Here is a 141,388-nt window from a genome sequence, read left to right as displayed (position 1 = left end):
TTGAGTTAACTTTTGTATATGGTGTGAGGTAAGGGTTGAAGTTACTTGTTTTCATGTGGATATCAAATTGTTCCAGCAGCATTTGTTGGAAACATTATTGTTTCTCCACTAAACAACCTTGGTGCTTTTGTAAAAAAAAGGTTGACTGATTAAACCTAGCCAGTTTGGTTCAGTGGATAGAGCATCAACCTGTGGACTGAATGATCCTGGGTTCGATTCCGGTCAAAGCACATGCCCAGGTTTCAGGCTCAATCCCCAGTAGGGGGCGTGCAGGAGGCAGCCAATCAATGTTTCTCTCTCATCATTGATGTTTCTGTCTCTCTCTCCCTCTCCCTTCCTGTCTGAAATCAATAAAATTAATTTAAAAGAAAAAAAAGATGTAAAGAGGTGAGGGGTGAATCACACAGATCTCTGGAGTAAGAGGGTTTCAGCCAGAGAGAATAGCAAGTGCAAAAGGCCCTGAGGAAGGAGCATTTTGTGCAAAGGGATGACATGATCTGACTGAAATGTTAGCACAATCACCTGAGTGTGCTGCTATGTGGAGAATAAACAAAGGAAAACAAGAACTTAAATAGGAAGACAAACTGGGAGGCTCTTGTAATAATCCTGATGAATCTCAGAGGGAGGATGGGGTTGGGAGGTTCGGAGGGAGAGAGATTAACCTAGGAACCTATATGCATATATGCATAGCCCGTGGACACAGAAAATAGTGTGGTAAAGGCCTGGGGTGGGATGGAAGGAGTCAATGGGAAAAAAAGGGGGAACATCTATAATACTTTCAACGATAAAGATTTTTTAAAAAAGTGTGGTATTGGCCAAGGTTAACCAATACATCAGTGGAACAAGTAGAGTCTAGAAACAGATCCACACAAAATGCACTCAATTGATTTTGAGAAAGACAGCAGGCACTTCAATGGGTAGGGGAAGTTATAGCAATAATTTGTGCTAGAATAACAAGTTTCTCATGTAGAAAAAAATGAGCCTCGGCCCCATCTCATACACAAAAAGTAGTTCAGTATATATCACAAACCTCAACACGCAAGCCGAAACTCTAAAGCTTCTGGAAGAGAACATGGGAGACTATCTTCATAAGCTTAGAGTAGGCAAAGATTGTTTTAAAAATACAGGGCACAGAAAGCAATAACCATAAAAAAATGGACATGCCCTCACCGGGTGGCTGGGTTGGTTGGAGTGTTGTCCAATACACCAAAAGGTTGCCGGTTCAATTCCTAGGTTATGTCAGGGCACATGCAGGAGGCAACCCATTGATGTTTCTCTCTCCCTTCCTCTCTCAAAAAAAAAAAAAAAATTACATCCTTGGGTGAGGATTAAAAGAAAAAAAATGTATAACTTTCCCTTTCCTTCTAGGAGGGTCCGAGAATCTCCTTCCACAGCAGCCATACCCCCCTGCACCTCAAGGTGCCAACACTCCCCACATGCTCCACACAGAGCCCCCAGCCCTCCACTCCATGGCCACCAAGTCTCCATGTCTCCCCAGAGCACAAGCCTCCAGGGATCATTCCAGGACCCCTGCCACAATTCACTCAACAATTCCCTTTAAAGCAACTTAAATCTTATCCCGCCTTCTTTACCTTTGTCCTGAACAATCACTGCTGTGAAATCGCTAGTTTGACAGGTATGTCATTATTCTTCATTACATATTAAAATAAATCCCTAACCATTAAAAATATTCTAAAATATGTGAACCACCTAAAATTATTTCACATACTGTTCGTTTTACATGTTCTTGGGAATATGTGTATGAATGTGTGTGAGCATGTGTGTGTCTAATGGGATGTGTGTGTAGTTATACATGTGTATGCATATGGGTGGATGTGAGCATGGGCATGTGAATGAATATGCACGTGAGTGTATATGTAAATGTTGCTGCCTGGTAGGTGAGTATAGATGTGTGTGTGTGTGTGTGTGTGTGTGTGTGTGTGTGTGTGTGTGTGAATGAGTGTAAGTGCATATGTCCTGAGTATGTCTGAGTGCACAGTGTGCATGAGTGTCTGGTGGGATGGGGTGGAGGAAGATGAGAGGATGAAGGGTCCTAGTGGGGGGTGACCACGTTCCCCTGCCCCCCAGCAATGAGCCCTACTCACCAGGAACAGACAGGGCAGAGAAAAGGCATGTGGGCCAGCAGCCCCTCCAGTATGTCCCTGTTTGTTTATCCACAGGCCCTTCAGGGGGAGGGGAGTGTCTCCTTGACCACAGGAGCACCTGGTTACAGCCGGCATCCTGGTAACCATCGCCAGGGACTGGGAGTGCTTCTGGGAACAGCAGCAGCCAGCAGGCGGGGGCAGATCCTCTCTGCTATATTTACAGGTCTGCATTTAGCACAGGACCTTGAGACGAGGGACTGAGCTCCCAAGTCTTCAATGTGTTCATCCCCCTGGCAACCTTATGCAAGGGACATTTTCAGGAGCTCAGAGAGGTTAGGTCATTGCTCAAGGTCACACAGCTAGGTGTTCAGAACCAGAGGAGGACCCAGTCTTCTGGCTCTGAGGTCCAGGGTGTTTCCACCACAGCACAGGGAGCACCGTACTCCCAACGCCGTTTCCTGGCCATGAGAGCCCTGCAGGAACGCCGAGTGCCACCTGAGTTCTCTGTGGCTGTTATCCTGTATAGGTCAGCCCCCGTGGTCTTAGCTAAGTGGTTCTTCTGCCCATTCCCATGCCAAACCCGTTGGCCAGGAAGCAGCTGGTATCTTGGGTACAGGAAGTTCATGAGGGGGGTGATACTCCACATACCCACTGGCACTTGAGGGCACTGACCAAACAAATAACTTCAGCTTGAGGAGCTGGGCAGGGTTCTGGAGGTGGATGAGGGTCTCTGGAGAAGAGCAGGGTTAGTCAGGGTTTTCTAGAGAAACTGTATCCGTATCTATATCTATCTACCTATATCTATATAATATATTTTTAATTTTTTAATGTTTTTAAAATATATTTTTATTGATGTCAGAGAGGAAGTGACAGGGAGACAGAGATAGAAACATCAATGATGAGAGAGAATCATTGATTGGCTGCCTCCTGCATGTCCCACACTGGGGATTAAGCCTACAACCTGGGCATGTGCCGGGACAGGAAATCAAGCCATGACCTCCTGGTCAATGCTCAACTACTGAGCCACAGCTGCCAGCTGGGCTGAGAGAGAGATTTTTAAGGAATTGGCTCATTTGATTGTGGGGACAGGCAAGTTCAAAATTCATAGTGCAGGCTGGTGGACTGGAAATTCAGGTGAGATTTCATGTCGCAGTCTTGATTCCGAAATCCACCGGGCAGCACGTTGGAAACTCAGGCAAGGTTTCTAACTTGCAGTCTTGAGGCAGAATTCCTTCTTCTGAAACCTCAGCCTTTGTTCTTAAGGCCTCCAACTGGTTGGACGAGGCCCACCCACTTTATGAAGGGTCATCTTTTTTGCTTCAAATCTAGTGATTGTAAGTGTTAGTCGCATCTAAGAATACCTAGACTAGTGTCTGGCCAAACAATTGGGTGCCATAGCCTAGCCCAGTGGTCAGCAAACTCATTAGTCAACAGAGCCAAATATCAACAGTACAATGATTGAAATTTCTTTTGAGAGCCAAATTTTTTAAACTTAAATTATATAGGTAGGTACATTGTCATTAACTTAATTAGGGTACTCCTAAGGCTTAGGAAGAGCCACACTCAAGGGGCCAAAGAGCCGCATGTGGCTCTCGAGCCGCAGTTTGCCGACCACTGGCTAGCCAAGTTGACGTAAAATTAACCACCACACTTTCCCTGACCTCTAGGGAAGATCAGCATAGCACCCCTTTCCTCTTCCCCTCCTCCTTGCATGCAGTTCTAGGAATGTGTTTATTACCCCCATCATAGAACTGTGACACTTCCTAATATTGTCTGCTTAGCTTTGCTGTTCTCCAGTGCCTAAGGTGTGAATGTGTGTTATTTATTCTTCTCAGGACTCTGGGTGCTTATTCAATCTGAAGATTTAGGTTTTTCTTCCATTTTGATTCATTCCCAGATTTAACTCTTCAAATACTGCTCCTCCCCCATTCTCTCTCCATTCTCCTGGATCTGCCAGCTAAGGGTGCTAGATCTTGCCATCATTTCCTCTTCTCTTAGCCCTGGTTCCTTCCATATGTTTCTTCTCTCCTTTTTCTCACCGTGCTACTAGCAAAGTGATTTTTTTCTAGAGGTATCACCCAATTTGCTAAATGTCTCTTTAGCTGTGTCTTATTCTGCTGTTCAACTTATCAATTTTAATAAAGTATTTAAACTGTATTTTTCACTTATAAAACTTCTATTTGGCTTGTTTTCCATCTATTTTTCATATTATCCCACTCTTTATTATTATTTTCTTTCTTTTAAAAATTCTTCATAATCACTTAAAATGTTTCTCTTCTGTTTTCAGATTTTTCTATTATTTCCACTTCTTAGGTGGTAAATTCTTCTGTGTCTTTTGGTCTTGTTTTGTATTTATTGATTATCTCTTATGGTAGTGTGTTTCCCTGTGCAGTTTGTATTTTTTGATTGGGAACGCATCTTCATTGGGGTTTGTTTTTGCCATGAGTTGTAAAAATATTCTTACAGAGTACTCTGGGTTTGCTTCTGTCAGGGCCCTTAAGGGCTGGACTAACTTTTATATTAACTTTTTGGCACAAGAGTCCTGAGGTCAGGGGCTCGCCGAGGGAGGGGGGATGTGGTAGAGCCATGTACCTCTCTCCTTCCTGTGGGGCAGGCCTAGACCTTCCATCTTTCACAGCAACTTCCCTCCCAAGCCCAGGACAGTGAGAGCATTTTGTGTCTCCTTCTACAGCCCTGGTGGTAGAGTTTTTGTAGCCTTTTTCCCTGATTAGAGTTCTCTTTAAGGCTCCAAGCCTTAAAAGGATAAATTCAAAGGGACAAATTCCAGCTCTCCTGCCTCAAACAGCCTGGGGCTGCCTCCTATTTTTTCAAGGGCCCTAGAACTCTTAGGATCCAGGCTTTAGAGCCTTTATCTAGTCAAAACCCTGTGAATCATCCATCTGATCAGCTTACTCTGGCTTTGAGTTCTTATACTATCTCTGGAATGTGAGAATGTTTCTTTCTTTCTTTTGAACTCAGCTGTATATTTTCAGGTGTTTTTCTTGTATGTTATGCAGGATTTATATATGGTAGCAAGAGAGGGTTGTCTGAAATAGCTTAATCTGCCCTGTTGCCAAAAGCGTCCTGATACATCTGTCTGTGTATTATCTCAGTAATAGTAGTCTCCCCCTCTAGATTGCAAACTCCATGAGACAGGGACTGTGTTGGCTTTTGCTTCCAAAAAAGAACTGAGCATATGTTGGGAGCCATATATATTTTTAAAATAAAATGTTATTGATTTTCAAGAGGAAGCGAGAGAGATAGAAACATCAATGATCCCAGAAGGAAAGTAAGGGAGGGCGGGGGTAAGGGGAAGAGATCAACCGAAGGACTTGTATGCATGTATATAAGCCAAACCAATGGACATGGACAACAGGGGAATGGGAGCATGAGTGTGCGGGGCGGGAGGTGGGGAGGTTAGGGGTTAATGGGGGGGGATGAGGACACATTTGTAATACCTTAACTAATAAAAAAAAAAGAAAGAAACATCAATGATGAGGGAGAATCATCGGTGGGCTGCCTCCTGCATACCCCCTACCAAGCCCACAACCCTGGCACTTGGCTTGACTGGCAATCGAACCCTGACCTCCTGGTTCATAAGTCCATGTTCAACCACTGAGCCACACAGGCTGGGCAGGAGCTTCAATATTAATTCATTCAATATTGTTGAATGAATTAATGAAAATACTCTCTCTGGGGACATTAGTACCTAATTCATAGGGCTATTGGGAGAACTTACCAAGAGAAAGTATGTTAAATGCTTGGTATAAGATAGGAATTCAGAGATGATATCTATAATAATAAAAGCATAATATGCTAATTAGACTGGACAACCAAACAACCTTCTGGATGTCATTCCAGACGTCCTTCTGGTCGAAGCCGTGGCTGCGGGGGCTGAGGCAGAGGCAGTTAGGGGTGATGAGGCAGGCAGGTGAGCAGTTAGGGGTGATGAGGCAGGCAGGCAGAGGCAGTTAGGGGAATCAGGCAGGCAGAGGTGGTTGGGGGCCATCAGGCAGGTAGGCAGGCAAGCGGTTAGGAGCCAGCGGTCCCGGATTGCGAGAGGGTACGGGCCGGGCTGAGGGACACCCTCCCCTCCCCACCACCCCACCGTGCACGAATTTCTAGTCTATTATAATAATCATGTCTATTAAGGCAAAGGCTCAACCATGAAGGTTTCTCTGTAATTCAGCTCCCACCCCTCACCTCAGACATTAGTCTTGGCCTAGGATGGCAGACAGGTTCTGTGAGTGTGACCTCCTGACATTTACTCAGAGCTCAAAGGTCAGCCACCACATCTTGGTTTTAACCCAAACCCCAAGGCCTGAATATGAATTGGCTAAATGTTGTCCCCCTCTGGTTGATCCTATCCTGTCTAGGGGTCCCTGATCATGTCATGGCCAGTGATCCCTTTTATTGCCAGGATTTTTCTCTAGAAATCTCACATTTGAGAGGTTCTGTTGAGGAAAAATGCATTGAATAAGTATTCATTGATTTATTTGTGCATTTTAATTAATCCAAGGCATTCACCTGCCAAGTGAGATAATTTTAGCCCAAAGCAAGGTAACAACATTTTAATCAGGCGGTGCAGCTTTTCCTGGGTGAGTGCACCGGAGCCCCTGCCCCATTCCTACCCAGGGATTTGAAGACTGAAATGAAAAGTCCTACCTGGTGGGACCCACCAGCAGCAGCAGTGCCTTGCAAGCTGGACTCAAGGAGGACACAGAGAGGCTTCGAAGATGGCAGCCAGGCCCTGAGCCCACAGCTCAGTTGGTTAGAGTGTCATCCCGATGCACCAAGGTTTGGATTCAACTTCCAGTCAGGACACATACAAGAAGCAACCAATGAATACATAAGTAAGTGGAACAACAAATTGATGTCTGTCTCTCTCTGTCTCTCTGTCTCTCTGTCTCTCTGTCTCTCTGTCTCTCTCTCTCTCTCTCTCTGTCTCTCTCTCTCTGTCTCTCTCTCTTTCTCAAATCAGTACATTAAAAAAAATCAATAAATAAAAATTTTAAAAACAAAAACACAAAACGATGGCAGCCAGGGGCAACCTCCTAAACATTACAAGCCCAAGAAAGTGGCTGGCAATGGTGAGAGGTAAGAAGGAAACTAAAAAGGCTTACAATAGGATTTATGTAGCCTCAGGGAACAGAATTTAAAATGTGATGTGTGTGTGTGTGAATATCTCCTTGGCATGTTGGAAGGTTTACTCAACCAATGAGGACAAGTTTGAGCAATGAACTATACTAGTAAATCATAATACATATTATTTTTTTAATATATTTTATTGATTTTTTACAGAGAGGAAGGGAGAGGGATAGAGAGTTTGAAACATCGATGAGAGAGAAACATCGATCAGCTGCCTCCTGCACGCCCCCTACTGGGGATGTGCCCGCAACCAAGGTACATGCCCTTGACCGAAATCGAACCTGGGCCCCCTCAGTCCACAGGCTGACGCTCTATCCACTGAGCCAAACCGGTTAGGGCAATCATAATACATATTAAATGCCTATTATGAATCAGGTACCCTATTTAATTTAATGTTATCCTTCAAAACTTAATTGTGGCCCTACTCAGTTTGGTTCAATGGTTAGAGTGTCGGCCCACAGACTGAAGGGTTGAGGGTTCGATTCTGGTCAAGGGCACCTACCTCAATTGCAGGCTCCAACTGAGGCCCCAGTCCGGTGCATGTGAGAGGCAACCAATGATGTGTCTTCCTCACATCAATGTTTCCCTTTGTGTCTATCCCCCCACCCCCCTCCACTCTCTCTAAAAATCAATGGAAAGAATATCCTCAGGTGAGGATTAACACTTTCAACAAAACAAACGAACAGACAAGAAAACTCTAGTTGTGAGATTGGTACCATCCCCCACTTTATAAATGAGAAAACTGGGTCAGAGGGATCTTAAGTAACTTGTTCAAGGTCACTTCATGTAGCTAGTAGGTCAAGAGTTGGTCAAACTTGTCTGACTCCCAAGCCCAGGCTCTAGCCACCAGAGGACGGCCCCTCCTGAGCAGAAAGAATGAGCTTTGAGCACTGCCCAGGATTAGCCGCTTGTTGGAATCTTCTGGGAGCTTTAAAAAATATTGATGCTCACTAATCAAAACAACAATGAGGCACTGTCTTCCACCAGTCAGAATGGCTACAATCAGTAAATCAACAAAGGACAAGTGCTCGTGAGGATGTGGAGAAAAAGGAGCCCTCGTGCACTGCTGGTGGGAATGCAGACTGGTGCAGCCACTGTGGAGAACAATTAAAATGGAACTCCCATTTGACCCTGTGATCCCACTTTTAGGAATATATCCCAAGAAATCAGAAACACCAATGAGAAAGAATATATGCGCCCCTATGTTCAAAGCAGCACAATTCACCACAGCTAAAATTTGGAAACAGCCCAAGTGGCCATCAGCAGATGAGTGGATTAAAAAACTGTGGTACATCTACACAATGGAATACTACACTGCTGTAAAAAAGAAAGAACTCTTACTACTTGCAACAGCATGGATGGACCTGGAGAGCATTATGCTAAGCAAAATAAGCCAGTCAGAGAAAGATAAATATCACATGATCTCACTCATTTGTGGAATATAATGAACAACATAAAATGATGAACAAAAATAGATCTAGAGACATAGAAGCATCGAACAGACCGTCAAACCTCAGAGGCAAGGCAGGGGAGGGTTGTGGTGCGGGTAAGAGGTCAACCAAAGGACTTGTATTCATGCATATGAGCATGACCAGTGATCACAGACAATAGGGGGGTGGGGGCATGTGTTGGGGGGTGGGAGTGGGCAGAGAGAGGTCAATGGGGGGGAAAGGGGAATTATGTAACACTTTCAACAATAAAGAATTTTAAAAAGTATTGATGCTTGGGTCCTACTGCCAGAGATTTTAAGTTAATAGGGCATTTTAATTTTTTAAAAATAATTTTTAATAGATTTTAGAGAGAAAGAGAGGAAGGAGAGAGCGAGAGAGATCAACTTGTTGTTCCACTTATTTATGCATTCATTGGTTGCTTCTTGAACATGTCCTGACCTTGGAATTGAACCCACAACCTTGGCTAATCGGGACAAGGCTCTAATCAATTGAACTAACCTGCCAGGGCTAAGCGGCATTTTCAAAGGTTCCCCAGGTGATTCTAGCATGCAGCCAGCCAAGCTCCACTGGCTTCCTAGGTACCAAGCCCCAAATCTATGAAGGTCATTGGCTGTAAAGGTCACCTGGCCTGACTGTCCCAGGATGAAGAAAAGGGCTGGAGAAGCCCCGGGCGGGAGCTCAGACTCAAAGTCCAAGGTCTGTACCTGGGGCACATGGAAACGGAGGACTGGGGGCAGGCGGGTGGGCTGGTGGGATCCTAACCTGGGCAGCAAGCGTCCAAGGTCTCCCAGCCCTCCAGGGCCAAACGCCTGGGTGACCACCTGGGTCCTTTTTACACCAACACACAGGTTTGCAGGAAAGATTGAACCAACGGAGCAGGCTTGGCACAGTGTAGACGCCCCTCACGGCAGCCATTTCCTCCCCTCACCCTGCACTTCATCCCCAGAACCCTGAGCTCACTTCCTGAGTCTGGCTTTCCAAGGCGAATGGAAACTCTGAGAAATCACATCCCTTTGTATTTCCAAGCAGCCAGCAAGGGCCTGGCACCGGGCTCCTTCAGAAACACCCGCCAGGCCGCATTGTTCACGGCACTGAGTGACTCACCCCTCCCAGAGACGCTCGCAGCCAGACCAGCCAAGTCAGGAGCTCCAGGGCCGGGGCCCAGGCATCAGCATATCTCACAGTCTCAGTGCCGCTCCAGGGTCTTTTGAGTGTAGGCCCATAAAGCTGGAGGTCAAGGTTCGATTCTCAGTCAGGGCACATGCCTGGGTTGCGGGCTCCATCCCCAGTATGGGCCACACAGGAGGCAGCCAATCAGTGATTCTCTCTCATCATTGATGTTTCTATTTCTCACTCCCTCTCCTTTCCTCTCTGAAATCAATAAAAATACATATATTAAGAATTCTCTGCCGTAGCCGGTTTGGCTCAGTGGATAGAGCGTCGGCCTGCAGACTGAAAGGTCCCAGGTTCGATTCCGGTGAAGGGCATGTACCTTGGTTGCGGGCACATCCCCAGTAGGAGATGTGCAGGAGGCAGCTGATCGATGTTTCCCTCTCATTGATGCTTCTAACTATCTCTCTCCCTCCTCTCTGTAAAAAATCAATAAAATATATTTTTTAAAAAAAAAGAAAGAAAAAAAGAATTCTCTTTGAGGTGTCTGTCAGGCACCCTAGGGGAGACGCTGAGTGTGCAGCTGGAGGTGTGAGGCTGATGGACCTGGGGTGAGGGTCACGGAGGGGAGGTAAGACTGGTGACACCCATTTCAACAGCTTGTAGATGGAACTGGCAGCTGTGGGAGAGATGGGATCCCTGGGGACACTTAGAAGGGAAGGGACAGGGAGTGAACGCTGAGCCATGGGCCTCCACTTGGAGAGGTCCAGAAGAGGGGGCTGAACCAGCCCAGGAGACTGAAAAAGAGGAAAGGATGATCTGGGCAAGGGGGAGGGGGGGGCGGGGGGGGGAGGGGGGAGCTGAAAAAGGTAACCAGACAGACAGGAAAGAGGGAGGCCCTCACTGTGCCCAAAGCTGCAGTCAGAGGTGAGACAGGGACTGACCCTGAAATGCTTAGATTGGCAAGTTGGAGGTCATGGTGGCCTTGACTAGAGAGCTTCAGCAGGTGGCGAGGACTTAGGCCTGATGAGAGTGAGGACAGGAGTGAAGGGACCCCAGGAGACGGAGGTACAAGAACCGACAAATCAATCTGAGGGATGTGGTTTACCAGGGAACAGAGAAATGGAGCCACAGGCGGGCCCGCGGGACCTGCAGGGAGAAGGAGGAGAATCCTGTGGCCACTGTGACCTTGCTCAGGGTTTCAGAGCGCAGAGCAGAGAGGCAGGCACTGTGTGTCAGTAGGAAAGCCGCAGTCTTCCTGAGGTTGGAAGGAAAGAGAAAAGCAAGGATAAATCCGTGGATGAGTCCGTAGGAGGCTCCTGCAGGTATCCTTTCTCTCTGGCCTGAAGTTTCACCGCCACTGTCTTTGGAGACCTGGCTCTTAGTAACCCAACAGAAAGATGCTACCTGAAGTGCCCCTCCGCTCATTACCTGGAGTGTAGCTGAGGAGAAGCTGGTGGAGGCAGGTCCCCAAAAAAGGATGAGCGCTAGTTAGAGTCCCTTTTGCTTCAGGAGGAATCTGCCCCTGTGGGTCTGGTTGGACAAAGTGGCCTGACTAGGGTAGCGAGCACAGGGCAGCACCTCCACAAATACTCCACAGCCTCATGAACAGGACTTGGCTTATCCCTGGGTGATGCAGTAACTTAGGAACCCACCAGCTGGGGGCTGGTGCCACAGTGGCTAATGGACCCCTGGCAGGGAGGGCCCTCCTGGCTGTCTTATTGCTCCCAGAGGGCTCCCTATACTTGCACCTGTGAAATAAGGAGGGTGACCTTCACATCCAGGAAAAGGATGTGTCAGTTTGGACATGTCCAGCTCAGTGTAACAATGATGCTTGCTACTCAAAGTGCGGTCCCTGAACCAGCGGCGGCAAGATCAACTGGGATCTTGCTAACAATACAGAATCTCACAATCTTAGCTTAACAAAATTCCTAGGTGATTCTAATTTGTTAACCACTAACTTTGAAAACCACTAACGTAAACCATAAAGTTATTATTTTGGGAGTTAGATTCCAGAGCAGCTCCAGTATAGGTACCGCAGCCCCCTGATCCCCGGATGTAATTGAGGACTAACCATTACCAGAGGTTTCTTTTTATTCTTTATTTATTTTTTTTCTTCTATCTTTCTTTCTTTCTTTTTCTTTATTGATTAAGGTATTACATATGTGTCCTTATCCCTCTATTGCCACCCTCCCCCACTCCCATTCGTGCCTTCACCCCCCTGGTGTCTGCGTCCATTGGTTATGCTTATATGATAGAGGTTTCTTTTTAAATCCTTAAGCTTTTGCCTCATGATTCTAAGACGGCTGTCACATAGACAGGGCCAAGGTGATAAGAGTTTTTTGGTGGCCCTGGCCGGCTTGGCTCAGTGGATAGACCGTCGGCCTGTGGACTGAAGGGTCCCAGGTTCGATTCCGGCCAAGGGCACATGCCTGGGTTGCGGGCTCGTTCCCCAGTGGGAGGTGTGCAGGAGGCAGCCAATCAATGATTCTCTCTCATCATTGATGTTTCTATCTCTCTCTCTCCTTCTCCCTTCCTCTCTGAAGTCAATAAAGAAATATATATTAAAAAAAAAAAAGTTTTTTTTTAGGGGGTTGGGGGGAGAGAGAGAAAGGGAAAAAAGGCTCCCACATCCCAATAACAAATGTCTCCTTGGTTCTCAACAGGCCACCCTTAGCTGCTAGGGAGTCTGGGAAAGTGAAAGTTGGCTTTTTCATTGTCCATAATAGGAAGCAGAAAATGGAGAAGGGGATTAGAAAGGGCTACTGGGTAGCCAGCCATAAAAGGCACACATGAAATACAAATGCACATGTGGAAAACCTAAATAAATATTTAATGAGAGAGAACAAGAAAGATCAAGGTCTTCCTTTATTTATTTTTTATATTATTAAACTAGAGGCCTGATGCACAAAATTTGTGCATTCAGGGGGTGTCCCTCAGCCCAGACTGCACCCTCTCTCAGTCCAAGAGCCCTTGGGGGGTGTCTGACTGATGGCTTAGGCCCGCTCCCCGCCACAGGGAGCGGGCTAAGTCACCAGTCGTACATCCTTAGTGCTGCCACAGAGGCGGGAGAGGCTCCCGCCACCACCACTGTGCTTGCCAGCCATGAGCCTGGCTTCTGGTTGAGCGACACTCCCCCTGTGGAAGCACACTGATCACCAGGGGGCAGCTCCTGCATTGAGCATTTGCCCCCTTGGTGGTCAGTGTGCATCATAGCGACTAGTCATTCTGCTGTTTGGTCGATTTGCATATTAGCCTTTTATTATGTAGGATTTATTTAGGGTGCCCTGGCCAGTGTAGCTCAGTTTGTTGAGTGTTGTCCCGTGTATTGAGAGGTCACCAGTTCGATTCCTGGTCAGAGTTGCAGACTCCATCCCCAGTAGGGGGAGTGCAGGTGGCAGCCAATCAATGATTACCTCTCATCATTGATGTTTCTAGCTCTCCCTCTTCCTTCCTCTCTCTCTAAATCAATAAAAATATATTTTAAAAAGAAAAGAAAAGAAATAGTAAATGATAAGCTGCTTATAAAAATTGGGAACCACCTAAATGTCTGACAGGGCATTGGTTGGATGATACAGCCATACTATGGAATACCACACAGTCTTAAAAAATTACGGCATTAAGTAGTGTTTAATGGCATGGGAAAATGTTCACAATATATTATTAAGTGAAAAAAAGTTTATAAGACAGTACATAATATAATCACAGTTTACCTTTTAAAGTATGCTAAGAAAAAAAAGACTACAAGGAAACACTATAACAATATTGTCTTTCTAGATGGTAGGTTTTAATTTTTGTTTTAACCCCTCTATAGAAACATGTTTTATTTTTCTATAAGGAAAAAAGTTAGAGTTACTCAGCCCAGGCAACCTAGCAAATGTTCGGGGGCTTGGGTAGGGATCTAGGTCTCTTTCACCCATCTTTCCTCTACCCCTAGGCTTTATAAGAAGTCCCTCCGACCCCCAGTGTTCTGGAGACTTCTGGACACCCCGCCCACTTGGCCAAGTTTATGTTTTGGTGGAAACTCTTAATGTTTCCATTGTCTGACTTGAGAGTGTTCAATTATTCATCCTAATTAACGAGGGCCTAGGTGTTCTTCTGACAGAGACTCTCACTCACGGATTTTCTCTACCTCTTCTTTGTTTTTAGAAGCCAAGAATGAAAAGGCTTTAGGTTAGAATGCCTCCATGCAGTATCTACATCTGAAAGGCAGCCATTCAGCCGGAAGAAATGACTGGCAGGACAGCCCCAGGCCGGCCAGACCTCCCACAGGCTTTTCTTGTTTGGTGAAGCCAGTATGAATGGTTTCTTTACAGGAGCAGCTGCCTGGGTTCCAAGGTGAGTCAAATAACATCCCTTCCCTAATAGATCAGGTGGTGGTTTTGTGAGTGCACATTTATCCCCTCAACTAAGATCTGCATTCCTACTGTGTGCCAGGTGGTTTCTGGGGAGAGGGAGCAAGTCTAGATGCCTGACTATGGGCAGCCTCTCAGAGGTGGTGACATTTGAGCTGAGACTTAAATGGACACTCAATTATGAGGAAATCTGGGGGGACAGAGTTCTAGACAGAGGAAACAGCAACGGGAAAGAGATGTGTGTGGTAATGAGCTTGACCGTCTCTCAGAAGGGAAGGAAACCTAGGAGGTCTTTTCCTGGGGTAAATGCCTACAGTGGGGTGACAGGACCAAAAGCTATAGACGTTTTTATGGCTCTTGATATATATTGCTGGATTGTTTTCCAAAATGAATATATATACGATCATGTGTTCAGTTGTTAACAGCCATTTTCCCTGGGGAGTGCAATTCAGAGTTCGACAGGATGGGAAAAGGGACTTTAAAGTTTCCATCTTCTGCATGATTTGAATTTTGTACCAAGACTATATATCTTTTGTTGTTGTTGTTAATCTTCCCCTGAGAATATTTTTCCCATTGATTCTTAGAAAGAATGAAAGGGAGGGGGAGAGACAGAGAGAGAGAGAAACATCTATGTGAGACACATCCAACTGGGGCCAGGGATGGAACCTGCAACTTGCCTTTGACAGGAATCGAACCTGAGACCCTTCAGTCTGTGGGCCCATGCTCTTACCACTGAGCCAAAGCAGCTAAGGTGAGTATATATCAGTTTTATAAATTTAAAAAATATATGTTTTTATTGATTTCAGAGAGAGGAAGGAAGAGGTAGAGATAGAAACATCAATGATGAGAGAGAATCATCAATCAGCTGCCTCCTGCACTCCCCCTACTGGGATAGAGCTGATAACTTGGGCATGTGCCCTGACCAGGAATCAAACCCTGACCTCCTGGTTCATGGGTCAATGCTCAACCACTGAGCCATACTGGCAAGGCCCATTTTTATAATTTAAAGTGACTTTATGCTTTAGAACATTGGTAATAAGCCGGGTGGTAGATATAGCATTTTATTATTCTAAATATTATATATGCATTATATAAACTCCATTATATATGAAATATTTCATACTAAAAACTTGATTTTTGTAAAAGATATTAATTTATACACCACCAGGTAGCTCTAAGTTTAACCACATACACACAACGGATTGATGATTATTACTCTGTAACATTTTTGCTTCTTTATTCCAGTTCAGGCCCTGGTTTGCTCTCATGTTAGCAAAGTCACTCTATCCTCTCTAGGTTTCCGTTTTTGGTCAAAAGGGAAAAAAGACGTGACCAACTTCTCAGTCCACTAACAGACTTGTCCAGGAACAATAGTAAACGGGAAGGCGCTGCACATTTTAAACTGCAGTAGAACAGAGGAAAGAGAATGAGGAGGGAATTTTCACCTGGAATGAATTCCCACATCTTATCAAGGTCAGCACTTCTCAGTGCGGCCTTCCTGGGCCCTCCCCTTTGCCCTAATTCTCTGTTCTCTGAATTCTGTCTTAGATGTTCTTAAACTTAAGGCTATACAATGATACATTTGTTTTTAAATTTATTTTTATTTTTGAGAGACAGCGAGAAAACACTTCTTTGTTATTCCACTTACTTATGCATTCCTTGGTTCTTTCTTGTATGTGCCCTGCCTGGGGATTGAACCCAAAACCTTGGCATATTGAGATGATGCTCCAACCAACTGAGCTACCTGGCCAGGGCCTCACACTGTGACACTTTGAGCTGTTTTGTACACATTGATGATGACTTCCCCCAGAGCAGGGCCCAGTGAAGGCAGGATGTCCCGATGATGGGGTTGTATTAGTGAGCAGGTAGAGGAGAGGAGATAATTTGGGGGAAAGCAAAGAATCATCATCTTGCCAGAGACTAAAATGACAGGGAGTTGGACGTATCGGGAAGAACTTCAAATCAGGCTTCAGAAGCACTAGGCTTGAGTCTGGGTATTTCAGTGACTAGCTCTGAGCATGTCAAGTTTCTTCACCTTTGCGTTTTCAGTTTCTTGAGCTGTGGGGTTCGAGAAATGGGGCTATGAAATTTGCCCTGCTTGCTTCTTCATGGTGTTTCAGGGATTTGGTGAAGCAATGTACATTTTGAAATTTTGACATGGGTGCGGCTTTGCGGAAATACACTCTAATTACATAAAACCCATGAGGTTCTTGGAGCTGTTTGTTACCGCAAGGCAACCTAGCCTATCCTGGCTAATGTTCAGCCTGAGTCTCTGTTTCCCCTCCCCTGGGAGAATACCTATTTCTCATAGTTGCAGTGAAGATTTCATGAGCGAATGTGTGTCAAGCTCTTAGCTCAATGTTGGTTCACAGAATGAGCTCACTAAGCATTTGATTCTTACCCTTCCCTAGCAAGATGGTCATTCTTGGCAAAGGTAGACAGGTCACCTGACCAGACCTTCCCATGGGCCCTAGGGGCACAGCAATGAGGTCAGTGGTTCCTCCTGACACACAGTCCTCATTCAGCAGCAGGTGTTACGGGTTCTGTCTCTCCACACTTCCCAGTTCTTTCCATCCAAATCCTGGGGCCGTAATTTGGAGCTGTTGAGAGATGTGGCACCGACAGCCCTGGCATCCACCTTCCACTTGCAACAAGCTGTGGCAACCTCATCTCCCCGCACCACTGCCCCCACGAGGGGGGCAGGTATTGAAGGGGTGATGAAGGGGAGCCTTCCTGCCTCCTTTGCCATGAACTGTCCCCTCAGCGCCAAGCAGCACAAAATACTTCGGGGAATATCAGCATTCGGCAGAGCCTCTGAGCCTCTCTAGTCCATGCCTTGACTCTAATAACAACATTTAGAAGATAAATAAGTAAACTAAACACAAAACTGAGCTGTGGGTGCCATGTATGTCTGTATGTCTGTAAAATGTAATGAAATGGTGGTGGTGTTAGAAGCAAAGCATGAACATGAGAGCTCAACAGGGAGAAGCAAACCCCCTTGGAAAAAGCACCTTGGCCTTGTGGGTTTGTCCCAGGCAGGGCTCTGCGCTGCACGGGAGTGGGAGGGGAGGGCGGGGCTTTGCAATCAGGCTGCTACTTTCAGCTGCATCAGGACAGCAGTTTCTTGAATCCTATCCTGAGGGACAGGAGAAGTTAAAGAGCCCTTAGAAATTTAAACCAGGGCTATAGCAGTGTTTCCCAGAACCAGTGACTCAGGATTGCTCACCTGGACACCTTCCCCATCCACAGCCACGCCCTCACCGCCCCCAGACACACACACACACACACACACACACACACACACACACACACGTCCAGTTACGGAGCAGAGCATAGGAACTTAGAAATATTTTTAGACTAACCTTTGAAGACTCAAAAGAAATTTAAGTCTATTTTCAAGTCTAGGCCTGGCTGTGGTGGGCCCTGGTCCTACTGCAGTCCCTCTCCCGACCCACACAAGCCCTGGCCAGGCTGGTAACAAACTACCCCAGACAGTTCAGGAAAATGGATCCACTCCCAGCATTCCATTTTATGAGAAACACATGACTCCTTTCTCGGACTTGGCGGGCGCCTCCAGAAATCCATCCTTGTCCCTTCTTTGTTCCAAAGCAAACACTTGTCTTGGCTTCTGTTCTCGTGCCCAGACAGGCTCAGCAGGAGCAGAGCTCCTGAGCCCAGAACCTGGGTCTGGAATGGAACTTAGCCAACACAGGTGAGCTGTGGACACAGTGGTGAGGCTGCTTCCATAACAAGCAACCAGACTTACGCATCCACATAACTTTGTCTCCTTCCAAACAGGCCGCTAGGCAGGCCATAGATTTACCTCAAGGGTGACGATGATAACAAGGCATCAACACTGGTGGAGCATTGGCCAAATGGCAGACTCTGCTAAGAGCTTTATGAGAATTTCCCATTGGACCCTCATAGCCCTCTTAATAGACGAGGAAATCGAGGTTCAGAGAGGTCACGTGTGTCACTCCTGGTGGCAAAGCTGGGAGTGGAAGCCTGGCCCAGAGCTCTCCACTCCAGGGTTAGAATGACTCCAGAACTCGAAATGAATGTTGTCCTATCAGATCCTGACCAATGGTGTGAGGAGTCACCTTCATTCAGGTTCAACCAGGGAAATCAGGAACTTTCACTTCCTAATGTCATTCAACTCTCACCACAGTGAGGCGTGTGGGTAATCCTCGCAACTGGCTTAGGGAAGAAGCCAGGGTGCTCAGAGAGGTTAAGGAACTTGCTGTAAGAGCCAACGCAGTCCAGCCTATGTGGCTCAGTGGTTGAGCATTGACCTATGAACCAGGAAGTCACAGTTTGATTCCTGGTCAGTGTACATGCCTGGGTTGCAGGCTCAGCCCCCCTAGTGGGGGGTATGCAGGAGGCAGCTGATCAATGATTCTCTTCCATCATTGATGTTTCTGTCTTTCCCTCTCCCTTCCTCTCCCTAAAATCAATAAAAAGTATATTTAAAAAATAAATAAAAGAGGCAACGCAGTAACTCTTGGATTTGATTTTTGGAAGCAGCCAAAAGCTATTTTGAGCGAAGTCTTCTAAACTAGGTACTTCATCCCGTTTGGCAGTATTAGACGCGTTCAATATAAATTTACGCATGACTGATCATCTTGTGTGGTTCATAGGCTGGTCATGAAGGCCATTCCAGAAGAGGCATTGCAGGAACAGTTAGAATTTTCCTCCTAGTCTTGAACCCAAACCCGCCTCCTTGTAATTTGCTCCTGTGGCTCCTCTTTGCATTGCAGAGCCACATGGAATTGTCCTCATCACTACCCCTCTCCCTGCCCCCTCACCCCCTCCTCCCCCCGCCCACTCCATCCTAATAAGCTTCATTATCTAGTGGCCAAGTCGGCAGACTGGAAGCAAATTAGAAAAGATGGACATGCACTGTAGACGTTTCTAAGTTCCCAGTTCCCCGGTTTTACACCTAGAGAGTCTCATTCTATAGGCCTGGCTTTGGGCCCGGGCATGGTTGTGTTTTGAAGTTGAGCAAGCGACTCTAGCCAGGATTGAGAACCACTGTGCTCAGAAGAGAGTGTAAGCGCGGAGAGGCTGGGTAACCAGCCCAAGGTGTCACAGGAACCATACCCTAGAGCTGGGCTTCGAGCCCCCACCCACCTGCCCTTCCCTTCCTCTGGGCACACCCACCCTCCTGACCCAAATGGGGGCCCCTGAGCGTGGGGTGCCAGCAGGGATGAGGGGTGGGGAATAGGGTTTGGTGGTCTCTGCAGTCTGCCCAGTTCTGAAGGTGTTGCTCTCGCCCACAACAATGTTGGATTCCTTGTGACAAAGGCATCTGCGTGGGACGTGCTGTCTGGAATGCTGCAGACATGCTCTGGGACCCCTGAGAGCCGACTCTGCTTAGCCCCCACACAAGGACATGGCCCCGGAGTCAGGTCCAAACCAGGAGAGGACATGTTCATGAACATGCTCTTGGCCGGCACTTAGATGGTTAAAAAGCACATTCTTCTGGAACTATGGCGTAAGCCCTACTTTCATCCAGCCTTACAGGGATGGTGTGGGTGAGCGTCACACCCATAACCTTTAGTTGGGTGTGGCCAGGCCTTGCCTGGGTCCCTCTCTCTGTGGCCCCATATTTCAGCCTTTCTAGTTGTCTTTTTTCTTAATCCTAAAGTTCCCCAAGGTGCTCAGGTCCTGGCTCTCCGTTAGCTTTTTGCTACTAACAGAAACATTCTTCTACTTGCTACTTCCCTTACCTTTTCCTCTGTGGCTGTCCCCACCCCTTTCCCTCAACTCAAGGACATGCTTTATCTTGGAAGCAACAGAGGAAATTTCAGGCCAAGAACAAGGCGCAGGTATAGTGAGAACTCAGCTGACCACCATCTATACACCTGAACATAAATGAATTGCTTCTACACATTCAAATTCATTTGGTGCATCTTCAAAATACCCTTGTGGGATGGTTAATTTTATGGGTCAAGTTGACTGGGCCACAAGCGCCCAGCTATTTTGTCAAACATTGTGGAGTTTCTGTGAGGGTGTTTTTTAATGAGGTTAACCTTTCAATCAGTAGACTGAGTGAAGCAGATTACTCTCCTTAATGTGGGTGGGCCTCATCCAATCAGTCGAAGGCCTGAATAGAACAAAAATAAAGCGAATCCTTCTTTGAGTAAGAGGTGATTCTTTCTGCCTGATGGCCTTCAAACTGGGATGTTGGCTTTTTACTGCATTTGGACTTGAACTGAACTGAAACATTGGCTCTTCCGAGGTCTGGAGCCTGGTGGCCTTTGGACTGGAACTACACCATCAGCTCTCTTTTAAAAAAAAAAAAAAAATCAAAAAATCTTTTTATTGATTTCAGAGAGGAAGGGAGAGAGAGAGAGAGAGAGAGAGAGAGAGAGAGAGAGAGAGAGAGAGAGAAACATTAATGATGAGAATCATTGATCAGCTGCCTCCTGCATGCCCCTTACTGGGGATTGAGCCCAAAACCCAGGCACATGCCCTTTACCGGAATCAAACCCAGGACCCTTCAGTCCGCAGGCCGATGCTCCATCCATTGAGCCAAACCAGCGAGGGCCACCATCAGCTCTCTTGATTCTCGGGTCTTCAGACTCAGATTAGAACCACACCATTGGCTCTCCAGAGTCTTCAGTTTACTGACTTTGCAGATCTTGGGACTTGCCCACCACCTCAATCACATCAGACAACTCCTCATAATAAACCACTTCCTATATATTCATCCTATTGGGTCTGTTTCTTTGTTTGCTTTTAAAATTAACTCTTTATTATTGAAAGTATTACATATGTCCCCCCTGCCCCCCATTGATGGTTCTGTTTCTTTGGAGGACCCTGACTGACACACCTTGCCTCAGAGATCTTGTTAATATCTCCATTTTGCAGATGGATAACATGTTTCAGAGTCAAAGCCACCATACCCACTCAGGTGTCCACTGCCCTGCCCTCTCCAGCAGAGCTGTTTGGATCTTGCTCATTCTAGCTCTGCTCTCCTCCTCCCCTCCTTTCTGCCCAGGTCTTTGTTGTCCAGGTGGAAGCCCCATCTTCACCCCCCTCCTCATTGGGACCACCATATGCCTGGATCTAGGATCTGTGAGTCCGCCCTGGGGAAGCGATATTCATGGGGGAGCTAAACACATTCACTGGCCTTTCCTGGCTCTGCAGTCACTTCCCTTTTCAACTGTTGCAAATATTTCAGAACCCACATATTCCAGTTGGTTGTTAAGCCACACCATTGTTTTGGAGAGAAAGGCTATATTTCCTGGAGACTGTCTTTCTCATCTCCATTTCTTTCCCCACCTCTTTGTACATTCCTTTCTCATTCCAGATAATCTCCCCCAGCCTGTGGGTTTGTTTCTAAAACAGTTCGGGTGTTTGGCCTACATATTTTGACCTGCTACGATTCCAAAATGTTTTGGAGATATCTAGGGAGTAGGCTAGCTTCTTCTTGGCTTGGTTAGGCTGGGTACTTTTGGTATGACAACAAATGTATTCTGAATTTTAGTGGGAAAAGAGAGAGAGAACAAAGGAGGGGGAAGAAAACAAGAAAGAAACCAATAACCCAACAACCAAGTTTATAAGTGTGTTACGGTAATAGTTCCGCAAGAACAGCCTGTTCTTGCAGATAACTGTACCTCCAGCCAACCAGGAGCAGGGGCACCAATAAGCACAGCAAGCCATGTACCAACTACATGATTATAGTTATCCAGTTGTGTCTTTTGGATTTTCATCCTTAGTATTTGAAAACACTTCAATACAGTTACCCTTAATATTTCTTCTTCGTGCCCTGGTCCAGTAACTCAGTTGGTTAGAGCGTCATCACAATACACCAAGGTTGTGGGTTCTGTCCCTGGTCAGAGTACATATAAGAATCAACCAGTGAATGCATAAATAAGTGGGTCAACAAATCGAAGTTTCTCTCCCCCTCCCTCCAATAAAAAAATAAATAAATCCTTCTTCCTTCTGGGCATTTAGAACAGCGGTTCTCAACCTGTGGGTCGTGACCCCTTTGGCAGTCGAATGACCCTTTCACAGGGGTCGCCTAAGACCATCCTGCATATCAAATATTTACATTACGATTCATAACAGTAGCAACATTACAGTTATGAGGTAGCAACGAAAATAATTTTATGGTTGGGTCACAACATGAGGAACTGTATTTAAAGGGCCAGAAGGTTGATAACCACTGATATAAAGGAATGGGTCAGTGAAGGAACTTGCTCAGTATTAAGGTGGGGGACAAGAAGATCTTTGAAGCCTGAGCATTGTCCTCCCTGAGGCTTCTCCTCAAGGCTAGGGCCTGGAATTAGAGGGAATGTGCCAACGTGGAGTTAGAGGGAATGGTGGAAAGAGGGACCTGAAGAAAAGGCCTATGGGGTGATCCCGGAGGTCCAGGAGGTAATGGCCCAGAGCCCTCTAGCCCGCTGGTTAAAGAACCATTTAGCCATGAATAATTACCCTGGCTGTTATTTGTGTCTGTAATAACAGCCATAACAATGGATGCTGCAAAGGTCAACCCAAGGGCTGCTGTTGCCTAATGCTTTTAGTAAGGGTTGGAGGCGGAAATGAGTTGATGAAATTTGCTGTTGATCCAAACACGGCTCAGCTGGCCGAGGCGGTGGAGGCCTGCGAGAAACTCCAGATGGACTCCATCTTCTCTGGGTCCCAGGCAAGGGTGGCAGCTAAAATTTAACTTGAACACATTCAAGGCAAGACACTTGGAGTGAAAGCTCATCTCTGCTTCTTCTATGATGCAGGGCCAGGGTGGAGCTCGAGAGGCTGCGGCAGGGCACAGAGACTGGGCACTCACTCAGCTCAGGGCAGAGGCCCAGCTTAGTCCCCAGAGCAAGCAGCACGCCAGTGGAGAGGGGCTCTGGGCTCCAGCCCCCTGGGCAGCTGCTGGACCCCCAGGGGGTCTGGGCTGCCCCTTTCTGTCTGGAGTCGCATCAAATCCCACCTGGCATTCATTGGTGAAATCTCAGTACCTCCACCTCTTCATCCTACATTACAAAAGGAGGCCCTGCCCTGGCTGGGTAGCTCACTTGGTTAGAGTGTTGTCCTGCTATGCCAAGATTTCGGGCTTGATCCCGAGTCAGGGCACATACAAGAATCAACCAATGAGTGCATAAATAAGTGCAACAAAAAATTGATGTTTCTCTCCCTCCCTCTCTAAATCATCATCATCATCATCATCATCATCATCATCATCAATCAAAACAACTTAAAAAGAAAAGGAGGCCCTGAGAGGTGGGGAGAACTCCCACAGGCACCCAGTTAGATGGAGGCTGAACCAAGACCAGAAGCTGGAGCCCTTGGCTTCCAGTCAGAGTATTTCCACTCCATTTTGTCTGCAGGCCCCACCCAGCCAGTGGCAAGTAAACACCAGCTGGAGCTGGTGGGGGATGGAGAACCTGTGGGCCCACCCAGTTCACATTTATGTCAGTCACACCTTCCAACAAATGCATATCAAGCACTTATCATAACTCATGCACAGTTATGTGGGAGGGATAAGGGCATGGAGTTTGGAGTCATGCCTCAGTCATTCAGTCCCTCTGAGCCTTGATTTCATGAAAATGAGCAACATTAATCCCGGTGCCTACCACATATAGTGAGGACTCCATGAAAGGTGGCTATACAAGATGGGGCTGGGACCCCAAGAAGTCCTTGGTCTCTCAGGGGAGCCAGATTCGTCAATAAGCGTATCTAGTGTGTATAGATGGGGTGGTTTAGGAGGACAGGGGTGAATAACATGGGTGCTCTGCTGCTTACCAGCCTCTCAGAGGAGCCTGAATCTTCCTATTGTAAAATGCGATACTATAATGAGCTCGTGCATTCAGGGTTATGGATTTATGGATTGGACAAAATAAATATGAAGTGCCTCATGCTCAGGGGGCATCAACAAAGTGGTATCATTTGGGGGGGGGGTGAAGTCAGAGAAATCTTCACAGAAGAGATGACATTTGAATTGAGTTTTGAGCGATGAACAGAACTTTACGGGAGAACAGCATGGACAAAGGCGTGCAGCAGGCAGCCGATCAATGACTCTCTCTCATCATTGATGTTTCTATCGCTCTCCCCGTCTCCTTTCCTCTCTGAAATCAATAAAAATATATTTTTTAAAAAAGGATGTTACCAAAACTCAGATCCTCGTTACCTCTTAAATCTGTGCTCCTCTGCATGGCTTTTGGGGCAGATTCCATGTGGTAGCTCCTGAAAGCCACAGGCTCATATCAAAGCATCCTTACTGCTGGGATCTCCAGGGGAAAGGACTGTGAGCCTCTCTCCCAGGAGTGCCTGCAAGAGTCTCATTGTGTGGCATTCATTCTGATTGGGTCCCATGCCTATTCCTAAACCAATTATTGTGCTCTAATTGGCCAGGCCCATCATTAGCCCAGCCCTGGTGGTTAGGGGTGGAGTCAACTCTACCTGTGCTACAGATTGGCTGAGGCAGGGGAGGTACCCCCCTTGAGGAAAATCCTAGAGGTACTGTTGCCAGGAGGGAAAGAGTTGCTGGGCAGTGAAACAGCAGAAAACTATTAAGCCCACGTCAGTATTGTATTGTTCTGTGTGTGTCTCATGTGCACTATTCCACACTAGCCACCTGACCTCCTGGCTGTTCCTTTAATACTTTTGCTTCTTCATCTATTTAGGTCTTAAATGTTACCTTTTCAAGGAAGGCTACCCTGAACACCTCATTTATAAAAAAAAAAAAAAAAAAAAAAAAAAAAAGGAACTGTCCTCCACTTCTATTATCCTCTATAATAAAAGCATGGTATGCAAATTGTCCCCTCAACTGGGAGTTCTTCCGGGAGTCTGACCAGGGGGCTGGGCCAGCCGGGGGCAGGGAAGGAGTACCCAGCCAGCAGCCGGCAGCTGCTAGGGACCCTACCAGTGCGCGAATTTTGTTCACTGGGCCTCTAGTGATTTATAATAAGAAATATATTTGGTCTCCATTTCTGGCTTGGAGCTCCTAAAACCCTTGAAATGTCCTAAATGATAAGAGCAGTAAAGGTGCCTTGATAGTCATAACAAAAACATTCAGTCACACCTGAGTTTATGTTAATAAGGTGACTTGGAAATAGGGTCACCTAAGGATGGGGCAGGGGAGCCAACCCTGTGTTGCAAGGTCAGGACTTTCAACCCCACCTCCTGCGCCCCGCCCCCCCCCCCCCCCCCCCCCGCCCCTGACCTCCAGAGAAGGAAGAGGGGTTGGAGGTTGGATCAATTGCCAATGGCCAATGACTTAGTCATTTCTATGTAATGAAACCTGAGTAAAAACCCAAAAGGACAAGGTTCGGAGAGCCTCCAGGTTGGTGAACAGGCGGCGATTCCAGGACAGTGGTGCCTTTCCACCTTGCCACATGCATTTCTTCCATCTGTTCCTGAGTGACATCCTTTTATAACAAACCCGTAATCTAGTCAGTAAAATGGTTCTCTGGGTGCTGTGAGCTGCTCTAGCAAATTAATCAAACCCAGGGAAGGTGTGATGGGAGCCTCCTATCTACAGGGGGTCAGTCAAGCACAGGTGACAACCTAGACTTGCATTTTAGCTGGCGTCTCACGTCTTAGACTGAGTCCTTCACCTGTGGAATCTGATGCTATTTCCAGGTAGATAGTGTCAGAAATGAATTGAATTGTTGAACACCCAGCTGGTCGTCAGAGAATTGCATGATAGTGTTGGAAAACCCATATATTGGGTCCCCATACTCTCTATTCCCTTTTCCTGTTTTACTTTTTTCCTAAAGAGAGTCATATTGTTTTCATCATTTATTTATTGGAATATAAGCTCCACAGGACAAGGATTTTTGTCCATTCTGTTTACTGCTACACCCTCGATGCCCAGACAGTGTCTGACACGTAGTAGGTACTCAGTCAATAATGATTGGATGAATGAATGAATGTTCACAGCCATTCTGTGGAGTAGGTGGATGAAGGTGATTCTCTTTCGGTTATAGATGAAGACATGGAAACTTGAGAGAAGGATCCTGCTGGCAAAATGATTAAAAAAAAGCTGTAGGCCCTAGCTGGTTTGGCTCAGTGGATAGAGCGTCGGCTTGTGGACTGAAGGGTCTCAGGTTTGATTCCGGCCAAAAGCACATGCCTGGGTTGCGGGCTCGGTCCAACATGCAGGAGGCAGCCAATCAATGATTCCCTTTCATCATTGATGTTTCTATCTCTCTCTCCCTCTCCCTTCCTCTCTGAAATCAATAAAAATATATTTAAAAATAAAAATAAACAGAGCTGTGGCCAGTGGGGTTCAGTTGGTTGAGCACCGTTCCATGCACCAAAAGTCCCCGGTTTGATTCCTGGTTAGCAGGGCACATGCTGGGTTTTCGGGCTCAATCCCCAGGAGGGGCCATGCAGGAGGTAGCTGCTCGGTGTTTCTCTCTCACATCAGTGTTTCTCTCTATCCTTTCCTCTCTCTCTAAAATCAATAAGAATAGATATATATTTAAAAATAAAATGATTAAAAAGAAAAGAAAACTTTTTGGCCCTGGCCAGTGTGGCTCAGTTGGTTGGGCATCTTCTTGTGTACCAGGAGGTTGCTGGTTCAATTCCTGGTCAGGGCACACGCCCGGTTTTGAGTTTGATCCCCTGTGGGAGTCTACAGGAATCAGAACATCGATGTTGTTCTCTTACCTCAATGTTTCTCTTTCTCCCTCTCCCTTATTCTCTCTCTGAAAAAAAATCAATAAACTACTTAAAAATGTTTTTATTTTACATTTTAATTATTGAGTACTAATGAGAAAACATCAGAGGGGACTTAATGCATTACAGTGTGTTCCCTCCAAGTGAGGTTAAACGGTGCCCTGATGAAGTGGTTCAAATAGAGAATGTGGTAGGAGAATTGAGTCATCCTCTGGCACTTGGTAATATGGGCACCCTGAGAGCAAAAGAACCACCTGCTCTGGTCAGAACTTCAATCTTGCTGGGAGTAGCCGTTTAGGTTCAGCAAAAAAAAACCCAAAACAAAACAAAAAAACAACAGTTGCATTTAAATTAATATGACTAATTTGAATCTTACTGATTTTATAGTTTCTTTTAGAGTTTGTAAGCTTGTTTGGATTGTAAACCTAAAACCCTAAGAAGTTTGTACCTAGTTTTTTATGTCTTTGCACATGTAAGGAACATTGAAACAAAAATTAGGTAACTTTGTGAGAATTTGTGTCCTTTCTGAAGGAACCTGCTTAGCATTGAAGATTGAGAAGGTTGTTTCAGGAGACTCAGACCCTCTTGTCAGGGACGTGCCTGAGAAAGATGTGAGAACAGGTCTCAGCGTTTGAAGACCATCTGGTGAACCCAGCCTCGTGGCCCAGGGGTTGAGTGTTGACTTATGAACCAGGAGGTCACGATTTGAATCCTGGTCAGGGTCGATTCCCAGTCAAGGCACATGCCTGGGTTGCCAGCTTGGTCCACAGCAGGGGGCGTGCAGGAGGCAGCAGATCAATGATTCTCTATCATCATTGATGTTTCTCTCTCTCTCCCTCTCCCTTCCTCTCTGAAATCAATAAAAAGATATTTTTTAAAGATAGTCTGGTGAGTCCAGCCCTCTCATTTTGCAGATGAAGAAACTGAACCCCAGTGAGCTCAGGTCTCACTCAGGGCTTTTTCTCTGCCACCCAGATGGGATACCTGCTCCCAAAAGCTACCCCATTATATCCATGGAAGTGACCTGGGCAGGCCTCTAGGATTGAGCTTCTGTGAAAAGCCAGTGGGAGCCAGTTGCTATTGGGAGGGGTGGGTGATGGGTGGGGCTGGAATTAATCAGACTCCCCTGCAGTTTACTTACTCCCCCAGCCTGGAATCTGCCTGCCAATTCCCAAAGGGGGTTGGGGGGGAGGGGAGTGTCCTACTCTACAGGAAATTCCCAGCTGTGATTTGGGTGTTTTTGCTCTGGTGTTTGCTGGGAAGTACAGTTAAGTGGAGGAGAGGTCTCCGCCCTCCTGGAGGGCTTATGTTGGGCAGCTATCAGGTATGACGATCTCTTGCTCACAGAGCTGACCTCTGGGTACTATTCTGAGGTGAGAGTTCTAAGGCCCCTGCCCTAACATTTGGGGCAGAGATTTATGCAAAAAGATGCAAAAGAAGGCACCAGACAGGCCCCGATGCTCCATCACCTGAGACCTAAGACCTTAGATTTAGGCAGAACATGGGAACCAAAGAGACTTTTCTGCCTCCTTCAGGTCAGTCTTTTTTCCTAGAGATCCTGCAAGAGGGAAACTGCCCGCTTCTTTCCTCCCCTGATGAGACTGTAGTTGGAGAGGCAGGAACTGGCCCAGACGCAAACAGCCTTTTGCTGGTGGAGGACTGAGGCCTGGTGAGGGCTGAGAGCTGCTGGCTGGACATAGGATTAGTGAGATGGCCAAGCTGATTTCTCCAGCACTGGCTTTTTGGGAAGTCAGAGGACTTAGGGAATGTTTAAGTATACTATGGTAAAGAACCAGCCTCCCAGGGACCCCCATGAGTTGATGGGGGAAACTGAGGTATGGAGATGGAATTTGATTAATGCCATTTTTTATTCAGCAAACATCCAACTAAAACACCTATTATGTTCTAGGCCCTGTGTTAGGCTCCGTGGGGGAGGCAGGAGGTGAGACCACATAGGGACAATAGGAGATAAAATGTGGACAAAGGACTACAATAAGACAGTGTCCTTATAAATGGTGTTCTATAGATGTGTGGGGGAAATCAAGTTCATGAATTAGATTGCTATTGGGACTGAAAACAAAATTGAGGTCTCTGGCCTTCTGAGCTAGAAACCCCCTAAACCAGTGATGGCGAACCTTTTGAGCTCGGAGTGTCAGCATTTTGAAAAACCCTAACTTAACTCTGGTGCCGTGTCACATATAGAAATTTTTTGATCTTTGCAACCATAGTAAAACAAAGACTTATATTTTTGATATTTATTTTATATATTTAAATGCCGTTTAACAGAAAAATCTACCAAAAAAATGAGTTTGCGTGTCACCTCTGACACGCATGTCATAGGTTTGCCATCACTGCCCTAAACCATAGTGATTTTCCCTCCCTGCTGGCCTTGTACATGCTTTTAGCTCTTAGGAAGAGCCCATAGGGAGTTTAGTACCTTTAGGCTGTAAGGTTAGAGGTTCAGGACTCAAAGAAGGAAATCCCCAGATCTCCAGGCTGGGAGGTCCATGTGCTTTTAGTTTCTAGAATCTAGATCCTACTTGTTTGTGTTTCCCACAGGGCCTTGCAGGATCAGTTATACACTATAGGGTAAGAAAAAGGAATTTATTAGCATTAAAATGGCCTGCTACCTGCCAGGTGCTGGCCTGGCACTCTACTTTTTTTATTTTTTTTGACTTTTAGAGATAGGAAGAGAGAGAGAGAGAGAGAGAGAGAGAGAGAGAGAGAGAGAGACAGAAAGAGACAGAGAGAGAGAGAGGAAGAGACATTGATCAGCTGCCTCCCACATGCACCCTGACCAGGGATCAAACCCACAACCTGGGTATGTATGTGCCCTTTGGTGTATGGGATGACACTCCAAACAACTGAGCCACATGGCACTCAGGCCAGGGCACACTCTACTTTTTATTTTATTTTTATTTTATTTTATTTTATTTTAATTGGTCTCAGAGAGGAAGGAAGAAGGAGCAAGAGCTAGAAACATCAATGATGAGAGAGAATCATTGTTCGGCTGCCTCCTGCACACCCCCCACTGGGGATCGAGCCCGAAACCCGGGCATGTGCCCTTGACCAGAATCAAAGCCGCATGCTTACACTCTATCCACTGAGCCAAACCAGCTAGGGCAGGCTCTACACTCTTTATGTCATTTCACATGTCAGTCCAATTCATTTTTATCACTCAGACTGTGCCTGTTGCTAACTATCTGTGGGATGAATGAATTCTAGGGGACGAAGCCAACGGCTGGTCCAGCTAGACCAGGAGGTTTGGGAGGACCAGTTCTTCTTTGGGTCTACCTGCATTCTGCTTGGCACGGAGTGGGTGGTGGATAAATACTCCCAGAATTCATAGATATAATGATCCCTCCTTCTTTCCCAGGGAAGTTAACCCACCCACCCCAGAGCTAGGTTCTTTCAACAGCAAAGCACCTGTGGGTTTCTGGGTGACTCATTTCCGGCTGGACTGGGGCAAAAGCAGCTGCCCTTCTGAGTGCTGGTAACTGATTGGGCTAGTCTCAGAGCTGCTGCTGATGAGTCAGGAATTTCTGTGTGTGTTTTTTGAAAAGCTTCAGAGGAAAGCCTGGCTGGTAGGGGAGAGTTGAGCAAACTGCTTGAGTCTCACATACCCACTGGCCAGTAGAATGGCAAGAAATCTACGTGAAATCCGGGTTCCTGTGTCATTACACCCAGAGAAATCCAAAGGATGGAAAAAGGCAGCAAAGACTGAGCCTCTGGGAAGAAAGGAGTCAGGATTGTTTCCAGAGAAGTCCTCTCATTTTCCTTCATGATCTTACCTCATTCCACTTTGGTTGCCCTGTGACCCCAGGGTTTTTCCAAAGAGCTGTTTTTTAAGCTTTTTATTGAAAATTCATATGAAATAGACCTGTTTCAGCTTCCCACCAAAGCAAACAGTCTCCCCAAACAATTATATGGAACATCTATCAAGCATCTGCCATCTATTCTAAGAGGGACAGGACCACACCTGTCTAGTTTGCTTTTACAGCATGGTGGTAGGCATTGGGCAGTTGCTTGATAAATATTTGTTGAGTGAATTAAATTTGGAGACCAGGAATTAAACCGTGACCTCCTGGTTCATAGATGGACTCTCAAACACTGAGCCACACCAGCAGGGCTACTCACCTATCTTAATGGCTAATTTTCTTCTTTAACTGACAGTATGAGGTGGTGGGAGGATGTAGAGCAACTGATATTCTTACACCCAGCTGCTTGGAGAGTAAATTGTTACAACTAATTTGAAAAACTGTTTGGCAATATATACTAAAATGAAGCATACCTACCATATGACCCAACAATTCCATTCCTAGGTAGATACCTACCAGAAAAGAATGCATATGTTCACCAGAAAAACACATAAAATGTTCACAGCAGTTTTATTCATAGTAGCGCCCAACTGGAAGCAATACAAATGCCTATCAATAGGAGAGAGGATAAATTACTTGGGATATACTTATCAATGAAATACTACATAGGAGGAAAAAAACCAACCAACCAACAAAACAAACAAACAAACAAACAAACAAACAAAAATTATCTACTAATACAAGCCACAACATAAACATATCTTATAGACTTTAAATTGAGTCAAAATCCAGAAACCAAAGTGTACATACTGTATAATTCCATTTATATAAGGTTCAAAAATAAGTGAAAATAATCATTGGTGATAAGAAGTCAGAAGCGTGGTTTCCTACGTGGACTGGGAGTATAGATTGGGAAGGGGCACGAGGAAACCTGAGATGCTGGAAATGTTTCATGTGAGTGCAGACGTGTAAAATTTCACTGAGCTTTGTGCTTAAGATTAGAGCACTTGTGTGTTACACCCCAATTAAAAAAAAAAAAGAATGGATGCTATAAACATGCATACACCTTAGCATCCCTAAAAAAGCAACACATTCAGTAACTGTTTCCTCTATAGACGGTGGTGTTCAAAGGGACTAGCATCACCAGTGTGATGGCCACCAGTGAGTTCTGGATCAAAAGATTGGTCCATCCTCCGGGGCCTCCTTCCTATTGAGAAGACAGGTCATCAGTTATTGCTTCAACCCACTCTCTTATCCTCTTCTTATACACCTGTGGACATCCTCACCATCCTTCCTTCCCTCCCCTCTCTCAGAACATGAGGGGCTTTCCTCTTCCTATTGGCCCATCCTTTAGCCTGCATCCTTGAACCCACATGGTCCTGTCTCCGCAAGAGCTTGGTGCCATCCCTCCATTTCTGCTGCTTACATTTTCAAGCTGTTTATCTCAACTGAATTCTTCCTCTCAGCCTACAAACAGCTCAAGTTTCTCCTGTTCTAAAAAATTCCTCCTTTGACCCCTAGTTCCCCCTCTAGCTACTGCCCAATATTTCCTCTTCCCTTCTATGTCCACAGTCTCCATTTATTCAGCTCCTAGCGTCTGAAACTCACAGCTTTGGCCATATTCCTAAAATTCCATAGACAAAGGTCACCAAAGAATTTCCAACGGTCACATCCAAAGAACACGTTTTAAGCTTTACTTTCCAGACTTCTCTCATTCCTCTCACTTTGAAAGTTCACTCCTTTGACTTTCACGGCACCATAGGTCAGGGTCTTCATGTTCACTCATCATTTCCTCTCTGTCTCACTCAGGGGTTCTGGTTCTTTAACGTCCCCCCCCCCCACCCCCCTTAAAATATGTTTTTTTATGTATTTTAGAGAGAGAGGAAGGGAGAGAGAGAGAGAGGGAGAAACATTGTTGTGAGGTTGCTTCCTGTAGGCACCCCACCCAGGGATTGAACCTGCAACCTGGGTATGTGCCCTGATCAGGAATCGAACTGGTGACCTTTTGGGGCATGTGACAACTCTCAATCAGCTGAGCCACACCGGCCAGGGCTACACTCCTCTTTTAAGTGCTGCTTTTCTGGGTTCTGTCCTTGGTCCTTCTCTGCTCCACTTAGGCATTCTCCATGGATATCTCATGGTGTCAGTACTACCCATATGCAGATGACTCTCAAATTTCTGTTTCCCCTGAGGTTGGGGTTATGCAGTCAACTTCCGTCTGGACAGCTGAAGCTGGACATTCTCAGAGCATTTTAAGTTCAATGTATTCAAACTCAATTCACGATTCCACTCCCAAACCTGAAATTCTTTTTTTTTTTTAAAGGTACTTTGAGCTTTTAATTATTTTTTGTTAATCCTCACTCAAGGATCTTTTCCCATTGATCTTTTAGAGAGGATGGAAGAGAGAGGGAAAGACAGAGAGAAACATCCATGTAGGAGAAACACATCGGTTGGTTGCATCCTTCATGCGCCCTGACCAGGGCCCAGGCCAGGGAGGAGCCTGCAACCAGAGTATGTTCCCTTGACTGGAATTGAACCCAGGCCTTTTGTCCACAGGCCAATGCTCTATCCATTGAGCCAAACTGGCTAGGGCGAACCTGAAATTCTTTATCTCAACTGGTTGTATTTCCACCAGATCCTCCAAACTAGGAACCCATGTGAAAACTAGATCTCAGCACTGTTGATAATTTGAGCTGGGACATTCTTTCTTGTGAGGAGATTATACTATCTACTGTAGGATGTTTAGCAGCATCCCTGGTTTCAATCCACTGGATGCCAACATTAACCTACCAATTGAGACAACAAAAAATGTCTCCAGACATTGCCAAATATCCCCTGGGGGGGGTGGTGGTGTCAAACTAACCTAGGGTTGAGGACCACTGGGTTAAAAGCATGGGTTTAGGAGCCACACATATCTGGGTAACTTTGGACTAGTTAGCTACCTCTTGGAGATTTGGTTGGTTTTCTCTTAAGATGGAGATAAGTCTCACCTCATAAGGTGAGCTTAAATAAGGTAATAGGGTAAAAGTGCATGGCCTGTCCCATATGGGACATTTGTTGAGAGCAACAAAGACTCCTCTCTCGTCCTCACATCCAAACTCCTATGCCTCTCAGTTTTATCTCCTAAGCCTACCCACTCTTCTTCATTTGCTATACACTCAACCTTCATGTTCCCTGGAATTCGTACGTTGAAATCCTAACCCCCAATGTGATGGTATTAGAGCAAAGCCCTCATGAATGGGATGAGTATCTTGATAAAAAGGACTCCAGAGAGTTCCCTGCCCCTTCTGCCACATGGGGACACAGTGAGAAGACGACCAGCTATGAACGAGGAAGCAGGCACTGAATCTGATCTTGGATTTCCCAGCCTCCAAAACTGTGAGAAATAAATGTTTGCTGTATAAGCCACCCAAGCTATGGTATTCTGTTATTGCAGCCCAGAAGGACCAAGCATTTTCTGTCTGGATTTTTGCAAGAGCTTTACTCCCCTCAGATCCACACTTCACACAGGTCTTCAAGGTCTGGCTGTTGCCCACATCTCCAGTCCCATCTCTCACCCCTCCCAGCCTTGAATTTCTAGTCTAACCACACCGAAATGATAAGCATTCCTTTTACACCGTGCAGTTTCCTGCCCCCGTGTATTAGCTCACACTGTTCCTTCTGCCTGGAATAACTTCCCACACTCCTCTTCATCTGGCTGACTCTTAGAGGCTCACGTGAATTTCACCTCCGCCCAAAAGTTATAGCTGGAGCTGCCTTTCCCATGCTGGGCTCATTATTCATTCCTCTGTGCTCTAGGTCCCCTGGTCAGATCTATTCCCTTGCATCTATCTCATTGCAGTATATACATTTTTAAAAAATATATTTTTTATTGATTGCAGAGAGGAAAGGGAGAGGGAAAGAGAGAGAGAAACAGAATGATGAGACAGAATCATTGATTGATGATCAAGCCCGCAACCTGGGCATATGCCCTGACTAGAAATCGAACTGTGACCTCCTGGTTCATAGGTTGACGCTCAACCACGGCGCCCGGCTGGCCCATTGCAGCGTATTTTTGTGTCTGTGTCTGTCTCTGCAGGGCTGCATAGGGCAGGGATTGTGTCTTTCACATCTACAAAACACCCTGACACACAGATGGTGCTCAGCAGATATTTACTGAGCGAATGAATGGATATAGCACCGTCATTACCCTCTATGTTAGGTTTAGAGCCGTCGTTTAGAAGTGGTTATAAAATAGTCCATAAATCTGCTGTTCCTGTGGCTCAGAAGCCGTGCTTCCTCAGCCAGGGACGGGTAGCAAGCACAGTGCTGACTGGTAGCACTTGCTGAAGTGTTCGAGGTCGGCTAATGATGCAGGGAGCAACACCACCAGGGATATCTGCTTACAATAGCATCAGCTGGCTCTCCTGAGAGTCAGAGGCACTTTCTGCACCTTTCCCATCTGTGGCCTTTCCAGTATCCTAATTGATGGCCCTTCCTGTCCGTGAACTTTGTCCTCTAGTACCTTCATTCACCCCTGGACCATCACCCTTGCGTTTTTGCAGTTGACTCCGCCATCCCTCAGGGCCACAACTATAAATTAAGCACTATTATGCGCATAAGCCATTGGAGGTCTACTTGCTGCTGTTCTTCAGTCGCGGGGTCCCTCCCGAGCCCACCAGGGTGTGAGGCTCCCTCCTCCAGGTGTCTATCACTGTTGGGGCAGGTGTTTAGACCCTCCTCTTGCTAAATCCGGGGAAGGAAGCCCAGGGAGGCACTAAGAGGTGTTTAGTCAGTCTTGCCTTCCTTCCTTCTCTAATAACAATAAGCCTTTGCTTGTGGACTTAAGGGTACAGGGTTAGCCTGTCGAGTCCGGAGAACCTGCTAAGTCCCTATTCAAGCTCAACTCTGGGCCTCAGTCTCCCCACCTGTCGGTGTGTGTTGGGTGGAGGGGGAGGCGTGGAGTAGGTAGATTACTCAGGGCCCTCCTTCCCAATTTTCAGGATGATGCCCGGGTGTGTAGGAGGGTAGCTCCGGCTCCGCCAGCCCTCGGGGACCGGCAGGGGTTCCCGGGAAGCTGGGCGACATAGTTGCCACCTGGGGAGCCCCGCGGCTTAGCCAAGGGCGGGCGGGAAAGGACCCGCGGCGAGGCGGGAAAGCTTGTGGCCTCTGAGCGCAGACGTCTGGCAAGAAACCTGGCTCCCGGAGGGCAGGGGTCGGCCTTGTGGAGCTGGGCGGGGCTGGGGTGGGGGCGGCGGAGTCAGGAAATTCCCAGGAAATTCCTTTCCATTCCCGCATTCCCCGCCCCTTTCCTTGGGTGCCGACCTCTCCGAGCCTTGGGAAAGAGAAAATGAAATGTTATTCGGGTTTCCTCGCGGCTCTTCTCCAGCTCTGGCCACTTGGGCTTGGAGCGCGCGTGGGAGCGCAGTTACACCGGCGCGTCCGAGTTGGGGCCAACCCCCGGAGGCTCCTGGGGCTCGCGGGGAGAGTGTCCAACCCCCGGAGGCTCCTGGGGCTCGCGGGGACAGTGTCCAACCCCCGGAGGCTCCTGGGGCTCGCGAGCGCTGCCGCTCGGTCCCAGAGCTGGAGGAGCCGTCCCCGGCTTAGGTCCCGTTCAGCTTAAGCTGGTATCACATGAGCCGCAGGGGAGTGGGAACCCAGGGTGTGGGCGGGGGCTTGCGCGCCGGGAAGGGGCCGCCCAGTCCACCTATGCTCCGTGGCCCCGCTGACGGATGCCAGGAATTCCCAATGAGAGGCGATGGGGGGAAGTTTGGGCAACTCGGCCTGGCCAATAGAGAACCTAGGGAGGGCTCTGCCCCTTCCCTCCGCCCCCGCCCCCGCCTGCCTCCCTTCGGCAGCGCGAGTGTGTGGGCCCGGCTCAGTGTGCGTGGAGATTAGGTCCGAGCGCTCGCCCTGAGGCTGGCAGTCCGCGAGCTCCAGCCGCTGCCGCCAACAGCAGCTTTTGCGAGCAGCGCCGCGGCGGAACCGGGCGCAGGGGGGCTAGCCCGGCCCCGCTAGCACAGCACAGCCCGGCTGACTCCCACCCCACTCCGGGACAGTAGCAGCTGCAGCAGTCGCCGCCGCCGGGAGAGAAGGTGGAGGAAGAAACCCAGCCCCTAGCACGCGCGCACCATCATGGACCATTATGATTCCCAGCAAACCAACGACTACATGCAGCCCGAAGAGGACTGGGATAGAGACATGCTCCTGGACCCGGCCTGGGAGAAGCAGCAGAGAAAGGTCAGCAGCCGCCCCAGCCCGCTGCTGCCCCCGGCCCCGGCCCGCTCCGCTCCGCCCGCCGCGCTAGCGGATTGGGGCTGGGAACCGGTTCCTGGCGCGCACGAGCGGGGGCGGGGGATGCGCGCCCGCTGCCTGGTGGGGTGTTGGGTTACAGGCGTGGGGCGGGAGGGGGAGCGCCCCTGCCCCAGAGCCCGCGAACGCCCAGCCAGACCATGGGGCAGCGGGGCCGCCATCGGGCGGGTCGCTTTGGGGCTGGTGATCCAGGTCACCCGGCTGCCGCCGCACCATCCCCGCGTGGGCAGGGCGCTGGGGCGGTGCTCGGGAGGCTGGGGCTGAGCCCCCGGCTCGGTAGCTGCGGCTCCGGATCGATTTCCCTTCCCTTCCCCGCCCCCTGGCCGCCTCTCCATATGGCGTGCGGTGGCAGCGCACTTCCTGGGCCGCCCCGGGCTGGGTACCTGGAGGGGGCAAGCTGCGCCTCTGCGCCTCCCTGCCCCTGCCCGCAGACCGAGGGGGAAGAGGGCGCCCGAGGGATTGGAAGCTGCCCCCGGGTCGGCCTCGAGGTGGACCTGCTGAAGGGGTTGGGGCTGAGAAAAGCCGGGGGTGTACGCGGGCTCCCCAGCGGGCCCTGTGGGGGCGGGGTCAGGACGGCAAACCGTTTTATTGCTTAACTCAGTGGGTTGTGAGTTGCGAGCGGAGGTGGGCTTGAGTCTGCGTCCTGCGCCTCCGAACGCTGCTCATTCCTGGGAGAAGGCGGATTTAGGCAGCTTGAGTTGAGGGGCTTCAGGGCAGGGGGTTGTCCCGGGGATGTTTAGGGTCACGGGGATCCCTGCTTAGCCACCGAGCCGTGTCCCAGTCCCCGTGTACCCGGTGCGCACTCCACCCCCGGGGCTAGGCTCGCAGCTGGCGATGGGACTCCGGCACTGTGGCCAGTGGCAGGAAGAGGTCAGAAACCACTCTTTGGGTGGGGGGAGGGCGCCCCAACACTGCCTTTGCTTCCTGCCTGCGCGGTGAGGTCTTGCCCCAGGCGGCCACGTACCCTCAACACCCCTCTCTCCCTCCTCCCCCCGCTGCCCGCTCCCATCCGGTCCCTCCTCGTTTCATCCCTCTTCGCCCCACCCCCACCCCCCACCCCCTGCTGATCTGGGAATGGGGGGGGGGCAGGATGGCGCGTCCCTCTGGATAGTGCGGTTGGGGCTGGGCTTGAGGGAGAACGCTCATGTCCAAAAATGGTAACATTCATTCCCTTTTTTAAACTTAAAAGGGGGGGAGTTTAGGGAGCCGACTGAAGTTTTTTTTTCAGCCAAAGGCATCCTGTATTAGCTCACTCAGGAATCCTAAGCCCTTTTACTCACTTCATCAGACAAGCAGAGGTAATTTAAAACACACACACAAAGGGCTTCCTCAAAGTCAGTCGACCTGACACCCAGGCAGGCTTTCGCTGGGCCCAGCCAGCCCTATGCGACATCCCACCGTCCCCCAGCTTTGAGCTGACTAATTGGAAATACAGCCGTTACTTAAGACCACCCCTTCTCTTCCTCTCTACCTGCCCTGGGAGAGCTGGGGAGAGCCGTGACAGCACCCCACTCACCCCCTTATATCCGGGGACAATTGGGTGGTTGGTGGAACAGAGAAGGGAGTGGGTAACAGAAATTCCCGTGGGGGCAAGGCCGAGGGGCTCTTTAAATTAAATTTCAGGGTGAAGTCTTCTTTCTTGAGAATAGATTTTAACTTGGACAGGAGCCATGAGATTAGGATGGTGGATGTCTTGGGATCATCCATGGGGAGTAGAAGAGAAGGAAACTCTTATTTACTGAGTACCTACTTACTGTAAGCCTAGGAGGGGTGGGAGTGACAGGACTGCCCAAGAATGAGAAATTAGGTCCTTTTAAGGACTGTGGGAGGACTAAGTTCCTGGGAAGCACAACCTCTTGTTTCCTCAGCAATGACCAGGGGACCTGCACAATGGTGTTCAGTATTGTCAAATGAATGAATGAACATATTAAATATAGTTGGGAAGAAAAATTATATAGTGCCTTTCTCTCTCTCTCTCTCTCTCTCTCTCTCTCTCTCTCATCATAAAACTCTGGCCTGGGTGGTGTGGAAACAGAGTGGTCTGGGAAATTTGGTAATCTACTGGGCAAACTCAACAGTTCCAAAAGCTGGCATTGGTTGATGTGTGCCAGGCATTGTTCTAATCTAGTCACGTATATTGTTCCAGTTGTTACTCTCAGCAGCTCTGTGAGCCGAGCACACGTGAGGATGAGGGAACGAGGGGCCGAGGGGGAAGTTAACCAGCCCAGAGTCCCAGGCTGGTGTGGGGTGGGGCTGGGATGCATCCATGTTCGAGGCAGGCAGCTTCGCCTTCCCTGTCCCTCGTTGGTTAAGGGAGGCAGGAAAGCTGGGCCTGGCATCCAGATCCTGCCGGGATCTCTGGGCCAAGGGGAGCCAATGCCTGCTTTGGTGGGATTGATGGGAGGGAGCAGCTGGACAGCACAAGCTTTGGGCTGGACTCAGGAAATCTGGTCCAAAGTTTTTTTCTGCCATAAATTTGCTTTGCCTCCATTCCCTCCTCTGTAGATTTCACCTAGTTCTCAGTGGATATAAAGTGGTTTTACCTGTGGAGAGTCAGACTTAGTGTAATTGGTTGCTTTTGACACCCTCCCTGCTGACCCTCGGAAGCAAGCGTTGGGTGGGACCGGGGCTGACAAGTGGACAGAGTCTGCCCATTCCAGATGGAGGCAGGAGAGTGGGGGTGGGCGGGGAGGACACAGTGCAGTGGGACACAGGGGCCACCGGCGGGGAGGCCAAAGACCCTGTTTTTAGCCCTGGTGCAACCACGACTATTTGTGAGACTTTGGGCAAGTCTCTCAGCTTTTATTAGCTCATTCAATGAATACTTTTGGAGCACCAACTCCGTGCAGATAGAGCGCTGAACAAGACAGACAGGTGCCTGGCACCTCCATTCTGTTTTCTCTGTAAAGGGGCTGCATTCCTGCCCTGCTAACACCCTGGGGCTCCTACAGGGATTGGATTAAATGACGCGGAAGGAAGTACTTCCCCTGAATGGTGAGGCCTGTTGCTCATGCAGGTAGAAGTCTGCACAGGTAGGAGGCATGACTCAAGACCTGTGGCAGGTGGGCCGTGGCTTGTCCCTTCTTCAAAGAATGCTTCAGTGCAGAGCTCATCAGGCTGGACTCCCTGGCTTCAGACCCAAAATGCAGTGGGTCAGAGATGTTCGCTGGCTTTCACAGTCTTCCTGACTTCAAGGCTGAGCCACCAAAGCTACTTTCCTAGGGACAGCAGGTCTGAACACCTATCCTTTTGGGTTGGCCATAGCCCCAATGGATCTTGCCCATGCTCTTACATGTATGTGTGTGTGGGTGTCAGGCAGGCTGGATAGATTATAGACCAGTGGTTCTCAACCTTGGCTGCACATTAGAATCACCTGGGAATCTTTTTAAAATTCTGATTTCTGGGCCTCATCCTCCAGAAATTCTGTTTCTTTGTTATGGGGTGGGGCCACAACATTAGTAACAAAGAAACAGAATTTCCGAAGGATGAGGCCCAGAAATCAGGATTTTAAAAAGATCCCCAGGTGATTCTAATGTGCAGCCAAGGTTGAGAACCACTGTCATAAGTCTTGGAGTAGCATCCTGACTCTACACTTTCAAGCTTTTGACTTTGGGCAAGTCACTTAACCTCTGTCAGCCTTTTATTTATATAAAAGGAGCTAAGCTCGTCTGGTGTGGGTCAGTGGTTGAGCATCCACCTGTGCACTTAAGAGGTCGCTGGTTCGATTCCCCGGCAGGGTACATGCCCGGTTGTGGGCTCAATCCCTAGTAGGGGGTGTTGCAGGAGGCAGCCGGTCAATGTTTCTCTCTCAATGTTTCATTCTCTCTCTCCCTCTCACCACCCCTCCTCTAAAATTAATAAAAACATTTTTTTTAAAAAGGAGCTAAGACCTGTCCTCGTGCCCTCCCAGCCCCACCCTGCCGCTGCCCCAGGTTGATGGGAGGAGATATGTAAAGTAGCAGCTCTTGTGGTTCTTGCTTCCTTCTTCAGTCCTGGAGGCCCTGGTTGAATGTGTATTTCCACAGGTGCCAGCCCTGTTTTCTTTTTCTTTTCTTTTTTAAACATGTAGGAGTTTAATCAATATTTGTTGAGCTAATGGATGTTGAAACAGGCAGGTGTAAGAACATAGTTGTAGCCGAAACCGGTTTGGCTCAGTGGATAGAGCGTCGGCCTGCGGACTGAAAGGTCCCAGGTTCGATTCCGGTCAAGGGCATGTACCTGGGTTGCGGGCATATCCCCAGTAGGAGATATGCAGGAGGCAGCTGATCGATGTTTCTCTCTCATCGATGTTTCTGACTATCTCTCTCCCTTCCTCTCTGTAAAAAATCAATAAAATATATTAAAAAAAAAAAAAAAGAACATAGTTGTAAATAGGCCCAGATCCTGATTCTGCACCCACGTGGAGCCAGGTTGTTAAACCCAGCCGCGGGAAGAGAGGTCGCCCTCTTTACACTTCCTTCTGGACTGCATGACCCGCACAGGAGCTAACCGTTCAGTGGGGAGGGCGGCAAAGGTGGGGAGGAGCAGACATCTGCCTGCCTTGAAGGTTAGGACTCCTGCAGCCAGTGCGGTGTCTGGCAGACATAAAACCTGAGAGAAGAGAGCATTGGCTCTGGCGTCCGTCCTCATGCCCCTCACACTTCTGACTCCTGCTGGCTTCCCCCCTGACCAGTGTCCATGGGACAGGGACCCAGCCTGCCCTGTTCTCTGCCGAATCCCTAGTGCCGAGCACAGAGACAGGCCTGTTAGAGGTGGTCAGGAAAGATCGCTGAGTAATTGGAAAATGGTGTCATGCTTGCCTCTGAACTCTGGCCTGGGGGTGGAGGTGGGGATGAAATGCTTTACATTCCAGATACACCACCCCATCCTGGGGCTGTATCTGGCTCCATGCTCTACCGGTAGTCATGCTCTGGGCACATTGGCTTCAAATCTAGGTAATCTCGAGCTGTGTGATCTACCCGATGACCCCAACGGGGAAATGGAGATCATCACTCCTGCCTGATGTAGTTGAGTTAAGCCAAGTAACGTACACAGGGAGTGCAGCATAGCACCTGGCAGATAGCCAGTGCTCAATAAATGTGAACAGTTTTGAGGAATTGGAATTTTTATGGCCTTTACCCAATATGCTTTGAGGTAGGTGTAGTATATAAACCCATCATAGAGGGAGCCCAGGCCGCCTAGGAATGAGTGGGAGTTGTGTCATCCTTGACCTCTGACCCTTTAGTCAGCTCTGGCCCATTCAGTGTCACTTGACCTCTGATTGCTCAGTTCCTTCACTGTAGAATGCTGTAAAATTCCTGTTCAGCCTTTCCCTCCTTCCTAGATATATAGGACGAAGAGGTGCACGTTAAAGTGCTTGTTTGCTTGTTATAGGACAGGCAAAATGACCTCAAAATAGGAATTACCTCTAAATGAAACAACCGGGGGGTGCCTGCAAGCCCTGCTGTTACATAGCTGGGGCAGTCTTTGCCCTCCCCTCCCTGCCCACCTCCCAGCAGCTTACCCAGCCCCTGCTTTGCTTCAGGACCTGTTGCAGCTGTTCTCTTGCCAGAGCTTGTCCACCTGAGTGCGTTGAGAACAGGTGCCCACTGGTTGTCGGAGTGATTGACAAAGCCTGAAGGAGAGAGTAGGGGGGCTGGAGCATCAGGCCTGTGGGGACCACCTGTGCTGCTAAGACAGACCGGTGTGAGAAGGCCTGAGCGCTCTGTGAACCAGACTTTCCAGTTTTGAGGAATGATGGGACCTTGAGGGGCCGTCGGCTCACTGGGGATGGACTTTAGGAGGAAGGGACTAGCAGGCTCCTGCAGGACCCGTGGTCACCAGCCTTTTCAGATGGAAGAGGAAGAAACTCATTTCCATTCTTGAGGAGGAGCTGGCGGCTGTTCCCAGTGGGGTGGGCGTGAGAGGAGGCCCTGACCCATGAGCCCTTCCTGGCGGGGTAGTTCTGAGTGTGAGGAGGTCGGACCAATGAATGTCCTGTAGTTTGGGGTTTGTGGTTGGGATTTGGGCCCCCCCTCTTTCCATCTTCTTGAGGAAGAGCTGGGGCTGGGCACCTGGCCAGTGGCCACAAACCATAAATTTGGTTTGAGGACTTGTCACACAAGACCTGGTGCCTCCTGTGTGTCTGGAGCCAGGGTGGGGCAGCACGAGCCTGAGCCATGACCCTAGTCCCGACCTGTCACTGTGTGTCTCCAGGAAAGAGCTGGAAGTGACTCCGTTTCTCCCCCTAGTTCCTTAATAGTGTAGGAATGTTGGTAGCTTCTTATGGATCAGTCAATGCGCGATGATTGAACCCCTCTTAAGTATCAGATGCTGTGCCCAGAGGTCATGGAAATCATGGTTTAGGTGGAGAGGGGACTTGAACGACACAGAAAATGACAGCAGGCTGCGTCAATGATGGCCAGAGCGTGGCCAAGGCAAATGCCATGCTCACTGCAGGGCAGGAGCCAGACCTGCGGCCTGTGGTGGTGGCGAAGGTGAAGGGCTGGTGGCGTTTGAGCTTTATCGCCTAGGAAGGGCAGGATTGAAGTTCCTTCTGGGAAGCCTCTGCTTTCCCTGGGAGCCAGGCCGTGGTGTGTGTGTAAGGAGGGTAGGACGGGAAGGGAGAGGGGAGAAGGCTAAAAGGGCAGAGCAAGGGCAACTGCCTATCTTGCTTGCAGGGCCCGTGGGCTGGGGAACACCCCTCCTATTGTTCTCACTCCTTGTCCTTCTTTCTTATTCTGTTTGTTTCTCCCAGAGCTGACCTCTCACCTTTCTGAGAGGCCAGGCTGTTTGCACAGCTCACAGGTGGGGCCCAGGAGCCTCACACCTCTGTGCAGGTGTTGTTGGGACCATTCCAGCCAGTTAACCCCACGTGTGACCACCCAGTGCTTTCCTGGGATCTGGTATTTGGCCGAGAGGCTGTGGTCTGAGGGCACCTTCCCCACTGCCCTGCTGTTATTCCCTCGGAGTGTGGTCATCTCTGGGACGGGCTCATGAGCTGGGCTTATTCATCAAGGACACTAGAGCAGTCCTGGGGCCCACCAGATCCCCAGAGGGGTCATGCCTGAGAGGCCTCGGGCAGAGGAGACCCCCTTAACCTGGTTCCTTAGTCCTGGCCAGACTGGGTCACCCCAGTCGGACTCATGATTCTGCCCAGGGTTCTGTTTCCATCAGCTCAGGTGCCGGCATCCTGCTAAGTATGAATTGTCCACACTTGGCCCTAATGGAGGCAAGGAGCCTTGGGAGTGGCAGGGGGAGGAGACCCAGCAAACCAGGGCTCAGAGCCACCCTGGAAGCCCACGTTCTCTTAACACATGGCCCAGATTTCTCCCTGGTCCTTAGGCTGAGCATCAAGTCCCAGAATCCTTTCTTCTCAGCAGGTGGGAGGTGAACGTATGGAAAAGGCTGGTCCGGTGCTCTCTGCCCTCTCATGTCCTCTGCTCCTGTCCTGTCCTGGCTGGGGATTATCTGGCAGGATCTGTGTGTGGGACACCAGGAGTGCAATGTAGTAATGCGTATGCCCCAAAGCTATGACCCCACCCTGCCCCCTGTGTGCCCCATTCAGCCATCAAATGGCAGCATTGGTTACAGAGGGGATGGGTGGGAGTGACAAGGCCCTAGTCCAACTCCAGCCCCTCCTAGACAAATCAGCAAAAATTGTGGCAGTCCCCTGGGCAGGGTCATCTTCCCAGAGCTAGGAGCAGGACTGGATTTTTTTTTTAAGTTAAAAAAAAATTCTTATAATAACGATAGCTTCTCACGCTTTCTGAGCACATGCTAAGGATCAGGCACTGTCCTCAGGACTCTACATGCATTACCACATGTAATCACATGCATTACACATAAGGTGCCTTTTATGGTATAATTACATCTCAAAAAGCCCTCAGAAAGTGCTAAGTAGCATAAAGAAGAAAGTGCCGATTGCCTATCTTCCCACCTCCCAGCGGCAAGAGCCCGCACAGGAGTTTCAGATGCCCTCTGCCACCCTGTCCCTCTTCCTCTCATTCCTGTGTCCCCCTTTCTCTCCCCTCACTGTCTACTCCAAGGCCAGGGATCTGGGTTTGTGGTGAGTGAAGCGGGGGAGATAGAAGAGGAAAATAATCAAGAAGGGCAGCTTTCTTAAAAAGTGTGATGTGGCCCTTTTCTTGGAAATTGCTTAAGGATAGTTCATCAGAAGGCTGGGGTTGGGGAGGAGAGGTGGCCTTCCTCATTTCCCCATGGACCTGCGTCTATAAACCCTGTTGGCCTGGGATTGCTTCTCACCTGTGCCATCCCCAGGGTTAACAAGGTGGGGGTCCAAGAGGGGCAGCTTTCCCCAGAGTCTGAGGCAAGGGGAGGGCCAGGGTCCTCCCCCAGGAGGCAGCTGCACCACTCTTGGGTTGCTTAGCAATAGTGGGAAAAGGTGACTTAGCCCACTACAGAGGTAGGGGGAAGAATAAAAGGCAGCCAGGGATGGAGGTGGGAAGTAGATGCAGAGGATGTGGTTACCCTGGAAACCGCTTGCTTTGGTCCTTGGCTACAGTGGGCTACTGGGCTGGGATCCACTCTTCATTGGGAGGTTGCAGGGTCCTCCCGGGCCTGTCACCCACAGTGTCGGCGAATGGAGGACAGAGGAACCCTCTTGCACACGACCTGTGTGTGAGCTGTGTTCTGTTGGCAGCCACATTTAACATTCCCAACAGCTTTGTAAGGTATGTGGGATGATCACACTTGATAGATGAAGATTCTGCGCTTAGAGATATGAAAGGGACAGGCTCACAGCCGCACAGCAGGAAAGGGCTGGTGATGAAGGTGCTGGTACCCTGGGTTCCTAAAGGAAACCCCATTTAGATTTGAAGCATTTCACAGGCCCAAGATCCAGGAGGTAACGTCAACACTGTTCACCTCCTGGGAAGGGAAGAGAAGATGGGAGAAGGAGGGCTGAAAGGAGAACTACTTGTTTTATATCAACCAACCAACCAACCAACCAACCAGTATTTATTAAAAACGTCTCAGTTCTCCAAATAAGTAATAAGACTAATAGTTCACACTGATTGAAGGTTGCCTGGTTTGGAGTACTTCAATCTGGTCAGCAACCCTTTGAGGAAGGTTATTTTTCTTGTTACAGACGGGAAATGGAGGCTCAGAGAGGTTAAGTAACTTGCCTAAGGTTCTCCAGCCAGTAAGCCAGGTGCAGAATGAGCCCAGGTAGATTGATCTTGGAATTCATCTATTAACCAGAAGTACAGACACAGCCTTTGCTTTAACCGAGAGACAAGAATGTATAAATGAAGTAAAAAGGAACAACTCAAGATGGTGTATAATCAAGTGCTCATGAGATTCAGCATTTTTAACATTTATGCTTTCACATATGGGTTTCTTTCCATTAATCACCATGAGCCAACTTGTGAGGTCCTATCCCCATTTCACAGACAGGGCTAGTGAGGCTCAGAAGGGTAAGTGACTTGACCAGGTCTCACAGCCTGAATGGGGTAGAGTTGGTTTGGAACCCAGGTCCCTGAGTGGAGGGTCTGTGAGGCTAGCGGGGTGGGCATGGGTCTTTCTGAAGTTCCTTTTTCTGGTTGAAAAGGTAGTAGAGGATTGTAGTTGTATTTCTTTCCACTTCCAGTAGAAGGAGTAACTGTCAGGAATAGACTCAGGTCCCCTGAACCTAGAGGACCCCACGGGTCCCCCTTGGCCCAAGTCGAGCTGATCTCTGCTTTTACGACTGACTTCCCTGCTTTAAGATTCAATCATGTCCCCCTCCCTCTCTGCTGGTTCAATTCCTTCAGCCATTACCTGGTCCTTTTGGTCACTAGGACAAGCAAACAGGATTTATGGAACCCGGTAGCTGAGGCTCAGTGTTATTTTGTTTGGATAAGCCTGTGCACGTGAAACCCAAAGTTAGGGGTTCTTGTTTAAGCCTTGAGACTGTTAAGTTGGTGAGGGGAGGCTTGGGGGCTTAGGTTGGGGTAAGCAGTTTTGGCTTTACGCTTTGTGGGCCAGGCCAGGGAGAAGACAGTACCCTTCCTGACCCCCAGTTTTGAACCTTTGCCCCCAGGGTCTAAGTCCAAGGCCCCAAATAGTTCAGCGGAGGGTGCAGCAGAGTAGCGATCCCTGGGGGAAGGGAGCCTTTCCCATGAGCTGCCTCCTCTCTGCCTTATCTTTCCTGTTTTTTGGGGTGGCTGGTGCTATGGGGCTGTGCAGGGGGTGGTCACAGGCCTGTGAGTTGAGACCAGGCCAGGGCTTGCAGGGGAGCATTTTTATGGGCCTGAAGATTTATTTTTTAAAAGCCATCTGTAAAGCCGATGATAACTGATGGGCGTAGAACGGAGTGGTGCACAGCTCTATTTTCAAATCATCTGTAGGTGAAATGGCACCGAGGGAGGGAACGGCGAGGTGGGTGGCCTCCTGCAGGCGGGTCTCCTAATGGAACTTGGCTTTCCATCTGGGAAGAGAGGCGGCAAGCCTTGCATGGGTGGGAGGGGGCTTGCTGCACTCAGACTCCCTCTTTTCTCCTGTTCTAAGTCCTCACGCCATGAAGCAGGTTCCCTACCATCCCCAGTGTGAGGGCCTGGGGTGGGGATGGGGGAGGGCAGCTGCTATTGCCAAGGTCCTGCTGTCTTGACCTCTGTGTCTGTCTGGGTCTGTGAGTGAGTGTGTCTGTGTGTGTGTGAGTGTGTGTGTGAGTGTGTGTGAGTGTGTGTGTGTTGCTCGGAGAAGCCCCTCTGTTGTTTTTGGCCGCTGCTGTGACTTTGGCAGAGGAGTGGCTCCCCTTCAGACACCGCGGACATCCTCCAGATAATGCCTAATGGCACTTTCCAGTCGAGTTCCCGATATTTCGGAAAGGCCTTTCTTTCCAGGAACCCAAAGTGCTTTTGCAGACTTTGCCCTGGGAGCCGGAGGAGGCAGCTCACGAATGCTGCTTTCCTGGAGCGGGGGAAGCGGGGCCAGACCCCCGGTTTCCTGCCCTTCATCTCACGGCTGAGACTGTGATCTTCACGCACGAAGCCCTGAGGCCTCTCTTTAGAAATTGGGATAATTTCCCAAACTTTAGCCCCAATGAAAGACGCCTATTTTTTTTTTTTTTAAAGTTAAGCAATAGTAAATTTGGAGGTTTGTTGTATATAATCAGCTTTTTAAAAATTAAGGAATGCCACACTGGCATCTCAGTTCAGTGGGCTGGAACCCCTTTAGTGGGGCTGCTTGGCACGGGCAGTGAGGCCACAGTGGGGCCCCAGGGCCCCTGTCCCCCTCCCCGCCATTTCCTTTCCACGGGAGCTGCTGGTTCAGGGGAAGGCCCAGCTTAGGGTCACCTTGTGGCTCAGGGACTGTATCTGGGAATGAGGAGCTGAGCATCATCTCCCCTCCCCCAGCAAGGACTAACCTGGTTACTGTGCTGTGGGCCAGGCACATTGCTAGTGTTTTACAGAAACCGATTCATTTAATCCTCACAACACCCTTTTGAGGTGATGTCGCTGGAGGGTAGGAACATTTAGAAAGGCCTGCAAAGACTCAGGTGGTCACAGCTGCCATTTCTAGGTTTTCTGCTCTTGAGGCCAGTTCACAACGACCGTGGATGTTATAGACAGAGTCGAGGCCGGGGCGTGCTCTTCTCCAGTCCCATTCCCTTCCCTCACCGGACGGAACCACTGTCTGTCTGGCTTGGTGTTCTCTTGGTACGCACAGTTTATGCAGTTCCTGCTTGTGTAGTTGTCTTTTTGCACCTGTTTAAAACTTTACAGAAATTGTGTCTCACCGTGCACCCTGCCCCATCGGCTCACACTTCTCTGCATCCTGGAGCTGTCAACAGACGCAGCATCCCATTTGTGGAAGAGACGGCTGAGGCCTGGGGGGATGGAGGACTTGGGGGTTTGCCCAGGTCACACAGCTGCGTACAGATGGCAGGTGGGACTGCAAGCCGGGCTTCCTGCCTGTGCGGGAGGTGCTCTCTGCCACGGGGCCGCCCTGTGCCCTGTGCCCTGCCTGAGTTCAAAGACTCCCTGGTGTTTGATGAGGGAGGGCAGGAGGAATCAGTTTCAGTTTCTTTCTTTCCTCCCACGTGTGTTTTTGGCTCCTGGCTCCCGTGCCCTGGGGGCACCTGCACCCTTGCCTCGTGCCCTCCTTCCCCGGGGGGCTCTGGGAGTCAGGATAGTTGGGACTCACCCCCTTGCCATCTTTTCCCTTGCTAGGGTAGCAGTTGTGCTTTTACTGCTCCTTGAGGCAGCTATGCAGTGACAGAAAGCTGCAGTGAACGTATTTGGGAATGCTTCTACGTGAGTCTCTGCTTCCCGTCCCACAGTGGCATCTTGCAGCATTGGGGAGCTAGTCGTGCTCTGCGTGCAGTTTTGGAAGAGGCCAGAGGAGGGGAGCCACGCTGAGCTGAGCCCCTCTTGGCTGGGAATGAGCAGCCAGTAGGTTCAGTTATGTCTCCCTGTCCCGGGTTTCCTGGCCCTGGCCTCGCTTCCTTTTCCCCTGGCCCTGGGCCACGCAGGCCTTTGCCTCGCTCACTTAGCGCCCGGCTGGATGGGCTGGAGAGAGCTGGAAAGGACGGACGTGCTGGCAGCCTCTTGGCAGCCTCCTCACACTTGCTTTGGCCACTGTTGTGAAACGCTTGGCTCTGAGGACATTTGGAGGGTTCTCAGGGGATGTCGCTGATCTGCGGCTGACCTGGGCTCCTTGGGTGATTGAAGGTGGATTTGTGGGGTCTCCTGGGGCACTCTAGTAAGGGATCTGTTATTGGGGCTCCTGGAGGCTGTGCCCCTGAAATTCGGACATGCTCATCCCACCTTATCCCACAGCCCTGGAGCTTAGCAGGATGGGGGGATGGAGGGGCTGTGGAGTAGGACAGTGGCTCTCAACCTTGAACGTGCATCAGCATCCCCTGGAGCGCTTGTTGAAACACAGATTCCTGCCCCAGCAAGTTTGGCTCAGTGGCTAGAGTGTCGGCCTGCGGACCGAAGGGTCCAGGATTCAGTTTTGGTCAAGGGCACAGACCTCGGTTGCAGGCTCTTTTCTTGGCCCTGGTTGGGGCTCATGTGAGAGGCAGCCAAGCGATCTGTCTCTCTCACGTGGATCTTTCTTTCTCTCTGTCTCTCCCCCTCCCTTCCATTCTCTCTAAAAATCAGTGGAAAAATATTCCGGGCGGGGGCGGGAGTGGATGAATAAAAACAACACCCCCTCCCCCCCAGATTGTGGGGACCCATCCTCAGAGCCTGTCGTTCGGTAGGTCTGGGGTGGGAGCTGAGAATGTGCATTTTTAACAGAGGGCACTTCAGAGTTACTCGCAGAGGAAGGAGAATGGGGCTGGGGCTGTTTTTACACTTTGCTAGAAAGGCCTTGAGCCTGATGGTGACTTTGCTGATATTTTCTGCCTCCCACCTCTCCTCCCTTCCCCAAGTATGTAAAAGCTGTGTTTTCTCTCTGTTTGAGAGGCCCAGGCTTGGAGAGGGGATGTGCTCCTGCACCCCGAGGAAGGGTAACTCCTCAAGAGCTTCCTGCTGGCACATAGTCGGTGCTGTAAATAGTGGATATGATGAACAGTGAGGGGCGTGCCTTTGGAGGGGGCGAGAATGCCACAGTCTAGCATTAGATACCTGGCAGATGCGGAGGTGCCGGTGGGCTGCTCAGTGATGGGGCTGAGCCCGGTACCCAAAGCAGAGCCTAGGCTGGCCCCCCAGCTTCCAAGGTCTGCCCCGGGCGGCTGCCCGAGGCCAGGGAAGCTGGTTTGGTGCTGGGGACGGGGTCTTCCCCGGGTGTCAGATAGCTGCGGTGGGAGCTAGCACAGACCCAGGCTCCATATTAGGCAGGCAAGCTGCGGTTTCTCCTCTTTGGGCCCGCGGCCCACTTCAGATTCCTCTCCCGAAGCACTGGCCGCGCTGACACGTCCCTCCGCTCCCTGCCTATTGCATTTGGCCGGAGCCCCTATTTGAGAAAATCTTAGGGAGTTTCTGGTCCTTGTATGTGGATTCAGGGGCCGCAGAGGAAGTAAAACCTGGACCTGGGTTTTCCTTCTCCTTCGGCCCAGTGCCGTGGGTTCTCTGGAGTGCGGGATGCCGGCTGCCTTCTGTCTTTAGCCACAGCATCCAGGGGCGCGTGGAACCAGCCAGCACCTCTGGACCCTCCAGCTCCCAGCATGCGGGACCGGGGCCCAGCTGCTTTCTGCTTCTTTCCTGTTGGGACCCTGCGCGGTGGCATTGAGGAGTGAACAGGTGTGGAAACACTGTCCTTTTTGCACTATTAGGCCAGAGACCTGTCTGGGGGGACCCTGTCCTGTCCCCTCAGCATAGGGAGTACGATTGTGTGCTATGTGCCAGGGCCCCAGGAGACCTGTCTTTCTTAAAATATGTTTTTATTGATTTTAGAGACAGAGGAAGGGGAGAGGAGAGGGAGAAATATGGATTGGCTGCCTCCTGCACGCCCCCTACTGGTGATGGAGCTCTGACCAAAATTGAGCTGGTGACCTCTTGGTGCATGGCACGATGCTCAACCCACTGAGCCACACCAGCTGGGCCTGGGGTTTCATCTTAGAGCTGCCCCGTGGCTACTGCATGACGTTGACAGGTCACACTGGATCCTTACCTATAAAATGAGGGGCTGGCCCTCGCCGATTTGACTGAGTGGTTGGAGTGTTGGCCCGTGGACTGAAGGGTCCCCTGTTCCCATTCCGGTCAAGGACATGTGCCTCAGTTGCAGGCTCGATCCCCTGCCCCTGACAGGGTGTGTGTGGGAGGCAACAAATTGATGTTTCTCGCTCTCTGTATCTTCTCCTCCCTTCCACTCTCTAAAATAATCAATGGAAAGAATATCCTCGGGTGAGGATTAACCAAAAAAAATAAAAATAAAAATGAGGGGGCCAGGTGATAGGTTGGCAGTGGTGCTCTGAGTAAACTTCTCACTGGGGTCATTGCAGGGAGATGACCTCCAGGGTCTGGCTCCATGCCAGCAGTCTGCATGTTTGTCCTCTTGTCAAGGGAGTCACTCAGCTGTCAAGCATTTCTTGAGGTGACCTTGAGGTTGACCCCAGGGCTTCCCAGCCTGGTCCTGAAGCTAAACTACTCTGCTAACACAGTCTCTTATCTGTAGGAGTCTTCTGTGTCCTCAGCTTTCAGGAATTTGCTCTTACCCTCTAGGGAGGGCGTGGGTGGACCAGGTAAATGAGCTTCTCTTATGGATCCAAAGTGCTCTGTCTGGGGCCCTGCACTCTCTTACTCTGGAAATGCCTGCTGGGGTGTGGCCAAGTGGGAAGCCAGGTGCCTGAGGAGGGAACGGGAGGGAAGGCCTTGTTTGGGGTTGGTAAAAGTTCCTTAGCTCTGTTTGCTAGCTCCGGGGGTGAGGGGTGGGGTGCATGGGGGTGGCTCAGGAGGAGCGGAGAGGACATCTCTGCCCATTGCAAGGTGGACTGGTCATAATTGGTCCTTTGTGTAGGCTTGGCTGCCCCACAGGCCTGGTGTGAGGGAGGTGGCCTGCCCGTGGCTCAATGGGTAGGAGAAACCCCAGCTGGAGCCAGGGAGCAAGGATTTCAGTCTGGAAATCGCCCAAGGGACTGATGCCAATAAGCAGCCTTGTTTTTTACTTTGTTTACTCTCAAAACCCAGCTCTATCCCTTCTGTCCCTGGTCGTAGTTTGAGGAAATAAAATCATCGAATGGCCAAGCCAGAAGGGACCTACACTGTCACCTGATCCTTGCCCCTCAGATGAAGAGACTGAAATCCATAGTGGTGATCTGACTTGTCCAAGGGACACATTGCCATGAATTCATTCCTTATGGGGATGGTTTTGATAAAGGACTCTTTATTTTGGGCACATGTAACCCGTCTTCTGAAGTCATCCGTGTGGGTGGGCTCCAGAACACCTGTTAACAGACAGCAGGTTGGGCTTCTGTGCTCTGAAGGCAGATGGAGCTGCTAGGTTCTGACTAGTGTGTGGGTGGTCAAGTTCAGGTGAACTTCACACATGCTGGCAGCTGTACTCTGCCGGGTTGGAGGTGATGATGGACAGGTGGGCCCTTTGCATGGTCACCTTCACACGGGCTCCTGGTTTTGCTATTGAGGAGGGGAGAAAGAAATGAGCCAGAGAGCCTGGCCGGTTCAGTGGTTGAGCTCAGTGTTGACCTATGAACCAGGAGGTCATGGTCCGATTCCCTGTCCGGGCACATGTCTGATTGTGGGCTTGATCCCCAGTGTGGGGCAGGCAGGAGGCAGCTGACCAATAATTTTCTTTCCTCACTGGTGTTTCTTTTTATTTTTTTACATTTCCTTTATATTTTTGTGTGTGTTTTTTTCTTAATGATTTCAGAGAAGAAGGGAAAAGAAGAGAGAAATAGAAACATCAATGATGAGAGAGAATCATTGGTTGGCTGCCTCCCACCCACTCCACACTGGGGATCGGACTTGCAACCAGGCGTGTGCCCTGACCAGGAATCGAACCGTGATCTCCTGGTTCATAGGTTGACGCTCAACCACTGAGCCACGCAGGCTGGGCCTCATTGGTGTTTGTATCTCTCTTTCCCTCTCCCTTCCTCTCTGAAATCAATAAAAAAAGAAAAATAAAAAAGAAAGAAATGAACCAGTGGGACAAGATGATAAGTGGTGGTGGTGCTGGTGGCCTTGGGCCTGACTTCACAGCTAACACCCCCACACTCCCACCCTGTGCTGAGTCCATTATCAAAGAACGTTCATACCCCCTATGAAGTAGACGGTAGGTCACATTTTCATTTCCACTTTACAGAAGAAGTTGAGGATTATGGAGATTAAATAACTTGCCCCAACCCACACAGGTCTTGAGTGGGGTTGTGGCCTGGGGCCCCAGGGCTGTCTGGCCAGAACCCACACTCACTGCCCTGGCTGCCTTCTCTCACCAGGGCAGCCAGGACTCTCCTGCTGGGTAGGGAGTCAGCCCTGCCTGGAGAAGGAAGCCCCTTACCAGAGGTGGAGCCCGTCTCCATCCTCCCAAAGACATCTCTCCTGATAGCCCTGCCCATTCCTGAGGAACCAGGAAGTGGCCGCCTCTGCATTCCCTGACACTGCCGGTCCCAGCACTGTGTTGCCCAGTGGAGTAGGAGTGGCTCAGCCACATGGGTGGGGTCTTTTTATTCTGCCGTACTTCTCCTTGCCTTCCTCCTTCTTGTCTGCTCTCCTTCCCTCTAGCTCCGCAGAGGTCTTGGGATGAGGCTCTGCTGGGCGGTACCTTTGGGCGGTGGGGGTGGCTTTCCTTGCCTTCCTGGGGGCAGGGGTGCTGGCCTGGCCTTGGCTGGGGCCCTTCTTGGCTGAGTCAAGATTGGGCTGCTCCTGTGTCCATAGACGTGCTCCAGGCCTCCACCCTCTGACACGGCCACGGCAGTGTTTCCTCCCTCATTGCAGGTCCTGCACTGGTTGTTCTGCACACACACTCTTTTTCAAACCCACAACAAAGTGGGATGTGTTAGCCCCATTTACAGGTGAGGGAGTCAGACCCTGAGAGGTCAAAGAATGCGCTGAGGTTAGTGAGTGGGAGACTGAGATTCACTCACACCCGGGTCTCTGGGGCTGAAGTGCCTGCACCCGCTGACACCCAGAGTAAGCAGAAAGTGGCAGCTGGCCCCCCAAATCCAAAAAACAAAACCCTCAAACAACAACAATGAAACCCTAATCAGCCTGGCTGCAGCCTCCTGGCGGTGGGCTGGGGCGGCTCCCTGGTGGAGGAGAGAAGAGGCCAGATGGAAAGCATTTACCGGCTTGTGGGCACCTCTTACTCAGGACGCTGGGGCTGGGCATTGCTCAGGAGCCCAGGCGGGAGAGCACTAATGCAAGGGCGGCTGGAAGCCAGTCGGAGCTGCCCCTGATCTGTCCTGCCCTGTGATTGCCTCCTTTCAGAGTTTCAGTCCCATTGTCACTTGGACCTGCAACACCACCACCACCACCACCACCACCACACTCCTCTAAGAGCTGTGCACACCAACTCTTCTAATGCTGTGTGCCTGGTGCTGTTCTTAGCTTTTTACATCGAAGCACTGGGACAAGGACTTTCTCTGCACTGACCATACCATCCTCACTATAGCCCCTGAGGTGGGCACTGGTATCCCCATTTTACAGAGAGAAAAGCTGGAGCTCAGAGAGGTTTAGTAATTGGCCCAAGCTGGAAAGTGGCAGAGCTAGGACTTGAATCCAAGGATTCCTTGTTAATAAGACCATGATCCTTGAGGTCAGGGGCCTCCATGTGGCCTTTAGTTCTGTCCCCACAGCTGGCCTAGCACCTGAGTGCCGGTGGGTTCCAGGGAAAGTTGTAATGATGGAATGAAGGGCGCTTGGAGCCTGCCCTTTGAAGGAAAGTTGTGTAAGTTGTGGGGACCTGCAAGGCCTCCTGTGGGTGTGTGAGATCCGTGGCAGCCCTGAGGCCCAACCTTTGCTTCCTGCAGCCACTGACTGAAGGGGGTGCCTCTGCGTGTGGGGAGACTTTAAGGGTAAGGGAGTAGGCAGGGCTGGGAGACACAGTGCCCGAAGCCCCTCATCAGCTCATCGTTTCTTTGGGGAGGTACGCATGGCATAGTGCCGTTAGGTGTTTGATTGCCAGGGAGGGATAAGAACAAACAATTTAGAATTTAATAGTTATCAGTTCATTGTGGGGCTTATTTCTTATTTCTCTCTTTACTCACGATGCCTGGTATTTGGTAGGCACTTAAGGAGTGTTAGTGGTGTGAGTGAATGAATTAAAAAAACACACTTATTATGGAAAAATTCAAACACAGGAGTAGAGAATAGTGGAATGAATCTCTACATGCCCATTACCCAGCTTCAACAATTAGCAGAGGAACCTGCCTGTCATATTTAGCCATCTGGGTTATTTCACAGTGAGATTAGAAAGCTCGTACGAAAAGAGGAGATAAAATGATACTGTAGTACTAATAAAAACTCACCCTCGTGGTCCTGCTGTGCCAGGCATGTAGTGGGTGCTCACCTGAGGATTTGAACTGACTGCACTCAGTACCTGGCCAGGTGGCATTGCGCTCCTGCCCCAGGTGGGAGGGGAGTTTCTGAAGGATGCGGTCAGCAGACACATGAGACGCTGGGCTGAAGATACTGCAGCCAGCAATAGGTCATTCATTCAAATCACTTTTTAAAAATGACATTTCAAATATAAGAGAAAGTACAGAGAGAGCGGAGGGGGTATGGGGGACTGGGTGAAAAAGGTGAAGATTAAGAAGTACAATTGGTAGTTACAAAATGGTCATGGGGATGTAAAGTACAGCATAGGGAATATGGTCAATAATATTGTGATAACTATGTGTGGTGCCAGGTGGGTACTGGAAATATAGGGGGGAGCACTTTGTGAAGTCTGTGATTGTCTGACTATTGTGCTGTACACCCGAAACTAATTCAAAATAATATTGAATGTAGCCCGGCTGGTGTGGCTCAGTGGTTGAGGGTTGACCTATGAACCAGGAGATAGTGGTTTGATTCCTAGTCAGGCCACATGTTCGGGTTGCAGGCTTGAGCCCCAGTAGGAGGTGTGCAGGAGGCAGCAGATCAATGACTCTCTCTCATCATTGATGTTTCTATCTCTTTCTCCCTCTCCCCTTCTCTCTGAAATCAATAAAAATATATTAAAAAATAATATTAAATGTAATCTGTATTTTTTAAAAAAGTACGGAGAATAGTAAAATAAATACCCGTGTGCTCACCACCCAGATTTAACAGATATTAAGCACTCGCTCTTTCTAGATCAGGGACAGATGCATGATCCCTGCCTGTCAAGAGGCCAGAAGATAAGCAGTCCATGAATTGGCATTTCCCTCTCATGTTCAAAGATGTCACGTCCCTCAGTGAAGGGAGCCCAGGGCAGGCCCAGTCTACCTGGAGGAGACAGGTGAGCTTTCCTGGAGGAGGTGATAATGTGAACTAAAATTTAAATCTGGAATACGTAAGAGTGAGTCAGGAAAAAAGGGGGTTGGAGGTGAAGGATGAGGGAGGTGGGCCAGACAAAGAGCATGACCAGAGGCATGAGACATTGAGTGTCAGGTTCTGGGAAGGGCAGAGTAGGAGATGGATGTGAAGGATGGACAGGGAGCAGCTGGAGAGAAAGAGGCCTAGGGGTGGGTGAGAGTGAGAACAGGGTGAGTCAGAGGGGGGACAAGCTTGGGCCATTTTCTGGGCAGTAGTGGGCTTGTCTTAAGACCTGCTCAGCACTCGGCTGTCTGAACAGGTCACCTCAGTTGAGAGGATAGAGACCATATAATCCCTGTGGAGGGTAGGGAAGGAGAGAACGTCAGGAATGTTGAAGGACCCTGGCTGTTTGGAGAAGGCCAGGCTGTCCTCTGGAAGAAGGGCTGTGAACTTGCCGTGTTGGTAGGCCCACAGGGGACAGTGGGACTTAGTGGGAGTTAGGGGGAGATGGAGTCTAGCTCAGAATGTTTCCCAGTCAAACATTTCAGAGAAGGAACGGACTGTTAGGTCATGAGTTTCCTGGTCTTTATTTTATTTCATGTGTGTGTGTGTTATATATAATTTATTTCAGAGAGGAAGGGAGAGGGAGAGAGAGATAGAAACATCAATGATGAGAGAGAATCATTGATTGGCTGCCTCCTGCATGCCCCACACTGGGGATTGAGCCCGAAACCTGGGCATGTGCCCCTTTCAGGAATGGAATCATGACCTCCTGGTGCATAGGTTGATGCTCAACCACTGAGCCACACTGTCCAGGCTCTTTTTTTTATTTTTTGCTGTATTGGACCTTTTATAAATATCTCTATATATAAAAAGGCAGTGACTGTGACAACCGAAATGACCGTTGGACTGGTCACCATGAGGTGCTAGCATAGATGCATAGACACAAGTAAAGTCTAGGAGTGAATAAGAATGAACAAGACAAATGCTTGCCTTCATGGAGCTCACACTGTAAGAAAGTTAGGTCAGGGATGAGAATTCAAAATTGCCACCAGCACAGACCTGAGGTGCCGCTTCTCAGAGCAGCCAGAGATACACCCGGTAGTGGATTGGGGGCAGTGGATTGGGGGCGTGACTGAAGGGCTGGCACTGGTGTGAAGGCGGGGCCATTCTGGATTTCCCAGAGGAGCCAATGGCTGCCTAGGAGGTGGAGCTTTTGACGCTGACTGGCATAGAAACCGACCAATCAGAACTTAATCTGGGTGAACTGTGAAGGCAGAACCTAAGGTGGGGGCTGAGGAGGGGTTTTAAGGGCAACAGCTGTTTGGTGTAAGGTGTAAGAAAGCGGTTTGATTTTTTAATAACCAGCGTAGCAGTGTAGAGCATATGGCTGGCTATCAGTCCAGATATAGGGGTTATGTATTTTTGTCTGCCGAGAGCATCTCCTCCTGCTAAAAAAGGCCCCCCCCCCCCCATTTAAGCAATCCTATCTGATATAATCTATACTAATAAAAGGGTAATATGCTAATTAGACCGGGTTAACCGGCCATCTTCCAGACAAAGCCATGGTGGTGGGGGCCGAGGCAGAGACAGGGGCGATCAGGCCAGCAGGGGAGAGCATTTGACTTGACACGGGAAGGTTGAGGGGGTCACTCCTATGCCAATCAAGTCCTAGGCATCTGGAGGTCAGGGGTCATGGTTCCTGGCTCCTGCCTCCCCCGCCCTTCTCTACCCTCCCCCCCGCCCCTCCTCCAGTCATGTGTTCTAGGGCCCAGTTCTGTTCTTATGAGGGAGTTCTCAGAACATGCCCACTGACTGAAAGGGTTGGCAGGAATCTCTATAGCTGTGATTTCAGGGCCCCAGGAATCTTCTCCAAAACCTTAAGAAATGCAGACCATCACCTACCGGGGTCCAGCCCCTAAGGATCCAGGTGGGGGCGTGTAGCCTGTCCCCTCCCTCCCAGTGCTGCAACCTTGGGGGATGACATTGGAAAGGTCAGGGGACTGCGTTTCCATCTTCTGCGTGCCTACCTGCTCCACCCACATGGGGCTCTGCTTCCTTTTGAGAAAACAACTTCAGGGGGGAAATGACCATTTTAACCCCTTTACCTAAATGCAAGTACTTATAGTTGCAGAAACGTATTTTTATTTTTATCCTCATGCTTGCTTTACTTCAGTAGTGGTAATCAGCCCAGCCAGTGTTGCTCAGCATCAACTCATGCATGACCTGAGAGGTCACCGGTTCGATTCCCAGTCAGGGCACATGCCAAGGTTGTGGGCTAGATCCCCAGTGTCGGGTGTGCAGGAGGCATCCGGTTGATGTTTCTCTTTCATCGATGTTTCTCTCTCTCTCTCTCTCCCTCTCCCTTTTTCTCTAAAAATCAATAGAAACACATTAAAAAAATAGTGGTAATCAAAGTGTATATACTACAATGGAATTCTGCTTTTTTATTTCCACATACGGCATTTAATCGAAGGCATTTTTTTCTGCTATAGCCGCACCGCCTTTATGTTCCTTCCCTGGAGAAAGTGAGAGCCAAATACAGAGATTGTCTCATGAATGTATATTTATTTGTACTTTCCTGCCTCTTTCCAAAAAGCATTTGAGGAGAACACATTCAAAGGCTCATGTGTAGCTGAGTTTTAAATTAAAGTTGGGAGATTTGGAGCTTCGTCAGGGTGGTGGTGAGGTAATTGAGCAAACAAGGTTAAAAGAGGTGAATTTTTGCAGGTCAGCACTGACCCTGGTTCCGAGCTCCCTGGTAGCCAAAACCAAAGGGGGAACTGGGATGTCATAGGTTTATTTCCTAGTAGAGGGAACTAAATCAGTTCATGGAAAGAACCCCTTTTTGTAAGTCCTGAACGCCGAGGGCTTTTCCATTTTAGGAGAGCAGCGCGGTGGATGATGCTGTCAGTATTCGTTCCCTGGAACCCACGGAGACCTTTTTTTGTCTAACGGTTCTTCAATCAACCCCCAGGCGAGCCAGAGACACAGTGTTAAATCACACTGTGGAGGGATTTCTGTGGGGAGCGGGACAGTGCCATCTTGTCCTACTGCTTCTGGGGGCTGAGCATGAGCGAGGTCCCGGCCTTGGGTGCTCAGCAGCATTGCCTGGAGACTCACGGGCACCTGCCGGGCAGGAGCTGGGGAGCTGGCCGTGTGGACTCCTGGGCCGGTGCTCAGAGCTTCTCTGAGGCCTTGACTGAGGAGACACCTGTTTGCGTTAGCTGCTGGGCACTGGAGGGCAGAGCCAAAGCTGCTGCTGCTGTTTTGTTAGGAAAAGGAGAGTTTGGCCCACCCGCCTTCTCAGGAGGAAGCCGTGGAGGCCCATGCTGCCTTCTAGAAGCTCGTTAGGGCTGCTCTGTGTCTCAGCGCAGCGATCCTGGCCTCAGGCCTCTGCCACAGAGCAGGATGAGGCCCTCGGGAAGGAAACAGTGTGCCAGCCGGGGTTTGGCCTGCAGATGGCGCCTTCACCGCTGCCTCACTCCTCAGCCAGGGGACGTACACTCTCCCCTGAATCCTCCCATCGTTGGGCATTTTCATGGTTTCCAGTTTGGCGCTACCATAGATAACTCCTCCATAAATACTCTCTTGGCGTTGACATTTTCCTGCATTTTAGGCTAATATCTGGGAGCTGAGTGAATTGGTCAAAGGCGAATGATCATTGTATGAGTCCTTTCACTTCTCAGTCAGTTCTCTTTATAAAACGAACTAGCTTAATGTACCACCAGCAATACACAACCTCTTTTTCCCTTACTAATTATAAAGAAAAGTAATATTTATTGTGGGAAAGATAGCCACGGACATAGACGAGAAGAAAGATGACCTGCAGCCGTAATACCCGGGAGCGTGGAGGTGCTGGGTTGGTGTGTTGTTGTGGTGAACCTATTGCTTCTCTTCAGGCCGGGGTTTGAGCTCACGGACCCCTGTTAGTGCCTGTCCCTAGGTGCCCCCTACCTGGCAGAGGGACACCTGATTTTCCTCTGACCCAAAATATCTTCCCAGCCCCTCACCTGCCTGACTGTGGGCTTAGAGTTCTGAAGGACTCGCTCACATTCTAATCTAGTGCTAGACACGTCGGGATTTAAGTATTTGGCAAGAAAGTGTGAAACAGTGTCACCCACTAGCAACTTAGCCGATTCCTCAGTAGCTACCACAGGCCAGGCCAGACCTAAGGGGCAGGGGCTCCGGCCGTCGGTGGGAGAAGTGGTCAGATGTGGGATGTGTCTGAGCAGATTTTGCCCCGACGTGGTGCCTGACCACATTCTCCAAGTTCCCGCCTGTCTGTGAGGTCGGTCGGAAGAGCCAGGGTGTTTGGTAAAATGGAAGAGAAGTGGGAGAAGTTGTAAACGAGAACCTAAACCTGCCGTCTCTGCACCCCACTCTCACTTCCCCACGTCACTTCTCTCGACCAAACATCCCATGGTCCAGGTGACCTCTCCTCTACCCCCACCTTCAGGAGGAAGCCCCAGGGTGGGAGAGACCGTTTCCTGTGTTGGCTCGGCCCTTGCGGAACGTTTTAAAAAGATATGTCTTTATTAATTTCAGAAAGAGGAATGGAGAGGAGAGAGAAACATCAATGATGAGAATCATTGGTCAGCTGCCTCCTGCACGCCCCCTCCTGGGGATGGAGCTGCCAACCAGACATGTGCCCTGACTGGGAATGGGACCTGTGACCTCCTGGTTGGTAGGTCAATGCTCAGCCACTAAGCCACACTGGCCGGGCCTTGCTGAACTCTTGATGGGGCTGCTGGTTCTGGGCTGAGGGTTGCTGGCACCCCCAACCCCCAGTGTTACTTCTGTCCCTGCCCCTGGGCAGCTCCACTATCACCTGAGCAGTTAAGTGCCTGATTGAATTTCACAGATGCTCGGTGGGAAGAAGTTGGGCTGTTCCTGGAATGACATGACCTCAAATAGGGACTGAGGCGTCAGTCCCCAGGAGCTCTCAGAGCCAACTAAAGATTTCTTAGGTGCTTCAAATGCCAAAACGGGTGAATGCATCGGGAGTGCTTGGTGCTGGGCACACAATGTGCTGTGCACACCTGGAAGTTTGTGTCATTTTTAACCTGTAGGAGGTGATGCACAAAAGGTTCTTTCCTCCTGCAACTCTGGCCCTTCCATGGAGTTGGTGGGATTTGGGCAGGACCATAGCTGGTGTTTCTTGGAGGAGGAAGAGATGATACTTACACGATGGCATCTTAGCATTACCCACGCCCCTGCCCACGTGTGGAACTCTGAGGTTCTTTTGGAGGGGGTGGGAGGGGGTTTGCTGTCCCTAGTGACGAGTGTCTTAGGGCCAGCCCATCGGACACTGTCGGTTGGGAAGTTTCCCAATGTCCAGGGGCTGTGGATGGTCAGGACTTAGAAGCCATTGAATTCACCAGAGAGAACCTTGATGTTGGGACATTTCCTTGGGAGCATGAAGGCGGAAGCCACCGGAATGTCTCGCTGCTGTTCTGGTTGTTTGTTCAATTGCTGCCTCTTGGCTCCAGCCTGTGGCCATGTGGACAGGCTGGGATTGATTTGTTCTGTCTGGTTTGTGAGACAGTCGACCCTCTTTGCCTCTACCCACCCGGAAAACCACAGTGAACTATAAAGGCTGGTCCAGTTAAGAGTCGTAATTGGGAGGGAGAGAGGGACTCCCAGGAGACAGTGACTTGTGCTTTGCTCTCTGAAGGAGAGGTTCCTTTGCTATAGGAGTGGATGCAGGTGGCAGTTAAGGGCCTCACCTGCTCCAGGTGATTGCAACTGTCCTGTAGGTATTGTGGTTCCCATGGGCATGTCCACCCTCTACCATCCAAGTGGAGAATTTCACTCCAAGGCCAAATTCCCTGAAAGTTGGTCTATAGTCCACCTAGGGTTCATGTACAAACTGTGGCCTCCTGGGCCTTGCCCAGACCTGCCGAACCAAATGCTCTGAGTTCAGAACCCAGGAGTCTGCATTTCTAGCAAGCTACTACTTACTGTTTTTGTTTATTTGTTAATCCTCACTCAAGGTTATTTTTTAACATTCATTTTTTTTAAAGAGAGAGAGGGGAAGAGAGAGAGAGAGAGAGAGAGAGAGAGAGAGAGAGAGAGAGAGAGAGAGATGTGAGAGAGACATATGATCCCGACTGGGGCTGGGGATTGAACCTGAAACCCAGGCAGGTATGTGTCCTTGACTGGGAATTGACCCCTCGACCCTTCAGTCCATGGGGCAGTGCTCTTACCGCTGAGCACACCAGCCAGGGCTGATGGCTGCTTTACGGCAGCACTGCAGTGATAGTGGTGGAGGTCACACTGACTCATGCTGGGCTGTCCATGTCAGACAGGCGGCCCACCCTGCCCACCAGTCCCTCAGCCTGCTCAGTGGGCCCTCCCTGCCACCGAGCACAAACATCTGTGTCCTTCAATGACCTCTCAGCGCTGTTGTTTGGTTTCCTGTGGAGAGAGGGCTTTTCAGCGTTCTGTATCCTGCCTCACCCTGCTCCCTCCCTGTCCCACCTTAGTGACCTCTGATCTGCTCGTCTCAGTTGAGCCAACTTCTAACTGTGGGCTGTTGTCTGGCTTCTAGCGTTCATTCAGACTGCGTGGCTACAAGGGTTTGGGTTGGCTCTAGACTGCAAACGCCTCCTCATTGTCCATAGGGGATCGGTTCAGCCTGGGGGTCTGCCAGCAGCCGTGTGTTTTGCTGGTACAGACTCAAACTGCCCCCCTGGAGACAGGGCCCAGGCAGTGAGCAGGCCGGTAGGATTCTGTTTAACCGGCGTTTTCCTAATGATCCACCCATAGGGGACGTCTTGGGGGCTCTATGTCAAGAAGCCCTCTGGCTGCTTCTCTGCCTAGTGGTCATTTCTCAGGGGGGATGTAGCACCGTAGGGACCACAGTAAAGAGGGGATCAGGGACCTCAGAAATGGGGGGGATTGAGTTTGGTAGGGAAGGCATCACTGACATCAGAGTGGACCAAGCTCGCAGGATTGGTATAGAGGTGGTGGGACTTGGGGCTGAGATTTAAGAGACAGGGTCCCCTGTGCTTAACCTGGAGGCCCAGAGAAGATGAAACCTTCCAGTCAATGCAGCTTTACTGAGAGGCCATTTTAAAAGGAGCAAAGAATTCCTAGCAGGGTAGGTTTCCAGTGGGGCATGTGGATGCCCTGGGTTCAGACGCATTGAGGTATGGTACAGTCTGTGGGTGAGCGTCACGGCTCGTTTGTGTAGCGAAAGCTTTGAAAATGTCCATACCCTCTGGCCTGGTAATTCCACCCCAGACTGTGTCCTAAGGAAATTATCCAACTGAAACCAAGAAATGCTTAAGAATATTCTTCATTTTGCCCAGCCGGTGTGGCTCAGCGGTTGAGCATCAACCTATGAACCAGGGCACATGCCTGGGTTGTGGGTTGAATCCCCATAGGGGGGAGATAGGAGGCAGCTGATCAGTGATTCTCTCTCCTCATCGATGTTTCAATCTCTCTCCTTCTCCCTTCCTCTCTCTGAAATCAATAAAAACATATGTAAATATTCTCTTTTTTATTGGAGTAGACTGAAGAAAGTAGAAAATACTACTTTTTAAAGAAAAGTAGTATTTAAATGTTATAGCAGGTCAGGGAATTTCTCTCTGAAGCACCATCCCTCTCCAAACATTTGTCTGCTGTCTCCCGTCCCTTTGCTTGAGTAATGGCAGCTCTGTGAACTTGAACCATCTGTTCTGAGCACCTCAGTGTGTGCTGTGTCCTGTGAGGCACGGAGGGCTGAGACGTGGTCCCTGAGCTGAAGGACGGGGCGATGACAAGATGTGCCTCTGCTGGGCCAGCTGATTCATGCTGGGTGCGGAGGCGTGACCCTGGCCCGGGTGGGGGGCATGGGGAGGTGATGGGGGGGCGGTGGGTGGATGGTCTGGGCCTTCAGCAGGGTTGGAGGAGCCCATAGGTCCAGGGGAGCTTTCAGGACAGGAGAGCAGCCAGCCTGGCAGCTGGGAAGCCTGCAGAGTCCATTTCCCTTAAGATGGGCTCGTCCGGATCACCGCAGCTTTGAGTGAGGTCAGGTCCATGAGATGCCTGCTACTTACCCCATTTTCTGAGAATGGGAGCTCAAGTCCAGGAAATGAACTCTTCCAGGAGAATCTGCAGGGTCCCTCAGGGAGAGAGAGGGCTGGTGCACAGTCCCCTGTGAGTCGCTGCCCTCTGTCTGCAAGCCCTCCCTGTGCCTCCTGGGGGCAGATCCCAGGAGGGGGACCATCCCCAGAAGGCCGCCCTTTGGTCTCTTATGGCTGGAGGTGGAGGGTCGGCGCCCCTTCTCCAGTGACCTCTCCCTGTGAGTCTGTTCCTGGCCGGCATGGGCGCCAGGCGCTCCTGGGGGGCCGCTCCATCCACACATGGCACTTGGCTGCTTTGACATTTTGTTTAAGCGGGGATGTGATTGAGAGCGTGTGAGGGCGAGGACCAGAGGCGCTGGCTCTTTAAGGCTTGGCCTTCTAGTGAGTTCTGGCAGAGAAGACATCGAAGGTTTAATTTTAGGGCCAGAAGGGGGTGGGGGAAAGTCCCTGCAGCATCTGGTTCATGTTAGGCCCTTCCCTTCAGAAAAAGGCTATGTTTATGGTTCATATTCAGCAGACGTGGGGCAGGAGGGGCGCAGCTTTCCCCTCCTAGGCAGCGATGCACGGGAATGCCCCAAGCTTCCCTCTGTTCCTCCAGACCCACCCCAAAGGGACACCCTTGTATCCCTGAAGTTAAAGCAGACGTTTACCTTCAGACGGCCTGCAGCCGCTGGGCCTGCTGGGCCGAGCTCCATTCTGGTCCCGCAGGACCCCGTGTCGGCCGGTAAGCTCGGCTCGCCTGGCATCCTCATCCTCGGGGTCCTGGATGGCAGGCCTCCCAGCCCTGATCCCCTGTGTCCCCTGGATGCCCGGGTGTCAGAGCCGGAAGGCCCTGCGGAGACCAGCCCCAGTCCTCTCTACGTATCAGGAACCTGAGGCCCAGCGGTGGACTTGGAGTTCAGACCACACTTCCTTGACTCAGTTGGGTTTGGTGCCTCTTTGGGGGCCCCCTATGGCTTCCCTTTCTGCCTGAGGTTTGTTTTCCTCTTCCAGACGCTGCTCCCTCACAGGCTGGCCCTGGGGAGGGGAGAAGGTGGCAGGTCTTGTTCCTGAGGCCATGAGTGAGAGCTTGGTCTGGGCTGACTCAGCGCTGCTTCCCAGCACTAGCACGGCCCCTGGCAGAGAGTGAGGGCTTGGAGAAGGTTGAGTGGATGAATGACTGGGTGGCTCGGCCTGAGGGTGGGTGCTGGTGTTCCAGTGAGAAGCTTGGCGGTTCCCTCTGAGTCTCCATCCCGAAGTTCTTGATCCAGGGCCATGTCCCGTCTTCTCCAGCCCTTCCTCAGCTCTGGCATGTCACCAGCTCTTGCAGACGCCTAGGGTTGCAGAGCTGGAAGGAGCCTTGGGTAGGAAATGTCCTATCCCCTTCCCGTTACAGATGAGGAAACCGAGGCAAGGCCACACAGCTAGTCAGACCAGAGCCCCAATCTGCATCCCTCCTGGTCTGTTCCTGATGGGCATAGAGGGTAGAAAGAGCTCAGGCCCAGCTTGTCCTCTGTGCTTCCCTTATCTGTGCCTTCATCAGCGGGCGAGCTGTTTCCCTTTCCATTCCGGCTTCCTCGGCCCTGCAGTGGAGGGCAGGGTGGTGGGTGCGCCACCAGAGCTGTCTGGGGGGGAGGCTGCGCCCATAGGGATTGGGCCAAGTCATTCCCTTGTGCCTTCCTAGAAAGGGAACTAGGGCAGGCTGGTCATTTCCTCCAGGGAAACCAAAGCCAGAGTCACCCTGGAGTCAGAGGCTGGGGAGGGGACCCCCAGCCACCCATTGCCTCTGCCCTGAGGGGCACTTCTTTCCTGCCATTTTTACTAAGGGGAGGGCCAGGGGCCCCATGTAGCCAGCAGGCCCCCGCCCCACGCCTGCCTTTATTGCTGTGTGTGTGTGTGTGTGTGTGTGTGTGTTGGCGGGGGGGGGGGGGGGCGTGGGCGGGGTGCACGGGGGTTGTTGCTTGTCCTTTGGGGCAGGCTGGGGGCAAGGAGAGGAGTTAGATGACAGCATTGCCCACTCTAATCTATACGGGGCAGGGGGCGTTCTTAAACACCCTCGTGAGTCATGATTTGAAACATTTTCGGTTTATACATCTTCAGTCTTTTGGTTTTATTATGAAAGTATGACATGCCCATAGTACGAAAAAATTTCCACTGGTAACACAGTTGTTTTTCTGTGCCACACATAACATTTTATGTGTTTGATCTGTCTATATTTTTTAAAAAGTACATTTTTGTTGATTTCAGAGATGAAGGGAGAGGGAGATAGAAAGATCAGTGATGAGAGAGAATCACTGATTGGCTGCCTCCTGCCATGCCCCCACTAGGGTAGGAGCCCACAACCCAGGTATGTGCCCTGACCAGGAATTGAACTGTGACCTCCTGGTTCATGCTCAACCACTGAGCCACGCCGGCCAGGCTATCTATATATTTTTATGGTAAACTATATATAGCATAAAAATTACCATTTTCACCATTTTTAAGTGTATAGTTCAGTGGCATTAAGTACCCTTACCTTGTTGTGCAACCGTCACCATCATCTCCAGAACTCTCTTCATCTTGCAAACTGAAACTCTGTACCCATTAAACAGCTCCCCATTCCCTTCTCCTCCAGCCCCCGACTACCATCTTTCTACTTTCTTCTCTGTGCATTTGATTGCTGTAGGTACCTCATTAAAGTGGGATCAGCACACTATCTGTCCTTTGGTGACTGGCTTATTTCCCTTAGCATCATGTTCAGGATTCATCCATGTTGTAGTGTGTGAGAATTTCCTTCCTTTTGCAGGCTGAGTAATGTTTATTGTATGTGTAGAACACGTTTTGTTTATCCATTCATCCGCTGATGGACATTTGGATTGTTTCCACTTTTTGGCTGTTGCGTGCATACTGCTGCTGTGAACACGGGCGTGCAGTCCTGGCTTTCAGTTCTTTTCTGTATGTACCCAGAAGCGGAACTGCTGCATTTGATCTACTTACTAAGTGTGCTGCTCAGGCACTCCGAGTCCCTGAGGCAGGGGGGATAGGTCAGCAGAGGGCCCTGCACACCAGCCCTCCTGCCTCCTGCCCCAGGGCTGGGTTCCTGGCTGGCTGGGCCTGTCACAGTAGCTGCCTGTGGAGGTGGGTGGGCTGGCCAGCTGGGCTGCCGCAGGCGTGCTGTGTCCAGTGCTGGCTGCTCACAGCTCTGGGAAGTCTGGAGCGCTGAGCTAATGAGGAGCTCTGGCATCTTTTGGTGGAGAAGGGTCTTTGGGGGCCAGGGCCCCACCCTTCTTTTGCTGCAGACCCTGGGAAGGAGGCTGCGGCCTCCTGGACACGCTGGGGAGGAGCGGGGAGCCCACAGCCGGCCCCACTCTCCCCACTGGCCGTGTTCCTCCCAGGTCGTTCTGCCCCAGGCCGATTCTCTCCCAGAGGCTCTCCTGCTGTTTGTTTGACACTTCCAGACTCTGCTCCCTCACAGGCTGGATTAGTGTGCAGTGAGTTACAGACACTAATGCACAACTAGCTTCCTTCGGAGAAAAGTTGTGTTTCTTACTAACAGAGCAGGATCTCCTCTCTGATTCCTGCTGCCACCAAGTCTGCTGTACCTGAAGTTGACCACAGTCTCAAGTCCAGCCCCCCATATGGGCACACCCCAGAGCCCCGTGTGGAACAAACCGGTTTCTGCCTGCTCCCTGGCGTGGGCCTCTACCATGACTCCTGCAGGGACGTGCGAATTGCTCCCTCTGGGTGCTCAGTCTGCCTCCCCGGCGAGGCGTGCGTGGTTCCTTGAGAGTGGGGTGTGTCTTGTTCTGGCCATGGCTGGTCTGTACCCTGTATTTGTTGTGAAGAGTAAGTGTGATCATAAGAGCAGTGTGCTCAGTAAATGTGTCACTGCCTGTCAGCCCAAGTGGGACAGGAGTCACCAGCTGCCAGGCCTGAGCGAGGACCCCGTGCGGGAGGGCGGGGTTTGGGACTGGCGCGGTGTTTTCTCTCTGCTTCTCAGTTGTCTGGTCCCAGGCCAGCTCCCCCTGGAGGGGCTGGGGGACAGGAGGAAAGGGCTGGCTGATGCTGTCTGGCTGGGTGGCGGCAGCTTCCTCTGCAGGAGGAAATTGCTTCCTTTCCAGGCAATGGGAGTTGCCGGACTCTGCTGTGGGGCCAGCTGCTGCTGGCTAAGCCGGGATATTATGTGTTGGGGAGAAGGAAGGGTCGGGGGTTCCTGGGTCTTGATTCTAGATGCAACGTGTTGTCAGATCTCGGCACCTTTCCCTGCCAGGCCCTCTTGGAGCCGCTCCTCACTCCAGCACCAGACATTTTGGCTCAGAACTCTCCCCTGCCCTGGGCTGCTATGTGACTGTGTCTTAGGTGGGTCCTGGCTGGCTTTCTGGATCGCAGGCTCCAGGATCCCCGTGTCTCTCATATTTGGGGCCAGAAATCAGTGTCCTCCATCTCCATGCAGTTGGAGTGTGCCATCCATGCATGGGCCATGTGCAGGCTCGGGGGGGTGGGGTAGGGGGTGGTGGTGAGGGAGGGTAGTCCTGCTTGGAGCTGCCTTCTCCTTTTTGCCTCTCCCTGCGGAGAGCCCATCTTGCAGAGGCTGCGAGGTGTTGGAAGAGCCTGGCTTTGGCATCAGAGTCCTGTGTGTGGGGGGGGGTGGGGGGCTGCCATCTTGCTATCTGTGTCTTTGAACAGGCCCCTATTCTGAGCCTCAGTTTCCTCATCTATAAAGAGAAGCCAGTCCGTCTTGCAGGGTCGTTGCCAGGACTAAAGGAGAGGATGGGTTTAAATCACTCAGGCTGGCACTCTGCCCCTGGTGGGCTCCCTGAGCGGGGGCAGGTGTTGTCCTGTTGTGTGTGCACGGAACCCAGGCACGCCCTTCTTTCCCTAGAAGGCGAGGCGATAAAGACTTCCTGCTCCTGGAGACCAGTTTCCCGAACTTGCCTGATGATAGGATCCATCTGGAGTGCTCATTACTTATTAAAATGCCCATTCCCAGGCCCCTCTCCAACACTGAGCCAGAAGGGCTGTTGTTGGGGTGGGGTCTGTATTTGCAGCGTGTTTTTACATAGGCCAATGTGGGACATGTTTCTGCCCTCAGGTTGTGCTCCCAGTGGCTGAATCATTTGATCTTCACAGGAGCCCATTGAGGCAGGTGTGGGGCAGGTGGGAACCTGCAGAGGTGAGACTAGGATGCTTTAAGGAACGGACCTGAGGCCCTTAGCTCCGTGGTGGTAGAACCAGAATTGGAACTCAGGTCTCCCAGGGCTGTGTATCTACAAACATTCTAACCAGCGAATGGGAAAGGTGGGGGACGCTGAGAGCCTCAGGCAGGAGGTGAGTGCGAGGCTGCAGTGGTGGCAGAGGGGAGGCAGTGGACTTGCTCCGTGAGGGTGTTGCAAGGCAAGGCTGTCCGCCCTATTGCCCAGGAGGCTTATCTTCACCCTGGGAGCTTCAGGAGCTTCCACTGCCAGTGTCAGCCCTGGAAGGTGATCTGACTGGGTCCCCGGGAGGGTCAGCAGAGAGGAGGGAGAAAGGAGGTCCAGGCTGACCAAGCCTGGGTTAGAAGCACAGGCTCTGCAGCCCGACTTCTGGCTCCTCCATCTACTGTTTGATGTGACCTGGAGCGACGTTGTGGGCTGCTCCGTGTCTCAGTTTTCTCATCTGTAGAATGGGATTAATAACAATAATAGGTCCCTGGTAGAGTGGTTGGGAGAATTAATTGGACTCTGAATGAAGTGCTTCTGCTCCACCTTCAGATTGAACTGTCAGGCTGAGGACGGTGGGCCCTCTTTGGTAACTGTGTTGAGCTGCTGTGGGTGTCTGGGCGGGTAGGGTGGAGATCTGTATTCCAATGGATGGCACCTTTACCCGTTCGTTAATCTGTGGGCTCAGGTCTGAAATCTGGGTGTGGCCTCTGATCCCTCCCTCACTCCCTGAGTATCTCTGTATCCACCGGCTTACTTCTCTGTCCCCACCACCACCGCCGCCTTGCTCTCAGCCACCTTGTTCTCCTGCCTGGACCTTTGCGTGGTCTCCCAACTGGTCTCTGCTGCCATTCATGTCCACCTCTGACCTGCTCTTCACACTGCAGTTAGCTGTCTCCTTCAGGGTGCAGGTGTCACATGTGTAAACCAACATTTGATTCCTGTACCTCCCAGCCCTCAGCTGAAACCAAACAAAATTTCTTTGGAGTCTTTCATTATTCTCAGGAGAAACCATCCTAACATCTTGCAGGAGCCCTGTGCCCCTGAGGCCCGCTGACCTCCTCTCTCTGCACCCTCTCTCCTGCACCAGCCCCAGTGGCGGTTTTCCAGTAGTTGGAGCCTTATTCCCTTCGCCTTGGGGTCTGTGATGTTTTGTTTCCTGACCATCCAGACCCCACACATGTGCATAGGGTGATAGCACATCTCGATTTGCACCTGTTATCCTGATGAAATTATTTATTTATTTATTTTTAAAATATTTTTTATTCATTTTTTACGGAGAGGAAGGGAGAGGGATAGAGAGTTAGAAACATCGATGAGAGAGAAACATCGATTCAGCTGCCTCCTGCACACTCCATACTGGGATTGTGCCTGCAACCAAGGTACATGCCCCTGACCAGAATAGAACCTGGGACCCTTCAGTCCGCAGACCGACCCTCCATCCACTGAGCCAAACCGGTTAGGGCCTGATGTAATTATTAATAGCATCTCCTGTTATTTTCAAGTGTCCTGGTTTGGATGACAAATTAGATGGTCACCCTTCACATTTACAAACTTTTCATCTAGTTAAAATTTCTCAGCTTAAAAAATTCCCTGACTTCCTCAGGGTAGTGGCCAGAAACACACACACACACACACAACACCACCTCCACCACCACTATCACCACCTGGACCTCATTACCTGCTTTTAGTCTCATGCCTTCTGGAACTTACCCTGTCTGCATTTAGCTCAGTTTGCAAATAGACACTCAGGTATATGAGTCTTTAATGTTTGTCGTCCTTGTAAAACTGAAGGCTCCCTGATTTAGGGACTGTTTGTTCACTTGCCCGACCTGTGACCCGGGTTCCTGACACAGTCAGTGCGCGGTAAGTATTGGATGGATAAGTGAACGAATGAAGGAATGTGGCTCCAGGTCTCTGGCAGGCCGGGCACATCTGCAGTGCTGCTGCGAGGGAAGCTGCTGACATCAGGCCTGTCCAGGCCCAAACAAGCCAGTTGCCCACATTCTGGCATAGCACCCCCCAACCTGGCTGCCCCTTTAATTATTCATGGACTTTCTCAATGGGCTTTGTGTTTAGAAGCCAAAAGAGACAAGAATTCAAACTCTCCATCCACTAAGGAGGCTGAGAACAGAAGATAAACCTGCCTGGCCATTCTGCCTCCCCAGGGAGCCGCAAGGTCCAGCACCTTCTCTTGTGGCTGGATGTGAGCGCTGGGCGTGGTCTCAGCCCAGTGTCCTGGGCTGCCCTTTAGCTATCTGCCCAGGCCCAGGGACTGCCTGGGGACACTGCACCGGTCCCCCTGTGGCTCTGTGGGATGGTGGGCAGAGCGGAATGGTTGGGGCAGGTGCTGCTGGCTGATTGCTCATTATTCCCTGGGCTGCCCAAAGGTTGAAAGTTTACCTGGAAGAACCTCAGCCCCCAGGATAGTGGGAAGGGTTCAGGCTCTGGTGTTGTATAGACCTGAGTTCAATTCTCAGTTTTGCCTCTTAGAACTGTGTGACTGGGAAGGTTGCTTAACGCCTCTGACCTTCCGTTTCTTCCTGACATAGATTGTTGAGTGGATTTGCTGAGATGGCCCATGCCTCACGGAGTGTAATAGCCAACACCCGTGAGCAATTCCAGTGTGTGTGTGTGTATATATATATTTAAGATTTTTAAAAAATGAAGCTTTTTTTTTTTTGAGAGAGAAACACTGATTGGCTGTTCCCTGCACCTCTCTTACCCGGATCAAGCCCACAACCTGGGCATGTGCCTTGACTGGGAATCAAACAGGCAACCTTTTGGTGCACCGGACGACGCCCAACCAACTGAGCCACACCTTATTCTCACTCTCCTTCCCTCCCCTCAGGCTCCCAGAAGTCCATTTTGCCTGCATTCTGCTGTACTTTGCTCTGGAACAAGGTTTGGGGGAGGCCGAGGTGCCCTCCCCGACAGCACAGTTTCTGAGGTTAAGTACAGTGCGGGGGGACAGGCTGGAGTAGATCTCTGAGCTTCGAGGAGGGCGAGAGCACACTCACCCCCAGACAGGAGCCGTGTCCTGCCCTGTCCCTGCGGAGTCGGAGGGTCCTGGCCACATCTGCCTGTAATGCATTTCTTCCCACCATTTCAGAAATGTAGACGTTTCTAGACACTGTTCCTCAGTCTCCTGCTCCCTGCTGCGGATCCCCCTGCCGCCTTGTCCCTCGAGCTGGCTGGCCATGCTGAGGTGTTGGCCGGCTGCCTGGCCAGCAGGCCTCTGTGCTGGGCTGCTGGCGCCCAGACTGCTGACGGGTCTAGTGGACATTCTGGGAGGGTAGGGGTGGCAGTAGTGGCAGTCGGCTTGGCCCTGTGTGGGGTTTTCCATGGCCCGCAGGTTCTCTGTGGCTCCTGAATAAAGGTGTTTGGGGTTTTCTGTGCTGCTCTATAATGTGCTGATCTATGCTTGTGTTTTGGGCGAAGAAGCTTTATTTTCCTGGACCTCAGGTGAAAAAAAAATTGACTTAATTAGGCCACTTAGTTCATGGCTCTCTGTCTTCACAGGTATTTTATTTCCTCACCCTACCCCCTGACCCCTGCCATAAGTCAAGTAGCGTGCTATTTAATTCTTACCCCAAACCCAGGAGAGGAGCGTATGATTCCCATTTTACAGATGAGACCATTGAGGCTTCAGGCTGTGAAGTTGAGGGCCATATACCTCAACTACACCGAGGAGACCAGTTAGTGCTCAAGCCAGACCACAGATCCGCATGTTTATGAATGCCAGCTGGGTCAAATCTTTGTCATCCGGGGGAGTTCTCTGTAGAATTTAGTGGCCCTTAGATCTCAGCATCTGTGCCAGAAAAACCAAATGACCTCACATTTGGGTGGCTTTTGCTTCTTCGGGGAAGGAATGTGTGGGCCATTCCTGTGAGCTGCAGCCCTCAAGACCTGCAGAGGTTGGAGTCAGACTCCAGACGTGGGGGAGGTGTCATAGGCAGGACCGGACTTGGGGACAGCGGCAGGGAGGGAGCAGGCTGTCCTCATCTGGCCTTCAGAGCAGGGTGCCCCCTACTGCAGGGTGGTGTGAAGTGTGCCAGGCGGGAGCCAACTGGACTCTGAGGGTTAAACAGATGCCTTGGGGCTTGACCTGCTATTCAGAGTAACCACTTGTTGGGGAGCCAGCATCAGGCTGGGAGCACCTAACGCTCAGGTTCGGGCCTGGTTCAAGGGCTGCATGTGGCCAAAGACAAGACCAGGCTGGTCCCCCTGGGAGTCCTCATCTTTGCTTGCTTTCGGCCCACTGGTCAGTAACTGAGTGGCTCAGTTACCTTGGTACCTGGGGCGGGCCAGGCTCGGGACCTGCCTTTGAGACTGGCTTCTTGCCAGTAGGGGAAAAACAACCCTGGATCACAGGCCTAGTGGGGACCTGGAACATTTCAGTTTTAAAAAATAACTATTGAGATATAATTCACATAGCACACAACTCGCCCATGTGGAGTATACAAGCGAATGGTTTTCAGCATATTCACAGCTGTGTGCACCTGTCACTGCCGTCAGTTTTTTATCGTTTTCATCACCTTGAACAGAGCCCTCTACCCCTTAGCTGTCACCCCCTTAATTAGCCCAGCCCTAAGCTACCACTACCCGGCTCTCTGTTTTTGTAGATACGCTTGATTTTTTAACGTCGAGTGAACACTGAATCTGTGTCTGGCACTGGCCTGAGCCCTTCGAGCTAGCTCACACAGCTCTCCTCACAGCAGCTGCACGGGATAAATTAGATGCTCATTTTGGTCTTAGCCTTGCTGATGTGGAAACCGAGGCTCAGTGAGTCTGTGATGGCTGGACCATGGCTGGAGGCTCTCTGGTCCCTGGGAGAGGCCAGGCTGTGGATGTGGCAGACGGTGGGGGCAGCTGACTCTCACTGGCCAGGAGCTAAGTGGACAGCCCTCATTTCTTCACTGGCTCACAGGCCCCTTGACTTTTAAAAACAGCTCTGAGTTCTGTCAAGAACCCGCCAGTTTTGCCTGCATTGGCAGGAAGACGCTGAGCTGTCCAGGCAGCAGCCGGCCGTCTGAGGGCCTTGGTGGGAAAGGGGTGCCTGGGCCTCATGGCGGGGAGCCCTCTCCAACTGGGTTTGTTCATTAGGTCAAATCCCCCCCCCCCCCCAGGCTGAGCCAGGGGCCCCTGCTCCTTGGCCTTGGCCACCCTCCAGGTGTTCGGTGCTGTGTCTCCCGAAATGGGTGGCAGGTGGACTGAAACCAGGAAATGCACAGGCCCCTGCTTGCCTCCAGCACCCTGGCTGGGAGACGGATCTCAGGGTTTTCTCATCTTATGTACGTAGGGAAAAAAAAATAATGACCTCTTTCTTTCCGACCTGTAGAGCTCTGTAAATGATTAACTTTGATTCAATAGAGAGGGAATGGGAAGTGAAGTCAGGATGGTGGCGGGCATGTACTGGGCTCCCGCTCTGTCCTGGGTGTCTCGTGGGCATCTTGCTGCCTGGTTTGCATCCATGACACCCTCATCTTGTTAACCACCCTGCAGAGTAGTGGTATTGGGTATCCCAGCTTGTCAGGTAAAGCAACTGAGGCCTAGCCAGGTTAATTAAGGCCACTCAGCTAGTGAGTGACAGGCTGACTGGATTAAAGTTCTGTTTTTTCAGTTCTCACCTGAGGATGTTTGGTTTTTGAAAATTGATTTTCAGAGAGAGAGAGAGAGAAACATCAATTGATTGCCTCCTGTATGTGCCCTGACTGGGAATCGAACCTGCAACCTTTTGGTGCAGGGGTTGATGCTCCAACCAACTGAACCACCTGCCAGGGCTGGATTAATGTTTTTTAAGCGTCTGCTGTGGACAAAGCACCAGACTGTCTACCTGCATAAGATCTAATTTGGTCCTTTTTCATGCTGTGCCATCGTAGGTGGTGTTCTCCCCATTTCACAGGTGGGCATCCTGAGGCTGAGATTCAGAATTCTGTCCGAAGAGACAGCTAATGAGAGGTGGGAGGCTGGGACTGAAACTCTAGCTCGAGTGTCTGGTTCCATGGTCCAGCTCCTTGGGGCGCGCCTGGCCACCTGCATTCTGAGTTTCTGGGACCCCAGCCTTCACATGACTTGGGGGGGGGGGTGGCGGTGGCAAGCTGTGAGATGCTTTTTTGAGCAGAGGAAACTGCCTGGCGGTTCTCTACTTCTTCAGCAACCACTCCCAGGTGGGTGGAAAGTAAATAGATCTGGGTGGAGATGTCTTGAGGACTCTGCTTTTCATCTGCGAGTGAACCAGCTGACAGCTCGCTTTGAAAGGCTGGCAGCCGGCCCCCGATAAGTTAACCAGATACTCCTGTTTACGTTACCAGAACACCGGGCATCTGAGATCACTGCTGGCAGGTCTTCGCTCAGACACACCACCCAGTCCCACACCCTGGCCACTCGGTGGGGGTCACAGGGACTGCAGGGTGGCCCGAGGGAGAAAGAGCACTCCATGGCTGCTCCTCAGGAACACCCCCCGCCCCCCTGCCAGCAGATGCTTCAGGGAGCTCAGCCCTTTGCACACGTGCTGGCCCTGCCTTCTCAAGGGCCCCTGGCCTGGTGCTCGCAGTCCCGGCCAACAGCGGCAGAGGAGGGGCAGGCTCTGATGGCAGCCAGGTGGGGCGCCCCCCCCCCCGCCCCCCGCCAGCCCTGCCCCCAGGGGTCTGGCAGGAGCTGAGTTTTGACTCCATGAGCCTAGACCAGGGTCCTGATGCTTTTCTCCAGGGAAAGGAAGGCCATGCTATGGGAAGCCATCTTTATGGGAAGCCTTGTACCACCTTCAAGAGGCTTAGAAGCTTGTTTTTGTTTTTTTCTGGGGCCACTTGGCCAGGGGGTGCTGCCCTCCTCTTCTCCCACAGTTCATAGCTTGCTGGCTAACTATTGGGGTGGGTGTGTGTGCACAGTTGCTGGCTTATCCCCTTGTCCTGGTCTCTCATTCTGACTTTCTAGTATTTTACTCTGATAAGGCACTTGAACGTTTTTCAGAACCTTCCTCTACGTAATACCTTACCTGATTCTCTTCCTGATTCTTTTAAATAGATGGGGTAATTTTTCCCTTTTTATCTTTCTCTTCTTTTTTATTTTGTTGTTGTGGTTTTTGTTGTTCTTTTTTTGGGAAACATACTTTTCCCCCCTTGAGCACTGACCTCTTGCCCCCAAAATAAGTTCTCAGAGAAATGGGAAGTCCCCTGTATCCCATCCCAGAGTCTGACTAGTCTGACTTAACAGAAAAATGTGCACATTTCCGGACAGACTTTTTGTACATTTGCATAGCATTTCTGTTTTTTTAAATAAGTAATGACTGCGCATGCTATAAAATTCAAAAGAAACAAAAGGGTGTTCTGTGAAAAGCCAGTCCCTTCCTCCCTCTGAGCTCCCCTCCCTGGAGGCAGCCACGGTCTCAGGTCCTCGAGTGTCCGTCCAGGGTTACTGTGGCATAAAGCTTTTAGGGACCATCCAGTGAACTAATAACAGGTGACTGGTTGTGACGGGCAGGAGCTGGCAGTCCTGGGGCTGAGACACCGATCCTGCTTTGAGTTCATGGAGATGAGACTGTCCCTGTGGAGTTTATTGGCCTCTTTTGACCAGGAGACGATCCCACCAACCGGGGAAGTTGCTGGATTCCAGCCTGCAAGGGGCTCGTTTGGGGTTACATAGCTGGAAGGGGCGGAGGTGACCTACCCAAGGTCACACGCATGCCTGGCCGAGCCAGGGCAGGGCCCAGATTTCCTGACCCCTGTCCTCTGCACAATAACTCCCCTGGAGCGAACCATGGCTGGTGTCCAGTGTGAGGTCCCTGGGGAACAGGAGGATGTGCCAGGAGGGGTGTGGTCAGCACGTGAGCCTGGGGCCTGGTGGCCCACCCCTGCCCCATTCTCATTTGGCTGCAGGTGGGTTATCTTGTTTACTCTGCTGTAAATTCAATACAATAGAGAAAGCACCTTTGTCCGTGGAGGCTTCTCTGGCAGGGTCAGCCCCAAGCGAACAGCCGGGGTTGTGCAAGGAGGTGAGGCAACACCAAATAGGAGAGCGCTCTCTGGGGACAAGGGTTGGAGGAGTCCTAACTAACCCCATTCGCAGACGCCTGGGCCGGGAGGCAGCAAAAGCCATCTGATTGCATGGCAGGGGCACAGGCACTGTTTGCATCTGGATGCGCTTTGCTTAGTCATAGTCTCATGTTTATGGGATCGCTCACATAGTTTGAAACCCGCAGTGCACATAATTTTGTGTCCTGCTCTTTTGTTAATTATATATACGCCTCTTTCCCTAATAATATATAGTTTCAGAAGCTATCATTTTGGCCATGTAAATGTTCCATTAGGTGGATGAGCTGTATTTACTTAACTAATACTTTATTAATATAATAGGGGGCTATTTCTGATTTTTGCTTCTCAAGCAATGCTGGCAAGAACGCTTTCATGCTCATGGCCTTTTCTGTAGTTCGCGTATTTACCCAGGATGGTGTCCCAGCTTTTGGCTGAGGGTGTGTGCCCATTGCAGTTCCCTGGAGGCGTTGCTTTCCACAGGAGTTTGTACCTCATCAGCCTGTCCGCTGTGAGGTGTTGCGGGCTTTGTCATGGTTCCCACCCCACAACGGGAATTAGGAACTTATTGTTGCAAATGCAATAAGGGGAAATTGGTGCCTTTGTTTTAATTCGCAAAGCACGGCATTGCGCATGCACCAGTGTGTGCAGCGGTCCTTGATCAAGCCCCAATGCGGGGAGCCCACCCCTCCCAGGAAGCCCCGCAGCCTTGCCACCACGTTCCCAGACGGCTGATGTCAGCCGTGGTCTGTTAGGAGTGGTCGCCGTGCCGGGCACAGCTGTCCGCCAGGGCTTGTTTTCACACACCGTACGTTCCCGTGTGCGCAACGCATTTTGTTAGGAGACTTAGAAAGATTTCACGTTTCCAGCTGTAGAACCAGAGACCCTGTGAGTCTTAACACAGACTTAGCCTGCCAACATCTGTCTGGAGGCTTGTGAGATGTCCTGTTTTTTATTTTATTTACTTGTTTATTTATAATTTTAAATTGATTTTTTGAAAGAGAGGAAGGGAGAGAGAGAGAGAGAAAAAAACACCCATCGAGAATAGACCATCGATGGGCTGCCTCCTGCACACCCCCTACCAGGGATCGAGCCCACCACCCAGGCGTGTGCCCTGACTGGTAATGGAACCAGCAGCCTTTTGGTGCGCGGCACGACGCCCAGCCGAGCCACGCCAGCCAGGTCGAGGGGTCTTACTTTTAAATGGTGCCAGCATTTAGAAACGGGGGTTCACGGGGAAGTCCAGAATCCTGGCTCCTCGTCATTGGCATCTGGCAGCCGAGGCCCGTGTGCCCACGTGGAGTCAAGGAGAGGCTGCCGCGTCCCCTCACCACCCTGCCCTGGGACCGAGGCCGCGCTCTCCTTGCCGTTGATCAGCTTGCACACTTAGAAGCATTGTATCCTGAGGGGAAAACAAAGGCTAGTCCGAGAGGGCCACTGTTTGCACAGCCATGCATGAGCATACGTGGAGGTGAGGACTGACCAGTCCTACTTTCTGTCTTACTTTTGCCCCCTTTGCTCATTTATTAAGCCTCTTTGTGCCTTCGCTTCCTCATTTATAAAGGGGGGAGAATAATAGCACCTGCCCCAGAGTGTGAAGATTAAGTGAGTCAAAGCGGGTAGGGCCGCCAAAGCCGGTTTGGCTCAGCGGATAGAGCGTCGGCCTGCGGACTGAAAGGTCCCAGGTTCGATTCCGGTCAAGGGCATGTACCTGGGTTGCAGGCACTTCCCCAGTGGGGGATGTGCAGGAGGCAGCTGATCGATGTTTCTCTCTCATCGATGTTTCTAACTCTCTATCTCTCTCCCTTCCTCTCTGCAAAAAATCAATAAAATATATTAAAAAAAAAAAAAAAAAAAAAAGCGGGTAGGGCCCTCAGAAGAGGGTCTCACACATAGTAAGTGCTCAATAGAGGTTAGCTGCTATTGTTCCATTATTACTCTTATTTATGGCATATGTGTTTGTCTCCTAGAGTCGAGGTTCTCAATGAGGGGCTGATTTTTGATTGGCACAACTTGAGATGGGGGGGGATGTTACAGCATCTAGTGAGTAGGGCCCAGGGATTCTGTTAAACATCTATGATGCATGGAACAGCGCCCCCACCCCCAACAAGTAGCCAACCCAAACTATTAATAGTGCTGTTCGTGTGTTTAATTGTGTGTTCTTGGTCTGAATGAACTTTTCAAACAAATCTCAAAACCAACTTTTCAAGGGCTGCCTTGGGCTCTTGAATTATCAGAATTATACGGGACTTTACTTATTAGCTAGCTCAGCCCCCAGGGGCTTGAATCCTTCCCAGCACCCTCACCAAGTACATGCCTTTGGCCGGTAACACACTATACATCTAGTTTTGTTCTGTTCTTTATTTTTTAAACTCTAGATTTCCTTGCGCCTTCCTGTCCTTCATCCTAGTAAGTGTAGCTATCATTTATTGAGCCTTCTGTGTGGGCGATTGTGCATAGCACTTACCATGTCTTGTTGCATTGATCTTCACCACTCTCTGAGGGAGTGTCTAGTACTATACCCATTTTACAGATGTGGAGATTGAGGGTTGGAGAAGTGAAGTCACTTGCCCAAGGTCACTCAGGGGCAGAGCTGGGTCTGGCTCTAGGTCAGCTTTGTTCTAGAATCTACATTCCTCAGCATTGGTGTGAGTTGCCTGCCTGCCTTGTTCTGCCTGGGTATGTGCCCAACACATTTATTTGCTGTCCATGGGAGGGTCTTTCAAATATTTGAGTTGGCAGGATTTGCATTGTCATCTTCAGAGTGATCACTTGGGTTCTTGCTCTGTGGAGTGATCCTGAGGAAGTCCTGTGAACTACAGTGCTGGGCGGTTATACTCTTTGTCCACTAAAATCTCCTTGATGCCAGATTAGAGATGGGTAGAGGTTGCAAGATGAGCAGAGGTCTGTGTTCTCCGCCAGCCTCCCCCCCAGCTCCCCGCCCCCCACCCAGGTCCCGCAGAGGCTGTGCAGTGGGACCGGTGGCTGGTGAAGTGAGGAGGGAACTAGCCCTCGGTGCAGCCCTGTGAGCACTCCCAGCGGTGCCTGGGCCCTTTCCTGAGAGCCCTCAGCATCCCAGAGCCCATTTCTACAATAGTGAGTCCGCTGCAGGCCCCATCTCCTTAGTCAGGCTGCGAGCCAGGGACCCAGCAATGGGGCTCTTAGAGCAAAGGGAAGGTCAGATTGGACAGGCCCTGGTTGGGAGTGAGGCATAAAATGCCCCCTGGCCCTTGGTTTGAATGAGGCTGCACCATAGCTGCTGCGGTAGTGTTGCCCACCACGTTGGGGTATCTGGACTAGAGGCCATGGGACCCTCTGTCTCCGTCTCGAGGAGCCACAGGCACCACAGGCACCACTGGTGACTGTTGGCTTTTCCTCCTGGCTGGACCCCTGGGGCAGCACTCAGGGACAGGTGCCCTTCCCTGTCCTAAGGTGGGAGCTCCGGTTTTGAGAACAAGGCCTGCCCTGCCCCCGAGGAGAAGCTGTGCGCTGCACATGGAAGTCTGCAGTGCGGGCACTGCCCTCTCCCCTCTGGTGCCCCATCAGCCTCCGCTTGTGCCCCACAAGACCACTGTCAAAGTCCGAGGCTTCCAGCACCCCCACCACGGTTTTAGCCCTCTCCCATGACACATCAGCATCAGTTCGAAAATAAGACTTTTCTCAGACACACCAGGCAACACCTTGAAAACACTGTGCAGCGATTGCAGGGACGGAACCCAGACAGAGTGTGGTGGCTGGAGGCTGGGAGGAGGTGTGGGCTGGGCGGACAGGGCAAGTCCTCCCAGACGCATCCACAGAAAGGCTTGTCCTTCTCACCATTTACTGAGCAGGTTCTAGGTGTCAGGCGCTTCGTACATGTTTCTAGTTAATCCTCCTGCTTCTACAAAGTGCAGTTACTAACCCCCATTTACTGTAGGGAACTGAGGCCTAGGGAGGTTACTCTGAAGGTCGTGCAGCTGGTAAATAGTGGGTCTGGGCATTGAACCCAGATCTGGTGCACCCACAAGAGCATGTTCCTTTTTAAATTAATTTTTATTGATTGATTTGAGAGAGAAACATTGATTTGTTGTTCCGTTTATTATGCATTCATCGATTGATTCCTGTGTGTGCCCTGACCTGTGATTAAACGCGTAACCTTGGTGCCTCGGCACGATGCTCTAACCACCTGACTACCCAGCCGGGGCTGGGAAGTGCCTGTTCTTCATCACTGAATTGCCCCCACCATCTTCTCCTTAGGCCTGAGCTTCAACCACAGGAGCTGCTTCCTAGGGGAACTTTCTTACTTGGATGGTGCTCAGCGGCCCCATCAGGGCCCACCCCTGAGGGAGCCAGGGGCGGGGCCTTGGAGTTTTAGCCGAGAGCAGTCTCGAGCCCTGAGAACCAGGCTTTGCATGGGAGACCTGAGCAAACACAGGTGCGGTCTGTCTCCAGGCGCAGAGTCCGGCTTCTCCAGGAAATGAGGCAGGCTGCTTTCAACAGTACTTTTCCTCTTGCAAAGCAGTGTCTTACAAAAGCGGCCTCTTCCCCTTTCCTCACACCCCAGCCCCCGCTGCATGACTGAGTGATGATCAGTGAGGTCCCCCAGCCCCCACCTGTGGGGACGCAGGCGATTCCCAGCAGGACCGCGGCCTGAGACCAGCCCTTTGAGTTGCCAGGCAGAGGCGGGGCGTGGAAGGGAGATGAGAGCAAGGTGCTCTGGCGCTACGGATGGTGGTGGTAAATAAAGGCGCCCCACCCCGTGAATGGACAGTGTGATGACACCTGGCAGAAGTGCATAGATGGACAGATGGCAAGCAGGAGAGAATATAGAACTACAAAATAAATTATTTTAAAGATTTAAAAACTCATATTTTTTACAACAAAGTTACAACAGAATGAAAATAAAAGCCACTGTACCCTGCCTTCTCTGCCAGTTTTGTGAGGCCAGCGCCAGAGAAAGGCACCCAGTAGATACTCTTCCTTGTCTTGCCGCATTCCCTTTCCTCTGAGCTGTGTTCTCAGGGTCCCTGAGAGCCTGTCTGGCCCATCACGCCCTGCTGATACCACTCAGCGTCACTCACAGGTGCGGCTGGATCTTCCAGGACCTTCCTTTTTGCATGGGTTCCCTACTTGCTCCTTCGTTCAGTTGCTTGATTTTTACATCCACTAGAATGTTTGCTGCACAAGGCAGGGTTTTATGCTGTTTCTTCACTGCTGTGTCCCTGACTTTGTGCCGCGGGACTCTCGGGAGAGCATTGAGTCCATGCCAGCCTGGAGGTATGGAACTGATAAGTGGCCAGGCAAGGACTGTGCAGCAGGACATGGGCAATGATGGAGTGGGTGCAGGATGCTCTGGGCTCTGTGCCCCCAACCCAGACATGGTGGGTGGCTGTCAAGAAGGCTTCCTGGAGGTGCTGGTATGTTAGCCTGATCTTGAAAGATGAGTTAGCCAGACATCACATAGAGGATATTCCAGGCCGAGCAATCGGTATATGTCCCCTGTCCACCCCCAGACTGTGTACCAGTCTTTCCAAAGACTGCCCCCTCCTCCCTACCTGTGTGGCCTGGCATCTCTCCTCCTCCTTGCTCACAGACTCTTCAGCTCTTGCTTATAAAGCTAGCAGCCATTTCTTTTCCCCCAGCAACCACTGGTGTGGCATTCCTCCCTGCTCCTGCCCATTCATTGCCACTTCACTTTGGAGTTCCCCTGGGACAAGAGGAAGTGGTGGTGGGGGTCATGGGTCTGGTGACCTTTCCTAGGAGGGAAGGGTATTTCTAGTATGGCTGCTGCTGTTTCAAAGAAGAATGCACTGCTCACCACTGAGACTTTGAGGACAGGTGGGAGGAGAGCTGCCTGGGGTGCTGTGGGGACTGAACATTGGCCCTTGAGCCTCATGTAGCTGTGAGTGTCATTTGGTGCAGAGAAGCCTGGAGCTGCCGAGAAATGGGTTGGGTGTGGGGCAGGAGGTGCTTATCTCTGTTTCCCACGGAATGTGACAGCCGGGGAGAGACACGTGCCCAAGTTGTGGAAGGGACATTACAAAATGAAAACGCACACTTTTCTCTCTTGTTATCTTTTTCCTTGAGTCACCAGGGGGTGCTGTTGGCACAAGACAGCTTGGTTGTGGCCTGGCCGATCATCTGCTTAAATACAGTGGGGCCTTGACTTACGAGTTTAATTCGTTCCGTGACGGAGCTCGTAACTCAAATTACTCGTATGTCAAATCACAAGTGAATGAGTGAGACATGTGATGCTGGGCTGATGTTGTGGCGTTCACTGTGACGTTCGCTGCGCCAACTAGCGGTGGGGTATCTGAAGCTGGCTTGTAACCCGAATTTTAGCTCGCAACTCAAAGCAAAAAATCGGCCAAGAGACGGCTCGTATCTCGAAAAACTCATTAGTTGGGACACTCGTATGTCAAGGCCCCACTGTATAGAAAAAGTTTCAATAAAGATTTTATATATATATGAAGCATCAATGTTGCTGCTTTCTAGAACATTCAACACCGATGGTCTTTCATTTAGGCTCCTTATATTCCCTTTCTGGAATTCTTCATATTTTTGAAGCTTAAGGTGCTTCCATTCCCCATCCCGAAGACACAGGCATACACATTGGGGCATTTACCTGTCTCTCTCCTTGTCCTGACACTGTGATTCTGAACCAGGTGCCTAACAAAACTGATTAATCCTTTTACTTAGGTAGCTGCTGAGTATACTAGGATTTAGTAAACTAATTTACCCTATGGCATTTCCCCGCCCCGCCCTCACCCCCTCATGGTATTAATAAGGCTTTGTATGTTACCTCTGGGGTACTTCGCCTTAAAACTATGAAGATGGCACTGACTGGTTTTGATCGGTGGGTAGAGTGTTGGCCTACAGACTGAAGGGTCACAGGTTCGGTTCCCAGTCAAGGGCCTGTACCTTGGTTGCAGGTTTGATCCCTGGCCCCTGTTGGGGTGCATGCGGGAGGCAGCCAATTGATGTGTCTCTCTCACACTGATGTTTCTCTCTCTCTCCCCACCCCCGCCTCCTCCCACCCTTCCACTCTTTCTGAAAATCAATGGAAAAAATATCCTCGGGTGAGGAGGAAAAAATTAAAAACAACAATAAAAAACGATGGAGATTGAAACTAAGCCTTATAATTAAGAAGTAAATTAGTGTTACTAATAAATGTGGGGGGAGATGATGATTTGGACGAAGGCCCAGAGGGGAGGCATTAAAGGAGGGTGCGGCTTCGTCCATCCCACTGGTTCCCACCCATGCCTTACAGAGAACAACCAAAGAGATGGTGTGAGGCAGGGGGGCCCTGGGGCCCCGTGAGGCCCCTGTGAGGGCCCCCGCGACCATGTGACTTATGCTCGTCTTCTTTCCTTCGCCTAGACATTCACGGCATGGTGCAACTCCCACCTCCGCAAGGCCGGGACGCAGATCGAGAACATAGAGGAGGACTTCCGGGATGGCCTGAAGCTCATGCTGCTGCTGGAGGTCATCTCAGGTGAGGCGGCCACTGGCCTTGGGGGTTCAGCTGGGCAGGGCCATCCTGGCCCAGGATCAGGTGCTGCCCGCTGGGCCTGCCACTTGGGGAATGCTTCCCTGGCACCCGGCTGCTGCTCTGCCTTGGTCATGGCTAGGTCGGGGCTTTTGAAAGAAGTTGGGGTGACATGTGAGCCAGACCAGGAGACCGCTGCCAATCGTCTGTGTGTCCTTGGACAAGTCACTGCCTTTTTGCCTCAGCATCCTTATTTGCAAAAAGGGGGGGTTTGAGAGATGGCCTCTGAGGTCCCTTCTCCGAAACGCTAGGATTCTGTGGTCAAGAATGCAACCACGGCTACACCTAAACCGTGGCTCCACTACAACCTCTCAGCCTAAAGCCACACGATCCCAGTCCCTCTCTGGACCCCAGCTCGGAATGCGGATGTCCAGGTGTCTGGAGGGACAGCTCCCTTGAACGCACTCCTCCGCTTTCTGGTGAATACCTTCCTCTCCCTCCTGTTAAGGTTGGTGGTCCTCAGTATTCCAGCCGTGGTTCACCCTGGGCAACCTCAGCTGCGCCCTTCACTTGACCTTCCACATGGTGCCAGTGAGTCCCAGACCTAGTCTCAGTCTAGCCTCCTCCCTCCAGGCCCTTCTTAAATGCTGAACTGCCCTGGGCATCTCCACCCAGACGTCCCCCGGGGTCCACTCAGTGTGTCCAAAACTGTGCTTACCACTCCTGGCCCAGCAGACCTGTTTCCTCCTGCAGTCTCTGTCTTGTTCCCCTAAACCTAATCTAGGAATCAGACAGCTCTGCCTCTGCCCTTCTTTCCAACTCGGCATTCACATTCCATACATTTTATCTCCTCCTGTTGTCAGCCACCGGCCACTGCGGTGTCATTGTGGACCCCACCTAGTTGATGCCACAGAGGCCCTCGGAAACCTCCTCTGCTCCTCCCGACCCGACCCGGACCCCGGCAGCCCATCGTCACACAGGCAGCCAGAGGGTCCGTGCAGCAGCCATATATGGTCAGGCTGTTCCCTGCTGGAAACCCTTCGGCGCCTCCCCAGGGCTTTGCGCCTGCAGCCCACATTCCTCAGCACAGCTTGCAGGATCCTTCGTGAGCTGGCACCTGCTTTGGTCTCAGCTAGCTTTTCCCAAAAAGGCCTCGGTCCTCAGGCCCCCGGCCACACTGGAGACATTCAGTCCTCCCGCATTCCTGCTAACTGCCTTTTTTTTTTTTTTTAACCCCAATACTTTTTTTCCGTTTCCCTTGCCGATGAAACTTTGGCGGCGCGGGGTGGAGAGGGAGGTAGTAAAATATATATATAACATAAAAATTTACCATTTTTACCATTAAAAAAATATTAATGATTTTAGAGAGAGAGAGAAGGGGAGAGAGAAACATTGATTTATTGTTCCACTCATTCATGCATTCATTGGTTGATTCTTAGATGTGCCCTGACCAGGGATTGAACCCGCAACCTTGTGTATCAGGGCGATGCTCTAACCAACTGAACGCCCTGGTCAGGGCCTGACCATTTTTAAGGGTACAGTTTAGTGGCATTTGGTACATTCACGTTGTTGTGCACCCATCACCACCATCCGTCTCCAGAACTGAAGGTCCATATTCCTTAAATGCTAACTCCCCGTCCCTCTGCCCCCCAGCCCCTCACAGCCACCATTCTACTTTCTGTCTCTGATGTGACTACTCTGGGAGCCTCACATTAGTGGGATCTACAGAGTTTGTCCTTTTGTGACTGGCTTATTTCCTTTAGCATCATGTCTTCCAGTTTATCCACGGTATAGCATGGGTCAGAATTTCCTTCCCCCCTTTTTTTAGGCTGTGTAATATTCCATTACTCAGAAGTGGAATTGTTGGATAATATGGTAATTCCATGCTTAACGTTATTTAAAAATTTATTATTTTAATCCTTACCTGAAGATGAAGATTAAATAATAAAATTTTAAATGGATTTTTTATTTCACTTTGTTATAGAGTAAGGGAGGGAGAGAAGGAGAGACAGTGATGTGAGAGAAACATGATCAGTTGCCTCCTGTATATCCTCCTTTTAGTGCGGACGACATGCCAGCCAACCCAGCCACCAGGCCGGGGTGGTGTTTAAGTTTTTAGGAACTGCCGTACTTTTAGGGTATTCTTCTTTCCTGACCTCCCCTCCCAACATTTATTAGTTTGAATATTTTCTTAGTTTAAGAAAACCAACCAACCAACCACCCTAGCATTTTTTTTTTTTTTCATTCTCTAAAACTCAGCTCAGGGGTTTTCTCCAGGAATTCTTCCCTGCCCACCCCCCACTTCCAGTGTGAGTGGCTGCCCTCCTCCAGCAGCACCCCATTAATTTCTCCATTGTGTCATTTGCCGTGTGGTTTAGTCATCGAGGCTCACTTGTTCTCCCCCTAATCCACCCTGAGCTCCTTGTGGCCTCATCCCTGTCTCCCAAGTGCTTAGAACTGTGCTTGGCATGGAGGTGACACTCGGCAGATGTCAGAGTGACCGGATGCCCCGCAGCGGGCTTTTCTGTGTAACCATCAGGGTGCCCCGCTGAATGGCGGCCTGCGCCCAAGGAGGACTTGTGCATGGCTGTCAAGCAGGCTCATCTCTTTCCAGAGGCTCGGAGAGACCGAGTCACCCAGCGTCTCTGGAGATGGGTGGGATGACAAGAGAAGGAAGGGGGTGCTGCCTGCAGAGGTCCTCGAAGTGTGGTCCCTGGACCACCCACACCAGGATCCGAGGCCCCACCCAGACCTCCTGAATCAGAAACTAGGAGGCGGGGGAGCGGCTGGACACCTGTGGTTAGCTGGCGCTCCAGGTGGTTTTGTGCTGACTGAAGTTTGAAAACCGCTGGCCTTGCTCAGGCTCAGCAGGGCTGAGGGCTGGGGCTGGGGCGTAGCTGGAGCAGCTGGCGGTGGTGGGAGGGAATGGGGGGAGTGGTAGTGGTGGCAGCCGTGGCACGTGGCACTGTCTCCATCCAGCCCATGGGAGGGAGCCCCTGTGGTTTCTCATCTGCTCAGGAGGATGGTGGGTGCCCTGCTGGAGAGGCAGGGCAGCGGCCGCAGCCTTGGGAGGGCCACACGTGGGAAGTCTTGACTTAATAACAATCCAGCTGTGCCTCCCTGGGAGCTGCCAGGCCAAATGACATCTGCGGCAGGAAAGCTGGGAGCCCCCTGCAGACCTGCTATGCTGACAGGGTGGGCCTGGCCCAGCGTGACGGCTGCCCAGCCCCTGAGCCTGCTCAGCCAGGCTACGACATGCCTTGGGGCGCGGTGCCGGGCTGGTGACCATGGCAGATGCAAGGGCCCTGAGTTGCAGGCTCTCGGATGGTGGTTCTCAGCCTTTGGGGGGTTGTGACCATTTTAGACACTGGAAGCTGTGTCCCTGCCCCAGGTTTGGGCACGTGTGTTGCACATAAAAATTTTTCAAGTAGTTTCAGGAGGTTTCTGGAGGCCACGGTTCTGGGATGATGCTCTGAATGGGGTGTTTGGAGAACCAGCTCCCCCCGCCCCCAGTGTCCACGCAGCTCCTGGCCCTGAAACCTGAGCAGCAGAAGCTCCCACGTGGAAGGTGGAGGTGTGGGTGTGGGGCGTGGCGGCTGAGTGAGGGTGGGGGTTGAACCACGGGTGCCCACGAGAGGCAGTACCAGGACAAGAGCCCTGTTTTTCCAATGAGAGCGGGGTGCTGTGGGCGGCTCCACGTGAACCCCCCCCCCCCCCCCCGGGAACCTTTTCACAATACTCTGGGGTGACCCGCACCCCTCTCCCAGGCCCAAGCTAGACTGCATGGAGTTCGGGGCCTTCACATGTGCTGTTCCTTCTGCCTTGATCACTGTTCCCTGCTGTCGAGGCCTAGCTGTCCTCCCTCTCAGAGGCCCTCTCCTGCACTCCGAGACTCCTCTTCCTCCTGCCCGCCCTCCTCTTCTGCAGCCTCTTTTCAGGCAGTTATTTTAAGCTTTTCTGTGTTTGGGTGTTCGTATGTATTTATTTGTGTGTTTCTCTACTGAACATCTGTCTCTCTTCCTGGGCCATAAGGGCATGAGGGCAGGAAATGGTTCACCCCCGTATTCCTGGTGCCCAGCCAAGTCCCTGACACACGCTAGGGCAGTGGTTCTCAACCTTCTGGCCCTTTAAATACAGTTCCTCATGTTGTGGTGACCCCCAACCATAAAATTATTTTCGTGGCTACTTCATAACTGTATTGTTGCTACTGTTATGAATCATCATGTAAATATCTGATATGCAGGATGGTCTTAGGCGACCCCTGTGAAAGGGTCGTTCGACCGCCAAAGGGGTCGTGACCCACAGATTGAGAACCTCTGCGTTAGGGGCTTCATGCAGGATTGTTGAGTGGATGCAAGCAGTTAGGTCCGCCACGTGGGAGAAAGCAGAGCCGCGGTGGGCGCGCCCTCTCATTCCCTGCCCGGTGAGAAGTGAGTGTCGGGCAGAGATGTGCCCTGTATGCGGGTGCTGAGTGAGAGCAGCCCCGGCCGGTGGATTATTATCTCACCTTCCCTTTCCTGCTCTCGGTCTGCATTCAGGTGAGCGCCTGGCCAAGCCGGAACGAGGCAAGATGCGGGTGCACAAGATCTCCAACGTCAACAAGGCCCTGGACTTCATAGCCAGCAAGGGGGTCAAGCTGGTGTCCATTGGAGCGGAAGGTGAGTACGGCCAGCCCTCGGGCTGCCCCTCAGAGCCTGAGCTTATGCTCTCCTGCTCCCCTGGGCCTTTCCCACCCTGACTCCTGCGCCCACACATCCTGGGGGCATTTAGAAGTGGGGCTCCCAACACCTTCATCTGGTTGATCTCATGGATTCTTCCTGTAACAACAGTACCTTCCATCTGAGCTCAGCCTCCTCCACCTGTCCATCCGCTCCGCCCCTGGCAAACGAAAGTCCACTCCCTGGTCCACACCTCGACACCCCTCAGCCAGTCCTAGCGCTGGGGAACCCTGTGTGTGCAGTGCCGCCTCCCTCGTCTGCAGGCCTGGCTGCACTTCGCTGCCCAAGGTGGAGAATTCTGCGGGCTGGGGAGAGGGTGCAGATACCGGTGGGTGGAGGGTGGAGGCTGCTCTGAGGCTCCACGGCCCGGAAGGCTGATGCCCACAAGCCTTTAGGAACATTCTTAATAGCATTTTCCCGCAGAGTAGCTTCTTGGCTCTTTTTCCTTCACTTAAAAGAATTTTTAAGGCTCAGTTGAAACCATGATTATCACCTTCTTAATGGTTAAAGGGAGGTAGCACTGCTCCTGTGTGCAGCGTGGTGGCTCTGAAGGATTGGGGGAGGGTCGGGCGATTAGATGAGAATAACCAAGCCCCGTCAGGGCTGTGTCGGGTGGATTCAGCAAGTACGTATTGGGCACCTGCTGTGTGTGCCAGAGATCGAAAGATGAATAAGATGCAGACGCCATTCATTCATTCATTCACTCACTCACGCGTTCGTTCACGGTATGGCCATGGCTGTGATTACTGAGTACTTCGCCTGTGGCAGGTACTGTGCACCAGTGCTCTCATTTAATCCTCACACCAGCCCCATGCGGTGGCTCTAATTACTGCTTCGATCTCACGAAAAGAAAACCGGTGCCTCAATAGATTAAGTAACTTGCTCAAGGTCCCACTGTGAGTGGCAAAGCCAGCACTCAAACCCGGGTCTGCGGGACCCGGAGAGGGGCCTTTCCTTGAGGAGGGGGCCTTGCTTCAGTCAGTCCACAGGAGCAGGTCTCTTCCCGGGTTGATGACCTTCAAGTCCCCCTCCTCCTTTTTCTAGAAATCAAAGGATTTCTGTGTTGCTACATCAAACTGAGAGCCTTTGGCACAAGGGTCTGCAAATCACAGTCCAGGAGGCCGAAACTGGCCGACGCGGGTTTTTGTAAATATTGGAACTCGGCCACACTGTTTGTTTACATACTGTCCTCGCCGCTTTCCTGCTATGAGGGAGCGTTGAGTAGCTGTGACAGAGACCGTTTGGCCTACAGAGCGAAAATATTTCCTACCCGGCCCTTCACAGAAAAGTTTGCTGCCTCCTGCCTGTCAGAGACTTGGGCTAGCTTGAGGCAGTCACCGGTGTCCCAGCACCCCTCAGCTGGGAGGCGGAGACCAGCCTTCCACACCCTTGTGGCCCCTGCTCCTAGCAGTGTGATGCACATAGTAGGCGATCAGTAAATGTTTGAAGGACTTGCACATAGCAGGGTAATTTGTGAGTGGGAAAATGTTCCCTGCCTTTTAATAAGAAAAAAGAAAAGTTTGTGCTATTAGGGAGGGAATAAAGTCTTGGCAAAAGAAGTTTTCACCAGGCAGAGATGAGAAGCCAAAGAAATTGCTACTCAGGTGATCAGGTGCAGGGTCAGATGCGCTCTGGGGCGGGGAAGCAGAGGATGCGTGAGGTGGGCCAGGGGAGGGCAGTAGGGGTGGGTGGGGACTGTGGAGCATACGCGCATACTTATATCAGACGGAGAAAAACGGGGCAGCTGCCATATAGATGCAGCCAATTGCTGCCTGGTGGGAATCCAGGTCCAGCACTGCTAGACCTTCCCTTTTTTTTCTTTTTTCAAAAGAAGCCGGAAACCCAAATTTTTAGAAAGGAAAATTTAACTATTGATGAAAAAAACATGTTTAAGACCTTGTGCACCAAGGGAAGGAGGGAGAGAGGAGCATGTGCCGAGTTCCAGATCTGTGCCTGGCCGGCGGTTCACATGGTTGTCCTGCCGCGAGCAGACCTGTAGAGTGAGCGCCACCCGCCACATCTCACTGTCAGGGGTTCGGGGCTCAGGAAGGTTGCTGGAGTGGAAGCGTGTAGTGCCATTGATCGCGGGCTCCGGGCCAGGCTGCCTCCTTGTGGCAGAGCCGGGACTGCACCCGGGCGTTCCGGTTCCAGAGCTGAGGTCTAAACCTCTTTCCATCACCCCCAGGCACGGCGCCCTCCCCGCAGGGGCGCAGGACAGGACGTGGCGGGTCAGGGTGGCTGCGCTCGCCTCAGTAGAGGGGTGGGGACCAAAGACCTAAACCCGAACTGCCACCTCTGATCTTTGGGAGTCACGTAGCCTTGCTGGCCGTGGTTTCCAGCTCCTTCCCCACAGGCCTGGCCTCTCCAGAGATGTCTGAAGGCTCCCTTAAGGTGGGATAGCCTTGTCGTCTCGCTGCCCCGGGCAGCCTGCGCCCCAGGCTGAGGCTCCCCGCTTTGAAAGCCTCTCTCTCCTTTCATGCTGAGCCCCAGGATCGTGCGTGCGGGATGGCCGCTCTGCTGAGCCAGGAAACGAGATGAGCTCCAAATGGGTTTTGTGTATTTTAACGAAATGGATTTCACTGCGTAGACGATACAATAAAAGGCAGTGGAGCGGGTTCCCTGCAGGGAGCTCTCCTGGGCTTGGGGTGGGCGAGACGTTGCCGTCTGGCCTGACTGAGGAGCACCCTGTGCTGTGGGGACTGGGGGGTAGGGGGTCAGGGGAGACCTTGGACCTTTGAAGGGTTGTCACTTGGTGCTGGACTAGATAGACTCTGATCAGCCCTGAAGTGCAGGACCAGCCGGGAACGGGACCTCGGGGCAGGCTGGTTGTGGATTCCATGCGGAGCCTCCGGGGATGGGCAGGGCTCTGGGGCCTCCCTGTCCCCAAGATGGTCAGATGGAGGCTGGAGGCAGCCTCGGGGAGGGGTTCGTGTAGACACCTCAGGTTGCTTGTATGACCCTCGATTCTGAAATTTCTAGGGTCATGGGGCTGGGGCTTCACCTGGGTGAGTGGGTGGGTTTTAACCAGGTGAGGGGACCTAGGCAGGATTTTTTTTAACCTTTTGGGCAGGGAAAGCATGACGGTTGTAGGTGCCAAGAGCTTGGGCTGGCGGTGATGCTTCAGCGTCCGTCCTGAGGGTGGAGGGGGTGGTGCAGTAGGTGCAGCGTTGGTCTGGAGGTGGTGACTCCGGGGGCTGGTTTCCCTCCTGTGGGATTCCTCAGTGTCGTTCATTCTGCTGCCTGAACACTGTACAGATGGCGGTACCCTGGCGGGCCGATGAGGGGAAGGGAGAGCAGGTGTCGTGTAAGTCCTAGATGTGAGCAGCTGCATAGCTACTGTAGACAGGAAAGGCAGAAATGAGCCTCCACTTCTCCCCACACTCAACGGCAGCGTTGTTAACAGGGCCCAGTTGTGGCCTTGGGACCTCCTTTTAGACCCAGCGTCCCCTGCAGCCTCCTGATGTAAAGCTTCCTGCGGGATCGGGCGTCCCTGCTCCGAACACAGAGGTGCCTGGGAGAGGACCTGCCTTTCTGGGGAGGGTCGCACGCTGAGGTGGGTGGGAGTCAGGTGGGCGCTGGGGCTGGATGGGGCCCAGGTGTTCAGGGATCACACCCCTCTCTTCGCCTGTACTTGGCTCCTCTGTTTTCTGGAGGACATTGCTTCTTTGGTGTGAGAATCAGTAAATAAAACCTCTGGACCCCCTGGGGGTTTTCGGGGAAGGAGGAGAGGAGGAACTAGGAAGCTGCCTAGTCTTCATTAGTGCTGGGAGGGCGCTGAGCCCGGGGCCAGCGGGAGGCCCGGGTATGGGGCCTGCACAGGGGGGCAGGCTGGGGGCGCAGGGGGGACACAGGGTGCGGGGGGAGCAGCACCGCAGCCTTCACTCCCGGAAAGGCCCACAGGCAGCATTATTACCAGTGGACCTTTTTCTAGACGTTAAACAAATTTCCCCTTGTATTCAAAATGCTGTTCATAAAATTTTGTGGCTGCTTTTTTATGCTTTCCATATTACGGTGTAAAGATTTTCCCTAAGTCATTAAAAACCCGAGAATGTAATTTTAATGGCTGTGCCAATTATCTGTTTGTTGGGCACAGCTGTGCTCTGTTCCGGGGGGCGGGGAACAGGCCTGCGTTTCCTGTGCCCATCCACTCACTGGTTAGAGTCCTCCAGTGTTCGTCCACTCATTCATTCATTCATTCATTCATTCAGCAGATACTGACTGAGAGTGTTCTCTGTGCCAGGCACTGTGCTGGGCTCTAAGCAGTGGCACAAAACAGAAAAAATCACGACCCTCCTGGAGCTTATGTTCTAGAAGGGGAGAGAGAAAACACGCACATACTTACATCAGACGGAGAAAGATGAAGTGAGGAGGCAAGTGGGTGGTCGAGGAAAATTTCAGTGAGAAGGTGAAGGGCAAGTGGAGATGTGGAGAGGGTGAGGAGAGGAGAGGGCAGGGAGAGCTGTGGCTGGAGGGGGTGGTGGGGGGAGGGGCCCAGGGGCCCTGCCTGCCATCGGCCTCGACTCTGAGTGAGGTGGAAGCCACGGAGGTTTTGAGCAGAGAGGGATGGGTCTGGGCATTTGCTCAGGGAGGCCTTGTACTTTGTACATTCACACGGCTTCTGATTTGGGGCCATGAGAGAGAACCTCACAGGAAGCACCTTCGTACGACGGCCGTATTCTGCGTTTCCATCTGTGGCGAGGGATGGATTCCTGGAGGGAGAATTCACTCTCGGAAAGTTGAACAGCTCCGAGGTGCTTGCTCCTCTTGCCAGATTATTTCCCAGAAAGTGTTTTTTGTTTTGTTTTAGGCTAATGCCCACTTCCAGCCACGGTGTGGTCGCCTTGTTGCCATCAAGGCGTATGTTTGCTTTTTATTTATTTTTTTTAACTTTGCTAATTTAGCAGCTGGGAAAACGGTGTCTGATTTCTTTAATTACAAGTGAGATTGAACATCCTATGAAGGGGTTATTCTATTTCATGCCTCATAAAGTGTCTATTCATGTCCTTTGCCTATTTATCTGTTGTGAATTGAGGCTTTTTTTTTCTTATCAATTTATATAAACTCTTTAAATGTTACGGATATGAAACCCATTAGAAGTCACAAATGAAAGGGCACTTAAAAAATCTCAAACCTTTACGAACCGAGTCTCAACGGACTCCCTCGCCCCCAGCATGGTCTGCAGAGAGCTGGCTGGGGTTGTGTTTGCTCAGGAACATGGTCGCATGGTGCTACAGCTCCCTGTGTCTCTAACCCAGGCCCCCCAACTCAGGTCTGGGCCCTGCTGGTGTCTGGGGTCCTGGCAGGGGCATTTAAGGCCCCCGTGGGCAGGAAGAGTTACATCCTGTCCCACGTCCACAGGGGACATGGCCCCTCCTTTGCTCAGCACCCTGGTGCAGGCTCCGCAGAGCCCCGCCCCGGAAGCAGCAGCGATACCCTGTGCCTCCCGTGGCCAGACAGCAGCATGCACATTCCCCTCCCTTCTCTGAATTTCCTTAATGGAATCCATTCTTTTGTTTAGTGGGTTTGTGGGAAACAAACTCAAGTGGACTTTGGCTCAGGGAACGCTGGAAGTTGCCCCTTCTCATGATTCTGTTGCATCTGCCCTAAGAACTCGAGTTGCAGTTAGGAAAAGAAGAGTCAGATACTCTTTGGGTGCCTCACCCTTCACTGGAGTGCCTCACCACGGGGCCAGGTTTCCGTCTCCTGGTCTGGAAGCGGGTGAGGGTAAGGAGTTTGCATTGGATTGTGAGCTGCTCAAGCCCCAAGACTACAAGTGGCTCCCTGTCTTGGGCGCTTCCAGGCAGGGCTCATTTATGTTTGTGTTGCCTGGTGCAGAAAATATTCATCGGACTTAGAGCATTATTTGAAAAGTTGAAAAAGTGCTGCGTAGACTGAATTTAGTGGGGCATCTCGTTATGGTCTTGCAGCGGTTTGGTTTTTTCTCTTAATTAAAAAATACCCAGTGAATGGCCCAATGAGGTGATGTGTGAGTTAGCGGAGCCTTCAGGGTGGCAGTTTGCAAACCTTCGTTAGGTGGGTGCTCTCTGGGGCCTGCACTGGCGTGAGGCCGTGCCCAGAGGCCCTTAGCTCAGAGCTGCCAGGACATCTGTGGTGGCTTAGAAACCCTCCCGCTCTCTGTCAGGCTGGTGGACACCCCTCAGGGCTTAAGTCACCCCTGTCTCTGTTTCCTTTCCTGATGTACCCAGTAGAATTGACCACTCCCACCTTGTACCCCCAGGACACCCCTAGTCTACCACCCTGTGCCTTTGGGACTCCCCCAGATCAGGTCACCTGTGAAGTGCAATTGCACTAACTTTAGAAAATACACGGACTTCCCTTTAGCAGTGGGACCTGTGGTCTTTGATTCCCCACACGGTGCACAGAGAGACGTGGGCGCTCAGGGGAGGCTAGCTCTGCCCTGTACGACCCTTCCTGCTGCTGTTTTTGTAGAAATCGTGGATGGGAACGCGAAAATGACCCTGGGCATGATCTGGACCATCATCCTCCGCTTCGCCATCCAGGACATCTCCGTGGAAGGTAGGTCTGCTCGGTTCCATGACTTCCCCAAGCCCCGCTCCGGGCCTGGGCTCAGCCTCAAGGGCTCTCTGGCCTGGGCAGTAGGGCCTGATGGGCCACATCCTGAGCTTCTGACCCATTTCTAGCATCTGTCCTCCCTCCTAGTCCGTAGAGAACTGTTTGAGGTGCTGGTTCCCACTGGCGTGTTGGCGCCAGGGAAACGCCCCACTTTGGGAAAGCCCAAGCTTGCTGTGGGGAAGTGCATTGGAAACCCCGCTTGGCTCTTGGATTGTTAAATCTTGAAAAGGTAGGGGACTAGCAGCCAGGAGGGCCTGCTGGGTGGGGAGCGGACCCCAGCTCTTCCACTTTGCTCCCACAACACCCTCTGGTGGCCGCTTTGTAGACCTGCAAGGGGCCAACACAGGTCAGTGATCTCTAAACTTGTGATTCTACATTCCAGCACCCTTGAGCTGTGTGTTTATTTTGTCATAATTTATGTTTGTGTATTTCCAAGCATGTTACAAAACACACAAAAACAAATGAAAAAAATAAGATGGAGATAATATTTTAAGTTAATTTTAATGGAAACTTTAAAGAAATCTTTAAAAGGTTTTTATTCAAAGTAACTTTTTAATGAGAACAGCGTGGACTAAATTGCTTTGTTACGGAAATCTTGGCTTGACACTTAGTGATACAGCGATGTGAGGATCTAAGTTTGGTATTTAGGGTGGAAGTGGTTAAAAGATGCCCAGAGTAGTCACTTAGAGCATGGTTCTTGTTAGTGATGGTAAATATCAATCCATTTTTCAAGTAGCCTTGGTGGGTTTGATTTTTTGGGCAGACTTGTCAGCTCCTATTAAACAGTTATTATTTTAATCTTGTAGCTGACGAACTTGAACTAAGAGTAGAAACATTAGCTTTGCTGATTTTTAAAAATTGTGCTTGAATTATTATGTTATCTTTGTAGGAATCGTTTAACGTCATTTTAAAGTTTATTTTGTGAGTTGAAAGTCAATGAGGTCATCCAGGAAGCCACCTCACTCAGTGCTATAACCTGCAATTCACAGAAGTGAACACATGGGGGCGGTGTGGTTGGCAGCCCTCCTGTTCTGGGAGCTCCTGGGTCCCCTCCAATACCTACCTACCTGCCTTATCTGATAGACATGTGTTGGCTTCACATACACCGACAGAGTTGATCCATGCATTCAATATAAGGAGACCTTAGTTTTTAGATGAACACTCAATCTGAATAGGGGTCCCAGTGCTTTCTTTCCATATGGCACACACGCTCCTGTCTAGAGATTCCTGAATTTTAGATTTTGTAGACCAATAGGTTGCCCACTTATTTTGTATTGTTACCATTTCTTGGATAGAAGGGAGTGACAGGGCGGTAGTCCGAAAGGCCGCTGTCTCAGCATTTCAGTCTTGCTGCAGCTAGCTCTGCACAGCTTCCTAGCTGGCTTCTGTGTCCGATGACTTCTCGGCCTTTGTCAGCAGCAGGGCTGGGATCTAGGGGTCTTTGTGGGAACCCTCTATGTGAAGGAGCAGGGACCGGGCCGTCAAGGTGGGGCCTCCTACGAGTCGGCAGCCCTCCCACCGCCGAGCCAGCCCCTGATCGCTCTGCCCGCCTTCCCCCTCCACAGAGACTTCGGCGAAGGAAGGGCTGCTCTTGTGGTGTCAGAGAAAGACAGCCCCTTACAAAAACGTCAACATCCAGAACTTCCACATCAGGTGAGTGCCGGGAGCTGAGGGGCTCCCTGCAGGACCGAGGCCTGTCCCCCGGGACCCGCGGGCCCCCTGGGCTGGGTCGGTCTCAGCCCTAATCTAGAGCAGAGGCCCTTGGGGAAGAAGTCACTTTTCATGGCAGGGGAGTACTGCCGACGCTTAGGTGCCCCTCTCCCTGCCGGCGCTGCCGTGGATGCAGCTACTGCCTCATACGCCCTTGGTGGTGCTCGGGCTGCTGGGGGTTCTGGAGCAGAGCAGACAGGATGGCCTTGGTATAGGGTAGCTGGGATGTGGCAGGTGCATCTCAACTTGCCAAGCCCCCTAGAGCAGGGGTCCTCAAACTATGGCCCGCGGGCCACATGCAAGTACAAATATTGTATTTGTTCCCGTTTTGTTTTTTTACTTCAAAATAAGAGATGTGCAGTGTGCATAGAAATTTGTTCATAGTTGTTTTTTTTTTAAACTATAGTCTGGCCCTCCAACGGTCTGAGGGACAGTGAACTGGCCCCTGTTTAAAAAGTTTGAGGACCCCTGCCCTAGAGTCTTGACCCCGGCGCCTGGGGTGTTGGCAGACAGGAATGTTCCTGCCCATCCTGTCTCCTCCGACTCCCGCTCTGAAGGGCAGTGTATCCACCTGCGGGAAAAGGAGACCCTGCTCGGTGCTTTCCCCGCAGTTAGTGTTCCGCCCACTCACCAGCTCGCCTCCTCCTCTCCCCCGGCAGCTGGAAGGACGGCCTTGGCTTCTGTGCCTTGATCCACCGACACCGGCCCGAGCTGATCGACTACGGGAAGCTGCGGAAGGTACGTGTGCTCCCCCGGCCGCTGGTCCCCAGTGGGCAGGGGTGGGCAGGACTGGGCCCCTGTTCTGAGAGCCCGGGGCCCAGCATGAGGGCGTACGTCTCCTTCGATTAGCCAAGAAGACAGCCTGTTTAGAAGTAAGAGAAACACACCTTCGCTGCTAGGGCTCCCTTGGTGCCATATGTGCACAGCATGGGTGTGCGTGCCCATACTCACAGCCCACAAGGAAAAGACGAGAGCCACCGCAGCCATTTTGTGAGGTGATGGGGCAGTCAGTGGTGTTCCCCCTCCCATTTCCCTGGTTTTATAAGGTGGATCTGTTACTTTCATAATTTAAAATACTGCACATTCTTCGAGTCACTTATCCGAGCCGTGTCTGAGGCTTGCTGTGCAGGTTCCCACAATGGGTTTGGTCTCCCTCAAACCTGAGGTGCGGCTGCCGGGTTTTCTTGAGTCTGTGTGTGTGTGTGTGTGGGGGGGGGGGGGGCGGTGAGGAGACCAGGAGCTGGGAGCTGTGCCTGTAGCCCCGTGGTGGTTCTTAGTGTCTGTGCTGGTAAACGGATGCTGGCCTAGACCTTGGAGACTGTACTTGCCCCATCTCCCTCTCCGTCCATCCCATGCCTCAGCCGTGTGGCACAGGCATCCTGGGAAAGGCCACCCTGGAGCCCTCCCTGTGCCCCCAGTGGATGACCTGGCTCTCGGATTGGAATGTTGCCAGTCTGCACTTGAGTCTCTTGGCAAGGCAGCTCCTAGGAATGACCACTCTTGTATTTTCTTTTTCTTTTTTTTCAGAGAGGAAGAGAGAGAGAGAGAGAGAGAGAGAGAGAGGTAGAAACATCATTGATGAGAGAGAATCATTGATTTGCTGCCTCTTGCAATGCCCCCTACTGGGGACTGAGCCCACAGTCCACAGTCCGGGCATGTGTCCTGACCTGGAATCAAACCGTGACCTCTTGGTTCATAGGTTGACACTCAACCACCGAGCCACACTGCTGGGCTGTTCTTGTATTTTCCACTTAACCCTGACACGTGGAGAGCGCAGTGTTCAGCAAAGACCCCCACCTTACCTGCGCCCCATGAGGGCCCCTGCTGCTGCCCGGTTAGCCGGGTGAGCCTCGATGCTGCCGGTTTGGGAACTGCTCTGGCCGTGCCTGGTGGCATCGGGCCCTGTGTTTCAAGGTGTGGGAGAGGGAGCTGCCAGAAGGGTTTGGAGGGAGGAGAGGAGCAGATTCCCAACGCCTCTGGGCAGCCTCAGTTGGGCCTGAAGCTCACCTGGAAGGGCCAACCCCTGAAGGAGAGTAGCCGCTCCTGGCCCAGCGTGTGGCTGTGTCCAGGTGTGCGCACCCCGGGCAGCCCTTCCCAAGCTGGTCTCTTGGGGGATAGGAGGGTCCCAGCCATCATGGCTCTGTGGTTGAGCGTTGACCTATGAACCAGGAAGGAGGTCACGGTTCGATTCCTGGTCAGGACACATGCCCGGGACACGAGCCAGATCCCCAGTGTGGGGCGTGCAGGAGGCAGCTGATCCATGATTCTCTCTCATCTTTGAGGTTTCTATCTCTCTCTCCTCCTCCCTCCCGCTCTGAAATCAATAAAAATATATTTAAAAAAAAAAAAGAAAAAAAGTGTCAGTTGTAAAAACTCCCTGAGCCAGCTGAAAGCTGTCCAGGCCAAGTCAACCAGGCAGGGCCAGGAATCCTGAAGACAGCGATTTTGTCTTTTAAAGGCATTGTCAGATGCCTCCTCACTGTTGCGCTGCTGCATTTTTGTGACAGGTGTACATGTTTCTGTGTCCCTTTGTGGGCGTGCTGGGGTGGCAGCAGCCGGTTCATCCACAGCTGTTCCCGCCCCGAATAAAAAGGGACCACGCTAACCCTCCCCCATGCCATGGGCTCCAGGCACTCCGCCACGTGGGAGCTGGGAGTCCCGTGGCCTTTCTCTGATACACGGCCAGCTCTGGCCCCACTCTGTCCTTCTCTGTGTCTTTTCATTTCTCTGTTTCTTTAATTCAGTAGCATCAATAAAATCCAGCCCACATCCTAGCACAGAGCTGGTTGTTGTTAATCCCCACTGAGGATATTTTTCCCATTGATTTTTAGAGAGAGTAGAAGAGAGGGAGAGGATGGAAAGAGAGAGAGAGAGAGAGAGAAATATCAATGTATCAATGTGACAGAGACACATTGATTGGTTACCTCCTGCACACCTCCAAGTGGGGCTGGTCATCGAACTGCAACCCAGTCACGTGCCCTTGACCAGGAATCCAACCTGTGACCCTTTAGTTCACAGGAGGAAACTCTAACCACTGAGTCACACTGGCCAGGGCCAAAGATGGTGTTTTAACCCCCCAGCCAGTGAGCCCAGGCGGTGAGGCCAGCCTTCACACCCAGAGCTGGCTCCTGAGCACCTACTGTGGACGGGGCGGTAGGAGTCCCCTCTGCCCTGTGCGGGTGGCCAGTATCTTGTCAGACCTCTCACTGTCTAACCTTCCCTTCTCCCTCTAGGACGATCCCCTCACAAATCTGAACACGGCCTTCGACGTGGCAGAGAAGTACCTGGACATCCCCAAGATGTTGGATGCTGAAGGTACAGGCGCTTTCTTTCTGGGCCTCCACCGCTTCTCTGTCCCACCCAGTGGCCAAGAGGGGTGGGCCCCGGCAGGCTGAGGTGGGAAGGGAGAAGGCCTGGTATGTGGGGTCACCTGTGTGTTGGGGACCCCACAGTTCCCTGAGGTTTGGAGGAAGAGGTGACAGCTGGAGCTGAAGGCTGTTTCTTCATCGAAGGATGGCTCTCATCTCTGTCTTGGAGTCAGGGAGCGGGTGCCGGGGTGGAGCGTGGTGTTCTTTCGCTGTAAGGAAGGGAAAACATCTTTTTCCTCTACTCTCCTAACTTCTCCAGCTTGGGCCGTGTCAATTAGACTGACACTGAGATGAACAAGAGAAAAGCAAACAAGTTTATTAACACGTGTGCTACACACACACACACACACACACACACACATACACACACCCCGGTGGGTGTCTGTATGCACACCTAACTTTGTAAGGGAAGGTGAGGGAAGACCGGACGGACACTTAAGGAAAACCAAGTGACTTTTTGGGACGATGAACGGCCCTTTCAGAGACCAGATGGGCGATGTGCTAGTTTGTGGCAGTATCTGTCTGTGGGGCCGTTTTCATTACATACGAAAGCAGAGAGGTAAGTACAGTGACCTTCCATATACCTGTCATCTAGACAGAACAATTCCTGAGATTTTGTTTTATTTTTTCTTTTCCTTTGTTGTTCTCTTCGTTGAAATGTTTTAAAGCAAACGCCAGATGTCACAGTGTTTCATTGCTACATACTTCGGACTGTGTACCTTTAACATGTGGCTGTTTCCTTGGGCAACCGCAAGGCCGTGTTCGCACCTCGCGCGTGCCGGGGGCTCCTTGATTCACTGTGCAGCTCACAATTACATTTCCCCATCGTCTCTTTTTAAATATATTTTATTTTTTACAGAGAGGAAGGGAGAGGGATAGAGAGTTAGGAACATCAATGAGAGAGAGAGACATCGATCAGCTGCCTCCTGCACACCCCCTATTGGGGATGTGCCCGCAACCAAGGTACATGCCCTTGACCGGAATCGAACCTGGGACCCTTCAGTCCACAGGCCGACGCTCTATCCACTGAGCCAAACCGGTCAGGGCCCCATCGTCTCTTTTTAGAGTTGATTTGTTTAAATGAGGATCCAACCAAGGTCTGCACATGGCAATTAGTTATTCTATTTTTTATGCCTTTTCTAATCTGTAGCACTGTCACTCTCCCTCCTACTCCTTTTATTTGTGCCCCTGGACTTGCTGCAGAGCTGGCGCAGCTGGCCCCTGCCAGGTTTCTCACTCAGGGTTTGCTGCCTGCTTCCTCGGGGCACCGTTTCATTCCTCGGCCTTTCGTATTCCTGTAAGTCAGCGGTTCTCGACCTGTGGGCCGCGACCCCTTTGGGGGTGGAACGACCCTTTCACAGGGGTCGCCTAAGACCATCGGAAAACACATATATAATTACATATTGTTTTTGGGATTAATCACTATGCTTCAATTATGTTCAATTTGTAACAATGAAATTGGGGGTCACCACAACATGAGGAACTGTATTAAAGGGTCGTGGCATTAGGAAGGTTGAGAACCACTGCCATAAGTGGAAGCCGATGCCAGAAGCTGGTAGATTCAGGCTCAGCATCTCGGCAAGATGCTTGGTGGTTCGGCGAGCCTCCCGCCAGGAGGTGTCCCTCGTATTCACCAGCTCTAACACCAGGTTTTTCTTGACAGACATTGTGGGGACCGCCCGACCGGATGAGAAAGCCATCATGACTTATGTGTCCAGCTTCTACCATGCCTTCTCTGGCGCCCAGAAGGTACTGGAGGCCCCCGCTCCTTCCTTGCTCAGCACACCTCATGCCAGACCCCAAGCCACGCCCTCCTGCCCGCCCCCACCTCCCTGGCGACAGGGTCAGGATGGTCCGTCTCGTTGGTAGAGTGAGCCCCTGGTGCTGACGTCGTGTGTTCTTGCTCTACCCTCCCACCCTGCACCTGTGCTCTCATCTTTCTGCTTCTCTGAGAAAACTGGGCACGAGCTCACCTTCTGGGACCCGGACAGCTGTCTTCAGCAGGGAGGGCTGCGTGGGTGCAATCAGCCAGGGTGGCCCTGGAAGGCACAGGGGGCAGCATGCCCTCTGGCCCCACCTCGGTTGGAGCAGGGCGCCCCTTGAGAGGGAGACGCGGGGAGGTGCCTCCTGTCCTCACTGACCTGTTGGCAAAGGTGTCAGGAAGCCCCCACCTTTCTCCCGCGTGGACACGGTTTGGCAGATCTGTGCACGGCCCCTGGGGCTTTGGTGCTTCCTCCGTATCCTGCCGGGGACCCCCATGCAGGGGCACTCTGCTCTGTGTTTCTGGACACAAGCACAACTCCTTGGAGGGAAGAAGGGAGGGGGCAGCTGCGAGCCCCTTCGAGTGTCCCGGCCCAGTATGGCCCTGGGAGGCCTGAGGCTAAGGTCCCGCGGTGCCTGCTCCGCACTGCACCAGGCCGCACACGGAGGGTGTCATTCACGTGCAGACGTGGAAGACATGAATGCTCCCCTGGCCACGCTTAGCCAGCAGCAGGAGCCCTCTCCCAGGCTCCTCGCAGGCAGGACCCAGAAGCACAACATCCAGGTCGCCGTGGACATGGGACCACAGGCTTGGCCTGCACGGCTTTGGGCCATGGACCTGTCATGTGCTCCGGCAAATTCCCCGTCCTCGGCATGGCGTCCGAGTGATCCCTCTACTGCCCCACCCCCCCGCCCCCCGCCCAGTCTGCCCCGATGCTCTCTCTCCCTCCCTTGTCTCAGCTTTGCTCTCCCCACCCCATGCCCCTTCTCCTCTTTCCATCTCATTTCCCCTCTCTCTGCCATTGCCTCACTCCTGTCTGTCTGTCTGTCTGGTGTTCTCTGTCCCCCCTGCGATGGGGTGTGTTCTGTGCTGCTGCTGCCCACTGTCTCCTCAACCTCTTCTCCTTCTCTGTGCAGATGTGTGGGCACGCTAAGGCGGGATGGGAAGGCCATGTGACCTAATGTTTCATGTCACTGCCACGCCTTCTCGGGCGTGCAGAAGGTGAGCTCTCCCTCAGCCTCACCCACGCTCCCTGCCGCCCTCTGCCTGTCTCCTCATCCTCCGGGTACCCCGGGCGCAGCTTCACGGGGCAGGGCGCTCTCCGAACTGTGCCCAGGACACTTGAAGATTCCGGAGGCTCTGATGGCCGCTGGCGTCCCTGTCCCTACACACTGGGCACAGTGGGCGTCACAGCCCGGAAGGAAGCCTGTGGTTTCAGCTCCCGCCCTGGACAATAGCCCTTATCCCAGCAGCACAGCTCTTGGCTCTACTTCCTGTCTGTTCCCATAAGTCCCCAGGCCCCCTTCGCTTCTCTCTCCCTCCTCCCCACTGAGGCCAGACCATCCTCTCAAATAGTCCAGCGGCCAGGGCAGCCAGAAGCCTTCCTGCCTTCTCCTTGGTGTCCAGGCCGGAGGCACAGAGCCCTGCCTGACCCTTCCCACCAGGCCCGCCACGGGCAGTGGGGCAGCTGCACACTGCACAAGAGGGCCTGTGTGCACCGTAGACAATGCAGATCACAAGGTGTGTCACTAGAATCCCTCAGACGGCAGTAAAAATGCCTTCTCACATAGTCCATATGACAGTGTTCCAGCAAAGGTGCCTCAAGGAAGAGGTGCCTTTAAAAAATTACACAGAGGCACCATCCATTCCTGGCCTGGACGGGCACCCAAGGCTCCCCCCCTTCCTTCCAGGCCTCACTGGTGCTGACTGAGACGGAGGCGCCCTCCAGGTGCCCGGCCCTCCCAGGATGCCCAGCCCTTGCAGCCTCTCCTCTGGCCTGCCTCTTGCTTCCTCTTTCTCTTTGTCCCACCTCTGCTGCTGCTCTCTCTCGTCAATTTCTTCCAGCCCCTCGGACCCCCCACCTTTTAGCCGGGATGTGAGCAGCATCGATCTGCTTGCCTCAGGGGACTCCCCGCCCTGGTAACCACAGACAGTCTGGCTGCCTGTGTCCAGGGCTCGGCTGAGCTCTCCTTCCTCCTTCTCTCCTCCTCCAGGGGTTCCGTCCGGGCTTCACGCCGGGTGACACTGGCCTTCCCTGTCTCTGAAGCCTTCCCTGTGTCCTGGCTGGTGATAATGCTTGGGAGGAGTGTGTGTGTGTGTGTGTGTGTGTGTGTGGCAGCCTGCTTTACTCCCTCCCAGATCTCATACACCTACCCCCACCCCTCTTCCCTCTCACTCCTCCCTGTTGCAACCATTTCACGCTCCTTTTGTCCACGTCTGAGGACAAGGCCCCCAGCTGGGTGGAGGGGGAGGGGGAGTGGGGGTGGCGGTGTTCCTCTCACGTCCTGGGTCAGGGCCTCACCCAGAGTCGCCCCTCACCACTTCCCAGGCTCAGGCAGCTGCTTAGAGCGAAGCCGGCCACGGGCGGGGGGATCCTCCTCTCTGCGGAGGAAGGAGGCGTCCTTCAGACTCACACACCCTGTCCTGACGGACTCCCTGTCTGGAGCCAACGTGGGGAAGTCTGCCGAAACCATGCCTGCTGCCCTCCCTCCCCTCCCCTGTCTTTCTCTTGTCAAGCCTTGGACAGTGGAACTAGAAAGGCAGCAGTCTAATGCATGCCTGCACGTGTGTGTGCACGTGTGTGTGCACGTGTGTGCAGAGGTTGCAGTACGTGTACCCACGCAGGTGAGTGGCATGCAAGTGTGCGTGGTGGATTTTCCTAGTCAGATGAGGACCGACTTTAGTTTGAACCATTGGCTTTGGTTCTAATTCTTCCTCGGCTCTCCTCTCCTCTTCCCTGTAGGGGTTTGGAATGGGCAGGCAACACGCAGATTCTGTTGATGCAGTTTGTGAAGCTTTTAAAGTTCATGGTCATGGTCTAGTGGGAACTGTCTCTGAGAAACTCCCCTTTCAGGCTCGAGCTGTGGGTGTTTCTGGATGCTTTTAGGAGATACTGTTTGCATCCTCCATTTGCCTGTCACTTGCTTTATTTACTGTTGTGAATCTTCTAGGGCAGCGGTTCTCAACCTGTGGGTCGCGACCCCTTTGGCGGTCGAACGACCCTTTCACAGGGGTCACCTGAGACCATCCTGCATCTCAGATATTTACATTACGATTCATAACAGTAGCCACATCGCAGTTATGAAGTAGCAACAAAAATAATTTTATGGTTGGGGGTCACCACAACATGAGGAACTGTATTTAAAGGGCCAGAAGGTTGAGAACCATGGTTCTAGGGGAAGAAACCCCCAGCTGCCCTGAAGGAATTCATGGTCCATCTGGGAAAACCCTTAATAAAAGGAGTCAGGATGGCTGCTGTGTAGCCAGCGCTCCGCTCGGCTGCAGACCTGTGGGGGCTGCAGGACCGAGATTGTTGGGCAGGAAACACTTGAGCTTGAGTCTTAGGGTCGAATAGGAGCCCTCAAGCGAGAGGCTCAGGGAGGTGGGAAGGGCAGCCTGTGCTGTTGGGGAAGGTGGTCACCGCTCGCGCCAAAGCTTCCAGGTGTGACAGGGCTGCCTGCAAGAGGGGAGCACGTTAGTGTTGGTCTGGGCCCCGTCCCTCTGCTGGAGCAGGGACCGCAGCGGGGACAGGGCTGAGCTGCTGTGCGCCCGCTCACCTCGGTCTGGGGGACGCCCTGGCAGGATACCAGGGCGGGTGCTGACTTGGGAGGAAGGAAGTAGGCAATTCTAGTTAGATTTGGGAAATGTCTGACTGAAAATGTCACAGATGAGGTCTTTGTGGCATTCGTGTGAATCTGTGGGCCGTGGGCCCTGCGTGTGTCATTTGGCCACATGGTTTGACGTCACCATCATTGAGGACGGTTCCTCTGCCGGCAGAGTAGCTGTTCTCAGAGCAGCGCTTGGCTGGGCCCAGCTGAGGCTGTCATTTGGGATCTCTAAGGACCCCGGGAATCATGTCCCATGCTTTCTAAAAAAATAACTCTAACGTAAAACCAAACATATGACTGTGTTAGATAAGATAGTGCAGCTAGATGGGTCAGGAAAATAGAAATTAGGAAAGGTACACACAGATTTCCACAGCCTTTTCCCTCGGCCCTGCAAGTCATCTGTCTGGCTGTTCCTCTCAGACACTTTCTCAGCCCATCGGACCTGTGTGGGTCCCTTCTGTCACCTTCGGGAAGAGCTGAGCATTCTGCTTCTTGGTCCCATTCCCTCTCAGCCTGAAGCCGACTCTGGGGCTGCTTCGATTTCCAAGTTCTCGGGGGATGAGCCGTTCTTCCCTGGAACAAATCTCTCTGAGCTTCTGACCTAGAGCAGGCTCTTTAAGACGTGGTGGGTGCCTCCTTCCTAAATACCCGCCTGGGGTTCCTGTAGCCACGGCAGAGAAAAGCTAGAGCACCAGGAAGTTGGGGAGGCCCGGTCCCACCCTCAGGGGTCTCTCTCGCCTTTCACTCCAGGGTTATGCCCTGGAGGCCTTACCAAGTCTGTCCATCCCGGCTGGTCTCTCTGACCTCCTGGGCTGGGAGGGTGGATGAGGGAACCCTTCTCCACACAGGGACCCGTGTGCGAGCAGGTGTAACCCATCACCTCGCCGGCTCCTGCAGGGCTGCCTGCCTGCTTGTTGGGGGAGGAATTGGGCAGGGAGAGCCAGGGAGGGTCAGAGTTTGGAGATTGTGCCTGTCATTTTTTCTAAAGTCAAATCTGGATTCCAGCCTGCTTCCTGGTAGCAGTGTGTGGGCGGGGGGAGGGGAGGGGGAGGCTGTCCCTCACGGAGGAGACCATAGTTTGCAGGTGGGCTATTGCCTTTTCTAAAGAAAGGCCCTTTTTGTTCCATGAGGTTCATGCTTTGTTCCCAGAGGCAGGCTTCCTGGTTAGAGTGATGGGTTTTCTTAGTCTGCCTCCCCTGGCGAGGCCAGCCTGGGGGTAGGGGTGGGGGGAGGGGGGCAGGCTGAGAGGAGGGCTTGGGCCTTGTAAAAAGTCCCCAGGAGGCCCACATGGGAACTCCCCCAGACTTCGTCCAAAAGGAGCCCCCTTTGACTCCGGAATCGCCAGCAGGCTCTGAGGGATGGGCAAGGCTCCCGAGCCTCCTAGGGCCTGTCTCCCAAAACCCTACAGACGCAGGCATCACTCAGTCTGCCAGCGTGATAAACGGACACATGAAGTTTATAACTGGAGCCCAGGGTTTCAAGATGAATGAGGAGGATACGAGGTTAAGGAGGAGCGTTATCCCTGAAATATCACAGCGGTGGCTGCTGTTCGCCTATGATGAGTGGCCCCTAACCCCCGATGCTTCCTTTCCTGCTTGGTCAGCTCACTGGGCAGGGGTCTGTGTAGCTCCCCGAGTTCTCACCCATCAGCACAGAGCAGAGGACTGTCCTCCCTCGGGTCGCCTGCCCAGGCCCTCCAGGGAGGTGGCCCCAGTGACTTCAGGCAGATTGCTGTCCCCAGCCAGCCTGTGGGCATGCCAGCCTGGTTCCCGGGACCCTGCTGTCTCACAGGGGTCCCCGGGGCCCTGTCTTCTGGGACAGGCTCCAGGAAGGAATTTCCCTCTTTGTCAGCTCTTGGGATTCCCCAGGGGTACTTGTTGTTCCTCCAAAGGAAAGACACCAAACGGGAGTTTTGTGTGCGAAGTGCACAGAATTGGGTGGGGAGGCAGGGAATGAGGGTCTAGAACAGCGGTTCTCAACCTGTGGGTCGCGACCCCTTTGGGGGTCGAACGACCCTTTCACAGGGGTCGCCTAAGACCATTGGAAAACACATATATAATTACATATTGTTTTGTGATTAATCACTATGCTTTAATTATGTTCAATTTGTAACAATGAAAATACATCCTGCATATCAGATATTTACATTACGATTCATAACAGTAGCAAAATTACAGTTATGAAGTAGCAACAAAAATAATTTTATGGTTGGGGGTCACCACAACATGAGGAACTGTATTAAAGGCCGCGGCATTCGGAAGGTTGAGAACCACTGCTCTAGAATGTAACTCCTTCCCTTAGTTTCTTTTCCTTTTCCTCCCTCAGTTTCTTGAGACCAGAGGGCCCTTAACTCCCCCTCTGACCATTCCCTCCTGGGGGAGGCTCCCCCCCCCCACTGCCTCCAACACCCCACCTCCCACCCCCACCCCGTTCTGACAGCTCGCCCCAGAGAGTGCAGTCTCGACTTTGAGCTTGAAAGGACATTTGTGCTGCTCTCACTCTGCCCCCTCACATACACATCCCAGCACGGTCCCCTATAGGGCATGTGGTTTAGTGGGCGTATGTCGTATTTCAAAAGTTCTGCAAGGAAAAAAACGTTTACATTTTCTTAGTCATTCCTTCCCAATTCTAATTCCTCCCTCATTCTCAGGAAGTTCTTCCTTATGCCTCGCCTCAGTCTGTCTTGCTGCATTGAAACCCATTTTGTCTTGTTCATCCATCGGTTGTGAGGCCCCATCTTTCTACAGCCCTTAAGCCTTTGTCATCCATCAGCAGGGTCACACTTCTCCGGGGCCACGCGATGCTTATCTGTCTTCTCACAGGCTGTCTTCCTTTCTATCCCGGGGCCCCCAAAAGGCTTTGCGTTCCCCGCCCTCGCACAAGAACACAGCTGAATTAAAGAGATCTCCTGAGCGGAGTGTATTAGGAGCGCCTGGCCCTGCCGGTGCCCCCACGGCCGGAGGAGGCAGCGTCTCCCCGGGGTCCCTGGGCCTTTGGGTGCGGTTGCCATTCAGGCCCTTTCGTTCCTCCGGCTGCGGAGCCCACGCGGGTGTCTGCGTGCCCAGCTCTCCGTGCCCTGTGTGCTTAGCTTCCAGAGGTGCCAGGCCTCCTCCTGGGCGTCCTGCTCAGGCTGAGCTGATCCGAAGTCTTGCCCTTTGTGCCGTCGTGGGTCCTTCTGTTCTCTCTAAAGCGCTTTGAACTTCGGGCCAGGAGCCTTGGGAGGCTCTGCAGGGACCCTGGGAGGCCCAGGGCTTCTCAGTCCGCACTTCCTCCAGGACTCCCTGGTTTGAATTCCTGCATCTCCAAGATTCTGGCAAATCGAGCCTGGGATCCCGAGCCTTGGGATCCAGGGCCCGCACTTGGAATTCCAGGATGGGCATGAAATCACCTCGCCACCTGGCCTGAGCCTTTGATTGTATTAGTCAGCGGGTTAGTTTCTTTCCAACGTGTTTGTTGGGTCTCAAACTCAGGCCCTTCTCCGGGGGCCTAGGTCAGCCACCAGGACCTCTAGCCAGCATCCCTGACCCATGGGACTGAGCCTGGGCTGGCAGAGCGGGTGGTGAGGAGGGGTGAGGTGGTGAACTCGAAGTCTCGGGAGCTGGCAGGGTGGGAGGGGCGTTGTCGGCGCCCGTGCGCCCCGGGTGCTCCTGCTGCTAGTGGCTGACCGTGCCCCTTTGTCCTGTTGCCAGGCGGAGACAGCAGCCAATCGTATCTGCAAGGTGCTGGCCGTCAACCAGGAGAATGAACAGCTCATGGAAGACTACGAGAAGCTGGCCAGTGATGTGGGTACCCATGGGTTCCCTGGCCCCAGCAAGGCCCTGCCACCCCACCCCAAGGGAGGAGGGAGCCCCAGAACCTGTACCTTCAAATCCATCCCTGGAGCACAATCCCGGGCTGGGTGTAGTCCGCGACCCCAGCACAGCTGCCCCAGGGAAGTGTGGGCTCCTCTCCGCCCTCCCACAAGCAGAGAGGGGCCCAGGGGCCAATCTCTGGGCTTCAGAGCGAGAGAGTCCCCGGCTTTTCTGTGGCCAACAGTGAGCCTGGGCGATCCCTTCACCTCTGTGGGCCTTGGTTTTCTCACTTGCCACGTGAGACTTGAGCACAGGGGTCTCGGAGGCTTTCCAGCTGGTGTCTGTTCTGTGAGTGTCACTTAAACTGGAAGAGGAGCAGATTCGGTGCCGGGGGTAGGGGCTGCGGATAGGTGGGTGTACTCAGGCTGGCTTCGTGGCTGGGCCCACCCAGGGCACAGGAAGGGGCAGGGCCGGGTTTGCTCTTCTGCCATTGACCACATTTGAGTTTTAAGGTTTCACCTGCTTCCTTAAAAGCATCCAGCTTTCTGAATAGCTCAGCCCCACCCCTTGGTGCATTGGCTCTCCAGCATCGCAGGACCCCAAGTTCCGGGGCCCGAGTGCCTGGGGGTGGTCACCGCTCACCATTCCAGCTGGTGACCTTGGCAAGTCACATAGCCTCCAGGGCTTTGGTCACCTCCTCTATAACCGGGGTGGGTGGAGACTCGTAGCCATCAACCCCGCAGGATTGTTCAGGTGATTTAGTTCGGGAGATGTGCCTGGCACCTTGCAGCTGATCAGTATATGTCCTGTTCCCACTTCCACTGCTCCTCCCTCACGTCAAGGGAAACAACCCAGGCCATGTCCTGCCGGGGCCCCAGGAGCCAGTTGTTCTCCTTTGTGTCAGGGACCACATTCTAGAATCCTAGAAGGTCACGATCAAGGACCTCAGGGGACAACGGTTAACCCTGCCCATGGTATAGACGAGGAAACAGGCCCGGCCAAGCAGTAGACCAGAACCAGAAGTCAGTCTCCTGCTCTTAGGCGAGCCATCTTCCCCCAGGCCTGGTTCTTCCCTGGGCAGAGCAGGGAGGCTGTGGTGCCGGCTGGGAGTTAACGTACTTCAGGGGCCAGGGTTCATGAAGCCCAGGTTCTCAGAGGGAACAGCCTGGAACCTGCCCTCGGCCTGGGCGTGGCCTAGGGGGTAGTTGGGAAAAGTGTGCTGTTGGGAGAGACACTTGCCAGCGCCTCCTGTGTGGGAGGGACTTCGGAGGAGAGGGGCGCCGGCCCTTGTCCCTCCCTCCCTCCCTCCTGCATCTTCATGCCCCGACCCTCCCCCAGCTGCTGGAGTGGATCCGCCGCACCATCCCGTGGCTGGAGAACCGGGCGCCCGAGAACACCATGCAGGCCATGCAGCAGAAGCTGGAGGACTTCCGCGACTACCGGCGCCTGCACAAGCCGCCCAAGGTGCAGGAGAAGTGCCAGCTGGAGATCAACTTCAACACGCTGCAGACCAAGCTGCGCCTCAGCAACCGGCCCGCCTTCATGCCCTCTGAGGGCAGGATGGTCTCGGTGAGCCAGGGGGCCAGCCCGGGTCCCCACCGGCCGGCCTCCGTGCCTGAGCTGCTCCCACGAGGCGCGGTGGCCGGGCCCGGCCTGCACACACTGCCCCGGAATCATTGCTCCTCCAGGTTGCCGGCCAGGCTCCACCTGCACTCAGATGGGGGATAGCTTCTCTCTCCGGGGAGCCTCTTGCTCCTGACCTTTCCAGGCCAGCCTTGTCCTTCCAGACCCCTAACATCCACCCCGGACTCCCAGGGACCGCCAGCTTCCCACCCCTCAAAAATCATCTTTGCAAACAGAATGTCTCTTGACATATTGACCCAAAAGGGGCATAATTCAGTAGTGATAGGTAATCTTTTTCAAATTTTTAATTGATTGATTTGAGAGAGAGAGAGAAACATTGATTTGTTGTCCCCGTAATTTTGTATTCATTGGTTGATTCTTGCATGTGCCCTGACTGGAGATCGAACCCACAACCTTGGCGTATGGGGATGATGCTCTAACCAACTGAGCTACCCAGCCAGGGCCTGATAAAGATAATGTTTACTTCCATGGACTCTTGTTTAAGCACTTAAAAAAACAACACACTTATTACCTTAAACAAGTAACAGATTTCCGTGGTAGGCTTCTTTCTAAGGTACAAATAAGCAAAATTCAGAAACTAGAAATTAGCTATAATCTTACGACCCCATATTAACTTTAAAAATTGGAGGGGGGGGAGATTCTGTTAGTCTTCAAGGGGAACCTAAAGCATGTTATTTAATAAACTGCTCTTTTAAAAAGCTAACATTGTGACCAGATTTCCATGTCATTATGACATGTATGTCACTTTATATGTTATTTCTCCGTACTCTGGAGGATGGGGGGAGGGGGGAGATTTTATAAGCCAGAGACATATGTAAAAGGAACTTCAAAAATCCACCAGGGTAGAGCTTTGGCTCTTTAAAATGGAAGTAACGAGAAGACCTGGGCACATAAAGCAGGAAGGAGGGAATGGGCAAAACCTGGAAACAGTGCTGGAAGGAGGCGGGATCCCAGGAAATCTAAGAGAGGATAAAGGCCCCTGACGTGTTTGCTGTTAGGAAAATTGTGGTCCTTTATGGATTCCAGGCTGAATCAGCGCTTTTAGGCAACCAGAACCAGTGCTGGCTGGAGGGTCTGTGCAAGTTAGGAAAAGTGGCACCCTCCCACCCCCCCAACCCCTTTGGGCAGATGCAGCCAGGCCCTGGGCACAGGCACATGGTGGGGACCCAGTGAGGGATTCGAGTGGCTTGCAGGCCAGGTTCAGCCCATCGCTGCCTCGCCCAGCGGCCTCATGGTAACTAGAGGGTGGCCCTGTTGCTGGTTCCCTGTCTAAAGAGCTATGGGTTTGTGTTCAGCATGTCACTATCCCCAGACTCGTTGCCCAGGTCAGGGTCCCCGCAGGCTCCAGGCTACTTCCCAGAGCCCTTGAGCGATCCAGAAACGTGATGAATCCTGTTGGAAGTCAGTCCTGGGACCACAGAAGGCCTTGGGCTCTTTCCCCACACGGCTCAGTGGCCCATGTGGACTCGGACCCCCATTCCCTGCCCAGGAGCCCAGGGCAATACCCGTGGGGATGGGTGGGGGCGGGTGGGGATGGCCGGACACGGCCAAGATGGGGAAGAGGGTCCTGGAAGGCTTGGAGCAGCTGTGGGCGTCTTGGCGACCCGGTGGGCTGACGGTGCATATCCATCCTCGCAGGATATCAACAATGCCTGGGGCTGCCTGGAGCAGGCGGAGAAGGGCTATGAGGAGTGGCTGCTGAACGAGATCCGGAGGCTGGAGAGGCTTGACCACCTGGCGGAGAAGTTCCGGCAGAAGGCTTCCATCCACGAGGCCTGGACGGACGGTGAGGCAGCCCAGCCATCCGCACACTCTCTCCTCTTGCTTTGTTGGTTTCGTTCTCTCTGACTAGGGCTTCGGCTTTAGGCACGTTCGGTTGCCCCAGTGTTCTCATCTGTAAAGTGGGGGTGATTGTAGCACCCGTCCGCTCGGTTTACGAGGATGAAGTGAACTAGTACATGTGAAGCAGCGAGAGAAGTTCCTGGCGTGGTACAGCGCTAGGCCTGTTGCTGATAGTTCAGGCCACCGCTGTGATGTCCCCGAGGCGGGGAGGTTGGGGTTCAAATCCCGACCCTGCCACCTAGAAGCAGTGTCAGTTTAGCCCCGCGACTTGACGCCCAGGTCTCCCTTCCTCATCAGGACCACGCAGGTGATGGTGTGCCCTCCTGGGTCCGTTTCCTGGGGCTGCTGCAACAAAGCGACACACGCTGGGTTGACACCACAGAGGTTCTGCCACAGCTGAGGGCGCTCAGAGTGAATTGGGTGGCGGCGGGGTTGCTTCCCGCGCCCAGTCCTCGGGTCTGGTGGTTGGCAGCAGTCCCGGAATTCCTTGCCTTGTTTCACTCCCTGTGCCTCTGTCTTCGCTTGGCAGTTCCTCTCTGTGTCTCTGACTGAGTCTCCCTCTCCTTTTTCTAATGAAAGCACCATCGTTGGATTGGGGCCGCCCTGATCCATAAGGACCTCATCTTAACCAAATACATCTGCAAAGACCCTCGTTCCAAATATGGTCAGATTCCGAGGTCTGGGTGGACCTGAGTTTTGGGAGGGCACCATTCAACCCAGGCCAGCCCCTCAGAGGGTTGTTGTCGCTTAACATTTCATGGCACCTGGGTCACATCAGGAGATGGTAGCCCTGCGCATTTCCCCTCCACTGCCTTCCCTCCTCCTGCTTCTGCCTCCAGTTTAAAGAAGCAGAGCCCTTGCTTTCCTGCCTGTGTCTCCATTACTGTAGCCCGGAGGCACTCGGGCTGTGTGTGTGTGATTGGCAGCTAAGGTTCACTCCAGAGAGAAAATCTTACCTGGGATAGTCTTTTCCTCAGAACCTGGGCTGCGGTGGAGAGGGGAATGCGGTTGCCCAAATCTTAGGACCCCGAGACTGTCAGCTAGAGCCCCCGGGGCAGACCCCATTGGCCAGTGGCGCTCAGTGCTCAGACTTCCCCACTCAGCTCTGTTATGCCCTCACTCCTTAAGCGAGAGACCAGAGGGACGGCCACACCCCATGGCCACTTGGGCGTGGCTTGGCTTGGTGGGGGATAGGAGTGTGCTGGACTCAGTCAAGGGGGGTGGCTTCAGCCCTCTGTTGCGGGTACCCATGCTGGGCTTTGTGCATTGCGGGTACAGAGGTGTTTACCCGGCGTGGATGGTGCAGAGTAGAGGGGGATGGCTGAGGCTGTACTCTTCACCTACGTGCTTCTGTCATGTCCTCTCCGGGGCCAAGGAACAGCTCAGAGCAAGGCACAGAGCAGGAACCACCCTGGGGGCTTGGCAGCACCAACCAGGGCACGAGTAGTGCTGGCATGCCGGCACAGCCGGACGCAGCAGTCCGGCCACATGGACTCATTCATGCCTAAGGATGTATTGCCCATTGACCCGGGAGTTCCATTTCTTGAGACTGCCTAAAGAATTAACCCTAAGTGTGGGGAAATCTCGTGTCTGGAGATGTTTGTGGTGAGACCATCTGTAATATGTCGTGTGAGCTGAGGGGTCCGTCGACCACAGTAGGTGGTTCAGCCACTTGGCGGGATGTACAGCCGCCCCAGCGGCCCCGGTGAAGACTGGGGCCAAGGTAGACACTCAATGACGTGCTGCTGCTGATCTCAGAAGCAGGAAGCGTAACTTATATATACCCCGTGGTGTTACCACAACATCCATAAAGGAAAGACTGAAAGGCTGAGATAACTAGGTTCCTCTGTAATTTTTTGTATTGTTATATTATTTGTACTTGGGAAGGAGTAGAGGGAAGGAAAGAAATGCCACATTGGTCACAGCCCTGGCCTCACAGGCCAGCCTTCTTTGCCGAGAGGGCCGAGCATCCATGACGGGCGCAAGCACAGGGTGGGCGGCCAGGCCAGGCCCCTCCCCGTCCTGTGCTAGTCACTTCACAAGGCAGCTGGGAACCTCATCTGAGAGTCCTGAGAGGTCGTAGGTCATTCCATTTTCCTCCCGGGAAACAGAAACCCAAGAAGTGCAAGTCCTGCCCACCCCTAAAGAGAGAGGGCAGTGCGTTTGATGGTCGAAGAAGGCCCTGGCCATTGGTGAATGCACTGTGCCTGGACACGCTGACCACACTGGGAGTAATTAAGGGGGGGGTCCCTCCAGCACTGGAAAAACTATAAAATGGGGTACCCCTTATGCTTGGCTTGTTTTTTCCTATTATGCCACATTGTTTTCTGCTGTCCATAAAGTTAATGTTATGCCCCACACGTGCCCCCATAGTCCGGCATAGCCTCGTATGTAACCACTTCTGATGCCGCCCCACCATTCATGCTCCATGGAGAATAGCCGCTTTCCTGGCCGGGCCCCTTAGTGGAATAACCCGGTTTCTCACACTGCAGAAAGATTGATCATTGTACAGTGGGCATCCCCGGGGGGTGCACCCCTGGAACGGGAGCCCCTGGGGCCCTGAGGGGTGCGCCCCGGCTTTAGCTCATCTTTCTGGGCTCAGGCAAAGAGGCCATGCTGCAGCAGAAGGATTACGAGACGGCCACCCTGTCGGAGATCAAGGCCCTGCTCAAGAAGCACGAGGCCTTTGAGAGCGACCTGGCTGCCCACCAGGACCGCGTGGAGCAGATCGCCGCCATTGCACAGGAGCTCAAGTAAGCGTGGCCTGGCCAGGGGCTGCGGGGCTGCGGGGCTGCGGGAGATGGGCGCTGAGGCCCTGATGCGTGAGGGGGTGGGACAGCCTGGTGCCTGGGCAGGAGGTCGTCCCCACATGTCACAGGCCTCGGGCCTTACCTGTCACTAGGGCAGGACCAGAGGGTGACCCGTCTTGGCTCTGAGTGCTCCCGGCCTCGGTGGCTCCTGGGTGTTGTGCTGCAGGTGCAGACTGGCATGGCCTCCAGCTGAGGTTGGGTGGGGACCTTAGAGAGGAGGACGGGCCTTCTTTGGCCCTCTCCCGGTGGTCTCCGGAAAGCAAGGAGTTGGAAGGTTGGGAGGGGCGCCTGGGGGTCTAGATGCAGCGAGCACACCTGGCCTTCCAGCACCCCTGGTGCCCCCGCCTCAGAGGAGGAGAGCGGGCCACACAGGGAGCCTGGGCCGCCTGACTCTTCCTGTCTCCTCCCTCCCAGTGAGCTGGACTATTACGACTCACCCAGTGTCAACGCCCGGTGCCAAAAGATCTGCGACCAGTGGGACAATCTAGGGGCCCTAACTCAGAAGCGGAGGGAAGCCCTGGAGGTGAGGGCCCAAGGGAGGCGGGGGCCTGCTCCTGCAGTCTGCCTGCCCCTTCCTGCTCCGTGACTCCCTTTGCTGCGGGCAAGAATGCTCCACGGGGCCCCTCATACCTCGCCCAGCCATGGCCTGAGTGCGAAGGCTCACACGGGCACCGCGTTTGGGCTTTGCTTTGTGGAGATGCTTCCTTTCCGGCCCTAAACCAGATCTCATCCCCCTGGTGTGGTGCCCAGAGACAGCCTGTTCTTTCTGCCTGAGTTAGCCCGGTGCTCCCAGACCTGGGCCACTTGGGGCTGGCCAGGAGGATCTTGGGGAGAGGGGAGGGATTCTGGAGATGACTCTGCTAACATGTCCCTACCCCCGCCCCGTTCGGCACTCCTAGCGGACAGAAAAACTGCTGGAAACCATAGACCAGCTGTACTTGGAGTATGCCAAGCGGGCTGCGCCCTTCAACAACTGGATGGAGGGGGCCATGGAGGACCTGCAGGACACCTTCATCGTGCACACCATCGAGGAGATCCAGGTGGGTGCAGCCCCCTTCGCCCCCGGTGGCCGGCTCCCCAGCCGTCCTTGGCCCACCCTCTGCCAGGCCCACTCCTGCAGGCTGTCCCTGCAGAGAGAGGACTGAGAACAGCATCCCAAGGGTGTCATAGATTGGAAACCTTTGCATTATATTTATTCTGATTGGGTGACATATGAAAGATGAGAAAGTTGTGCTGGAAGTTCATGCTCCTATCCCCTGTCCCCCAGAGCGCCTCCCCAGAGGAAAGCAGTATGGCCACACAGTCTCTGCATATGCAAGCAAATATATTTACTTATTAACAGTCTCCTCCACACCCTTTTCTTATATAAAATAGCTTTTATAATAGACTGTATTTTGAATCTTCTTTATTTATTTATTGTTAATCCTCACTGGAGGGTATTTTTTCCATTGATTTTTATTTTTTTTAAAAAATATTTTTATTGATTTCAGAGAGGAAGGGAGAGGGAGAAAGAGATAAGAAACATCAGTGATGAGAGAGACTCATTGATCAGCCGCACCCTGCACGCCCCACACTGGGGATGGAGCCCGCAACCGGGGCATGTGCCCTGACCAGGAATCGAACTGTGACCTCAGGTGTTCACAGGTTGATGCTCAGCCACTGAGCCACACCAGTAGAGCTTTTCCATTGATTTTTAGAGAGAGTGGAAGAGAGGGAGGAAGAGATAGATAGGTAGAGAGAGAGAGAGAGAGAGAGAGAAACAGAGAAACAGAGAAACATCAGTGTGAGAGAGACACATCCATTGGTTGTGTCTCGAATGGGCCCTGACCGGGGCTGGGAAGCTAGCCTGTGGTCCTTCAGTGTGTGGGCCAACACTAACCACTGAGCACACCGGCCAGGGCTTGAACCTTGATGCTTAATTTAACAGACACCTTGGAGCTTGTTGCATATCATTAAACTGCTTCCTTGTTCTTTTATACAGCTGCACAGGTTAGATTGCAAGGGCTTTTGCAAAGCGCTGAGGAAGCCTATGTTGGGGGAGGTCACCTGGGGGCAGGCCTTGGGGCACTCCTTGTTCCTGACCTGACTGTGGGGTGGTAAGCGTACTTGAGGTCGCTGCTGACTTCACCAGCCCGAGCAGGAAGCTACTGCTTTGATGGCTCTGCCTTCACCTTCCCTGGCCAGCCTGGCCCTCTTGGTTCTGAGCCATGATAATCCTCGGTTGACGGCTTCAGGCCTCCAGGGGCCCTTCCACCCACCTCTACTCTGGGACCTGCAGGGTTGCCTTTGTTCATCTGGCCCATGGGAGGCACCAGCCCCTTCAGTCATTGTTCTTCTCCTGCATCCCCATCTCTGTCCAGGGACTGACCACAGCGCATGAGCAGTTCAAGGCCACCCTCCCGGATGCCGACAAGGAGCGCCTGGCCATCCTGGGTATCCACAACGAGGTGTCCAAGATTGTCCAGACCTACCACGTCAACATGGCAGGCACCAATCCCTACACCACCATCACGCCTCAGGAGATCAACGGCAAATGGGACCATGTGAGTCCAAGGGCTGGACTGGGCATTGGTTGAGCCATTGTACGTTTCATAAAGGCAGGGATTGTTTGTCCCTTTTTTGGTTGGTTGATTTTTATTTATTTCAGTGTTTCTTGTTATTGTCACATAGTCAAAATTGTCAAGTTAATGAATGACTGAACTTCTAGAGCCGGCCAATATCTTTACTCCTGTGTGTTACTGACTGGCCCTTCCCTCCTTGGGTCCTCCTTTTCATCGGAAGTGTGGGGCAGGCAGATGGCCCATGCCCAATGTCCCATGGTTGTTCCTGCCCCAGGTGCGGCAACTGGTGCCTCGGAGGGACCAGGCCCTGACGGAGGAGCATGCCCGCCAGCAGCACAATGAGAGGCTACGCAAGCAGTTCGGGGCACAGGCCAACGTCATCGGGCCCTGGATTCAGACCAAGATGGAGGTGGGTCCCATCATGGGAGGCAGGAATGAGGCTCCCACCCCTTCCCTGCCCCCATCCCAGCCAGACAGGCTTGCCTTGTCTCCTCCCAGGCACGACCTGTGGCGGACTGTGGGTCCTGAGCCCGTGACTGGTCTGCTGCCCCACAGAGGGTATGGAGCTCATGCAAGGAAGCTGGGGGCTGGTCCCAGTGTCTGGTCTTTTATTTTTTAATATTTATTTATTTATTTATAAATACATATTGATTGATTTCAGAGAGGAAGGGAGAGGGAGAAAGAGCCAGAAACGTCAATGATAAGAGAGAATCATTGATCAGCTGCCTTGAGCCAGGACCCACACAGAGCACTACTACTAAAGTCCCACGAGAAAGTCCCACAGCAGGATCAGTGCCTGGGTGGCTGACTTGTGGCTTACCTGGCTGACCGGGTCTCTTCCTTCATTATCCCTGCACCTAAGCAATGAGTTTGGTCAAGGAGGATGGTCTTCCCAGAGAGAGAACTGAACCTCAGGCAAGCGCGGCACTTTTCACTGAATTGTGTGGGCCAGATTGGGGCGGGGCTGTAGATCAGGGGAGGGATACCTCTTGGGTTAGAGCATGGTGTCCCTCTCAGTTCCTTGAGGGCAGAGCCCAGGCTGAGTTCACAACTGTGTCTCCCCTATGCGCTGCCCCCTCCCCCCTTCCCCACCTGCTTATCTCATTGTGCATAATAGGTGCTCAGGAAACATTTCATTTGCTGTGTTGATGTGAGTGCACAGAATACTTTCACAGTTTGCTTATATGGATGAAGGGTTGCCAGAAATGGGGATTAGGCCTGGCTCACAGATGGGTGGGATTGCGGTGGGCATCTGAGGAGCAGAGCACAGGAGCAAGGTCCCTGAGGTGGGTGGAGGGGCGGGGTTTCATCCACTGATAGTGCGTGTCCCACTGCTGTGACGCTCTTTCCATGCCAAGGAGCACACACGCTGATTGTGTCCAGCTCCGGGCTGCCTAATTACCCAGTGGGCTCTCAGGTCCTGGGGTGGGAACCAAGAATCACCTGAGGGTTTGGCCAGTGGCATGGGGGCCCCAGTCTCCAACTCATGGGCATAGAGTGGGGTGGTCTGACAAGGGCCTCCTTCCCGGGTGAGCAGGAGATCGGGAGGATCTCCATCGAGATGCACGGGACCCTGGAGGACCAGCTCAGCCACCTGCGACAGTACGAGAAGAGCATCATCAACTACAAGCCCAAGATCGACCAGCTGGAGGGCGACCACCAGCTCATCCAGGAGGCGCTCATCTTCGACAACAAGCACACCAACTACACCATGGAGGTGGGTGTCTGGGCCCTGTTGCTCTGGGGGGAAGCCCGATCCCCTTCCATTCCCCTTCCTGGGCCGGGGCAGGGGGAGGCTGTCATCTTCCCCGGAAATTGGCCATAATAGGATCAACTCTTGCTTTGGGGTGAGGGGGCACTCGCTCCTCACCCCGGGAGCTCTGGGTCTTCAGTGCTTTCTGGGTTTCCCAAGGAGCTTGTTGACATGCAGATTTCCAGACTCTGCCTCCGGAATTCACTGGGTCTGGATGGGGCTCAGGAATCTAAATTTTTAACAAGCCCCCCCAGTGATTCTGATGCTGGTCTCCAAACACTGCCTTAGGCACCTGCATTCTGAATGCTTACTTATTTTGACCATGAAAGCACATGTGTGTAGTTCTGGAGTTGGATATTCAAAGAATTACCTATTTTTTAGCCTTTAATCCTTCCCACTACCAAATTTCCCCTCCTTCCTGTCCGACCCACGCTGGCGGTCCTGGCTGGTCTCTGCTGTTCCAGGCAGAAGCCACCACCCTGCCCACACTTCCCCCTCATCCTGTGGCTCCTCTGTCCTGGAACCTTGTTCTGGTTCCCCTGCCTCTGCTGACACTGAATCGCAAGGAAGGCCAGTTTGATTGCTTGGACCGTTCGATGGTCAGGGGGAGTGGCGGGGGTAGCCTGTCCTGACTGGCCCCTTGTCCGCATCCAGCACATACGCGTGGGCTGGGAGCAGCTCCTCACCACCATCGCCAGGACCATCAACGAGGTGGAGAACCAGATCCTGACCCGGGATGCCAAGGGCATCAGCCAGGAGCAGATGAACGAGTTCCGGGCCTCCTTTAACCACTTTGACCGGGTGAGAGCCCCCCCTGCACGTGCTTAGAGCAGCCCCAGCCCCTGCCCCAGGGCCCTGGAGGGCACTGCCCCAGGTGTGGGCAGCCGAGCTGTATCCAGATCCTGGGCAGGTGAGGAGGAGGGGGAAGGAGGCAGCACCTGCCAGCAGTCTGCCCTACTTCGCATTGCACGATGCCGGCCTTAGAGAGCCAGTCCTCCTGTCCCATGAGCCTCTCTGCTTTTCTGGAGAGACAGCTCAGATCATGGGTGGAGAAAGGACCCTTGACCCCTGACTTTTACTCTCTTACCCTGCAGCTTCAGCCCTTGAGAGCAAGGCTGCCATAGCCTCATGGGAAGGCCTTTTGCCTCTGGCTGTAGGGACCTTCCCTTGCCTCTGCCTCAGGACAGAGAAGTGGGGGCTCCCTCCTGGCCCACCCACCCCCTGGCACAGAGTTGTCCGTGCTGGGCGCCCCTCCCAGTGCCCCGGGGCTTCGGGATGACCACATGGGAGGGGAGGGAGCATGGGGTTAGGTGCTGCCCACCACCCTGCCTGACTGGGTGAAGCCCTCCTGGAAACTGGGGTGGGGCATCGGGCTGGAGGCGGGCTGGGCACTTGTGGGGGCTTCTCACCCCCGTGGCTCATTGTGCTCCCTCCTGGCCTGCTTCCCGGAGCAGGGCTGCGTGTGCCGGGGAGAGGGCACCCTCGGGACCGTGTCCGTGTGTCTAACCATGTGCACTTTTATTTCCCTCCTCCCCCACCCTGTCCACCCTCCACCTTCTCTATCCGCATGCCTTCGTCCCTGTGTCTCCCTCACATGCCACCCTCCCCTGGGGCATGGCCCACCCCTCCCCTCACGGCCTCCACCTCCCTGGCACCGCATGGCTCGCTGCCTGACGCACGGCGGCCCCAGGATCACTCCGGCACGCTGGGTCCCGAGGAGTTCAAAGCCTGCCTCATCAGCTTGGGTTATGATATTGCCAACGACCCCCAGGTACTCGCCTCCTGCATGGAGCACGCTCAGGGGTGGCATCCGGGGCAAGAAATAATGCGTATTTCTCCTTTTTCTCTTCTCTGTCTGTCTGGATCTCCCCGTCTCCCTTCCCTGTGGGCCCTGGGGCTCACCTCTCCTGCTGTCCTCGCCTGGCCCGCGTCGGGCTCCTCCCACTACTTCGACCTCTGACTCTGCTCTCGGTTCTTTCCTGGGAACCTGCTCGGTGCCCGCCTCCTCTCCTCGCCGTTCTCCATCCTGTGGACGGACCTTTGCATCTCCCTGCTCTGTCTTCCTCCTTCCTGGACATTTTCCCCGGATGTGTTTTACATCTACTCCTCCTTTATTCCTCTCCCCTTCCTGACCCTGAAACCAAACACCTCGTCCTCCCCTCCGGCCATCTGTGCCCTGTCTTCCTTGTGTCTCGATGCCACTGTCCCTACAGAAGAAGACAGGCATGATGGACACGGATGATTTCCGAGCCTGCCTGATCTCCATGGGTTACAACATGGTAATGTAAACCCCACCCTCTGTCCCGGCGAGGGGCAGCCAGCTGGCCGCAGAGGCCAAGTCCTCGCCGTGGCAGTCTGGATGCCCTCAGGCCAGGGCTGCCCTCCCCAGAGGGGGCCCAAGGCTCTGGTCCTCGGGGAAGATGCAGCTTGAAGGCAGGGCCCAGCCCCGGGCCTGTGTGTCCTGGAGGTCTGGCTGTCCCACCATCTGTGCCAGTTTACCTTCTGGTACTCACTGTGGACATAGGCTTTCTCACTCCCACCGTGGACGGCTGGGCCGAACTGAGGCTAGCAGAAGGACTGCTGGTTTGCACGTTCTGGTACGAGGCGTGGAGAGTTCTGCCATTTCCCTGTGATGGCCAGCCGAGCCTGCCGCCGCTCTGCATTGCCCAGGCTCCTCCCCAGCCTTCTCAGCTGTCTGCCCTCCTGCAGGCCATCAGAGCAGGGCAGGGGCCTTAGCGGGGCAGCCAGGTGACTCCTGGGCCATGCAAAGTGCAGAACATTGGGCTGCCCAGCACAGGAGTGAGACCTGGGATTTTGGAGCAGCGAACCCAGGAGTAAATCCCAGCTCCACCATCACCAGCTTGGGGGCCTGGATGAGGCGAGGGGACCCTGCAGGGCTGTTGTAAAGGTTACATGAAGGAACTTACAAATCCCAGCTCTGCTACCTACTGCTGGCTGTGTGACCTTTGGGCAAGTCACTAAGCCTCTCTGGGCTGCATGTTTCTCATCTGGAAACCTGATGGAAGTAAACACCTGCCTTATGTGGCTGTGGTGAGGGTTACATGACCTAAAATATGCACAGCACTTGGAATAGTGCCTGGGATGTAATATGGCTGTGTGTGGTGGAGCTGCTGCTGTTGTCATTGTCATTATTATCAGCATTATCATAGTTGGCTCCAAGGGGAGCCAGGCATGGGTAGGGGTGGGAGCCCTGAGCGGGGTCTTCACTGTTGGGTGTGGTGAAGAGGCTCCTCATGCCCCCAGGACAGCCCAGGTTGTGCCTCCTCTTACAACCACAGGCTCCCCGAGCCCCCGGGCTCCAGGTCCGTGCGGAGTCTCAGCAGGCTGTGTGGCTCAGAGGCTGACAGGCCTGGGTGGCTCTTCTCTCCAGGGAGAGGCAGAATTTGCCCGAATCATGAGCATTGTGGACCCCAACCGCCTGGGGGTAGTGACATTCCAGGCCTTCATCGACTTCATGTCCCGGGAGACGGCCGACACAGACACAGCAGACCAAGTCATGGCTTCCTTCAAGATCCTGGCCGGTGACAAGGTGCGTTTGCTAGGGGGTGGGTGCCCTGCCGGGGTGGCAGGCCCTGGCTGGGCGCTGACCTGCAGGACGGTCCGGAGCACCTCCACTGCCCTTCAGGGTCCCGCTCGGTCCCACCGTGCGGACGTAGACATGCATGTGCGGAATGCCCCGTGTATATCCGGGACGGGAGGGGCTGGCGGGGCGGCCCGGGTGCAGTGACGCTCTCCCCGCAGAACTACATCACGGTGGACGAGCTGCGCCGGGAGCTGCCGCCGGACCAGGCCGAGTACTGCATCGCGCGGATGGCCCCCTACACCGGCCCCGACGCCGTGCCCGGTGCTCTGGACTACATGTCCTTCTCCACAGCGCTCTACGGCGAGAGTGACCTCTAACCCGCCCGCCCAGCGCCCTCACCCCGCCCCTGCCAGCCCTGCTCCTCCGCTGCCCCCTCCCTCCCGCCTCCTGAGCTGGGACCCGCGTGGCCTCCAGCCGCCCTGCCCGCCAAGTGACAGTTTACAAAATTATTTTCTGCAAAAAAGAAAAAAAGAAAAAAAGTTATGTTAAAAAAAAGTAAAAAAAGCAAAACAAAAAAACCGCATATTTTATTATAGAAAAGTATTTTTTTTCTCCACCAGACCTAAATGGAAAAGAGGAAGAATTAACTATTTGCACCAAAATGTTTTGTTTTGTGACATAGGAAAAGAACCAAGCACAATGTTATATTCCATCCTTTTTATCGATTTTTTTTTTCTATCTGTTCCATCTGCTGTATTCATTTCTCCAGTCTCATGTCCACCTTGATGTGGGAAAGGGGAGGGGAGGGATTAATCTTGTCGAAAGGCACATTGGTGCATGTGTGTTTGCTAGCTCACTGTCCATGAAGATATTTTATGATATTAAAGAAAATCTTTTGAAATGGCTGTGTTTTAAGGAAGAGAATTTATGTGGCTGGTCTCATTTTTAAGTCCAGAGGTGTGGTTGAGCTCCTCATCAGCACACTTTATTTTATTTTAGTACTGCCCATTAAAAATGGTCAGGGATAAAATTGGAGTCTGGACAACCTTGCTATTGCTTGGCACGGACAAATTAAAGCAACAGTGCTCCACTGGCAGCTCATGGCTTGCTCCTTGCTGTATTCCAGGAGAGAGAGAGAGAGAGAGAGAGAGAGAGAGAGAGAGAGAGTGTGTGTTAGGGTGGGGGGCAGGGGGCGGTTCAAGGATGGTGTGGGGCACCCGTTCATACTCCTAGCGTGTTTTTGACCCTGGCGCATTCAGCCTTCTTGCACTGCAGTTTCTTCATTTGTTTCCCACAACATCAAACAGCTCTGTGATACCTGTATTCCTCTCATTTTTGCCATCAGACAAATTGAGTGGTCTCCGTAAAGGTCCTCTCACCCCCTGCTATTCAACATGTCCCATAGACAGCAGCTGTCCAGCGTCACCTGGGAGTTGATTGGAAATGCAGATCCTCAGGCCTCACCCAGACCTTCTGAATCAGAATTTGCTTTAAAAAAAAAAGAAATATATATATATATATATATATATATATATATATATATATATATTTTTTTTTTTTTTATTGATTTTTAGAGAGGGAGAGAGAAACATCGATGAGAGAGCAGAACATTGACCAGCTGCCTCTTGCATGCCCCCTACTGGGGATGGAGCACATAATCCTGGCATGTGCCCTCACCAGGAAGCAAACCAGCAACCTTTTGGTGCATGGAAGGATGCCCAACCAGCTGAGCCATACCAGCCAGGGCAGCACCTGCTTTTTAAACAAGATCTCAGGGGATTTGGGTACACTGGCTCTAGCTTTTCCTGTTTTTCCTCCTCTCCTATCTCTCCTCCCCGAAGCTATTGATGTTGTAAATAATAATAGTGCAATGGGTTACAGAAATATAAATTAGCAGCTGAAGCCATAGGTCTGGGTTCCAGTTATTTCTGTGTCTACTAGTTAAAACAGTTTAGTGTAGCAGTTACAGGGAGCTGGGGCTGGGGTCTGCCTTTGCCAACATGGGGAAACCACCACCATCCTCTTAGGTATCCAGTGGGGTAAGAGCACCAAGGGAAAGTCAACACATTGAGCTCCTAGAATATTAGTACATAGAAATGTTAGCTGTGGTCAATCTTACTTTAAGTTTCAAGGTGTTCCGTTGAAGAATCTCTTAGAGAACCTTTAACATGATCTGTCCCCTCATTTAAGAAAATGAAGACTTGGTCCTGGCCAAGGTAGTTCAGTTGATTAGAATGTCGCCCCTGATAACGCCAAGGTTGAGGGTTTGATCCCGGTCAGGGCACGTACAAGAATCAACCAATGAATGCATAAATAAGCGGAACAACAAATCAATGTTTCTCTCTCAAATCAATAAACTTTAAAGAAAGGAGGATGAAGATTAAATCAGAACGTACTGAACTGGAGCCAACCCTGATAGTCTTTGGTGTGAGGCCCTCTTGCTGAGGAATTAGTTCAGTAAGTTTCTGGAATACCTACTGTCCTGGGAAAGGGCCTAGGCAAAGGGGCTGCTCAGGAGGAAGGACATGGGGAGATGTTAGCATTTGCTTTGGGAAGTATTTGTATAGGTTTTACCTATAGAAGGTAAAATGTCTAGTCAATGCCCATAGTGGATCTTCTGTGGCTATAGCTCCCACAGCACAAGCCAGAGCCTGGTCCCAGATCAGAGTCTGTGGGAGGAGGTCTATCCCCAAGATCCCTTGTTAAGCTACTGACATGCAAGTCCAACCGAGGGCGGGGGTGGGGGGGGGGCGCGGGTTACAGGGGTTGAGGAGGGGGGGAAATGGTTCCAACCAGAAAGTTGCCTAAAACCAGGGTATAAGCACATTAACATACCTCAATTGTCAGAGGTGTGAGCAATCGGCCTCCCTCAGTGCTCACTTAAGAATGTGCAATAGTCGTTAGAATGGAAATGGGTTTGCATTCTACAATTGTCAGAGAGATGCAATTGAGTTTCTCAGTGTCCAAGGGTGTTTATATGTGTGCAAATGACTATAGTTACTTTAAATAAATTTTCAATCTGTTAAAGAGCTAAAGATTTGTCCTGGCCTGTGTGGCTCAGTTGGGTGTCGGCCAATGCATTGAAGGTTGCTGGTTCGATTCCTGGTCAGGGCACATGCCTGGGTTGTGGGTTCCATTCCTGTAGGGGGTGTGCAGGAGGCAGCCGATCCAGGTTCCACTTTCATATCGACATTTCTTTCCGTCTCCCTTCCTCTCTCTCTAAAAATCAAGACAAAATCTAAAAAACAAAAAAAGAAAAGGAAGAAAGAAAAGGTAAAAGCTTAAAAATCTGTTTCTAAAGTTTTAAGGCCAGGCACATTTTGTTATACTGATAACGTATTTTTTTTTCTGTAAAAATAACTCTGCTTGTCCTAATTAGTCACACATTTAACACATTAAAGGCCCCCAATTAAGCCCATTTGCAAACATCATTAAATTCCTTTTAAATATTTTAAACATATTTCCAAGTTTTAATAAATCTTTCCAGGACATCAGACTGCCAGCCCAGGCAAGATTCAAATCCAAGCAGCAAAGTCTTGCTCAGTCCAAGGCAATTGAAATATTATAAATGTAGAAAATCAGGTTCTTTGGAGCCGTTCAAAGTGTTTCAAAGTTTACTGACAATTCTCCAGTACCTCCAAAATTAGAATTGCACACTAATTTCAATTACACATTTCAGATGAAAACCACAAAGCTGCATACAAGCCAGGTTCTCTTAATGTGTGCAAGCACCCTAAATTATTCCACTGGTGCCATGATTTGTACAAAATCATGCACCAAAGTATTAGTAGTAGGAGTTTGGTTTACTTATTTCTAAACAGATGGGTTTTTTGTTTTTTTTTTAAGTCGCCTTACAACTGGGTCCTGGTTTGGGGGTGGGGTGGGGTCAAAGGTTACAATCCTGATTCTCTATTATATCACTTGCAGATTCTAAACCAGGACACAAGCTGAGTCGCTCACTTCCAGGGAGATGCCATCCACGGCCCAGGCTAGCCGTGGCACTGATTCTAACACACTGTCTGCTATGTCCCCAGGGTCCCTGAGCCCATGCCTTTCATCTGGCATTTGTTCTGCAACCCATGGCGTCACTCCCCCAGGCATCTTGGGAGTTTACCCCTGCCCAATTCCCATCACCATCTACTCCACCTCTGAATGACTGGGTAGGTGGAGTTCTCTACCCCGACCCAGGCGGCAGTCGTTTTTGCATCCATGGGATCAATTCATTGCCCCTCTCTTCTGCTTGTGTGGAGCATGCATGTCTTATAGGTCGACCTGCCTCTGCCCCTATGTGTATAGGGACTGGGTTGACAGCTGTGTGAAGGCTCACTAAAAAATAGCTTCTCTCTGGCCTGTCAACCTTGTAGCAAAATCCTAATGGCTGTTCTGAGCCCTGTCGTCAGGAATGTGCTGTGTCCTCCACCACTGGGCCAGCTCAGAGCTGTGCCCTGGACACGGACCAGCCGCTGGGCTGGGTTGCCGGGACAGAGCAGGTTGGATGCTGTGAGGCCACAAGACGGGCGTAGCGTGTGGGCAGCCCCTGGAAGCTGGAAAAGGGCAGGCAGCGGCTCTCTCCTCCAGCCTCTGGAAGGATCCCAGCCCTGCTGACCCAGTTTGGATCTGTGACCTCCAGAACTAGAAGGCAGCTTTGTGTTGCTTCACCCACTGCCATCTGTTGTGGCCATTTGTAGCAGCGGCAGGAAACTATATGTCCAGGCCTCTGGCAAGCCTGGCTGCCCCCATGACATCAGTGCCCCAGCTTCAAAGGCCTGAGCTGGCCACTCTGGTCGCTGGGAGCTGCCTTCGCTGCTGGATCAGATCCCCTAACCCTGAGAATGCTAGTCCACAGAGTGGGGGGATGGATGCTACAAAGCCCTGAACCCCCACAAAAGGGCCAGAATGATGGCTCAGCAGAAGGTGGGTGGGCTGGTTAGTGGCACTGGGTTGAGGTGCTGAAGGTTGTGGGTTAATCCCTGAATGGGCGGATGACCTCACATGGAGACGGTCCCCAAGGCCACAGGATACTCCCTTACCCCCAGACTATACCAAGCTTACGGGGACAGAGCAGCACTGCCACTGAACACCCCGAGGGACCCCATCCCGTGCAGTGCCCCGGAGGGTGACACAGGACACACAGCCAGCCCCTTTCACACCCGGACCCCGGCAAACCTGTAAGCCAGAGATGGAAGCATACATTGAGGCCCAGAGGGCCCAGAGTTTACAGACACCCCTCCTACCCTGCCGGAAGCCGGTCCATCCTTGCTGCTTGACACAGTCGCTGCAGGAAAGAAACATCTGCACAGCATATGTTTCAAGGGACCTGGCGTATATAGCATACTGTTCTTAATATGTTTGCTCCCCTTAGCGCTGTGTGTTTTAACCAAGGTCACCTCTCCAAGAAAGGTTGTTTCCCCAGGTAGGAATTTTTCCCTGAAGTCAGGGAGGGGATGAAACTCCTTAACTAAGTGCCAGGCGGGTAGTTAATCACTACAAACAATCATGCTTAAGCTACATAATCTTTACTCCCTGGAATGGAGATAAGAAACGCCCTAACCTTTGTAATAGAAATTGACAGGATTAAAATCAACTGGTATAAATACGGATGTAACAAGACAATAAACAGCAGAACTTCGCTGGAGATCCAGACCAGAACTTGGCTGGAGATCCTGGCTAGAGATCCTGGCTAGGCTGCTGATCAACTGAACGCTGTCTCCGTGTCATTCCTTCTTCACCGACTCCGTCCACACCTTTGGGGAACCCCTGGACCTGCTGGGGTTGGACCCCGGCATCTGGCGCCCGAACAGGGTTCCCTTAGGTAAGTCCCCCGTACTTGGGACGGATAGGACTGCACCGTAGGGTGCTGCAGACCCCCCCCCCCCCCCCGCCCCATAGAGAATAAGTAGGGTAAGCGGGTAGTTAGTACAGAACTTAGATTGACAAGATGGGTCATACTGAGTCTAAAGAAAAAAGACTCTGTATTAATCTTTTAACGCATATGCTTACTAGCAGAATTGGAGTTGAGGTTTTTCCCAGTGAGACAGAAAGTTTTATAGAAGAAGTATGTCAATGGCTTCCAGAGGATGGAACTGTTAATTTAAAAACTTGGGTTGAAGTAGGAAAGCAATTAAAGAAACACCATGAATCTGACAAGGTCCTGCCATGTTTCTTTTCCCTCTGGGATTCAATCTGTGACACCTTGGCACCAGAGGCAAAAACGGTTGAACTTTCTCAAAATTTAAATAGTCCCTCGGCTCCACCCAGAGAGGACACATCATCATTGTCTTCAGCTCAATCTAAAAGCAATTTAACTATGCCTACTGATCGGGAGGAGAATAAATATCATAAACATGACCATTGTTCCTTTCCAGTCAGTAGAGAGGAGAATGGCCCTCCCATTCAAAACAGGCTCCCCAAATTAGAAAGGAAGCCTAAACCAGGTCCTGTGGCTCCTATGAGCTCCATGTCTAAATTTCAAAGGGCAATAAGAGAAGCTGAAGCTAATGGAGATCTTGAATTCTCACTCTGCTTCCCAGTTACATATGAGAATGAGTCTGGTGGGAATAGAAACCCCACCTTGGAGCCTATACCTTACAAAGTACTTAAAGAATTAAAATTGGCCTGCTCTGAATATGGACCTCTAGCGCCTTACACACAAACCTTGGTAGAAACCCTAGCCAGTAAATGGATGACTCCTTATGATTGGTCACAGGTTTGTAAATCCTGTCTCTCAGGAGGCGATTACTTATTATGGAAAACTGAATATGAAGATCTTGCTAAGAAAGCTGTAGCCACTAGCGAAAAAACCAGAAAAAGAATAACCCTAGACATGATATTAGGAGAAGGTGATTTTAACACGGCTGAGGAGCAAATGAATATGCCCACAGAGGCACTTACCAAAGTAACCAGTTGTGCAGTAAGTGCCTGGAAATCCCTACCTTATACAGCAGGAAAAACCACCACCCTTACAGAGGTTAAACAGAAGGTCGAGGAACCATATCAGGATTTCCTTTCTCGCCTCATGCAGGCAGTCAAGAGAGTAATCAATAACAAAGAGGCAGCCGATATCCTAATCAAACAACTGGCTTTTGAAAATGCTAATAATACCTGTCAGGCTTTATTAAGGCCGATTCGCAGAACAGGAACTATAAATGATTTTATAAAACAGTGTGCTGATGTAAGTCCAGCATTTATACAGGGTGTAGCTATAGCTGCAGCTCTCAAAGGGGAGACATACCCTCAATATGTACAGGCTATAGAACAAGCCAGCAATAATACAGGTAATAAAAGAAATATGAACTGCTACTCTTGTGGCTTATCTGGGCACTTTAGCAGAGAATGCCCAAATAAAAATAATAATACTCAGGCCAGATGGCAAGCTCCTCTACAGCCTGGAAATACATTAGGGAATAATATTAATCCTCCAAAAACCGTTTGTCCCCGATGTCAGAAAGGATTCCATTGGGCAAAGGAATGTAGATCAAAATACCATAAAAATGGTCGACCTTTAAACTTTACAAATAGCTCCCAAGGAGGTTATATCCCATCACCTCAATCGGGAAACTTGAGAAGGGGCCAGCCCCAGGCCCCTGCAATAATAGGGGCATCAACCTTCAACCCCTTTGCAAATTTCGATCAGTCAGTGACCTCTTCAGGGCAACCCCAGGCAGTGCAGGATTGGACCTCCACTCAACCACCCATGCAGTACTAACCCCAGACTCGCCAGTAGCAGCCATTCCTACAGGAGTGTCTGGGCCACTGCCTGAGGGAACTGTAGGTTTAATATTAGGACGGAGCTCCACCTCGTTACAGGGGATCTTAGTCATCCCAGGAGTTGTTGATGCAGACTACACAGGAGAAATACAGATTTTACTTTCCCCACCCACCACAACTATACAGATTCAGCCCAACCAGAGAATTGCCCAATTAATCCTGTTACCAATACATAAAATAGGGACAGCTGTTACCCAGGAAGCTAGAGGGGCCGGAGGCTTTGGATCTAGTGATGCAGCATTTTGGATACAAGAAATCCATGCTACTAGACCTACAAAAATTTTACAAATTCAGGGAAAACCAATTGAAGGTCTATTGGATACAGGAGCAGATGTTTCCTGCATAGCAGGGAAGGATTGGCCCTCTTCATGGCCCACGCACACTACCTCCACTTCCCTAGTAGGACTAGGCAAGGCATCTAATGTAAAAAAGAGTTCTCAGATTCTAACTTGGGCTGATGAAGATCAACATTCAGGAACATTCTGTCCCTATGTAATTACAACTATCCCCTTTACATTATGGGGAAGAGATATCTTATCTCAAATGGGAGTTCTATTATATAGCCCCAGCGGTGTTTGATTTACTCCTGTTACAAAATATTACAAGAAAATGAGTTTAAATATTCCTCTCCTCATCATGTTCTACAACATGCTCAATTTGTAATTAATATACTAAATGTAGATTCTGAGGGAAATTCCCCGATGTACAGGCATTGGAACCCTGATCTAACTAAACCTAAAGCCCTCGTCAAATGGAGAGACTTGCTTACAGGAGCCTGGAAGGGACCTGATGTACTTTTAACCCAGGGGAGAGGATATGCTTGTATATTTCCACAGGACGCAGACTCACCTGTGTGGATCCAGACCGTCTAGTCCGACCTTATGTCTCACCGCCTGCCATCTCTGCCTCATCATAGCACACCTGACCAGTGCCCGCCTGCAGCAGATGTGCAGACCTGAGCTGGAACAATCTGTCCATTGGGAGGATCACATGTGCCTCCGTTTTGTCTTTCCACATGTCCCAGCTTTGCCCCACATCTCCTTTCCTTTTTCCTTTTTTTAAAATCTAACTACTTGTTTGCTGGTTCTTTGGCCTTTCTCCTTCTTTCCTGAACACAGCCTTTTCTAGAATCTCCCTACCCTACTGTTCCAGGAAGGGCACCTCCCTTTTATGCCGTGACTAGGGGTGTTTGGTATATGCCCCATACATGGAGTTGTCTTGTGCCAAGAGCCTGACATCCTGGGCTGAGAAAGCCCTGTTCCAGGACTCTCCTTTGTCCTGTATTGGTGCCTCTTACCCTTGTGCCAAGAGGGACCCTCTTCTTTAAATCCAATTGCCCATAGCTGTTGCCTGAGCTCTCTGTTCATGCTGAGGTTGAAGCCTCATGGTGGCTGGTACCATGGATCTGTCTCTGGCCCAATGGCGTAAGCTGGGCCCTCTCTAGTGAAGAAAACTGAGTTCCCTATGATCAATGCCAGAGCCCCGCCAGCAGGCGAGGGAATCCAAAGGCAGTTGCTGGGCATGGAGGCCAGAGGGACATAGGCTATCAAGGAGACAAAACTGAACCTCACATCACCCTACTTGGCCCAGAGATGGCTGGTAGTCAACGACGGGTAAGACTCCACAGGGTGGGGCAACCTAAGACAGGCACAGTCGGGGGCCAGTAGGAGAAAACTTGGGGTGCAACAAAGGTGGGGCACAGACCCCCCTCCCCAATGGTGCAGGGGCTTGAACACTCGCCCCTTCTGAGGAAGGTCTCCTGTCCCCATGGCTGCTTCCTGCTTCCCATGCCCAGCTCAGATTAGGACCCAGGTAAAGACAGAGACTGGCTGACAGCAGCTGCCCTCTCACTGCAACAGGACTTGTTTCCCATTTCTACCTTGGACCACAGGGAAAGGGGCAGCTGAAGGAAAGGGCTGTGTCAGGATGCTGCATTCTTCCCTTTCTTCTCCCTCTTTTTTCTAAACACTTCCATGCCTTGTAGTTCTTTTGCTTTCTCTTCTTTTTCTACTACCCTCCATTTTCCATATCAGCTGGATCCAGAGGGCACAGCTTACTCCTCCTCGGACATCGACACCACCATCAACCACGGCCCTGATGGACCCTTTGATGCAGCCCTTCAACTTGCTGACGCTTCAGGAAGCCTGTCGCCAGTGACGCCGCCCGCTAGCCAGACCAACAAAGACAATCAAACCAACAACTTGAGGACAGCTGAAATCCCTTGACTGAAGAGGCTGGCAACCTTCTACAGGAATGGGGCTCCTTCTGCGCTCCATCCACTATGTTTATAGCTATGCTCACTATCATTGCTTGCCACTCTTCTTCCGAGACTTAAATGGCCCAATCTGAGAGGTGGCCACTGATTTGCATGCGCTATCATTTAAAAAATAAAAAAGGGGGAATTTGCCGGAAGCCGGTCCATCCTTGCTGCTTGACACAGTCGCTGCAGGAAAGAAACATCTGCACAGCATATGTTTCAAGGGACCTGGCGTATATAGCATACTGTTCTTAATATGTTTGCTCCCCTTAGCGCTGTGTGTTTTAACCAAGGTCACCTCTCCAAGAAAGGTTGTTTCCCCAGGTAGGAATTTTTCCCTGAAGTCAGGGAGGGGATGCCTCTCCTAGAAAGGTTGTTTCCCCAGGTAGGAATTTTTCCCTGAAGTCAGGGAGGGGATGAAACTCCTTAACTAAGTGCCAGGCGGGTAGTTAATCACTACAAACAATCATGCTTAAGCTACATAATCTTTACTCCCTGGAATGGAGATAAGAAACGCCCTAACCTTTGTAATAGAAATTGACAGGATTAAAATCAACTGGTATAAATACGGATGTAACAAGACAATAAACAGCAGAACTTCGCTGGAGATCCAGACCAGAACTTGGCTGGAGATCCTGGCTGGAGATCCTGGCTAGGCTGCCGATCAACTGAACACTGTCTCCGTGTCCTTCCTTCTTCGCCGACTCCGTCTACACCTTTGGGGACCCCTGGACCTGCTGGGGTTGGACTCCGGCACTACCCCCCCTGGCAGGGTCCTTCAGCTAAACCACAGCTCCACAAGTCATTTTGTGACCTGCGAGGCTTTCAAAGTCCTGTGTGTGGTGGGGAAGCCCCTGTCCGAAGGGCAGCTAAGGCCTCAGCAAACACAGCTACGAGGGTGCGTGGGCCCTTTGCCAGGAACACAGACCCACTAGCCAGCTTACAGACAAAGCAGACATAAGGTTTTGGGGTGTCTCACAGAACCCCGAGCTAGTCGGCAGCCCCGCTTCAGGTAGGGAGCAGCCGCAGGACCTGGAAAACCCTCGGGAGCGGAGAGCCTGCATTCTCTCACCTGCGTGTGGGTTTCACTCCTCTCCCAGCCCAGCTTTCTCTGGCCATGACCCCCGTGGTGGGAGAGGCCTACCCCCCAGTGCCCCAGGGTTTACATTTTCTCTACACAAGAGGCCAGTCTCAATTCTAAGTTTGCAGGAGCCACCTGGCCCGGCCCAGCCTGGCCTGACACGCTGATGCCTAGCAACGGACAAGGCTGAGGCCATTGCTCGGGGTTTAGGTGGGACAGAAAACCCAAATGGCCTTAGAGGACTCCCTCAATTCATCCATTTTCACACCTGAGGCTGGGATGGCCTACCATGGCTGCTGGTCGACTTAGTGTCATTGCCCGACCATTTGATATAGGAACACGAGTCCTGGTTTTGTCTCAAATTTCCATTAACACCTTCTGGTAAGATCAGGCCCCAGGATCAAAGCCCGCAGGATGGGCATGCAGAAGAAAATCCTGGAGCCCACGCCGGGTCCTCACTGGGCCCAGGACACTCAGCCCGCTGGCTGGGAAGCCTGTCCCTGCTGCGGCCTTGAGAAAGAAACAGCAGGTGTGCGGGAGGGGCTGCTGCCTCTCTGGGCGGCCTCCTGGTTTCTTTGCCTGCAGGCAGCAGCTGGCAGGGGGGAACATGGACCTGTAGAAGGAGTCCTGGTGGGTGGCATGTGGGCACTCAGAAACTGCTACTGGGCACCTGGGGGAGGACCCAGGTTTAGGAACAAATTTCTCATTTTATAATTCATGGCAATAGAAAAACAAGGTTCTTTATGTAAAAGTCTCTCTCTCTCTAATATGCTGTATCCCTCCCTTCGCCCGACTGGTCACTATGATGCGAACTGATCACCAGGGGGCAGACGCTCAACGCAGGAGCTGCGGAGCTGCAGTGACTTGGCAGTGGTGGTTCTTGAGTGACACACCTAGAAACCAGAGAGGAGGGAGCCCAATTCCTTGTGGGGCCACGCGATTCCACCTTTGGCCATGGGTTATGTTGTTTTTGGGGCACTGTCGGCCCTGAACCTGGTTTACTGCACACTTGCGTCTGTGTTCCACACCTTGTACAACAGCAACTTTGCAGAGTGCCCTCCCGCACTCCGGAACCCCTCAGGGGGTGTTGGAGAGCTGGTTTTGGCCCGATCCCTGCAGGCCAGGCCTAGGGACCCCACCTGCTGGAGGGACCCCACTCACTCCGCAGATGCATTTTGAGCCACAGCGCCACCCCAGGTGCGGCTGACCGGGGAGGGACTGCGAGAGGTTGGCTCCAGGGCGTGTCCAGCCCGTCTCACCCAGTCCCGCCCCACCGGCCACCTTCTAATTAATTTCCTTTCAATGTGCATGAGTTCGTGCATCGGGCCTCTAGTATATATAGTAGATGCATGAAATTCATGCAAGGAGCTCGGCCTGCCCACTGATTGTTCCAGAAGGTCATTCCACCATCTATAGGATATATATATATATTAAAACAAATTTTAATTTTTTTAGAGAGAGGAAGAGAGGCTCAATTTGTTGTGTCACAACTTATTTATGCATTCATTGGTTCATTCATGTATGTGCCCTGACCAGGGATTGAACCTGAAACCTTGGCATATAGGGATGATGCTCTAACCAACTGAGCTACCCAGCCAGGGCCTACAGATGGCATTTTAGAACACTTCTCTATTCACTAAGGGCTGCCTGGAGGAGGGTGGATGTAAATGAAATCCTGGGGCAAAGCAACGAACCCAGAGCCTACTAAGCCCCGCTTAAGGCTTCCCCCCACAATTACCAAAAAATGCTGCTTTTGAGAAAGCTTGTCTTCAAATGTGCTAGGTGGATGCCGCCCTCCAGTGGCCGAATGCGTCCTTACAGCTTTTCACTGAGGAGCAGGGAGCAAAACCACAGCCCTCAACCCACCTGGCTTACGTTTGCCCTGCTCCTAACAGGTCCCAGCTGGGTCACTCCCGAGATGGTGCGAGGCCTTGATCTGTGCCACAGAGGGAAGCAGAGCCAGCAGGCACACTCGGCAGGAGAGCAGCGGCTGACGTTTTCGAGCCCGTACTTTGTGCCGGCTCTTGATGCTGTTGGGGACCTCTGCGTTGTCTGGAAGGGGCGCGGCGTGAGTGCAGGGTAGTGAGGACCCCATCGGCAGGGCACAGGCTCGCGGGAGGGTTGCTGGGCCTGTGGAGCAGCCGCCCCAGGGGTCACTAAGGCGGCATCAATCCTGGTATCCGGAGCAGCTGAGCCCTGGGGAAGGCCCTGCTGGGAAGGTGAGGTGCTGTCACAGGCAGTTGGAGCACCAAGTTCTGGTCACTGTGGGCTGCTTTTCAGGGGAGCCCACAGAGTGCTAATAAATCAGGACCCATCCTCCGCAGGGAAGGGATGGGGTGCAGGGAAGCCCGGTGTTCTCACCGGGGCGAGGAACCAGGGGTCACTAAGGCGGCACACAAGCTGCATGGCAGGCCGGGAGGGGCAGCCAGCTTTGCCACAATGGCTGCTGCACCAGTTGAAGTCCTGGGCAGCCTAACAGCTGAGGAAGGGCACCCACGGGAGAGGGGAAAGCCCTCTGGGGCAGTGGCCACGGGCTCAAGGTCTTGCGGGTCTTGGGGGCTTCTGCTTAGACTTTGAGTGATTTGGGCCAAAAAGAGACCCCTTGAGTCCTCTGGCCCTGCTTTGTGGAACCAGGACTGAGCCCTCCTGGCTGTGGGGGCGGGATTGGTTCCCCTGGGTCCTGAGGGCGGGAGAGGAATGTGCTGCGGGTCCCTCCACCCCACTTAGGGGATCAGGCCCTCAGGTGTGAAATGGCCCCGGTGTGTGTGAAGGGGGGGGGGGGCTTGGCATGGACACCCCACGGCTATGGGAGGATGGAGCTGGGAGCTGGGACAGTGTAATTCCAGCTTCGGCTTTACATGTGGGTGGTGGCAGTTGCCAAGCTGCGTAAGCTTTACATGGGGCCTAACTAAGGCCCGGGAGCCAAGGATGAAATCTGCCACCGGCCCTGGAGGGTGGGGGGCTGGGGCTGGTGGCTGGTCCCGCTGCTCTCGCACAGACAGTGGGTCCCTCATAGGAGCCCTGCCTGCACAGCGATCCTCGCTTTGCCCCCCAAACCGGTAGAATTGCCCCCCTGCTCCTCTTACTCCAAAGCCAGGATCAGAGGGCTCCCCTCACTCACCGCCTCCCCCCCCCCCCCGTGCTCCTTTCTTTAGTGTCTGTCCCCCTCACAACTTCCTCTTTATACCATTTTGTATTATCTGATTTTTTTTTTTCACGAAGCAAGTGTTATTTCATAATTATATATAAAAACTTTTATTTGAGGAAAACTACAAATTGGATGATCCTCAGAAAAACAGGCTAACTCAGAGCAATAATTTCATTGGAAAGAACTATGTTCGCGCCTGGCTGGTGTGGCTCAGTGGTTGAGCATCAACCTAGGAACCATGAGGTCACGGTTCAATTCCCAGTCAGGGCACATGCCCGGGTTTCAGGCTTGATCCCTGGCAAGAGGTGTGTTCTCATCATTGATGTTTCTATCTCTCTCTCCTTCTCACTTCCTCTCTGAAATTAATAAAATCTTTTTTCTTTTTTAAAGAAGAACTATGTTCTCACATATTTCTAAGAAAAAAATCTCAGAACCCAGTTTGAGAAAATTCTAACTGGGAAATATAAGATCTTAGAGCAGGGATGGCGAACCTTTTGAGCTCGGCGTGTCAGCATTTTGAAAAACCCTAACTTAACTCTGGTGCCGTGTCACATAGAGAAATTTTTTGATATTTGCAACCATAGTAAAACAAAGACTTATATTTTTGATATTTATTTTATATATTTAAATGTCATTTAACAAAGAAAAATCAACCAAAAAAATGAGTTCGCGTGTCACCTCTGACACGCATGTCACCTCTGACACGCGTGTCATAGGTTCGCCATCACTGTCTTAGAGTAAATGTCTTTTTTAAATGTGAACTATCAATATGAAAACTTCACTTGAAAATTTGTTTAAAAATCTGAAGATTGTTCATTAAAATAAACACAACTAGGCCTCGGCAGTTTGGCTCAGTGGATAGAGTGTCAGCCCTTGGATTACAGGATCCCGGGTTCGATTCCAGTCAAGGGTAGGGCCTCAGTTGCAGGTTCATTCCCCGGCCCTGGTCAGGGCGCATGTGGGAAGCACTCAATCGATGTGTCTCTCTCTCACACACAAAAAGCCCACAACTGCCTGGCCGGTTTGGCTCAGCGGATGGAGGTCGGCCTGCGGACTGAAGGGTCCCGGGTTCGATTCAGGTCAAGGGCACATGCCCGGGCTTCGGGCTCGATCCCCGGTAGGGGGCGTGAGGGAGGCAGCCGATCACTGATTCTCTCTCATCATTGATGTTTCTATCTCTCCCTCTCCCTTCCTCTCTGAAATCAATAAATATATATATTAAAAAAAAACACACAAAAAAACAAACAAACAAAAAAACCCACAACTGAAAAATGCTCATGGAACTGTGCTCCCTGAACACAGGCAGATCTAAGGCCCCGTGTGAGAGGCGGACGGGCACTCGAGCTGATGTTGGATGGTGCCCAGAGCCGTTTTTTCTTGGTGCAGCTAAACCTTGCTCCCTGAGAAATGCGGTCTTACCAACCATTGTGCGAGAAGAATGCACGATGGCATGGAGAAACGCTCACCATGTAAGCCCACAGTCGGATATGCAGGAAATTGTAGGGTTGCTTGGGGGAGGAAAAACATCTCTCCTTCTACCCTTCTAAGTCCTCAGCTGGGACCCTGCAACAAAAGGCAGATTAGCACGAGAGAAGCATGTGCATTTCTTTAGCAGGAGTATTAAGTGACATGGGACGAAGAACTGGCTAAACCTGAGCGTTTTCATGCCACGTCTGACGGAGAGTGGAAAGCGGAGACATGCTATAGGCAGGGGGTGGGAGCTGAGCGGAGTAACCTGGGGAGGTCACTAC

At 51.8% G+C, this 141,388-nt stretch overlaps 1 protein-coding gene and 1 long non-coding RNA gene across 5 annotated transcripts; both read left to right on the top strand.

Annotated features, from left to right (window-relative positions):
- Positions 1-295: 295 nt before the first annotated feature.
- LOC118657105 lies at positions 296-14,906 on the top strand. The gene is made up of 3 exons (XR_004967848.1): positions 296-2,328; positions 13,964-14,152; positions 14,856-14,906. It is a non-coding gene; the product is annotated as an uncharacterized LOC118657105 (long non-coding RNA).
- Positions 14,907-36,468: 21,562 nt separating this feature from the next.
- Positions 36,469-126,308, top strand: ACTN1 (actinin alpha 1). 4 transcript variants are annotated; one of them, XM_036311035.1, is made up of 22 exons: positions 36,469-36,842; positions 85,352-85,466; positions 89,999-90,118; positions 96,629-96,715; positions 98,338-98,425; positions 99,142-99,220; positions 101,716-101,797; positions 103,514-103,599; positions 111,129-111,221; positions 112,569-112,799; positions 114,513-114,660; positions 117,319-117,469; positions 117,941-118,049; positions 118,426-118,566; positions 119,887-120,069; positions 120,362-120,496; positions 121,625-121,804; positions 122,495-122,641; positions 123,531-123,611; positions 124,054-124,119; positions 125,232-125,390; positions 125,603-126,308. In XM_036311035.1, the coding sequence occupies exons 1-22, from the start codon at positions 36,738-36,740 to the stop codon at positions 125,759-125,761; spliced, it is 2,745 nt and encodes a 914-aa protein (XP_036166928.1). In that variant the 5' UTR covers positions 36,469-36,737; the 3' UTR covers positions 125,762-126,308. The 4 variants fall into 4 exon arrangements, with proteins under 4 accessions (XP_036166928.1, XP_036166946.1, XP_036166937.1 ...); XM_036311053.1 differs by lacking the exon at positions 123,531-123,611 and having other exon boundaries at positions 125,603-125,761; XM_036311044.1 differs by lacking the exon at positions 124,054-124,119 and having other exon boundaries at positions 36,470-36,842.
- The last annotated feature ends 15,080 nt before the right edge of the window (positions 126,309-141,388 follow it).

Source organism: Myotis myotis, unplaced genomic scaffold (assembly GCF_014108235.1).
Source record: "Myotis myotis isolate mMyoMyo1 unplaced genomic scaffold, mMyoMyo1.p scaffold_m19_p_1, whole genome shotgun sequence".
NCBI lineage: Eukaryota > Metazoa > Chordata > Mammalia > Chiroptera > Vespertilionidae > Myotis > Myotis myotis.
Note: the sequence above shows the minus strand (reverse complement) of the source record. Positions and strands in the feature narration are given on the sequence as shown.

What these genes read in the sequence shown, in the direction of transcription:
- ACTN1 (XM_036311035.1), top strand. Translation starts at nt 36,738, where the DNA reads ATGGACCATTATGATTCCCAGCAAACCAACGACTACATGCAGCCCGAA. An exon ending in ACTACGGGAAGCTGCGGAAG is followed by an intron (nt 99,221 to 101,715) that starts GTACGTGTGCTC and finishes TTCTCCCTCTAG; the next exon opens with GACGATCCCCTCACAAATCT. An exon ending in ACACCAACTACACCATGGAG is followed by an intron (nt 121,805 to 122,494) that starts GTGGGTGTCTGG and finishes GTCCGCATCCAG; the next exon opens with CACATACGCGTGGGCTGGGA.